The sequence below is a fragment of the Diadema antillarum genome, unplaced genomic scaffold (genome assembly GCF_040938485.1).
Source record: "Diadema antillarum isolate AM-2024a unplaced genomic scaffold, OU_Dant_1.0 seq00001279_RagTag, whole genome shotgun sequence".
NCBI classification, from domain to species: domain Eukaryota; kingdom Metazoa; phylum Echinodermata; class Echinoidea; order Diadematoida; family Diadematidae; genus Diadema; species Diadema antillarum.
The window spans coordinates 175974-293298 of NW_027272059.1; the positions used below are offsets into that span (position 1 = coordinate 175974).

General features: G+C 38.0%; 5 protein-coding genes across 5 annotated transcripts; 2 read left to right on the top strand and 3 right to left on the bottom strand.

The window, feature by feature from the left end:
- Nucleotides 1-9126: 9126 nt before the first annotated feature.
- Nucleotides 9127-15690, bottom strand: LOC139745586 (ankyrin repeat and EF-hand domain-containing protein 1-like). The gene is made up of 7 exons (XM_071655979.1): nucleotides 15345-15690; nucleotides 14513-14712; nucleotides 13719-13992; nucleotides 12051-12870; nucleotides 11460-11686; nucleotides 10094-10290; nucleotides 9127-9456 (listed from the first exon to the last, which is right to left on the bottom strand). The coding sequence occupies exons 1-7, from the start codon at nucleotides 15688-15690 to the stop codon at nucleotides 9178-9180; spliced, it is 2343 nt and encodes a 780-aa protein (XP_071512080.1). The 3' UTR covers nucleotides 9127-9177.
- Nucleotides 15691-20697: 5007 nt separating this feature from the next.
- LOC139745619 (polyribonucleotide nucleotidyltransferase 1, mitochondrial-like) lies at nucleotides 20698-40355 on the top strand. The gene is made up of 25 exons (XM_071656021.1): nucleotides 20698-20880; nucleotides 23446-23506; nucleotides 24398-24472; nucleotides 24660-24765; nucleotides 25571-25620; nucleotides 25929-25992; nucleotides 26858-27019; nucleotides 27947-28133; nucleotides 28742-28793; nucleotides 29400-29457; nucleotides 29838-29934; nucleotides 30687-30789; nucleotides 31348-31412; nucleotides 31744-31780; nucleotides 32096-32162; nucleotides 32944-33033; nucleotides 33598-33651; nucleotides 34678-34787; nucleotides 35574-35645; nucleotides 36168-36312; nucleotides 36768-36851; nucleotides 38395-38501; nucleotides 39311-39366; nucleotides 39754-39832; nucleotides 40080-40355. Exons 1-25 carry the CDS (start codon nucleotides 20711-20713, stop codon nucleotides 40353-40355), a joined length of 2427 nt encoding a protein of 808 aa, XP_071512122.1. The 5' UTR covers nucleotides 20698-20710.
- A 5313-nt stretch (nucleotides 40356-45668) lies between these two features.
- On the bottom strand, nucleotides 45669-59684 carry LOC139745588 (zinc finger protein ubi-d4 A-like). The gene is made up of 9 exons (XM_071655980.1): nucleotides 59530-59684; nucleotides 56297-56589; nucleotides 55774-55994; nucleotides 55288-55375; nucleotides 54669-54794; nucleotides 52141-52272; nucleotides 49977-50089; nucleotides 49148-49229; nucleotides 45669-46726 (listed from the first exon to the last, which is right to left on the bottom strand). Exons 1-9 carry the CDS (start codon nucleotides 59574-59576, stop codon nucleotides 46695-46697), a joined length of 1134 nt encoding a protein of 377 aa, XP_071512081.1. The 5' UTR covers nucleotides 59577-59684; the 3' UTR covers nucleotides 45669-46694.
- A 718-nt stretch (nucleotides 59685-60402) lies between these two features.
- On the top strand, nucleotides 60403-107108 carry LOC139745590 (uncharacterized). Its single transcript, XM_071655982.1, has 8 exons — nucleotides 60403-60524; nucleotides 71279-71351; nucleotides 98710-98814; nucleotides 100103-100267; nucleotides 101277-101652; nucleotides 102749-103257; nucleotides 104188-105553; nucleotides 106867-107108. The coding sequence occupies exons 4-8, from the start codon at nucleotides 100127-100129 to the stop codon at nucleotides 107106-107108; spliced, it is 2634 nt and encodes an 877-aa protein (XP_071512083.1). The 5' UTR covers nucleotides 60403-60524; nucleotides 71279-71351; nucleotides 98710-98814; nucleotides 100103-100126.
- On the bottom strand, nucleotides 89803-95138 carry LOC139745589 (putative nuclease HARBI1). The gene is made up of 4 exons (XM_071655981.1): nucleotides 94393-95138; nucleotides 92834-92965; nucleotides 91868-91960; nucleotides 89803-90000 (listed from the first exon to the last, which is right to left on the bottom strand). The coding sequence occupies exons 1-4, from the start codon at nucleotides 94983-94985 to the stop codon at nucleotides 89808-89810; spliced, it is 1011 nt and encodes a 336-aa protein (XP_071512082.1). The 5' UTR covers nucleotides 94986-95138; the 3' UTR covers nucleotides 89803-89807.
- Nucleotides 107109-117325: the final 10217 nt, after the last annotated feature.

Genomic DNA, 117325 nt, shown 5'->3' on the forward strand with positions numbered 1-117325 from the left:
GTGTGTGTGTGTGTGTGCTTAAAATACATTCAGTCAGGCAAATAAGGTAAGCTTGAGTAGGACCATGAAGTCTAGAATTGTTAATGAAAGAGTGTATGGACAAAAAACTGCTTCAACCTGCCATATTCAACCAAATAAATCTTAGATGTAGGAAGTACAGTATATCAGATCTTGTACCTGTATGATATGTGATCATTATCATTGTGAAACACTTTTGACATGTCTTTATAAAACTGAGAAAAATATGAAAAAAAAATTAATCATTGTTGATATGATGTGGTACAATATAAGCTTACTTCCTTCACACAGAATGACCGCAACAACCCTAAAGATTCTTTGACTCCTTGAGTCTTGTTTCGAAATAATGAACGAAAGTCTTCACAGCCTGCACTCTTCTCACAGAAAAAAAAAGAAGCTTTTGTTGTAAAAGATGCACTGGATTTCTAGTGGTCAGACACATTAATGAATTAACCAATAATATAGTAGTAATAAGTCTAGCTTGTATTAATCATAAAAGAGCAAGCATTGAAGTTATTGCTTTTTTATGGAATACAATAACAAAAGGGGCTTTTGTCATGTCATGTAATACACTAAATTATTAGTTTTTTTGTTTATTTTGTTTTTTTCAATTTTTGGAATTCTCCGACTTGTAGTTGAAAGCAGCTGAACATATTAGCAAACCTTCAACAACAAGTTTAATGATATATTGTAATGAATATCTCTTGCAGCTGTGTTATTTTAGATGGACTTGGTATATTTCCATATATTGTATTTTCATAAATGCCAGTGCAGTCTATCCATATCACACATTTGTGGCTTTTGTTGTTCGTATTTATATTTATGGTCATGGGGAAGGGAAAAATGTAACATTGTGTACATTGTTACCATTAACTCCCTTCCTTTATCCCCCATTCTGTGAAAGATGGCATACATTTGGTATGTCTATTTTAAAATTCTGTGATTATGTGATATTGCCATAAACGTCTATGAGGTGTCTTCGATTCATGGAACTGCTTGTGATTTGTTTTTACCACATTTATCACCGAGCTTTTTGGGGCTGTACACAAAGAGTTTTCAAGTATGTTGAAGTATTTTGAAATGGCTGAGATTGCTGATGTTTGGATGAACCATGTAATGTGATTATTTTGGATAGTAGAGCTACATTTTCCCTGAAACATATCAATGTTTATATCCCAATGCAATGTTTAGAAAAAAAAACAACAAGAGTGTACAGTGTATTTCAATAGAGTCAGTGCAGATTTCCCCGATTGATTTGCCAAATAATAATCTTTATTTCATTTTTGATATTCAGTTTGTCATTGCTTGCATTTGTTTGTTCAGAACAAAAGATTTAAGTACTGTAAAAGTGGAAATTTTTGCGGTGTTGAAATTTTCGCGCATTTCGCGCAACCAGAAACTAGCGCGAAAATAAAGGCATAGGAATATTTGTGCCTGCCATATGTTCGTGTGCGTGATGTCTTGATTCCGTGGAATTAAAAACATGTGAAACTCTTCTTACCCGGCCAAGCGTGAAAAATTAGTTGTGCAAAAATGTCCACTTCTACAGGAAATGCCAACTGATATCAGAGAATGTGCCACAACTGAATATTGAAATTTTTCAAGCAGCTAGTCAATGTTTTTTCGTCAAGGTCTCAACTGAGGTATAGATGATGTGCCGTCCAGTACGTCAGGATATCTGTGTATTCAAAGGCCATCCATTTGCGTCAGTGCTATTTATAATATTAGTGTGTTGTTAAAGTTGCAATCATTATTCAGAGGTAGGTTTCCAACAACAACAAAATTATTCTCTATTGTGCTTTTTCTTGACTTTGTTTTGATGAAGTGCATATAGTTAATGCTTCCCCAGTTATCAGCAGAATCAAGATGTGCAGCATTTTCCTCGTAAATGTATAATGCCAAGCAGAAAATAACAACAAAATGAAATGAACTGTGTTTATGCCAGTATCTGTAGTCAGCTAAGAATGATGATGGTGACGTAACAAACTGTGTCCCTTTATGACAGAATGAGCATCTGTTTAGCATCACACCAGTCATGTCTGTGGTTGTAAAAAGACTCATGTGTTGTATTAGTACATGCATTGCATATGATTACATGCAATGACTGCATTTGCCAATTTGCAAGCTCTTTACTTGACGCCGGACCTACTACCAATATGAGTATCATTTCAACCTGTACCATTATCTATACAGTATACTAGTATCAGAGTATGTTGTCAGTATTCCTCAAACTTACATTTAAAAAGTGTCATATTGCCTTTTAGCTTAGTCTTATTTAATACAGATTGTTCCTTTTTTTTTCTTGTTTTGGTGCAAACACCACATATTTAGGGGTTTTTTTTTATTGTGTTTTTTTTTAGCAGCAACATTGACAGTGCAAACGGGTTTATTGAGAATGGCTGAAACAGAATACCTTCTGTAAGACCAGAAATTTTTGTCTGCATGAAACTTTCATGAATTTCCCGCGAAGTCAAGATGCATGTAAGTAAAATGCATGCAAAGGTTTTTTCTTTTCTTCTTCTTCACAATGCATTGAACACCAGTGGCAATGTGTTATAGTTTCATGCCGCGAAAAAGGTCGTCAACTCCAAGTTGTGAAAGTTGCCTGCCACATATGTTTCTGGTTTTACAGTATTTGGCATTTAAAAGACTTAATGGATAACTGTTTTAGTATATGGTGCCATCTGTTGCTATCTGTTGCTTATAATACAGAGAAGGCATTGCTTGGCAAAGAGGAGCTTTTTTTTTGTTGTTCCATTTGAAGTACATTTCCTTCACGATGTTTATATACTTTTTAGCTCACCTGAGCCAAAGGCTCAAGTGAGCTATTGCGATCGCTCTTCGTCCGGCGTCCGGCGTCCGTCGTGCGTCGTGCGTAAACTTTTTACATTTTCATCGTCTTCTTGAAAACCCCATGACCGATTTTCATCAAACTTGGCAGGTAGCATCCCTAGGGGGTTAAGAACTCAATTTGTTAAAATGGGCACCACGCCCCACCCAGGGGGCCCCCAGGGGGCCCAAACCCCCAAAAATTAAGGAATCTGTAAAAATCTTCTCTAGAACCAGAAGTGATAGAGCTAAGTTAATACTATGAGTTAGTACATTGATGACACTGGGCAACAATTGTTAACTTTTTGAATGTTGTCTTGATTTCTACAACTGGGGGGGGGGGGGGGGGGGGCAGGAGGGCCCAAACCCCCCAAAATGAAGGAATCTTTAAAAAATCTTATCTAGAATCAGAAGTTATAGAGGTAAGATAATACTATGAGTGAGTACATTAATGACTGTAGTTTCAAGGTTGTTCATAGCAGATCCAGGGGTGCCCCTCTTGAGGGTGGGGGGGGGGGGGGGGGTGGGAAGGTCCAAATGGGGTCTGAATTGTACATTTTCATCTTCTTCCTGAAAACCTCATGATTGATTTTCATCAAACTTGGCAGGTAGCATCCCTAGGGGGTCAGGATCTCAATTTATCAAAATGGGTACCATGCCCCACCAGAGGGCCCCAGGGGGCCCCAATCCCCCCAAATTAAGGAATCTTTAAAATTTTGGGCCCTTATTGTACATTTTCATCTTCTACTGGAGAATGCCTGGTCAAATTTTGGTAGAGCTGTGAATAATTTAGATTAGTGACTGCGTGAAAGGTGAACTTGCGATACTCAGATGAGCGCTAGACCCGCGGGTCTCTTGTTTCTTTTAATAGTGTGTCACCTGAAATAGATAAAATACATGTACATGTAGATCAGACTTTTGAAAGTATTTGTCAAGTGGTAGCATTTTGAGCTTTTTCTGTTTCACTCCACTCTCAGATGTTTGCCATTGCTATATGATATGTCAAAGACACCTTGAGTTCTGAAATTGTAGCAGCTTTTAGACAAGGAAAAAGAATATTGGCAATTCATAAGCTTTTATGTCCTGTTGATATTGGTGGTTCACAAGAAAATATAGAGATCCAAGATTGTTCCTATCCCAACAGCATTCAGTCAAAAACGAAAAAAAAAAGTGTTACACAGTAATACATATTACTAATTTATATGTGATATTTGTGTAGTGACACATTCCTACATGTTGATTTTATCTGTTTTAGTATAATTTATTGATCATGCAAGTGTGTTCATGAAATCTTACCATTTAAAATTGTTTTAATTTTCTCAAGGAGAAAAGAGGAATAAAAATAAAAAAATTGAGATTTGGAAATACAATGTACAATTGAAATGGGACTGTATTTGTTTGTCTCTCACTTTGGTTCTGGCATCAGAAGTACTATGCAATGTGAGAAACCGAGTGCTTATTTGTCATAATCATAAACTCTTAGCCTTGATGAATGCTCTGTACAAGCACAGTCACTTATGTTGTTCTACTATTTTTTTTTCTTTGTGTGTATTTGTCTTACACAAAGTAGAAATCCCAAATTTATGAATTGTTTTTATGTTCAGTTTGTGTTTGTGTGCTCCATTGCAAAAAATACAAAATAATAAAAAAAGCTTCGGCAATGAAAGATAATAAATATCTTGCTTTAAGATTACATTTGATTGTGTTTGTTTGTTCTAAACTTGAAGAGTGCCTGATCTGTAGTTGAACTGGGATGAAAGAGTCTGACAATATCATAACAAAGATATGAGAAGAAAAAAAACATCAAAAGATGACATCAAAACTAAGACATAGTTTTCAAAAGGGCTCAAAATTCATCTTCCACCATTTGGAATTTGCTTCCTATATGTTCTACAGTGCACTCCCGTTATAGCGAACATGGTTATAACGAAATTTCGTTATAACGAAGTAAAACTTCTGGTCCCAAAATTATCGCCATTGCAGTCTATCGTACAAAATTTGCTTATAACGAACACGGTTATAGCGAAATTTTCGTTATAACGAAATCTTTTCTGAGCCCACTGACAAAGAATTCAATAGAAATGTGCTCCGTTATAACGAAATGCGAATCGCTTCCGAAAATATGTAGCGGAACAAGAATTTATAGCGTCTCTGCATGAACGAACGCTTCACATCACCGTGTACGTGTTCGCTCCTTGTGTCTTGCACAGTTTCCAAGGGGAATTTGCATTATTGTAATACAATAATCTGAAATTAAACGAGGTTTTTTTTATTGTTCCGAAGGTACTTTATTACAAAACACACAGATTCTTATACACCTAAATGTCCATTGGTTCGGAAATGAAATAGGGTTTGTCATTACGAACATTTTAGCGTTATTCTAAACAGTTCGTTATTACTAAAGTTCGTTAAACCGACAATGAGATATGGTTCTTGTTACGACGGTTCGTTAGTCAGAAAATGATAGGAATTCTAAACTTTCGTTAATCGGAACATGGACCTACTACACATGGACATTCATCGCTTGTTAATTAATTCGTGCACCTGTTTCTGTCAAAAGCGTCACAAAAACATTTTGAACATGCTTTCCTGCTTTGATCCAGTGTTGTCCACCGACAGCCAGCCTGGATAAAAACAAGACGGTGCTTTGAGAAATCTAAAAACTACGTGCGCAGAAGATAATAACTCTCTTAAATCAAGAAAAATGCATGTGCAGTTGTAATGCATATTGCAAAATCATCGCTAAAGCAATTTCATTTGCGAAATGCACGTACTTTACAAGAAAAAGCAAGTAATTAAGCAGGTTGACTGTGATTTGTAATCTATTTTTCCCCATTTGTCGCACATTGTTTCAGAGTAAACATGGGCAGTGACAGTAGATGACATGCTTCTCTTGCCATTCAGGGATGTGACATGCATGGCCGCAAGTGGCCGCTTCAGTAATTACAAATTTTGTGACGCGAATTTTGTCCTTGTGTCAGGTTTGCTGCTCCCCATCATTGGTGTTTATTCAAAGGCAGTTGAGTCTGAAAAGGCACCTCAGCCAAATAGGACCGAAATGAGGGAAACCGGGTTCTTTTGTCAGTGATGATGCACGATTACACAATCGTCATTGTCCAAACATCTGAATGTACTCATTAAGATGAACATAATCAGGTGGCGGTGGCAAACATTGGATCAAAGAAAGACCTCCGTTCATGGTCCATATGTGTAGTAGGTCCACGATCGAAACATTAAAAAAAGTTTCGTTAATCCAAAGGTGAAAAAGGTGTGTCCACTAACAAAACTTGGGAATTGCAAACTTCATAATCTTCTTAAGATAACCGAACTTACGAAGTAACTAACCTTTCTCATTTTTTTTTAAATTTACAAACCTTCTTCGGAATAACAAACCTTATTTCATTGTCGGATTGAAAAACCTTCGGAACAGTGAACCATTCTCATTTTTTCATTTACAAACCTTCGGAATGACGAAACTCATTTCATTTTCCGATCAACGAGCCTTCGGAAAACGAACAATATATTTATATCTATAAAATTATGAACTTCGGAACAACGAATCGTCGGAAGAGCGAAGCTTCAAAATAATGAACAAACCTTCGGATTCCCGGGAATGGTGAAGCTTCGGAACAAAGAGTTTTTCGGAGTAACAAACTTTAGTAAGAAACGAATCTTTGGAATAGCGAACTGTAACAGAATCCTAAACTATCATTTTCTATACGACTTATTCTGTGACATAAACAACTTTATGCTCTCTTTTAAATGTAATATCCAAACGAAATTATAAAGGTACCATCCCATTTCACATAGCTTTCCAATGTATGGCTAGTATTCAAAAAACATAATATGATATATGGGTAGTTACCTTGTTTTTGTTATATATTGTATTTGTTCGGTTATAACGAAATTTCGTTATAACGAAAGAAAATGGCCGGTCCCGAGCATTTCGTTATAATGGGAGTGCACTGTACCAAGAAATTTGTCTGGCTGAGGCAATTTGTCACAGTAATGAATGGTTCTGGAGTGTTTGAGAAAAAAGTTGGGTACCCAACTTTTGTTCCTGAAGTGCCCTCCTGTTCAGGTGTGGATATGTAGAATACTACCAGTACATGATGATCTGATCATGTGTGCGTATTGAATCGCATGCGGCATGCCAAGTTGCATGCAAGCAAGGCAATACCTCCTTAATGCAATTTACTCTTGAGTGATAAATCTTGCTATCGATCTTAAGGTCACACACACACACACACAAACACATACTATCAAAAGAACTTTCCGGTAAATGAGGGAAAACAGTCATGAAGGGCTCTTGTTCAGTCATTTATTCATTCTGCTGACATGGAAATCTAAATTGGAATAAGATTGCTCTTTGCACAAATGATGGTACAATGAATGACAGTGCTAAGTCACTGTACACATTACATGAAAATAAAAGGCACATCTGCAGTGCAACAATTCACTAGTGCATATATAGTTTGTTGCAAATCGCATACGTACACATACTGAGTATTTGTAAGAAGTAGACAAGGACATTTGTGACTTGGAAAACTTGATCATTTACTTTTGCATACCTGTATATGTTCATTTATACAACAAGTCACGAAGGTGATACGCTTGCATAAATATGATAAATCAGAATTCATAAATATCATTTGGTCAATTCCAGGATGAAAATACATGTACCTTCTTTTATTGAGCAATTGACATCTCACAATGTAGAAAGACATACATAAGCTATCAAATGACACTTTTTTTTTTCATAGCATTGATCACCAGTTCCATTTTACTTTCACTGTGCCTCAACACTCTTTACTCATACTCTTGAATTCATGGACTTGGCCATCAACTGGCCAAATATTCCAAGTTTAGCAGTACGCTTCCATACAATGACATTCTTGGAGTGCTTCAAAAACTAACTGATTACACTGCATGATGTTGGTCACCTTCATGTATAGACAGCAATTTTCACTGTATTGATGCCTTTCAGATGCCTTTCAACCAAAGTGGTGACTCACAGCTGTGTTGGTATGGAATGAGTCGGTCACGATTTCTTTTCAGATATTTGTACAATTAGATAAATAATTTTTCATACATAATCTATTAAATCCATGATGCTGCCTTAAAAATGTGATTTTTTTTAAAGCTTTTTTTTAAAGGGAGATTCTCCTAAGAAATCCTTTCTCTCTCTCTCCCTCTCTCATTCACACATAATAACAATATCTCCATTGCATTTTGTACAATCATAGGCAAAAGAGCAAAAAAGGCAAGGAAATATTAAATTTATCACATAATATGCTATTAAAATATTGTCTCATCATGAAACAAGAAAGAAGTAGAGTTTGTTAATGAGGATAACTTCCAGTGAATTGTCAAATTCCTGAAAGAATCTATAAGATCTGAACAGATTTTATGCAGAGGGTAATAAACACAAAGTTGATGAACTTTTGAGAAACAAAGAGCAAATGGGACATTTTATGCAAAATGAATGAGGTGAGCTCTCTATTTAACTTCACATATTCTGTGATGTACTTCAGGCAGTCGCTTCTGAACTACCAGTTAATCCACAGCTGCAAAAGAAATTAAAAAAATAAAATACTAAGCAGTCGAGTTCGGTACAGTGAACATATATACCTTAGCCACACATTCTTTCATAGCATCACATCTTATTCATATGTAGGATACTATACAATATAGATAAAATCAACAAAATATGTGACATAGAAATTGCCATACACAATCTTTGTAAAGCAAAGAGATAATTATGACGCTTATTTTCAACACAGGTATGCTATTCATATCCTCATCAATATGCTATCAACACGATCAACCAGTTCCCGCTGAGTTTGTGAACAGTCTACTTGCATAAATACAAACAACATGATATCATTGGATAACAGAGGTTATTTTTGCCACACATGATTACACTTTATTTACACATCTGTTCACTTCATTTTATACTTGAGTTTCTGTTTTTCAGTCATATATAATTTTGAATGTGCTTACTCTGGTGCATTAGTGTCCTGTTTTGATGTATTTACATGAGGTACAAAAGAAGCAGACCTTGTATGACTGTGAGAAACAGAGAAGTAGTATCTCAACCATTGATCCTAGGCCAGGTTTTCGAGCAATGTCTTACATCAATCGATTCCTAACATCAAGTCTTTCCACTGGATGAGCTGAACGCTACGACCAGTTAGACTTGCCTCAAGGAATCAGCATCAGCATGATGGGATGGTAAGTGCTTTGCAACCTGGCTGAGGCAAGCATTATCTGTGTAAATCTCGCAGCTTCACTCTGCTGAGAAATATAGGAAACCAAAACTTGCATCCTTTAGTCATCATCGGTATCCACACCACCCATTTCCTCCGACTTCTTCATGAAGTGGTCCTTGAAGGGTATCCGGTAGTCTGGGAAATCGATGCCATCGCCATAGCGCTGCCTCCGCAGCTCCTTCTTCACGATGAGCTCCCTGGTGTTGGGTACATTGCTCCAGGCCTTAAGGGGCACATAGGTGATGTCCTCCTGATGTTCTATCCCTCCAGCCATTGCAGATGCTGCCCTCAGCACTGACCCCTTCCTCTCCCGTGGGGTCGTGATGGGGGAGTCCGTCTGGTTGATTGAAATATGATGAATAAATAGTCATTCCTAGATATATTCTGATCAATGGGCACTGCCATTTGTACAAATAACAAAAAAAAAGGTATTCTAAGTAATCCTGCATGGTTTCATAGTAGAGACCATTTATGGTGTCTTCCCTGACTTTCTACAGCTGGCCTGTCACCCAAACTAGATGTTTCAGACATGTGCTTAACCGTCAGACTTATGTCCTTCAGATGGTTCAAATATACATTAACATCATCTAACTTTGATCTAAATTCAGTACAGTCACAAGAAATGAAAATGTCTTTAGAAAAAGAAAGAAAGAAAAGATTTACTACTTTTCCTTACCCACAGAAAACACATTAACATTTGGTCATAATGTGTATGGTATGTCTGAAAATATACCAAGTCGTAAGCTATTTAGAAATGTGACTTCATTACAAAACATTACTAGAAATATCCAAAAGCAGCATTGAACTGGATACTACAACCTGTAGATGCTTTTGAAACAACATATCATCACAGACTATTTAGCTCAATTCAAGAGAACCTAATGAAGAATATTTCATCTAAGACTTGATCGTTGACCATGACATGCCAGAGGCGGCTATGAAACTACACTGTGGAAGCTAAGGAACTGTCTTACCCCTGAAGGTTGAGATGTGAGGCCACCTTGAGGGATTGGGGGTACTGACTGAGCCCGCTTGCCCCCTTCCTTCTTGGCGCTCTTCTTGCCTTTCTTCTTGCCCTCCTTGGGAGCTGGGAGAGACTCGAACTTGTCGCTGACAATCTTCAGGACTCGTGGGTCTGCCCACCACCTTGCAACATCCATGGCTGTGTCTCCTACACACAAGGAAAAGGGGATATAAATCATTATAGATTTTACATTCATAAAGTTCATTCCAGGACTGTTTTAAAGAAAATATGATTAACTTACTTTCACCTTTAATTGCAGCTAACATGCCAAAAAAAAACCCAGATATACATACATTTTAGAATTTTTTTGTGTTGGTGTTATAACACAAAGACCTTTATGAAAATGACTGAGGTTTTGGATATTTCCTCTTTTTTTATTTACAATGAGACATTATACCATTCTTCTTGAAATAGTGTAAAAATCTCAAACTATGCTGTAACTAGGAGATTCATTGCTCTACTGATACTCTCAGTCTCAAGATGTTAATTATAAGACTGGGACTACACAAACAATATCATAAGTGGTAACATAGGCCCCAACAAAACCTTTTATTCATCTATTAATCTAATTAATCAGGATCACAAATGTGTGTAAATTATCATGTCATATGATATATAATCTTAGACATATTAGGAAATATTTCGATGAGAATAGTACGAAATTGATCATCTATGCATATATTGTTAGTAAACTGGATTATTGCAATGGGATATTATATGAACTTCCTGATTCTCAAGTTGGGCACCTGCAGCGAGTCCAAAACTCTTGCGCAAGGCTTATCTGTAACAAACCCAGGTTCTCAAGGATTACTCCTCTTCTGAAAGACTTACACTGGCTTCTGATTTGTAAAAGAATATTGTTTAAGATTCTGTTGATTGTATATAAGTCACTCATCGGTCAAGCCCCCAGTTAATTTCTGAATTACAAGTGCTTAAATCTCACAAACACACTCATAATTTGCACAGTTTTAAGGACACTCTTCTCTTACAAATTCCAACACGCAAAACAAAAATAACATTGGGAGACCGATCATTTGCCTGTGCAGCTCCAAAACTCTGGAATGATCACCTACCATTAGAAGTCAGGAAATCCCCAACTGTAGCAGTCATGAAATCACGACTCAAAACACATCTTCTCATTTAACTGTCTATTATCATCAAGTACATCAGAAGCTCTTGCAGCGCAGAAGAATATATGTCTATAGGCTTTGCACTTTATAAATTGATATATCATCAGTATCATTTATCTTTTTTTTCTCTCTTCTTTTCATTTGCTTACTTGATACATATCATTTAAGCTGCCAAATGTGACTCACCCTTCCTGTTCTCTAGCTGGACATTACAGCCCTTGTTGATGAGGTACTGAACAATGTCTGGTGAGCCGGTCTGAATGGCTCTCATCAGGGGAGTCCCACCATTCAGTGCCTGGGCATTCATGTCTGCCCCAGCATCCACCAATAGCAGCACAATGTCCAGCTGGCCAGAGAGGCATGCATGGTGTAGTGGTGTCCACTTGAAGTTGTCATATGTGTTCACCTGGGCCCTACGGAAGAAAAGGGTGTTCTTATTTCAATATAGGCTTGAATTTCTTTTCTTTTTTTTCAATGTACCTGTAGATAGTTTCATGATTGTACAACAGGAATCATAGGCTCACATGTGTTACCTACCAATTGTTTTAATTCACAATCAATATTTGTTTTATAACAATAGCTACTCTTTTTGACTACTCACAGGCAATTTGTGTGCATAAATTAAAATGTGTAAATAGCTTCAATAAACTTGTGCCACCTGTCAATTAGTGAGTTCAGTCTTTGCTGTTTCACATTATGGTTACTAATGCCTTCCATGCACAAAGACAACAAGTATGTGCCATAGCGATTACTTAGCTGTAGCGTTACATCACTTACCCATTTTCCAGCAAAAACTTTGTAATCTGCAAGTTGCCCTGGGCACACGAGATCATGAGAGCTGTCTTGAAGTATTTGTCCCTGACGTCTGCTGTCCTGCCATGAATGAAGGCCTGCTTCAAGGAGTCCAGATCACCCATCTTGGCAGCATCATTCACATTGATGTACGTCTTCTCCGGATGATGGAGATACCACGCCGAGTCATCCTGGATGGGATGAAGCGGTGGGCGGTCTCTGTCAAATCGACCAGTGTCAGTGAAGGGCACATGCCTCTCAATAAACGTTGGAGGGGGTCCGCCCCGTTCCGTCCTATCACCCTCTGGTCCTAGACATATCGGCATAGGCACTTTTGTTTTACCCTTCTTCTTTTTGCCCTTTTTGCCCTTCTTCTTTTTATCTTTCTTTGAGTATGCTGACATGAGGTAGGTTTTGTGCACATATTTCTTGGCAGCTAAGAAGTCATTGTAGTTGATTACATTTTCCTTTGTTTTGTCGTAGAGCAAGAATAGTTTCTTGAAGTCCTCCTCATCAATGGGGGCATCCATTGTCACGAGCACATCATAGAACTGGTCCTTTGAGATGACTTCATTGTCCTCTGTGTCCAGTTCAGAGAATTTCATTAAAAGGTCATCTTGTCTGCTGACTGCCCAGTCGTAGAGCCGGACTGCCCAGGACTCAGTTGGTGCCTTGCCCCCTGACTGTATCTTCTTTGCAAGCTTCTCTGCCTTCCGACATTCTTTGAGTGCATCTTTGAAACCATAGTTCTTGGCAATTGCTTTGGGTAACAGGCCATCCTCATTTTTCAAGTGTGCCTTTGCTCCTGTGAGAACAAGAAGATAGAATATTGCACAGATTTATTCAACAGTGACAAACTTAAGGTTTTCAAAGGAAATACAATATCAGAGATCTCCCACAATAAACACTATGTGGCATAATTATTTTGACAATACACACTGTTAGTAGGTATTACTGTAAAACATGATATATTCGCGGCATGAAATTTTCGTGACTTGCCACTGCCAGCCAATGCATATTGTGTAGGCAAGAACTTTCACATGCATTTTGATTTCGCAAATGTTGCCACTCGCGAAATTCGCGAAATTAAAATGCACGCGAACATTCGTTTTACAGTACCTCACTTTCATATTATTCCCCTGTCAGCTGACTCCACTCTGTACAAGATCACTGGTTTGAGTTTCAACCTCACAATCCCTATTATTTATTTATTTTTTTGCAGGAGGGGGGCATATTTGTGGGTTGTTTTTTGTTATCTTTAAAATTACCTATATTCCAGATAACACCCTTCTGCCACCTCTCGATGATTTGCTGACTATGTGTTTACAGCTAATGATTGTGTAATGCCTGTTATGATGAACCTTACAATGCATTTACTTGACCTCCCAAACTATACTTCAAATGAAATCAATGGATTATCCAAATTTTGACTGTGAAAATGCAAACGGTACACACTGCATGCATAAAGAGCCATAAATGCACACAGACACATGCATATGCAAGGTACACCTATTTTGTGCCTGTTCGTGGGAGTATGTAACTAAATCTATATAATTTCAAATTCGAATCTAAACCATGGATATGATTCAAACTACCTTTGTGTATTTGAGTCATATATTTAAATTAACAGGTCATGCCAAGAATGTAACCTACCCCTCTGTGCTAGGTATCTGCAGCACAGCGCATGACCACCCTCTGCTGCATAGTGGACAGGGGAGTTCAGGATGACGTCTAAACAGCCAAAGTCAGCCCCATAGCTGGCCAGGACCTGTAGCACCTCAAAGTGACCTCTCATGGCTGCCCGGTGTGTTGGGGTCAGTGAGTTCTTGTCTGGGGTGTTGACATCACCCCCCTTGGAGAGGATACGTTTGACTACAGCCTCGCTGCCACTCCCAGCTGCAGCATTCAGTGCTGTTCTTCCACTGGACTGTGAAGACGAAAATATCAATAATCTCAATTGATTTCAATATTACTGTAAAACATGATATATTCGCGGCATGAATTTTTCGCGAATTGGAGCCGACGGCCTTTTTGCGGCATGAAATTTTCGCGAACTGCCACTGGCAATCAATGCATATAGTGTAGACAAGAACTTTCGCGTGCATTTTAATTTCGCGAATCTTGGCGCTCGCGAAATTCGCGAAATTAAAATGCACACGAAAATTCCTCGTTTTACAGTATTGACTTTTGTTTGCTTTTTGGGAGGGGGTTAAGTATACATAGCAGAATGTCAAAAATGGAGTATTTATCATGAGTAGCAACACTTTAGCTGAAAGTCATGAGACAAACTGTGCATTTCTGTCTGTAATTTGCAATCAGTATTTCCACACCTTGATATTTCTTGTTTGCAAACTTCAGAAAAAAAAAATTATCATAGAAAACTGTATGTAATATTAGCAAATCTTCATTTTCCATTCATTAGTACTAGATAAGGAAGGGTTACTTACAGCATGCACACTATTTGGGTCTGCTCCATGCTCCAGAAGTTTGAGACAGATGCCCTCGTTCTCCTTGGCCTCGAGGCATGCGACCACCAAAAGGGGCATCCCATCATTGGCAACATTATTGCATTCTGCTCCATTCTCAATGGCGATGGTGGTACACTTGTCATGTCGACTTGTAGGCAAGATGCAGTAGAACAAGATGCCTGTGTAGGATTAAAAAAGAATTAGAGATAAAATGTTTCACATGCATAATATGTCGTGAACCATTGAAGAATATACATACATGTATATAGATTCTATATTACCCAATAAATTTGCAGGATGGTTAATCCTACATGAATGATACAATTTGTAACTTTGGCTCAAAAAATAAGTAAAGCTTGGAATTTTGTTGGATTGTGTTGGAGTCAATATTTTGTCACACCACTTGTAGCTGATAGTAATGCACATTCAAAGATCCTACGTAAATCAAACAATACAATTAGTCTGTACCAGCTATGTCAAAAATTGAATGATGGGCCCCTGTATACTGAAATGATGCTACAAAATCACACGCCACAGGGGTAAGCAAGACATGACATACGATGCAAAATTTATACCAACAGACCATGGAGGTACAAGTACCTCCATGAACAGACATTTAATTACAAAAATGTGCACTCAAAATATAAAAGATTGAAGTCTTAGTCAGTGCTATATGTTGACTGACCCAGTGTGCTTGCACTGGACTAGCTTCAAACACATTTTCACACCCTATTATAAGGCAGGCAAGCTTTTCACATTGATCTGTTATAATGTCTAAAACTACTTCACTATGATACAGATTTGAACTCACCTTTGCCATCTGTATCTTTGACTTTCATGTCCGAACCAGCCGTCGCTAAGATTTCGAGAGTCTGCACATGACCGAACTCTGCAGCCCTCATGGCAGCCGTCCTCCCTTTCAAGTCAATGACATTTGGATGTGCTCCAAAGTCCAGCAAGAACCGCACCATCTCTTCATCATTGACTCGGGCAGCCAAATGCAGTCCCGTCTCCCCTTCATCTGGCTCGCTGTAGTTGACAAGATGTGGGACTCCATGGGAACACAACTTTTCAATCTGAGCCTTGTCTTTCGTGCGAACACACTGGAGAAATTTGTGCACCTGCAAGATCTCCAGACGGGTTTGTGCTACAGGCATCGTTGATGGTTTAGATCTCTACCGCTGATTTCTCTTATTATATGAAGGTTGATTGTCTTTGCGGCACTTTTGCCGTTTGCACGGTCAGTTTAAAATAATTTCCAGTTCATTTTAGAAGTGGTCTTACCTCATAGATTCACGTTGGCAATGATTGCACGATTGTATTTGCCACTTTGGATTCCTAGCTTGGCAAAGTCCAGTCAACTTTGCGATGCCGACTGGAATTTTTTTTCTTCTTTCAATTACAAACAACAGAGTGATCCACCTGCCGCAGCTGCCCGACTTCCGCAACTTCAGTGCTGTCCCACGCGATATGAAAATTGATTTTGTCAAATATCGTGAGTTATTTTAATTGCCGTTTGTACTTCGTTCCTCTTGCGACAGGTGTCGGATACCCAGCTGATACGTCAATAGCTAATAGGTAACGGTGGTTGGTGAAAAACAACAATTTGTCAATATTTTCTCGGTGCTTACATTGCCCACCTCATCGTTGTGTTCGTGTGTTGTGCTGTTTTCAATGGCTGCTAGCAAGACGGCCGCGGCGGGGACGGTCATAGCATCTGGCATGTACACAGCATGCACATCGCGATCCGATGCCCAAGAATAGCTTCACGTCGCGACTCAATAGCGTGTGTAGCAATGGTGTTGCTATGGGAATCACAATCAAGGGGGCGGTCTGCATTGTTAGGTCCCATCCACCGTGCTCTGTCGTACAACACGGGAATAAATCGCTCCAGATCGGAACGGTAATGAGGAGGTGTGTATTCGGGACTGGACATCTTTACAGTACCTGTTCGCCTATAATAAAAGTATCTTCTAAGCTCCTTGTTCTTGTTTTTTTTATTCCCATCTCCTTTGAGTCTTCTTTCTTCTTCAACCTTCCCCTCCTCCTCGTCTTTCCCTCCACCTCTGACCACCTCCTCCTTGATTCCTCTTCTTGATTCTTCTTGATTCTTCTTCTTGATTCCTCTTCTTCTTTCTTTCTTTCTTTCTTCTTCTTCTTCTTCTTCTTTCTTCTTCTTCTTCTTTCTTCTTCTTCTTCTTCTTCTTCTTCTTCTTTCTTCTTCTTCTTCTTCTTTCTCCTTCTTCTTCTTCTTCTCCTCCTCCTCCTCCTTCTTTTTCTACTGTATTGTTTAGGTATCTTTTAAACTTTTATTTCATAGTTTTATAGAAAACAAATTATACTCCTGACTTAAATATAGGATTTGCACTGTGACTGAACACTGACATGATGATCAAGAGGAATATAGGCCTATTGGTATATTTTTGCTTCCATATTAGTTGGGAGAACTTTTTTTTTTACAACACAGATGAACTGACGAGACAAAACAAAAGAAAACAGACAGACAAGCAAGCATTTTGTTCTTGCACCAAAAAAAAAAGAAGAAAGAAACGAAGCAGGAATTAGACAGTTAATCTAAATCATTGTAAACCTGAAACGAATAAATTAGGCATAACTATACATACTGATATAAGTTTCACAGAGGCAAGTTTCATAACTGCTTGCCATGGAATTCGATGTATACAACAGAATGCAGAGCAGGGGAATCATTATTGAGATGTAAAAAAAGATGACTGAAAGGCTATTAAGATATTGGAATAAAATGAATGAAATGAAGTTCTAAAAGAATGTCCTAGTTGGGAAATTAAAATAATGCATATTAGGATTTTAAAAAGATTGAAAGAATGTTCAAAAGTTCAACACTTATTTCCCTTGAAATAGAGCTGAACGTTGAGATTGTGCATGCTTAGGCCTAAAGACCATGGAATTGGTTTCCCAGAATAATGAGATATGTTGTAGTACACAGTGATTGTCTTTTGAGTATAGCTTGTAAGTGATGTCTCGACCTATTACTCTGCAGAATACACGAACTTTTTAGACATATTAAGATTATTCTGCCCACAACGTATTAAATACCACGTGAACCATCACGTTCAGAGTTTGGTGTTAACGGGTTGCATGAGAGGGTTAAAAAATGCTATTGCGCTACAGTCTGAAAGTTTCAATTTGGAATTATCCTGTTATAATGATTCTACCGAAGTTACTCAATCAAAATGTGCAAACACACAGGGTATAGATGAATGAAAATCAAATAAGTCGACATTTTGAATTTAGTAGTTTCTTACGAGTATCTTTCATAATTTTATCAAAGTCTCAAAAGAAGAAACATCAGATTCCAAACTTTGCCGATATGTTGATTGTTATAAACTCGACGACAAGATTCTAATTTAGTCATTACGAAATAGATCAAGAAATAATAAATTGCATATGGTATTCAAATAAAAGTATTTTTGCGATGTGTAACTTTGTAATACTTTTATATCCAAATCTATATTATTGCTTTTCAGTCAACGCTCTTTGCTCCGATAAGGATGACTAAGAAAAATGTACCTTAAAGTTTTATTGACCATTGCATGATGGGGGTCTCTTCTCGATGCTTTATTGTGTGGAAACTCAAAGACAGCAGAGGAAGGTCGTGTATATAAAATGTGGCCGTACTTTTGGGAGAATGGACAATCGTCAGGTGGATGAGTAGTATGGTGAAATATCAAATGTACTATGAATATAAGATATATCTCAAATATGAAACATAGTATATGGCGAAAAAAGAAAAGATAGTATAAAAAACAGGCAAGATAGACTGAATCAAGGAGTGACAGATCTCGACGTCAGATCTGATACACGAGAGGAGGAGCCACGCGGGGGAGATGATGAGAACGTGCAAGATAGGTGTTGCGAAGCTGGGCAATGCTGAACACCATTTTTTTTTTTTTTATATAGATTTACACCACACAGGGTGAGTAGAGGATAACATGACGGGATAGAGTTAAGAAGACTAGAAGCTTCATACTTTGTCGAGATGATGATTAGTGTCGAGGGGGAAGACAATACCAAGCAGATCCCTGCTTGGGGGAGAATGTACGTGAGCAACATAAGAACGAAAAATATGTCTAAATTGTGAATCTAGGAAGAGGTAATGTAAAGGAGATAGTACAGTACCGAATACCTCATGTCTCTTGTCAAATCAAGTTTTTGTGAAAGCAAAGAAGAGAAAGTTAATATTGCATGAAGTGTAATATAGATAGATAATGTCAATGTGATTTAAAAAGACGTAAGCCATCTGAGGCGCGAATTCCACATTGTGTTTCTCACTAAAGGTCTGAATTGTTCACGTAGAGTCTGAGTTGCTGTTGTTTGCTGTTTCACACTGTCTTATTTTGTAACTGGAAACAAAAGTATTCGCTGAAAGGACTGTCACTATGTCTAAGATTATAATGAGAATATGGATTTTACATGTGACGAAAGAAACATGTTATGCGAGACTGCAAAACGCCACTACACACAAGCACCATGAGGAGACTGGATAAACAATCTTAAACAGCGCCATCTACAATCCAAATTAGACACGCCGCCGGTGATTGCAAATATTTTTCCATATACATACCGCTAATAGGTCGATATCTGTTAGCAAAAATCTGTCTTAACGGTTTAATTTTGCTACTACGATGTACATTTTCCGAATTAAGCCGAGTGCAGGAGAGCCACCATGTACGTGCCCAAGCAAAATTAGCTAAAACAAATCACGGGGGGGGGGGGGGGTTCTAGTTATCCAGTGGCAGATCCGGGAAAGGAGGGGGGGGGGGGGGCAATAGGCGGTTTACAGTGTAAGCCCCCCCCCCCCCTTACCTCAATTTGGCTATTTTTGTTTTTTTTTATTAGTTTGCATAGGGGTTTTTAAACTCTTTTAGTGGACTAGCTTTTTTTGTATTTGCTTGTCAGCTGATTTTGGGAGAGAAGTGGCACCAAATAAACTGAAGACCTAGCTTTCTTTTCTTTTTTTTTTGTTTTTTGTTTTTTGTTTTTTGCTTGCTTGTCATGACCGATTGTCATTGGGTCAACTCCCTCCCCGGCCCTTTAGTATAAAGCTATCCGCTCCTCATTCGAGAACTTGAATATTAGATGAGAGATGAGACGAGAAGAGAAGAGAAAGAAAGGAGAGGAAAGCGGATGATCGAGAGGGGAGGGAGCTCTAGGGAAGGGAGAGAGGAAAGAAAACATCAGAGAAAAGTTTGTGTTTACTTACTTTTCCCACATATGTAGATATATTTCCTCCAACTCTACAGCATTCAGTTTTATGGTGAGCGATCTTTTGCTCATGTACCATCTTAGGCCCTGAATAAACTCCAGTTGTATGATCCTAATTGTATGTACCAATGGAGTCTTTCTTTCTTTACTAACAAGTGCAAATATCTCACAATCCCTAAATTTATAGCAGTTAGTAATACTGTAAGAGCTGAAATTTTTGCGTACAGATATTTTCGCGAATTGCTACTTGGAGGGCACTTTCGCGTGTTGTTGCAAGAGTCTAACTGAACTTAGTTATTCGCGCGTTGTTATTTTCGCGTGTTGTTATTTTAGCGGTTCAAAGGCGATTGGCGAAATTCACGAAAATAAAAACCACCGCGAAAATTTCAGCCCGTACAGTATACAGTATAGCTGCTTATTGGCAATTTGCATGTTTTCACTATTGTAAAAGATTTTGAATTTCTTTTGTAGGCCTATATCAAAGAGATTTTCCCCAGTGGTGGGGAGAAGAAAAATCTTTTTGGCCTAGGCCTATATATTCAGATTCAGATTGTGTAATGCTTCTCGAGAGTGAATGGGACGGGAATTTTTACATATGAGGCAATTATCGGATTTTATTTTGTTTCTTTTGTTTCTATTTCTGTTGTTTCAGTTCTTCTTCTTTTTCTGTGTGACTACCCTTCTGTTATACCGTCACTTCTTCTTTATTGCTGTTAGTGTGTCTTCAATTTCTAGTTTCAGAATCCGCCGCTTTAGCGGTATGGAAAACAAAATTACAGCTGCAGCTTTTGCACAGCCATGGCCCATGTGCTCAAGCGAGCGAGCGAGCGTCAGCGGCCGCGCCGGTGGTTAACTAGCTACACACAACCCAGTCGGTACTAACAGCGTCTGGTCGGGCTAGCCGGTGGTACAATGTACATGCTTGTTGAATGAATGGTGATCGGAACGGAATCTTGGAAAATGTGGCGCATGGTTTGGAAAGCGATGCACAGTGAAAGTGCCCATTGTTTGCTCGGAAAAGGAAGCCGAGTGCGTTTAAAGCATTTTGCTGCAGGAAATGCGGATGATATGTTCGGTAGTGTCGAGGCAGTTATTGGCAAAAGGTGAGAATTTCGTAATGTTCAAGTGCTGAACCCACACAATTTTGCACATGCGGGACTGAGGAGAACATGTGATGTATCATCTGTCTTCTCTCGAGCTCTCTTACATGATCATGGATACATTTTGTTAAGCTGTTTGCATGTGCATGTAATCAGTACGTGAAATTGTTCAGATGTGTTAGCTCGTCACCGGTTTTTTCATTACGGTTTTTTTTTTCCATTACGGTTTTTTTTTTTTCCATTATGTGGTGAATCAATCTCAGGTGAACACATCATCTCACAATCACATGTGAATTGATTGTGACATAGATCTAGAGCTAGTTCTACCAAGATCTACAGTAGTCATACTCATAGTGTTCTATCAAACGTTAAACATTCTTCTTCTTCTTCTTCTTCTTTAATAAAGCCTAGGCTGTATAATAATGCAGCCTATCACGAAGATGAACATTCGATTCATTTAGAGCTCTAGGAATACTAGATCAAGGTAGCATTTTGATTAGTCAGATTTTACAGTGATATTTCAGAGAACAAAGACGCCAAAATTTAATAGCCTCACACCCACAGGTAGCTTGTGATAAATATCAGCTACAACTGAAATAGGAGCCGCCAGCATGCACTGACTATCACTCTCAGTACCGGTACTGGTATCACTGTTTGCACTAGCTAGCACCACTGACACTGTCTCAGCAAACTATAAATAATGTACCACTGGTAGCTGTATGATAAAATTTTGTTGTGTGCCTGGCAGCTAGATTGTTGTTAACATGCTTCCCTGTGCATGGCAGATTGTATTATGGGAGACGGGGTCAATTCCCACAACTTTCTGCCATGTGAAGGGAAGTGACTTAACTACATTCTGCCATACACACAATGATTTATGGTATTGCCGATTAATTGGTAACAGTTAAAGGAAGCCGCTACAAAACTCATCCCAAACATTCAACATTTGCCATATGAAAAGAGACTTGCAAAACTGAAACTAACCTCTGGAGAAAAGAAGAGAGAAAGGAGACTCACTTTGAACTTACATGATAATGAAAAAAATGGACAAATCCAAACCAGAGAATTAATTTGAGATTGCCAAAACCGGATAAAACTAAGAAGTCATTCTAAGCCAAAAACAAGAAGCCACCATGACATTAGGAAGAACTTCTACAGCCAGAGAGTTGTCAGTGGCAGAAACAAACTACCACAAATTGTCATTGACGCCCCCCACCTCGAACAATGTTCCAAAGGGATAGAGCAGCCAGCTCTGAGCCAAGCCTCTGTGCAGCCAAGCTGTGATTGGCTCCCCATGCATTGCACAGCTGACTGCACTGGCCCCCATGCCCCACACTCCTACTAAGCTTCAAAAGACAATAATCCAAACTGGGTTTTTAAATGGGTCCCATTGGACTCCTTTAACCCTGCCACACCACACTATCTAATGTACCTGTATTGTACTTTCACCACCATAATAGCAAGGTGTGGCTTTCAAGGTACAAGGTGATTCGATTATAAACGTCATCCAAAATATGACCGGCAGCTATGTGTAAAAACCTATGCTTTAGCATGCAGTGGAGGTGGACCTTGGACCATGGTGCTGTTTTTTTTATAATCGTAGGGGGTGAAACAGTGTTATTATTGGTGGATCTAGATTGTAGATTTATAGGCCTAGTAGATATTATATTTTGGCTTTAAAAAATCATCCCTTAGTGATTCCAACGTTGAAAAGCTTTTTGTGATTATATGTGTTTTCAACTATTCAAGAATGTGTATTGTTAGCCTGTTTGATATTTGATTGCATATACAATTTGTGAAATGATCTCATGAAGCAATTGTGACATCACAAAGCAATTTGACATCACAGTTTAGTGTTTCATATGTCACTCTGTGAAACATATTATTGTCTAACAAAACGATGTGACATCACGCCCTATGGTCACTGTAAGAATCCTTCCAGAACATCACATTCACCACATGACATCTTGCCTCACATTATCCCTTTCTTTTGTATAAATTTTTGATCCCAAATTTAAAAAAAAAAACACACAAAACAAATGCTGGTATACTCTGTCTAATTTTGAGTTTCTGGTTAAGATTATGGGCCATGGTATCTTCAGAAATACTATTCATTTTGGGGTTGTGTCTGTCGGTGAATAGTGCTATTTTGGAGTCACCTCTGCCCATAGCTTTACCAGAAACTCTCAAGGCAAAGCACATTGTATTTGTATACTAGATAGAAGTAATACCTTGCTTTTGTATTTTAGTGCCTAGGTCTGTTTTTAAAAACTCTTTTTTTTTCAGTGAAATATTTGTGTAGAAAACATTGAACGAGTCATTAGTCAGCTGATCATTTATACATCTTTCAGTTCTTGTACTGTAGGGAAATAGTAAAGATAAGATTAGTTTTTTTTTTTTAAGATAATGATAATGATAATTAGTTGTGCACACAGGGAGAGACTAGCTTCCTGTATCCATCATTGTATTCATCTTTTATGACAGGCTTATTTTTTTTTCTGTATATTAGACTTTGTTCATATACACTTCTTGAGCAGTGAAGTCAAATGTTTCTTTTCTCGAATCCAGTCCATTAGTTCTGTCAACAGGGGAGCTCGCCAGGTTAGCAGATGGATGTGCAACTGCAAAGGTAACTTTGCCCCACGAACCCTTGAATATTTTCTATGAATTAAATGTAGTCATTTTTTCCCCAGCTGGAACAGCATTCAGTAAAGAAACATAATGTTACATGATGATATCAACAAACCTATGATCACTACTCTCAGGGAAAACTGTGTTTGTGTGTGGTATGATAGCAGTCATTTAATTTCAGATTTTTTAAATATAATGTCTGGCTGAGCATGATTTTAATTGACACAGTTAGAGATATTATTATCATGATAAACATGAAATAAGTGGTATACATTGATAATCTAAAGGAAATTTGACACAGGGAACTTATTTTATGCCTCACATACTTTGTCAGTAGCAAAATCCTGTGACTAATTCTGTGGTACCAGGTGCTTCAGCATCTCTCTTTATTATTTCCAACTTTTCTTGTTAACAAAGACCAAAGTTGAAGTCCACATCTAAACTGGGGAAGTAGAAAACAATAATAAAGATCTATAATGTGAAGTATGATGTACAGCATCGGCAAACAACCATGTAGTAGATGCATAGAAAAACCACCATGTTCCCTTCAATATGCCATTTAGTCAACCCACCATCCCTTGACAACTTGAAATCAAAGATTTTAAAAAGGCATCAGTAATTTTGATAAGTCCAGGGCATGAATCACTGTTTTAACTTTGACATACACACTTTTTAGATTTATAGATGGCCTAATTTTATACGTGTCTATGCCCTAAAATGTGTGGCTGCTGTAATACCCATAAGTGCCCCCATAAACGTGTGAGTAAACTCTCTGGAGATTTCTGCACATTGCATGAGGAGGAAGAAGAAAAATGTATAGTTATAATGCGCATGAAGTCACATTTTCTTATTAAAGAGAGTGTGTGTGATCTTCCATCAATTGCTACAGATTGGGGATACTACTGTGATGGTTACTGCCGTCAGCAAGAAGAGTGGTACTTCACCAGGCTTTCTACCATTGACAGTAAGTAGTGCAATCAACTGGGAGTAGATGGAGTCTTTCAACTGGATCTTGCATAATAATGTGATTAGAGTGAATTGTTTGTATGCTCAAGAGATGTGCTTCATTTATCTATTTGACTGTCCTCTGCTGTGACTTTCTTCTGTATTAGCACCATTTATTTATGACCTTTTGTCTTGTGACCATGTAGGTTGATTACAGGCAGAAGGCTGCAGCAGCTGGAAGGATTCCTACCAATCATTTGAGGAGGGAGAGAGGAGTGACAGACCAAGAAATACTCACAAGCAGAATGATAGGTACATATGACCTTGTTCTCTAGATTTCCGTAACAATGGCAATGATGGCTTGATAAGTTGAATTTCACCAGCATGAACCCCAGTGAACATACATTGCATTCTATAGCTTTTTAGAGATTTCTCCAAGTCTTGACCAGAATGTATTGTAACAGAGTAGTGGTATTCAAGCTGCATTCTGTGTGTAAATGTTAGGTTACTGTTGACAGATTCATCATAGTTTCTTTAACCAAATTTGTATCATACTCTGAAACTTGCTCCTATGACTTGAAATTTATCAGTTGGATAATGTTACTCTGTGGCAGTTGTTGATTAGTCCATTTGTACTGGTGCTCACAGCTTCAATGTATGAAATTTGAAATGAATTTGTAGACTGTGTGCAATTTTGGTAAATGCTGCTGTGCTAGAGCTTGCCTTGACCATTTATCTATTTGTCTTATGAAGATTAAGTCAGTTCTATCTTAAAATTAATCATAGTACCTTAGATTGAGTTTAGAATCACTTGTTGAATGCTCTTCTTTAATGTCTTTTCATATCAATTTAGAGCACTTCAAAGCCTCATTCAAGGCTCCCATTTTTCACCAGACATTCAATTACTAACCCTCTTGGTGGAGCTGAGTATCTTTTAAGCAGATCTATGCCACCATACAAATGATGGGAATTATCATAATCATCATGAATAAGCTATGATTTTGAAATGTTCCAGTATGCCTCTTCAATTGTCTATTGTATCTAAATGATGTTACATTGGGAATATGATATAATGGTGTCCTGTGTTTTAATCCACTTTTATTTTCTGATTAATTAGACAGATCAATACGACCACTCTTTCCCAAAGGCTACTTCTATGATACTCAGGTATGTAATAGTGGATATATGGTCTTTTGCATTGTATGTTTTACACTTATTAACATGATTATTGATAACTACAACCTCTGTTATTAGGCGATGTAATCTTATGTTTAAAAGTTAGTTTGTCGCCAGTTTACATTTGTGTTCTTCATCATTCATTGCAAATTAGTAACACAAGTCTTATCTTTTGAGGGCAGTGTCTGATTTTATGTGAAAGGACAATTGTTTGCGCATTTATTTTGTCTTGAAAATCCTGCAATGTGTTTGTATGAATGTATTGTGTTACCACTGAGCAACCTATTGGTATTTTACAGATTATGTGCAATTTGCTGGCAGTAGATGGACTTCATGATCCAGGTGTACTGAGCATCAATGGAGGTAAGTTTTACATTAGCACAGAGGGGTTTTGTCGAAAGAAATGATAGCAGACACATTGTGTTCCTGTGTTGCATGAAATGCTGAGATAGCCTGTAGAGGCGTATCAGTATAGAGGAAAAGGTGATGACGACAGAAACTGTTGGTGGTTTGACTGTAAAAGGGTAGAGTTTGGGTAAACTTGATAGGCTGCATCGATGGTGAAATCTTTATCCATCATGAGGTTGTATTTTACTCTTTACATTGTTTATAGGCCAAAATATTTGACCAAAGTAGGAGAAGATTTCCTTACTTTTTGACATTGCAACTAACAACAATGACATTTATTATGGTTGTAATTATTGTTTTTTAAAAAGAAATCCACCCAATTTGTTTTTAAAAAAATTGACTTATAGTTGAAAGAATATTTCTAGCACCTTTCATTGCTTTGACAGCATGGATTCCAAACCATCCAGTGAGTAGTGTTTCGAATTTACCAAGGGTACTTACTGGGTATTTGATATTACCCTTTCCTTTCTTTGTATTTTACTGAGTGCTTACTCCAGGAATTATACATTGCAGTATATAAGGAACCTTTTTATTTTGTGTGTGTGTGTGCTGTATTTTATTGCTTTACAAATGAGATTATCTAACACTAAATATATTTGCTGTCAACTCACTAATCATTTTGATAATTCTTTCTTTATCTCACAGTCAAGATGTTACATCATGCTAATCATCAAACTCATAATCCTGTGCAAGTTGGAGCACTTCAGTGATATTGTGGTTTTTAGCTTTTGTTAGTTCACAAATCACTTGATGCATCCAATTTTCCTTCATGTGATAAAGGGCTTTTCATAATCATTATATTTTTTGTGCCATTCCTCAGCTTCTGCAGCCCTGGCCCTCTCTGACGTTCCATGGAATGGTCCCGTGGGTGCGGTCAGAGTGGGGCTCATTGATGATGAAATTGTCATTAACCCGACCAGACTTGAGCTGAAGAGAAGCAGCCTTAACATTGTGGTGGCAGGAACCAGGAAGAGCAATCTAGGTACATGTCAAACCAGAAATTTTCACATGCATTTTAATTTTACAAATTCGCGAGAGCCAACATTTGTACGTGAAAGTTCTTTTCTGCACTGTATGCATTAAATGCCAGTGGCAATTTGCCAAAAATTTCATGCTGCGAAAAAGTTCATCGGCTCCAATTCATGAAAAATTTCATACAGTATTCATCCACGGAAAGTATGAGAATCATTTTCATAGGCACATAGATGTGAGGATCTGGATGACCGGGGAAGAGCTTGGAGCTTTGTCTTACACTTTGCCACTCACTGTTCTGCTTGATGCGTGGTGAAATGATTCTTTGTCGTGTACCGTTGTAGGCAAGATATTGATTCTTCATTAGGAGGCAATTGGTTTCTAGTCTGTAGTCTTTATACTTCAACTAGGATGTTGGTGTTGATCATCATAATATTTAGAAAGTATGCCGCTTGCCTGTTGCTTTTATTGGTCTACAATAAAACAAAATTATCTTTCTTAGAATTCTAGGCCTAGAATTATATTTCTTTAAACTAGAATATCAAATCTTTCGCAGTGTACAGTTGAATTGAATGAAAGGATTCCTATGAGGCTTCTGTGTCTGAAGGCTGTGTAATATAAAAGCTGAAAACTCCAAAGTATATCTTTATCCTATGTTCAGAGTTTATATCCTAAAAGTCATGACGTTCTTGTACAAATTAGATATGTCTGGAAATGCTATGTGATACATTGTGCTAGAACAGAATGTAACCATTTGAACAAACATGCATCCAGTGAATGGACTCATGAAAATTGTGTGAAAGTGAGTGTCATGGGATATAGCAAGCTGCCAATAATCAGTGTGCTTTGTCCCAACCAGACATGCAGTGTAAAGCCGTATAGTTGAGTCCTTTAATTGTATATGTTATTTCTGACTCTCTGTGTTCAAATCCTCAAGTGATGATTGAGGCCTCGGCAGATAATGTGCTTCAGACAGACTTCCTCAAGGCACTGAAGGCAGGCCTCAAGGAGACACAGATCATTGTTAGAAGCATTGAACAACTCGCCAAGCAACATGGGAAGGAAAAGAAGGAGTTTGAGCCTTTAGCTACGCCAACATCTGAGTTGTTAGAAGAAGTCAGGAGGTAAGGTGTTTGAAGGTTCAGCCAGTTGGTCTGCTTCCTTTTTTGTTGTTGTTTTTTTTTCCCCTCCCAACCCGGATTTCATGAAATTTGGTTCAGATTGTAAAGGTGACTCAGTATTATCTCAGTCTCTGGTTGTCGTGCAAGGAGGTGCTGTAAGAACCACACAAATTAACTTGGTTTATTAGAAGCATTGCTTTCTGTGTGTGCTAGTGTTTAAGTGTTATATGTGGGAAATTTGATGTTTTAACACATCATAACAAGAATACAAGCTTAATGGTAATCTATTCTGGTTTTAATTTGCTATGTAGTGCCTCAATTTTAGAGATGATCCAGACAAGGCTGCCAAGGCGATTTTTTACTCTAGCTTGTTTTCAGAATTTGTAGATACCATTTCATCTATAAGTGATAATGTAATGTTGTTATAGTTAATGTCCTCGTGCTAGGTGTGCCAAAAACATGAGTATAATGGAACCATGTTATAATCTAGGCAACGAGTAAGTGAAGGAATGACGCTAGGTGTTTTTGTTAATCTCATTGCAAAGCTTTTGAGCTTGGTGAGTCATACATAGATCTCTAGAGTGATCAGTACCTTGTTTGAATCTTGGCAGGGTGTCTTCAGAGGAATATTACAGGGTTTACACCGACCCGACACATGACAAGGTTGGTTTGTTTCTTTTCTTCGCTCATGTTACTGACTTTTTACATGTCTCCAGGTGACAATGTAGTCGATTTAGATCTATCAGTAGCTAACTTCTAGTGGTATCCCATCAATTGAACCTGTTGCAGTAAAAAATCTTCGATTCAAATTGTCAGTGTCCTTGGCATAAATGGCAATGGTGTATTGTCACTTTGGGCAGAGCAGAGAACACAATGAATGTGTGCTATAGCTTATTTGTATGTATGTCAATAAAAAATGTAACCTGCAGTTACTTCTGCAGTAGATTGTTCAGAATAAAGAAGTTGAGGTTCATATTTCTGTAAATGTATTTGATACCATGATTGCCTTATCTCATGTACTTAATGGAAAAGCTGTTATTTTCGCATACAGATATTTTCGTGATTGAGGAGGTCACAGACATTTTCACAAGATATTTTTGCGATTTGACACCGAGGCCATTGTTGGTGCGCTAATACCCAAGCATGTTGCAATATTTTTGCCTGTTGTTTAAATTTGCAACCCAGCAGATGATTTGCAAAATTCCCAAAAAGTATTCCCTTGTGAAAATGATAGCTTTTACAGTACAATTTTTTGTCATTTTCTCCCAGTTTTCCAGAGACAATGCAGCAAATGTAGTAAGAGAGACTCATCTACATGGAATCCTAGGTCAGTATATAATATTTTTGATGAAATGAAATACTTACATGGATTGCCCTCCCTTTCATATTATTTTCTTTTACTGAGTAGTCTTTCATCCATCAAATTAACATGCATTTGTTTACCTTCACATAAATCTTTAGCAGAACCCACCGTGTTCAGTGATGTAATTGGTGAAGAGAATGATGAAGAAAATCTCTCTTGATGCAGACTACATTATGTTCAAATGTTGCTTGACAACGTGTACCGTGATCTTTACTGTTTTTCTTAAATTGCTATCTACAGTACCTAGCAAAATTAGACCTTTGAAAATGTTTGTTCCAGACCTAACCATCTATTATGGTTTTCTTCATAGTTGAATGTTTTCTTATCATGCTGTATCTTTTCAGACACGTTTCCAAATGAAGATACATCTCTAGTCTATGATGCTTTCAGCATCGTTGCCAAGGAGGTCTTTAGGAGCATTGTTATGGAGCAGGAGAGAAGGTAAGATTACTCCAATTGAAGTGGTTATAATGTTGAGGGATTATCATTCTGCCAGCCAGTGATTTCTTCTCTGTAAGAGCTGCTGCCATGTTCATTTGAGACTAGGACTGTTCTTTATATGAGATGCAGAGTTCAGTAATGAGTTCAAGTACCACAATAATGAATCAGCTTTGAGCACTGAATTTATATGTTGTTAATAAATTACAGATGACAGATTTAGTTTAATCAAAAAAATTAGTCCAAATATCTATTGCTCACATAGTGAAAGTGTGTCTCATAAGCTTCAGGGACACTGAGAGTAAAGATGGAAGGAAATCATGCTATATTTGTCATAAGGTTGACTGAGATGAAGTTGCTGAGAAAATGTCACAATGGACTATTTGTAAATGAAATATTGCAAAGCTTATTGCCACCTTCAACAAGTACCATTTTCTGATGAATTCCTTCTCTGGTTAAACCTGACAACTCGGTAATCCTAACAGGTCATCCAGATGCTAAAACATAAAGTAACTGCGGTGATAAGTGTATCTCCAAAATTATTGTAAATCATAAATTTAGAATTTATGATAATTTACTTGTGATTTATGATAATTTTGGAGTTACACTTTGACTGGATGAGTGATAATGTACATCAGTGATAAGTGTATGCTTGTGAGCTTGTGTGATGACTTTCTTATAGCTTCTGTCTTGTTACCCTGTATTATCATTCACATGGGTGATGCAGCCTATAATTTTCTCATGACTATCCCTAGGTGTGATGGTAGAGAGTTTGATGAGCTCCGTGACATCAGATGTCAGGTGGATCTCTATAAACCTCTTCACGGCTCGGCACTCTTCCAGAGGGGACAAACTCAGGTTCGATGTACTAATGCTATATACCACACGTACTGTAAACATAGATATTTTCACCATACATAAATTTTTGCATATTTCGCGGTACTTTTGCCGAGCGAGAATTCTAGAACCTGCGAAAATATCTTCACAATCTTCTCTGCACATTTTGAACGGGTTGAGTCGTAGGCCTCATCAATGGTGCCTTCCTGGCATGATTGTGTGTGTGTGCGCATGTGCGATAGTAATATTAATTTGAGCGTATGTGTCTGCAGTGCTCGTAGTTTCTGTTCAGGCCGCACTGTCAATGGATCGGGCAGCACGACTTTTCCCTGAATGGATAAAAACATTACAAGTATAAAGCAATTACTCAGTGTGAATTAAAGAACCTGCGAATATGTTTTTGGTGACTAGGTGAAGGGGAGAGAGATGAGATCTGTGTAATTATGCCTCAAAGTGTTGAAATTGGAGGGTATAAAGACACAGTAATTATAAAATGTTTGTACTCATAAATCAATGAAAGCGTACTTTGTAATTATCAGCCAACCATCTCATTTCTTGCTCAATTGATCTGCCTTTCAGGTTTTATGCACAGTAACATTTGATTCCATTGAATCAGCGCTGAGAGTTGACCCTGTCTGGGAGAGGTGAGTGACTGAATTTCAATGCATTGAATGTACCTAAGAATGTTTACATGTATAAGAGTATATTTTGGAATTATAAGATGCGAGATTGTATCAATTTGATGGCATTCAAAGTACAAACCATAAAAGCCAACGCCCATTGGTGCATGTTTCAGAATGTTACATCACCCATAACACAGCGTTTATTGAGGAGTTTATGAGCGATGGCATCATGCATGTAGCTGGTCAACCAGAGCCAAAATTAAAGCATGAATGATATCGTGACTATCTGTCATTGAATGTGTGAATTTAATATGAATAATGGATATCTTTGTTTTCTCATTTATGCATTCAGTGATGTCAAAGAGAAGAACTTTATGCTACACTACGAGGTGAGAAATATTTTCAACCACTGCTGTGTTTTGAGGTATATTTGGTGGCACAAGTTGCTCAGTGTACACTGCCCAACATATTTAGTGACTACCAACATCATACTGCCCACCATGTTTAGTAACTACCTACATAACACTGCCCAACATCCCTGTTGCAAGTAGACAATTTACACTTTCATCTCCCACTCACTCTGTATGTTTTGTTCCTAATTCTGAAATATGTAGATTTATCCATAATTTATTGATTATGCCATATTGATTTGTTGTTTTTGATGTATTATGAAATATGATTTTACTATGTTTGTTTTTCTCCAGTTTCCACCGTATGCCACAAATGAAGTTGGCAGGACAGGAGGAGTGAACAGAAGAGAACTTGGCCATGGTGAGAGATAACAACAATGAAATTAACATTCAAGCTGCAAGTATTATTTCCTTATAACATAAGTATTCTAAAAAAAGTAATGTCCCTCATATGTATAACATACAACAGCCACAAAATATCAGTATTTGTGAAAGTTTACTTTCAATGTTGATTGTCAAAGAGTTCCCACTGCTCAAATGTTGAAATAAAAATGTCAGTAAAATTTTCATAAAACATTCAACTGCATCGCTAGGCGTCTATGAAGTTTGCCTTGGTATGTTCTATTGTTGCAATGAACAAGTGTCTCAAGTTTCCTTGATGAATTGGCAGCTTACACTGCAGTGAGTTAATGGTATCAGGAAACTACAGCATATGCACAGGGTAATTTCTCCTGATAGTGAAATGCAGTGTTTGAAAGGGATGTAAGCAAAAATTGTAGTGAGTGAAATGTGAAATAACACATGAACATTTGTAGAAGAATTGGTGATGATTGTATATGTAGATTATGAGGTCATCCTTTCAAATTACATTAAGAATCTACACTAGTTTGAATTGTGTAACAGTAGAATAGTAATGCCAAATATATCTGGACTCCTCTTTTACCTTTTCGGTTTCCCCCCTTTTCTGGAAAGACTATACTCTCGTATACTTTTGAAAAAACAATTATTATGCATGAGATGTAATTATAACAAGATGAGATAACTTGTTCATACTGAAAGCTCATTAAAGCTATTGTTTATATATGAATATGAACAGTAGTGCATCAAAATATATGTTTCATTTTTTCTTGTGCCTGATACAGGAGCTTTGGCTGAGAAAGGGTTGAGACCTGTGGTACCAGAAGACTTTCCCTTCACGATACGTCTCACTAGTGAAGTCCTAGAATCTAATGGTAAGTGTAATGATGCATGCCTGCACATTTCTATGACTAATTCATGATCCTGTTAGTGCGGACATTGAGATATTATAGATATTCATTTTTCAATCATTTTTTTGGGAAATGAATATTTGGTGCAAAATTGTCTGTCTTGAGAAAATGTTAAATATTTTGTAGGGTTTGTATCAATTGAAAATGATTTCATTCACTGGAAAAAATGACGTCTGGTGATTAGTAGTATGGTAATACATTTATCAAATTGGCATCATTTCATGGCAGCAATTGTTGCTGATATTGATGTGACACAGTTTGCTTGAAATTTATAACATGCTGATAAAGGACAGCAGTGTCAGAATTGGCTTTTGAAGGCATTTTTGTAATCAATTCAGTCATAGGCACCCATCAAAAATGCATTTGCCATTGTTGGTATATTTTGACCAAAGTTGATGATAAATACATGGAAAAGCTATTCTCTTCCTGCACTGAATTGTTGCTTTAACAATATCATAATAGAGTAGCTTGCATAAAATGCTAGAGAGTGGATTGGTTAGTAAAAATGCTATTGTACCTATTCCACAGGATCTTCTTCCATGGCATCAGTGTGTGGGGGATGCCTGGCTCTCATGGATGCAGGTAGGATCACACAATCATGTTGGTCTCGTGGATTGTGCACAGTGCTTTAAAGTAAAAGGTTGATGGTTCAAACTACATTGTTGTTGCACCTGTGGCACTCGAGGTAGACTCTTCATCCACAATGTTTCACTCCTCCCGTGCTTGTTAGAGGGACTGTACATTACTGGTTGAGGTGAGGATTCAGGTTTGTCACATATTTTGGCAGGATAATGAGAAACCTCTTGTGTAATATGAAAGCATGTAATTTCAAGAAGCATTTAACATTTATTTGATGAAAATTGGTCTTGAATGGCTGAGATATCAAAAAAAGCGATCCTAATAAAATTGACAGGCCACAACTTTTATTAGGATCTCTTTGATTTTCCTTATTTTAGATATCTCAGTCATTTCAAAACCGATTTTCATCAAATAAACTTTTGATTACCCTTAGAATTGTATGCTCCTTAACATTTTATAGAGTGGTTTCTAAATATCTCGCAAAATGTTACAAGCTGAATTCTCACCTCAACCAGTACTGTACAGTCCCTTTAATATGTATCTAATAGGTTTTGTTATTGTGCTAGGATCAGCTGAAGTATAATGATGGTTGTCTGGTTAGAGTAACCTCAGAGAGTTGGGGTGTGTGTGCTGTAGGTGTAAAGATTAGAGAGAAAAACTTTGTGAATGAATCACTGCTTGCCACCATTCTTTGCAGATAAGAAGCAAACTCATTTATGATCTATGATTCTTCCTCTGTAGCAAAATATGTGAAGTGATTTAAATGCTTAGGAGAGTTCAAGATGACGATACATGTCTCAAACATTTGATATGACATCCTATTACGTATTTCATGTTCATGCTTGATAAGTAGAGTAAAAATAGAAAAGAGAAGTTGTAGAGGTCTCATCAAATAAATTTTGATCTAGTCAGTTTGAACAGTGGATGGCATTGTACTAACTTTTCATTGGACAATACGTACTCCCAACAGAAAGTGCATTGAAATCAGCTCTGAGCTGTGTTGTGTCGATGCTTTCATTTTTCATCCAGGTGTTCCCATCTCCACCCCGGTAGCAGGCGTAGCAGTGGGGCTGGTAGCTGAGACGGAATCTGACGACATCCACAGCATCACAGATTACAAGATTCTGACAGACATTCTGGTAGGTAGGGCAGACGTCACTTGGTTGTCCTGCATAGGGTGACATGACATTTGCTTCTGCAACAATTGCTACAGTCTTATTTTTTCCAGGGACTTAGGGTTAGGGTTGTGAGAGGGTTTTAGCTTTAGTTTGATGTGAGGATTAGGATTAGGGTTAGGGTTATGTCTGTGGATAGACTTCATGTTTGGCTTAGTCTGCAGATATTTCATGGGAGTAACTGTCACAGGAGCAAATGTCATGGAATCTCTGCATTGTGCCCATATTTACAAGATGTCTATAATTATTTACTCTAATAATCATTGCAGTTGTGACATAACTCTTAGCCTTTCTTTTTTCTCCCATGCTGAAGTCAGGACAGTAGAAATTTGTGGAAGTTCTATTGCTGTTGCTGGGATAATGACAGAGGCCCAGGGTCAGGGAATTCTAGGCCAGTAAAAGAACCAATTCAGTGACTTGAACATATATTTGTTTTAGAATTGGACTTATGTAGTATTCATCACCATATCTTCAGCCATGATATGTGACTTTCAAGTTTGTTACAACCTTCACTTTTTAGAGAATGTCACATATTCTCAAAATGCCTTGTTAAAAGAGAATATATCCTAGTCTATGGCTCTGAGTTCCCATTTCTGATTGTCACACCGACATGGGCCTTGCAAATTCGTTGCAAGCCTTACCAATTGAAGATTTTACCTCATGCATGGTAGGTACAGAGTCCAGCACGATAGAAATGCATATGTTGAATGACAAAGCTAATGTATCGCTCTTGTCTGTTTGTGTTTGCAGGGCATAGAAGACTACATGGGAGACATGGATATGAAGCTGGCTGGAAGCAAGAAGGGTATCACAGCACTGCAGGTATGATGCCTGTCACATGGTATGCATACTGTCACATGATATCCAGCCTGTCACATGGTATAGATGCTGTCACATGATATCTAGCTTGTCACATGATATCCAGCCTGTCACATGGTATGCAGGCAAGAGACACTGGTGTGTTTGAAAAGCTCCCTCTATGGTCTAGTATCCATGGTGTGGTCTTAATAGTAAATTGAGGGCAGGCAGGGGAAGATGTGAACTTGACATGCTAGAACTGTGGGATACACCAAAGGTGCTGCAGTCTGTGTGTGTGGATGGGGCCACAATACTTCCAATTAGAAGACAACATCTTTAATCTGTGAGGTCTTTTGTAGCGAAAATGTTGTGCCACAAAACAGGCTGTCGGCTTCAATTTGCAAAAGTGTCATGCCATGGATATTTCTGGTTTTACAGTAGATTCCTTGAAGTGAGCTCATTGGTGCACAAGCAGCATTCTATGCTACTGCCACACATTTACCTCTACCCATCGTCAGACTACAAATTCTTGATTCTTCCTCACAGACTGACGTCAAGCTTCCTGTTCCAATGAAGTTAGTGGTAGAAGCCATCCAGGCAGGTACATCAGCCAAGAGTAAGATTATCAACATCATGTCTGGCGCCCTCAGGAAGCCGCGGGATGGTCGCAAGGAGAATAGTCCAGTCATAGGTTTGTGGTTAGAATGCTCAAAAATCAAAATCAAAATATTACCTGAACAGCCAGTATATTTTGAAACTACCATTGTATGCTACCGACAGTTTATCTATCAAACTTTGTAGACACTATCTGACCACAGTGATATGATTTCATTGCTTTATGTTTACATATTCATGTCACACTGCATATTGATATCACTTTTGGAGTTAAATTCATAAAGGGGAATATTTGAAGTTTCATACAAATGATGTGAATTCAAACATGTAAACCAATGGCAGTCATACTCTTGCAAGTTTCAGTGTGATCCAAGCCAGTACCCTTAAATGCACAGCAAGACAACCTGTTTTGAAGTATCCTTGAAATAAGAAAACTGATGTCTGTTTTTCTGTCTTTCCAATTCAATATCATGCTTTCTGCAGGCGCAAAGTCACAACTCAGTTTTGTTTCTGATTTTGTCATTTTACCAGAGAATCTTGAAGTGCCTATCCAGAGGAGATCCAAATTTGTTGGCCCGGGTGGCTACAACCTGAAGAAGTTGCGTGCAGAAACTGGTAAGTAGTTTGTTGTTGTTGTTGTTGTTGTTGTTGTTGTTGCTGTTGTTGTTGTTGATGTTAACACCAATATACCTGGTTTTGACAGTTACTCTCCCTGTATCTTTTGATATCAAGCATAGGGAATCATGAGAGAAGTGACATTGAATATGACTGTGTTGTGAATGCAAGGAGTTCCAGTTTGTTCAGTTGTATTATATGTTGATGGAGAGATGAGGTCAAGATTGCGATGTGATTGAACATGATCAAGATTTATAGCTGTATACTTTATCATGATGAGAAGGGAATGACGTGATTGCCTAGTATAAGATTAAGGAATACGAACTAACATGTGTGTGTTTATTTATTTATTTTTTTAAAATCTCATGCCATGATTAAGCTATTACGTCCATATTGAACTGATATATATCCCGTAGATTTAGTACATAAGATTAATTGTATATTTCATTTTGAATCTTTTTGAATCCAAATCAATAGTTTAAAGAGGTCTTCACATTTTTTCTGTGCGCTATTTGTATGTGACATCCTTGTTGCACTTATGCTGAAAATATTGCATGTCATATGCATTAACTGTATGTACATATTTATGCTGAACCAGACCAGAAATTTGCAGGTGCCATGTGGAATATCTAGACTACAGCTGTGAAGTTCATTGCCTTAACCCTAAAAAGGCCGGGGGAGGGGGTTGGGGGTTGAATCAACTCCCCCTCGACATTTTTCGCGACTACTCTGCCATGCGAAGTTTTTTGACCGCGCCGTTCGCTGACTTTTTACTTTCAAGTCTCGCGCATCTTTTGACACCATTTTCGATAAAATTGCGCATACCGTTACGACGCTGCATGACATTTTATACATGCCTGTCGGACCGAAAATGGCTCAAAAACGTAATTTTGTGTATAAAGTCTTTGCAAATGGAGTTTTCTCTTCTTATTCATAAAGATATGATTATTTTCACTTTCATAGGATGAAACTAATTAATTTTAGCATAATTATGCGTGAAATAGGTTCTGTCATAAATTTTGCGGGGAAAAAATAACACATAAGGTCGAAAAAACAACGAAATACATAAGAAATTCATAAAACAATAAAATACATAGGTAATTGATTTTGATACCAATTTTTTTTTGAAGTATATTGTTAGGAATGCTACAAAGAATGTTTTCACCAAAAATTATGATTCTAGGAGCTGTAATTTCTGATTTAGAGCAAAATGTATGATTTTATGCATATATTAGCATAATTAATTATTATGACGAAAATTTCCATTTCTTTTTGTATAGTTTGGTAGATTACGCCACAGGTAATGCATGTGCCAAGTTTCATGGCGATTGCGAGATCGACGGCCGAGATCTCGGGGGGGGGGGGGGGGGGGGGGGCCACAGAATACCCAAAAAAGCCCGGCCTGGTTGGGGTTAAGACAGAGGGAGAGAGAGAGAGAGATAGAGAGAGAGTGAGAGAGAGTTGATAAAGACAATAAGGACTACAGCTGTATAATGCTGTGTCAGAAATATTGCATGTACATAATGATTGCTCTACATTCCAGGAGTAACCATCACTCAAGTCGATGAGTCCCACTTCTCCGTCTTCGCCCCGACACCCAGCGCTATGAGTGAAGCCAAGGAGAGAATTGAGCAGCTCCTTCTAGAGGATGTAAGCTGTGTATCCTAATCAATGATAGTTTGTGTCTTTGAGGATGGTGTGATGTATTGTTTTATCATGGTGTATTCTCATGAAAGGTCATTAGCACCACAAGAAGTCACATTCACATTTTTTTGTATATCTTCAGTTTCTTTTTCCAAACGTCCCATACAAAAGAAATGGAAGAAAAAAATTCAGCAGTTTAAGAAAAAAAAAAAAAAGAATCAAGTAATCTCACCTAATTGTTTTTTTTTTTATTAAGGATTGACAGGCTTCAAGTGTAATAGAAATGAATTGTCAAGACACAGAGTCAATGTCCTTGGAGAAAATTAGACAGGAGCAATTATCGTAGGAACAATATTGTGTCATCATTATTGTGTGTGTTAAAAAGTGTGTGTTTCTCTAATCATCGTACATATGCATAATGATTTTATATACTTCTGCAGTGATATTTCATAGTGAGCTTAGCCACCTGAAAAAGGAAGGAAAATTAGAACAATATGTGTTACCCCAAGTCTGAAAAATAGTAATGTAATCTCTGAAATTAACAGTATAAACTTGGTTGATATTGTGTACAGTGGACTCTCGTTATAATGAAGTCCTCGGGACTGGCAGTTTTCTTTTGTTTTATCAAAATTTTGTTATAATCAAACAAATACTGGTAAACAATAAAAAACGTTGCGGGGATAAAGATGCAGCCTGACTTTTGCTTCGTTGTAACCGGAATTTTGTTGTAACCGTGTTTGTTATAACAGGAGTGCAGTGTATTGTGTTAAAAAAAACATATATTTGAATGTTTGTTTTTTCTTCTCCCAATACAGAAGGAACCAGACCTTGAGTTTGGAGGTATCTACACAGCAACCATCATAGAGCTAAGGTGAGAGGTTCATTTTTGGCTATTGTTTCCTTTCTCCATGCTCAGCATTTGAGTCCAAGCAAAAGCTTACTACTTTTTATGCTTCAGCTGGGTCCCATTTCATTAAAAATGTGAGGGCAGCAACTTCCCATAGCAACAGCCAATCAGAGAGCAGGATTCTTATCATTATGATGACACTTGACACATTGCAGCAAGAGTTACTGCCGTAGCCACTTTTTTTTTTTTTAAATGAAATGGGGCCATGTTATTCCATTAACAGCTCTATGATATGATTCTAAATTGTGGTTAAATATGAAGAACTTTCAAGTTGTATTGTCCTTGTGGTTACATAATGCGATAGAAAAACCTGCATTTAAGATATTTTTGTGTGTGTGTTTTTAATGACAGAGAGAATGGTGTGATGGTCAAGCTCTACCCGTCTATGCAGCCCACCTTGCTCCACAACTCTCAGCTTGACCAGAGAAGGGTGAGATTTCTCTTCATTCTCTTGCAATTTTAAGACTTGTTTTACATTCATTTGAAATATTAAGAGTTTTTGTTTACTTCTGATAAATGCTTAGATTATTAAATTAGGTTCCTCTTGGAATGAATAAAAATGATTATAAAAATAAACAATTTCTGTTCATTTTTATAAAGTTATCAATACCAACTGTGTAGTATTGCTCATTACTGCTCTCCCCTCCTCTCTCTGTCCTTTGCCCCATCCCAACCAGGTCAACCATCCCAGTGCACTCAAACTCGAGATTGGGCAGGAAATCCCAGTCAAGTTCTTTGGCCGTGACCCTGTCAGTGGCAAAATGCGTCTCTCGCGAAAGGCACTCATGGCTCCTGCCTCTGCCGTCATCCGGAACCTCAACGCCACAAGAGAAACATCAGTATCATCATCATCATCTCCATCATCATCATCATCATCATCATCATCATCATCATCATCTTCATCTTCATCATCCCCTTCCACAGAATCTTCTTCAACATCCATAGAGAGATGATATTCATTTCTCTGGAATAAAATGAACTGCTGGAATCTGTGCATCCAGAAAATAAGGGACGGTTACTTGGTATATCATGTTCAGAGAAAGAGACTGCTAATCAAGACACCTGTAAAGAAAGCAGTGTTCAGGTAACCTGTATCTTGGTAACACAAGTGGTTGACAAGAAAGGAAACCCAGCGCAGTCCTACAGTGACAGTTTTCCATCACTGAGGAACCTCGCATCTCATACTGGCTGACCGAGGAAGGACGGCCATGTCGTCTCATCTTCCCTACTTCAAGAAGATGACTGCTTTGCCTGAACAATTTCAATATTTAATTTGTCATCATATCCATGTGCATAATTGTGTGGTGGGAAATTACGCATGAAATTGCATGTCATTGGCTGGTCTCAAGAGCATTATTGCTGGTGTCTGTTTAATGAGGGCCAACCAATTCTGTGATTCCTGTTCATTCTCTCATTTTGTCTCCAAGCAGATTGAGAATGAAGCAGTAGGCAAATGTATAGCCATTTTTTTTTCAGTGTAATGGACTGTATTCAAGTCTTCACAGTACAATGGGTATTGCTTTGAACTGGTAGGCATGGACATGAAGAAACAGGATTATATGATGTTGAAGCACCAAGACAGTTGTCAGTAGGACTGTGAGTGAAGGTAAAGACAAGTGAGCTCTAGACTCTTCTGTCATGCTGTGCTCTTTGCTGGTCATCCCTGTAAGTTTTCATAGCACTGTCTGTTTTAAGGAAATTCTCCACATTTTTTGCATGATACATTACACACCCTTGTACTTAGGCCTGAGAAATGAGATGAGGTATAGTATACTAATATGTGTCACGAAAGACATCACAATTTTTTCTTTTATTTTATATGCCAGTACACTATTTTGTTCCAGAATACTTCAGGGCTCTGAGTGTTAGATCAAAAACAGTCTTCCCTATTATTGTGAGATGAACCAAATTTGTTTCACAGTGATGAGTAGAGACACAACACAGAAGAGGAATCCTGCTTTGTGTGAATTATGCTGATATGGCTTTCTGCCACTGAACTTATTTTGCTAAATCAAAATCATGAAAGGACATCATTTTGTAGCCTTCAGGACTGATAACACAGTATTTCTCTTGGAGCAATAATAAGCATAAGGAGCATGTCCTGTTTATACCCTCTCTGACGAAATATAAAGCACATACATGCACACAGGTATTACATGTTACACTGTACCTGCAATTTCCTTGCAGATTCACTGGGTTACACAAAATAAATTTGTGTCTCTGCATACCCAAAGACTCTTCAGGAGGTGATTCAAACTGCAGCTTACCAAGCGTCTTCTCTGCCACAAACGATGTACCGGTATCTGTCTGTTGTGCTTCTCTGAAGGAGTTATCACATCTGATCCATTGTTTGTTCTTAAATTGTATGTTGTCCTTCCAAAATACACCATACATGTAAAGTACAACTTTGCTGCCGAGTCTACCAAAGAAGTGAATAGGCATAATCATGTTAACAAAATTGGATGGAAATGAAACTAGAAATATCACTGAAGGTGATTGTATAATGCTGCCGCCTAACATGCTAACAGCTACTTGTGAAAAATATGTCTTACACAACTTTAACCAATTGAGGACAAGTCCTGAGTATACTCGGGCAGGTATATGGGAAATGTGTGTTGTAGCAAAATTAGCCTGTCCTTAACGGGTTAAATCACAATCACCGCATGTGCCAAATTGCATCTGAAACACTTAAAAACTGCAGAATTTTAGTCTGCAAGGCCTTTTCCTGATTTTGGGGCCATAATTCACTGTTACCATGGCAACACACCACTTTTCTTAAAGGACGTGTGGATTGAGTGACTGCAACAATGTTAGAACATGTCAGTGAAAGTTTGAGGAAAATCAGACAATCCCTTCAAAAGTTATGAATTTCAGTGACACTATCTCTGGGTGAGAAGACTATAACAGTTTGTGATGTCACATGTGTGGAATGATATAGAGAAAATATAAAGAAAATTCAACATATTTTTACTTTTCTCACATAGTAACAGAGCACTTGATTTTCCTTTTCCAGAAAGCTGGGGGAATAATATTACAATGTTTCCATAACATAATTATGTCAGTGACACGTCGAAAAAATTTGTATTTTTTTTCAAAAAATGAAAATTTGTAGAATTCTAGTTCAATCCACATGATTTTGCTACAGACCAACCAACCGCCTGGCCACCTGACCTTGGTACAATTCCTATATACAATACAGTCCAACTTTGATTATCAGGCCCTCTATTATCCAGACGCCTCCAAACAGAGAAGACAAAAAGAAAAAACGAAAAAAAGAAAAGAAAAGAGGAAGTGATTTCAAACACAATTAAAACTCCTACAAAACTCCTACAATTTAACTCTGATATTCCTTACGGAAACATTGTGTGAATAATAGAGTAAAATGCTTCAATTTCATGACTTATTTTGAGTAACAGTTGGCTAGCATAAATTGCACTTCTGTTGCAGTGTACAATACCTTCATAGCTACCACTGGGTTGGCAGCCTACTTGTACAAGCTGTACTCATCGACAAACATTGTCTCTTCCATATCTGGCCAAATTGCTTATTTTGCTGGTCCCCACATGGGCAGATAACAGAGGTCGGACTGTATTCCTGTATGTACATGTACTATGTTTGGCGGGGGTATAAATGTTATGGACCATGGAATCCGCCATCCAGAATGGAGGTGTGAAACTTGTACATGGCCATTTTATTCTCGGTCAGGTTATCATTGATATTACAGTACTGTATTTGGCTTGATAGAGGCGAGGTGGCTGTCTGGGTAGTGAAAAAGGTTGGGTCAGTGTCCACAACCTTTAAGTCTTCAGGCATGCTGCCTCTCCCTGTTCCAAAATCCACACACAGTCAAAACACTGGTTAAAAAAAAAGAAAGATACAAGAGCGAAAATGTGACGTGTAACAGTTACTGTATACGGCAAATATTTAGTGAGGTTTTTTTTATTTTCGCATTTTCGAGTCGGGTGCTATTCACAAAATTAAAGACACGCGAAAATAATGACTCTTATACCGAAATGAATGTGACACACACATATACATTTCTCCGTTCATTACAGTACTCAACAAACGCAAATTTAACCACTTGCAAAATCGTCGGCAAGGCCCGATTCGCAAAAATTTAGACTAGCTAAAATATATGGTGTATACAGTAACATGTGCGATTTACTAAAAAATTGTACCCGGTCTGCAGCCTAAACATCCTGTGTACTTGTATCCATCATGAAAAGATCTGCCATTACTTTACAGTGGAGTCTAAATGTTACATTAACAATAAAGAATAAATAAAAAAAACCCTTCAGATTGTCATTCATTATTGCTTGTGTGTGTCCTTTTTGTTGTTGTTGTTGTTGGTTTGCTGCTTAATTGTTCCATGAAGCAATAGATACCTGTAATGATAGATGTACACTGTAATACTTTGATACATGTACACTTGTACTTTGTAGATGGTAACTTATGTTACTTCAAATGTTTATGTTGTATGCATTGAATACACGATGTATTTCCAGGATGTGTAATTAATATTGAAGCATGGTGCCAAAGGAAAAGGGTTTCCACCACCACAATGGAGCTCTTGAGATCTATTAACTCTTCTTCAGACAACAAAGTTGCATATTGACACAAGGATGATTAAACATACTTGTACTGAAAGGAGATTTTGTTTGTGGTCTTTCAAATCATGTCACTATTACACACACACACACACACTCACACACACATGAAAAGGAGTATGTAAATGAAGCAAGACATGAACGTCTCTTGTTCAGATGGGAGGCAACACAAAGTTCAAACCAGGTCTCGACAAAGAAAGTGGGTAGAAGCACATGGCTTTATTTTGCTTTCAGATATATCACAGTACACTGAGCTGACATGGACGTTTTGAAAAATGAGTTTGAATGCAGATTCAAACATAAATACTATGACATTCAGACAGTTAATTGACTAATAACTACAACTAAATTCTAAGCTGCATAAGAAGCACCATGATGCCAGATGACACCATTGCAAGCATATATTTAGCCTTGCAAGTCATATAATGGACAAGTGAACAAAAACATGAAAAATTTCCCGCATCAAAATGGAGAACTAATGCAGTGCAGATTGCCTGGTGAGCAATACAACTCTAACTTTTTCTTTAGCAAGTATTTGTGACTCTGCAGGCAAATATTCCCTTTACATTCACACTAATATACTGAGCAGACACAATGTGAATATTCTGTCTACAAATACTGTTGGCAATATTAATTATGCAGTGGCATATCTTTGTGAATGCATCACAGGGCCGGAATAATTCTCGCTATCGCCAATGACGTAAAAAGTACCCGGATGTTGACTTAAGCGTCATTTACCCTGCATTATGGGATAGTCCGGTAGCAAAGTCACTTCCGTTCGTACGCGCGTGAAACGTGACTAATGCTATTTATACACACAACCGACTGTATTCTACGTGTACTTCCTGTTTTCTCGACTTGAATTACAGCTTTAATATGATTTGAAATTTCTCCATTCTTAAGAAATTGCTGTTAATACGACTATTGGTTGTTGCTGCAAAGCTGCCATGTGTTGTTCTCACGACAATAAATGAAAAAAATCTGCAGAAATAGGACCCTTACTGGCATGCGAGACGTGACGTGGCCGCGTGGGTAAAGTTTGCGGGTGACTCCACAGCGCAGTACGTGCACGCGCGACTTACTAGTAGTGGTAGTAGGCCTAGTGGCCTACGTACTTACTTGGAAGAAGTTGCTTCGGAGACAGGATAAGTTCGAGATCACGGTTCGTTCCCGATTGTGTTCGCGACATTTCGACAGAGAACAAATAAAAAAAAGATGGGCATTCCACGACGATATCCAGGTGGGTGAATATTTTCCAGCATATTTTCAGCGTATGCAGAGATGACTGATCTGTGATGTGCACATCGATCGCATGATCAAGCAGTACGCTGTACCGGTATGTGTTAGCATATGCGTGCAGTGGTGCATGCTAATGCAAGGCCGGCCGCCGGCCTAGAGCAATGCATGCGGGGACTACAGTGTACGAGTATGACAGGCCTGGCCACTCGCTGGCTCGGGTAGTACAGCCGCGTATATACTGTACTAGTATCCGTGGTCGGTGCGGCACTATAGGTAAGGTACACGTACGCGCACGCTAACATTGTGCAAATTATGCCCCGTGCCGGAAGCGCCCTTGCTACGAAGTGCACTAAATCTTGATGAAAAAGCCACATCCGGGTACTTTTTACGTCATTGGCGATTGCGAGAATTAACCTTGAAAATATTTAATGTGAAGAGCTGCTGGAATAGACTGTTTGAACAATGTGCTAATTTACTACTTGTGCTTCTATTCTCTACTCCCACTCATCTACAGATTAACTCACCTACACAAGGAGTAACTATCTATCACTGCTGCATTTTCTACTTTATGTAGCATATATACACTATTTGGCATTTCACAAATCCCTATCCCATCCCTTCACAAAGAGGTCCTGTATACAGGAGGCCTTTGTATGCAAGTAAATTACCAATATAATCACAATAACATACAAGAATACTACACCTTACATTTCAGCATTGTGCATATTTTCCCCCTATCAATTATGCATAAATCAAGTCAGTACAAAGTCTAAATGAATTTCTACTCAATTTGTTTAGATTACCTCAGTTAAATTCTAATTCATTATTGAATAAAACATTTAAATTTAATTTTGCCATTGTAATGCTTTTTGACACCAGGAATGTTTTAGTACAGTGTTGTTTTATTTAATTTCACTGATTTTTTGACCAGCAATTTGAACAAGTATTTGGGGAAGATCCTTTCTTTTTACATAGTGTCATGCAAAATGGATATGACTTACTAGAAACAATGATGGTTTTACTCCTGTCTGCAGTCAAAACCCACTTATCATTATTGATAATACAGTATCATCAGGAAATAAAACAGGAAAATAAGAACACATACTCTGCGAAGACATTAGAATAACCTAATGTTGAGGTCATTTGCAAGAAAAATATTTGTTAAGATACATATACAAAAATATGTCAATACCTGTAGTTAGTTCAGCACAAATGACAGCAAGCATTCAAGGACAACATTACACCAAAGATGGTAATACGAAGCAGAGACTCCATGCAGAGCTTGAGTTGTTATGGCAAGTTGACAGCGAGATGGTTACACACAGATGCTCCAATCACTGTTCCCATCTCCAGGTTGTTTGCTGTGCATTAGTCAAATCCCTCTGAGTGTCACAGCTTTCCAGTGACTGTTTGACTGCTGCAGGTCTTTCCTCTTTAGACTGGAGATCACACTTTACACAAGTCACAAATCCAGCTCCCTGTAAATTGAATTGAAAGATGACAAACGTGTCAAGAAATTGCCTCCACTTACATGGATGGAACAAGCACTGAATTGTAGCTGCCAACCCTGAAACTCAAGAGTGTAATACATCCCAGTTTTTAAAAGTGACCATCAACCTATTTGATCACCTCGTGACATAAGGGAGGGAGTATGCATTATGTGTATTAAAATATGCTAAGATGATATTACAGATATGTAATTCATGAAAAAAGAAGCAATTACAGACAAGACATACAGATACAATTTCACATGATTTGACATTTTTTGAAAAACACCACAGGAAGTTGAGGACTTTTAATCTCCCAGTAACCAATATCTCAGTAAGATTAAGGTATATATCATAATATTATATCCCATATAGAAAGTTTTTACTTATACATATGACTTTTTATTTGAATGCCAGTGCTATCCCATTAAAAAAGTTCTTACCGGTACTCATATATATAACTTTTACTTGAATGCCAGTGCTATTTAGGTGACCATGAGATGCTTATACAGGTGAACCCTGTTAAAAACAGATACTGTAAAAGTGGTTTCTTTCGCGTAAAGATACTTTCGCGGTATCCATCGGTGCCGACTTTTTCGCCTGTGTTTAAATTCGCGGTCGGCAAAATCTGTGAATTCACAGTGGGCAAAAACTGTTTTATTTTGCACATGAAAACCCAATCTATAATCAAATTATTCTTTTATTTATTAAATAAAAATTAGAATTAAATGCAGGCTTACCTAAAATCTTGTCTCTTGAGTACTTTATAACATGCTTGTACCTACATTGCGCGGCATCGCTGTGTGTGTGTTGACCATCAATACACTCTATGTGCGGAATCTTCGTGTGTGCATGTGCGCAATAGCACTGTAACAAGCGGCGAGCTCAAAACATTTCGCGTGATGTTAAATTCGCGGTTCAACCTCAAAGCGCGAAACGCGAAAATAAAACCACTTTTACAGTAGTCGGGACACAAAGAGTTTTCTTGCTACATAGAAATCTTGTTAAACTAGAAATGTCGCTATGGCGACTGATGCCTCCGCCATAATGCATGATTCCTCCCAATAGTTGTATAGTACAATGTCTTCACAATGTATGATGACAGTTTCACATAACTGGCAAAATATTGATATGACAGGTTTGTCAGAAATGTCTTGAATGTTCACTTTCCTCAAACTGGGTTTGCTATAATTGTCTGAGAGTGCAGGTACAAATATTTGGGAATTGAGGATTTTTACTTGACTTCTGACTGACCCTGTTATAAGTTTATGCATTAAGTAATTTTCAAGGTATGAAGAAAGAGTGTAATTACAGTACAAAATAGATTTTTTGAATTCAAACCTGACCTTTGACCCTTAACCTTTGACCTTTGACCTTCTGGCTGGAAATTTCCCAGAGAATCTCCATTAGGTAATACATGTATATATATGAAGTTTTAAAACTAATAATGCAAGCATTGCAACTACTAGTATATGAGGGAAACGGTAAAATTTTGAGGAGTTGACCTTGACCTTTGAACCCTGACTATTGACCCATGACCCCTAAATTCCCTAGATAATCCCTGCCAGTCAGCACATGCATATGTACCAAGTTCCATGAAGATACATCGAACCATTTGCAAGAAAAGTGAAATTGCAACATTTTCACCTAACCTTTGACCTTATGACATGAAACTCTTCCTGGAGAATCTTTACGCAGTAGTACATGTCTACACTGATTACCTTTGGGCATTGCATAGATATGGGGGAAATAGCAACATCTTTAGCACTTGACCTTGACCTTTTGACCTTTGACCTCTTGCCAATGTCACTAAAATCTCCTTAACTAATTGCCCATCATACATCCTTGGACAAAGTTTGGTGAAAGCTGCTTCATCCAGTTTTGAGTTATCACGTAAACAGATAAATTTTTGGATTTGACCTTGATCTTTGACCTTTGACCTCTGTCTGATTTCACTAAAAAAACTAATCATGTAATTGTCCCATCATACATCATCCTCGGACAAAGTTTGGTGAAATTTGCTCGATCCAGTCTTGAGTTATCGCGTAAACGGATACAATTTCATGATTTGACCTTGACCTTTGACCTTTGGCCGATTTCACCCAAAATCTAATTAAGTAATTGCCCTATCATACTTTATACTTGGACCAAGTTTGGTAAAATTCCAGTCAATATTTCTCAAGTTATCACGTAAACGAATGCGGACAGACGGACGTACGGACGGACGGACGGACGGACAACCCGAAAACATAATGCCTCCGGCACCACTTCGTGGCGGAGGCATAAAAAAGACAAAGTAAAAAAGAAGGGAACTGACAGAGTTACTGGTAAAGTCTGCTCTCATTAATGAAATCTTGTATCCTCATTCATTATAACGAGGTTCGCCTCTACTGACACTAAAACTGAGCTTACCTTCTGGTGGGGCAGACATGGGTGGCTTGAGGCAGTACATGTGATAGCCCCTGTCACAGTCATCACAGAACAGCAGCTGGTCCTAAATAGTAGATAAATGAAAACCAGAAATTAGTAGAGTATGACAGAGTGCTAGCAGTACCTAGGGAATAACACTTTTGTAATACATGAAGATTTTATGCAGATTTCTGGAAAAAAATTACCCACTTCCTTTGCATTTGAATTCTGAGAAAATAGCTGTTTGCAAAATTATTCTGAAACATGCTTACACATTACTATTTTAATACCAATATAAAAATTGTGTATTCTAACCCCTAACAAACCTACAGCTGTTGCTGCTACAATCATCAACACATCAGCTGGCATAGTGTTGATCACATACAAGGTTACAGTGAAGCACATGCATCTGATTTTCATTTGGCAGTAAGTACAAGAATATCCAAACCTACTGTGCTTTAAACGATGTTGTCTTTAGTTTTTCTCTAAGGTGCAAATAACAATATATTTGAATCCCTGACCATTGGAAGCAAACAAGCACATTTTCCATTCTAGTGCTCCAAACCATGCCATTTTCAGTCTCCTGTGAGCTGTCTTCTAATGCCTAAATAAGTGTTTGCTTGTAGCACTTCATCTCGACTGGATTTCCAGTTTTGAATACTTTGGTGACGAGTGGGTGAGAGAAGTGAGCATGAGCAGTGAGGTGTGAGCACGATGCACGGAAGTCTTTATTCCCATGATATGGACACCCAGCCTGATGATGGACATGACAGGTACAACGGGAGGCGGAGTGAGAGCCGACAGTGACACCATGTGGCCCTGAGATACTCACATCATTGTCAGAAGTGCCACACAGTCCACATGACTTGCACTCAATGCACTGCCAGTGATAACCTTTGACCTTCTGAATCATGGTCTCCGTGAACTGAAGACAGGAGGGATGCCCTGTATGAGGTTAGCAAACAACAGTGGAAGACTTGAAAAGCTGCGCCATCTTTTATTCCTACAGGAAAATTACTAACACCAAAAAGAGTCTAGAGTAAGATGCAGCTTTCTTCTTTGACCATCAAGTGCACTTTAATGAATCAAATAACAGCAAAGCAATAGCGCGTACTGCATCTCAACAGGACTTAATTTGGTATTTTAACGGAAATCTGTGGATACAGGTTGTGGTTGTTTCAGGGCCATTTAAGGACATGACAAGGGTACTGTTATCCAACAGCATTCAACGATTTTGTGCAAAAAAGGGTGATTTTAAACTGGCACTAAACATGCATGCTCTAAACTTGGTGCTATTGCTGTTGCCATATTTATATTAAAAATGATAAAAACATATTTCTACGTGCCCATCATTCCTCTGCAATAACACAGCACTGACAAAATATGGCCAGGAATCCCTTACTCTCTAAACAGACATTGCTTCAAATTTGTGACACAATCAGCTCTTCGTCTACTGTGCAACACTAATGCATTGATTGCATCACAAAGTGGCACCTGAATGGGCTCTAGAGGGCAGCAGAGTGAAGCAAGAGCAGACATGACTGGAAATGTGGACTGGAGCATTGTTGACAAGAGACTCAATCATAGAGGGTATACAGAGAACGATGAATATAAAATGGCTAAATAACATGGACATACTTCATTGCATGACTTGTTAATTTCTCATACAACATCCATATCCATACTAGGAGATTATCACAGTGGCTCATGTCTAAAATGTACATATTTATCTGCAAATAATGACCATAATGGTAATCCCCTCACACATACATTGACTCATCAAACTCACACGAGCTACACCAACATGTTTGTTTTATCATGTCAAGGATGTCTTTCATGCAGAACAGTGTGAATGATGCAATGTTTCATGTGACTTTTTTCATGGAAGCATGGAATTATTTCTGTGTAGCATGTTTAAATTGCCTTAATATACCCATATCCTATACCACTTAATACGTACATAAGCCTCGGTCACAACCCATCGTGTGTGTTTTTAGTCTGTATGTTATTTGGGGAGGCTACAGCCACCACGTTTTTCTGAAAACATGGGGAAGGAGTGGCAAAAGCAGGAAGGGAGTACGTCACACGCACGGTTGCGCACGGTGTAAGTAAGTGCCATAAGCAGACGCGTCCATCATACATTGCGCACGTGGTAGGAAAGTTGTACATGCTTACAACTTGCTTACAACATACGATTTCCATGCGACTGCCACGTTGTCGTACCGATAATGTACTTACTGGTGCTGTTCAAGTATGTTGTAAGTGCGTGCAAGTTGGCTGTACAGAGCACGCGCGTCACCCGTACTGGGGGTGAATCTGTAGCCCGACCGCAGCTCGAACACAGCGAAAGTTCTGCATGCACTAAAAGTGCTATGTCGTGTCTGCATGCTCCAAAGTCCGCACTGAGGCGGTACTTACCATGTACGGATGCCCAAATTTTGCTCACGATTTTTTGTACGTAGACAGCATGCACTTGCAAGTACAGCGGGTTGTGATCGAGGCTGTATTAAAGTGAATACATGTGGTATTAAACTACAAGCAATATAAAAGTTCTACAACGATGGACTGTATCTAGCTGCTTTTCAATTGTCATATTCTGCACTTTTATTTACATATTTAATACACAACTAAAACTACAGAAATTTTTTGTTCATATCTACAGATCAAATATGTGTATATTACTTGTTTTTTTTGTAATGCAGACATTAGTGAAAAGGCAAGTAAAAAGCAAGTTTATTAGTCTGCATTTGACAACGTATATTCTATAGTGCTGCCAACTTTTGCAATATAGGTGATATTTCATTCATGCCATAAATCATTCATTGTAGAAATCATGCAAATACATCCAGTTGCCATAGAACACCAAAAGATGAGATGGAAAGATTACTGAGTGTGACAACATGACTGCATGTCTCATGAGCAACATTCGATGTATAAATACCGATATTGATAAAAATGAAGCACATTGCCAGGAATGGCTCATATTCTGTGGTCACCTGATCGGCCACAGTCTGAGCAGGAGATGAGGGGCTCTGGCATCATGGTCTTCTTGTTCTCTGAGGAATCACCCAGGCAGAAATCGCAGTAGTTGTTCGGCTCTGTCACCCCACTCTTGGCTCTGGGTTCGGCTATTGCAAGAAGGACGAGTGAAGTCATGAATCATCAAAGATTTTAAACTGGCTAAAGAATTTTGCTGTCCAGGGGAGAGTCATCAAAACGAACTCTTTTTGTTAGGCCTCCATTCCAACAGGTAATATGCAAAAACTAGAAATGTCGCTACGGCGACTGGTGTATGCCTCCGCAATAATGCATGGTTCTCCTAATAGGTCTATAGTGCAATGTCTTGACAATGTGTGATGACAGTTTCACACAATTGGCAAAATATTAAAATGACAGGTTTGCCACAAATGTGCTGAATGTTCACTTTCCTAGAATTAGGTTCAATTGGATGAATGATTAAAACGTCAGAGTGCAGGTATTTGGGGGAACTGATGATTTTTACTTGACTTTTGACCCTTTAATAAGTTTATGCACTGAGTAATTTTCAAGGTATTGAGAAAAGTATAATTTCAGTATCAAATGGTAAAATAGTATTATCTAAACCTGGCCTTCGACCTTTGACCTCACAGTTCCAAAGAGAATCACTGTTAGGTAGAACATGTATGTATGTAAGTTTCATGATAATACCTTGAGTTACTTTTGAGATATGGAGGAAGTGCAATTTAGCACTTTCACTTGAACTTTGACCTTTTGACCTTTTGGCAAGAAACTTCCCACAGAATATATATTGGGTTATACATGCATACATCAAGTTAAAAAAAAAAATTCTTCAGGCATTGCATAAATATAAGGAAAGTAGTGATATTTTGAGGAGTTGACCTTGACCTTTGACCCCCTGACCTTTGACCCATGACCCCCAACTTCCCTAGATAATTACTGCCCATCGGTACATGCATATATACTAAGTTCCATGAAGATACCTTGAACCATTTGCGAGATCTGGAGAAAAACATGAAATTTCAACCTTTTTTTCACAAAATAACCTGTGACCTTTGACCTTTGACCCCGTGACCCTAAAATCCAAACAAAGTATTATCTCCCCAGGATATACCCTCATACCAAGTTTGATGCAAAACCACCTCACGGTTCTTGAGATATTGACAAAAACAAAACGGGACAGACGTACGTACGGACGGACGGACGACCCGAAAACATAATGCCTCCGGCCACTTCGTTGGCGGAGGCATAAATAAAACTGGTGTCATAAAAAAAGATCGGCTGATATTCCAAACAATACTGTTGGTATGTTACATTGTGTTCGTAAGAACAAGATTATAAGTAAACGCTTGTCTAATGTCAATAGAACGGACCTACATTTAACAGACGAGGCTGACAATAATTAACCAATATGAATTCAACAAATCATAAGAATGACTACAGTTTGGTTTTGTATATGTAGCACTGAATGGAGGTGTATGAAAACCTGGCAAGTTGGTTATTTCAATAATATTTTAATCTTCAAGCTGTTGAAATCATGCAACTGTCAGTAGTGGTATGCCAACAAACTTGTCCATGGAGATTTACAACAACCACAGATGATGCTATGTGCAATATTCTTCTTATAAAGGTAATAAAATCATAGGTGCTCCTTTAGAGATATCCAGACTATGACCAAATGGCAAATGCAATACATCAATGTGCACTGTATGTTTCTTTTCCATTAATCATGAAACCACTTTGAGAGGCTCCTTTTCCTTCGATAAAACATGAAATGAGGTAGGTGATGAGCAGATTTCTGATCCTCTTTCTATTTGTGTAGCATCACTGAAAGTGAGTTAAAATAAAAAGAAAAAAATATGCATGCAAAAAAAGGAATGCAGATGATATGGTAAGTTTGCTACTTGATTTCCATAGATGATAACATTATTTCTCGGGTGTTTTGTGAAACAAAGATATGGAGATGCCTTTCACAACCCACCCAATACATTGTCATGGATTCATGCATCACTGTATCCAGCTAAAGTTTTATCAATGTCTTCTGACTTATCCCTTTTTTTGTCTTTGCCCCAAAACTGAAATCTTACAACCCATGCAAAGTCAATAAATCAAGTTCAATCTGTCAAAGCAATGAAACAAGACTCAGGGAAACTGTACTTCATTTGTAACCACCACTCCCAGAACACTCTCAAATTCCTCACAGAAATAATATAAGGAGAAATACAAAAAAATAGTAAAATATCATTAAAAAAACCCTCTTTTTTTTCCGCAAGAAAGACTCCATCCTTTGGACTTCAAACACATTCACATGCATCTAAAACTGTTTGTTGGGTAAATGAAGGGCACTGGAAAGGTGAAATGTTAAGACGACAAGGTGCAACCACTTCAAGGACTTTTATTCCTTGTCATCGTGCCCTGCCCGGCTGTGACTTACGACTCTTTTCGTTCACGCTTGTCACAGCAATGGCAGCAAGGTCTGCTGCCTGTGGGTCCAAACTCTTCTTGAAGGGTGGTTGTGGTTGCTTACGTGGTTCAACGGGCTCCAGGGGGGAGGGCTGGGAGTGATCCTCCTCTATCGTCTGCTCTGGGGTCTTGTGAGAATGCTGCATGTGGTAGCTCAGCCCCTGCCGATTCTTGTACCGTTTCTTGCACACTGAAACCATAATGAAGAAAGAGAGAGGGCGAAAAAAAAAAATCAATATGCAGAGTTCTATTACAAATCACATTATCATATTTGCTGTCTGCATTCTTATTACTATTTGCCAATACTTTGCAAGTGCATGCGCACTTACACATTGGTTGAAGCATGCAACAGCCTCAAATTTGATGTTTTCCACATCTTCTTAAAACACACTGCAGATTAATTGATTTTATGACTACACACATTTTCAGTGGTATTCAGCTAAGACCAACTCTAGTAAGGTCTTGAATAAGATTGTTTCACCTGTTGAGTTCTTGTGGAAGCTATACACCTCACTTCATGTGATCAAATGCCATACACATCTTTATCATTCAGTTGAAAAGTCTGAAAAACAAAGGCCTTGAAAAAGGAAAAAGGAGAGACAACTACTCCAGAATGCATGTGACATGACCAAGTGGGGTAACCAATTTGTTAGCTTTCCTCTTTCCATGGTTTCTGGACTGACCTTCACATCCAAATGGCTTGTCCTCTGCTGTGAGTTGAGGCATATCTGCATCCTGTCCCCGAGACCGCCGCCCAGTGGTACCACGGCCCTGTGGAGTCATGCAAATTTTCATGACAGGACTGGTAGTAACTTCATAAGTACTTGTGGCATTTCTGCTAATCTCAGTTTGACTTCAGTCTCAATCATACAGCACACGTAAAATGACCTCTCATTACGAACATGGTATTAATCATACATTGTTTTCACACTCCATCATGCTTGTTATTTGTACAAATTGTGTGCATTCATTATGTTGACATCTATACAGCTATACCTGGGACAAAATTCCTTACAAATTGTATCATACATTAAAGTCTACAAAATCATATCTCCTCAACAACAAGAAAAGCCACATATCAGGAAACATGCTCAGGCAATCCAAAGAACGTTACAAGCCATGGGCTGTCCACCACTTATTTCAATTTCCTTCCTAAAAAGGAAACAAACCTTTTTCTGCTTCCTCTTTCTCGCAGACACTTCGTAGTCTTCGTCACTTTCTGAGTCAGCACGGTCGATCTCCCCAGCGTCTGGGATAGCATCCTCTGCCTCCAACTGCCTCAAGATGTCATCTGGCTCCTGGAAGGCTGGGTGGATGGTGATCCCATAGTGGCTGGGATCGTGTTCTGGATTCAGGGCTGTCTCAACAGCAACCTCTCCAGATAATTCACCTGCACAAACATAGACACACTTAGTTCATTCTTACCAACTGTCATGTTTTGAAAGTTTCAAATAGTGTTTCAAACTTTTACATATCTGCAAGATTCAAATTTTTTCTATCAAAATGCATTCATCAATTGCAATTAACCTCCTTTAAACACAAAATGTTGCTGTACTTCAGACATTCATTTTAAGTTACATTTGCATAAGGAACATTGATAATAATTTTCGTTAACATGATTATTGCTTTCAAAATTGAGATTATGATCCACAGACCATTGTATTACAGTAAACAAAGTTCAGCTTTACATACTAAGGTCAGCTCCAAGGGCTTCAGCAAGAATCCTGTTCTCAGCCACCTCAAGAGACACGGGTTGGTGCATCTTGCGCTTCTTCCTCCACCTGCGGGAGGGGTAGGTGTAGAGCTGGCCGGCATCTTGGCCTTGTCCACGATGCCGCTTCTGGAACCAGAGGTAGCTGTTATTTTGGGCCACTCCAGTCTGTGAGTCTAGGAAGGGTAGCCTCAGCTTGCGCTCTGCCATCATTCGTGAGTTGAAATTGGATGCATTCTCCAGAGCCTCTTTGTAGAACTGCTCAAAGTCAGTGCTAAGTCCAAATAAAAACATTTAAAAACAAAAACTGTATTATAAGACACTACATTGATGGTAAGGTGTTCACCTATTTTTTAAAAAAAAGTCCCTCTTTCTGTTTCCTATCCTAATTTTACTTATAACATCTTCACTGTTTTCTTAAAGACAAAAAATCATATTAAAATTGAAGTCTCCGACAATACCATCTCTCAATACATCCATGTCATGTACCTCCCAGTCTACACACTTGCTATTGTGACAAAGTATACTGCGCAAAATAATTGAATATCCAGGCAGAAATCAACACTTCCTGTACCGGTCATCAAATGTGGTTCAAATTTACATGCGTGGTTCAATATGATGTATTTAGTTTTCGACAATGTCTGGACTATCATATGACCATCTTCTACGATTTTGAGTTGACACACTTTTGTTTTCTAAAACTTCTACTCAAACATGAGATGTCTCCCTAGCTCAAATGCCTTCTCTCTAGTTCCCATCTATTTTTATAAATTTTAGAAATCTAGTGGCAGAATATTTATGTTTCTTTTGTGTGAAGCTAAAGACAAAATGCAAGATAAAAAACCTCCGCTGAGGTTCGATCTCCCGTGCCAAAATTTGAAAACACTCAAAAGCATAGCCACTAGGTTTTACAGGATGTTGCAGGCAGTCAAATTTGGGAGGATTATGGGCAGCTTGCTTTAAACAGAACTTGTTAGTTTTATGAACTTGCTAAGATGTAAATGATAAATGCAAGCTATGCTATACAATTGTATGGGCAATAATTTTACATTAGTTTTTACACCGCTAACCAACACTTAAACAACCACACAGTGATACTTTAATTTGCATGTTGTTCTGTATACTTTGATTACCGTTCTGTTTGTAACACCTACATTGTATGGGTGCTAGGGTACTTTCGCACCTCGTCAATTGATCTCCAAACATTCCCAAACTTAAATATTTGCATCGGAGTGAGACCCAAGTCCAGGAGATATGGAATTTTCGCTGTTTTGACACTTTTACACTTGTCAGAATATGATCGCAGCTGGTTCACTCTTCGACAACTGCTTTGCACAGGAGCAGACGGCGGAACACGGTTTACAAAACATGTTCATTGCACAACAGCAAGTGCAGCGATTGATCTGAATGGACATAGCGATCTCATCTAATAGTGATTACAACAAGTACTTCTATGGTATCTTTAAAAAGATAAACCTGATTTTCCACCATTCCCTCAGCTTGTACCGAGCCTTGTGGCAGCGATTGCTGAGGTTTGGGGTTGTTGTTCTTGTCGTGTGTGAATGAAAGAAGATTGTGAAAAATGTGGTTATAAGACAAGGGTGAAGTATAAGAGAAAAGTTATGAAAAGGGGGAAGGAAATGAATGAAAAAATGCAAAAAAGGTAAACCTGGAAAAAATGGAACAAAAGGTTTACAAAATAAAAAGTACATTTCAAAAATATAAACAACAGATAATGGAAGGAAAGAACAAAGAAAAACTTGCATTATAAAGGAAAACAAGGGAGAGAATGATATCTTTGAAAAGCATAGTGGAAAGCAAAGAAGAATTAAAGATAGAAAACAAAAAACATGATGTAGAATAATAGAATGAGAGATGAATCAAAACTGGACGAAAGCAAAGAGGAACTGGAAGGAAAGAAAGAATCATACAGGCTGAAAAGGAAATATAGAAAAGGATACATCACAAAGAAATATAAGAAAAATAAAGTGCCTATTGGAGAGTCCCTGAGAGAAAGAAAAGGTATATAGAGGGAAAGATAACTCATGAAGGTAACCAAGAACAGTTGGGCAGAAAGTAAGATTGAATAGGAAATCTATAGAGAAAGCTAGACAAGAGGAAACCCACACAGAAATTATTAATGGGAAGGGAAGGGAAAGTTAGGAATAGGCCTACCTGAAATTGAAAGAAGAAAAGATAGAAAAGAAAAAACATATGAAAAAGTTTAACCTTGCCTAGGCCTAAGCCTGCACACACATGCACTCCACGGATCCACTGCTTTGTGTGAGAAGCTACAACTGCTACCGCAAGACTTGGCTGAGGAAAAGGGAAAAACAATATTTTTTAGCTTTTCAAAGATACCATAGAAAAAGCTGCTATGATCTCTATATTCAGATCAAACTGACCCTTATACAGCTGTACTGCGCTACATCAGTACATGCGATGCGATGAACGTATTCGTACTGTGCCGATTGCTTGTGTACAAATGTACAAAGCAGCATTTAAGCGATCATGATTTTCTGACAATTGTAAAAGTGTTAAATTAAAACTGTCTGCACTTTGATTCAACTTTGGTCTTGTGGAGACTCAGTCTCAGATGCAATTATCGGTACCAACACCAAGGTTCGACCTCCCACCCCATGCCCAAGCCAAGTTCAACCGTGCACAAAAGCACATACGTTTCTACATGCAGCAGGTGGTCAAATTTTGGATGGGGTTGTGGTCGAACCATGGGCACACTACGGTATTATCTATTTACTCAATGTAACTACAGGTTAACTCTGTACATGTAATTTAGGGTGAGTTTGTGCTTGACCGAAAGATCAGTCTGTATCTGGTCATTGGGGATATGTTCCGCGGACACTGCGTCTGGCTTCACGGATCCCCTCCTATGTCTCCGAAGTAGAGTGATAACATCAAAAAAATAAAAGACTCCTCCGGACAGACGGGCAGACAGATCTTTCTGTCCAAGTTTGTGCATGCTTCGAAATCATTTGTCAATTGAATAGGAGGTGCGAAGGTACACTGTCACTAGCGCACATTGTATGCACTCTACAAAAATGTCTGAAAACAAATCTTATGGATACAAATATTTTTACATGACAAAGAAAATATCTTAAGTCTGAATCTTGAAAATTGTTTATATTGGTAATAATACGTAGACATCTAAGTAACGCTAAAAAATAGAGAACTCTTTGAAAAATTAGCGGCTCACCTTGATTTTTTGGTCCCTATGTACACCTGCGTGGCTTGATGCGACATAATGGAGAGAAGTAGGGTCAAGACCTCTTCTAGACAAGTACAAGTCTAGACTAGATTAGTCTAGAAGCAAATTTAGTCGATAGTACACTGTCTGCTGTGCTGTTGTAGAGCTATCAGAGTTCCAACCCTTCCTTTCAGTCGCAGACTCCCAGAGATGGATTGGATATTTTCACAGGCACACTTCTCAACACTGCAGTTTGTCCGATCTGTGAGAGGCACTAGAATAGGGTGGAACAACCGCTACACTTCCTGCTGGAGTTACAAGTGATCTGAAACTAGTGCAAACAGGAGACAAAACAACAAACAACATGGCATAGAACAGATTCTACAGCTGGTCTGTCTCAGTTAGATAGCTGAGCCCAACAACACTGTCTTAACACTGATGCTCCGCACCTACCCCCAGGTAGCTCAGGCCATCAGCAGCTTGATCAGCAGCTAGCAGTAGCAGCAATGCTGTGCTATGCCGCCGGTAACGCGTGTTGTCCCACCTGTACAGTACACTCGCATTGTCTCGATCTCGATGACAAACGCGTAACTAGCTCGGATACCTGATTATGTGCTTTTCGACAAGATAGTTCGGATACGAATTTGTGCGACGGGCAGTGTTTTTGCTGTGATGTTGGCAGCAAGCACTGCTTCTGTACAGTATGCACCCACAGATCGCAAGCTGGCTGCATACGGTACATGTACGTTTTTACATTGCATGTCCTACACAGCTAGCTAGCTAGCGCTATATAGCTGCATGCAACACATCAACTGTGAGATCTCGTGACAAGTTTACACGGAGTGTTCACCATCCCTGTTTCGAAGGGGTGCTCGGGTGCTCCATCAGAGAAATGGAGCAATGGAGGATTTCTCACATTCGTAACCAAGTATCCTGCAGGACGTAGAAGATCAAGAGTCACTTTCAGCACACTGTCTAACTTCGGCCTCGGTCTTAGTACATTCGTAAGTTTATCCATCTTGTGTGGAATGTGTGAGTCTGAGAAGTGTGACATCAAACTATTAACTAAATTATTAACGTTAAATTTAGCAGGAACACAAACAAGACACCACCATGGACGTGGACACTGATGGACCATTTGTAACACTACCAGATACTGTGAAATTGACTGTAACACTAACGTCAATAACTGTTGAGTCGCCACCCTACGACCTTGAAATCAATGTGCTGCTTAAATCAAATTTCCTCTTACTGGTAGCGGTATGGTAGGTGTTCAACACACCGACCGGGTCCATATGAACCGACCGCGCTCTATAATGGCATTGCGCGTACAGAAAGAAAATGTACGCATAAGACTATGCGCAACGGTGTTCGATTCTTCACTGGGCTATATGCTACCGAGTAAAATGAGGCGAAAACAAATTAAGTATTCCCTCTAAATTACCGAAATTTAGCAAAATCGAATAAGATTTATCATGTAACTACATATAACTAAACTAGGCCTACCTTTGCTGACTCGTTGTTGGATGTAGAGTATCCTTCCGTAATAAATTTGACGATTTTGACCGCAAAATTGTCATTATGCCGCTCTCTCAAACTCCGCCGCTTGTGTACGATCGTACACACACACACGTTACACATACACATGACATAATTATTTTGTCGTCCGCTACGACCGTACGAGTTGAAGCAGAAACGAGAAATGAATGTGAAACACAAACCGACTCATCTAATTTATTTCAATTACGATGAAAAGTTTCCTAATGAAAATCAATTCAAATTCATCAAACAGTCCTTCAAAAGTAATATCGAAGGATTCAAAATATATTTAAATATCATTGGGGGAAAAATGACGGCTGAAAAAACAGCAGCTTGTCGAAAAAACGCATTTAAGTGTGCTTTATACGTATTGTCAGGGTGGTCGGTTTAAATGTACAGGGCAACTGAGTGCGGAAAAAATGACAACCCATGCGTTCGAAGCCGCCATCTAGAGCGCGTACCTCAGATCGCATTTTCAGTGCGCGCTTGTGAATCCGGAGTATTTTCTCCACACGTGAGTAAAATTTCAGGCAAATTGTGAGATTTTTCACGTTTCTATTGACAGAAAAACGTTATTTGGTCGGTGTGATGAACACCCAACCATACCACAAACACCAATTGACATTGAATAAAAGCCACAACTCGGGTCACACGATAGTGTACAAGTTTGTGTACAAGTAGGTCGGTAGTTACGTACCTCCGGGTCGGCGACCCAACAGAGCGCAATTGTTGAGTCGCCATCTGTAGTTAAATATAACGTGTATTTGACTCCGTATGATACTATTTCTAAAACAAATGTGGAATGTTTGCTTATACTTGTAATTTTGGAAATTTTTATGAAAAACGGTAAGATTCAGCTCCATACGGTGCTAACAGTTAAAATTAATGTCAGATATTTGATTTGGTGTTCGGAAATGAATAAAGATAACATTCGGCTCCGGAAGTTGCTGAAATAAATATCAAATGTTTGCTTTGACATTCGGAAATGAATAATAATAATATTCAACTCCGTACGATGATTAAATAAATGTCGGATGTTTTCTTATACTTTTGGGAATGAATAACTTTAAGATTCAGCTCTGTACGGTGCTAGAATTAATTTCAGATATTTGATTTTGCATTCGGAAATGAATAAGGATAACATTCTACCCCGGAAGATGCTAAAATAAATGTTGAATGTTTGCTTTGATGTTCGGAAATGAATAATGATAATATTCAACTCCGTACGATGATTATGTAAATGCCGGATGTTTGCTTTTACGTTCGAAAATAAAGAGCAATTCAGCTCCGGAAGATGCTGAAATAAATGTCGAATGTTTGCGCTGACGTTCGATAATGAATAATGATAATATTCAACTCCTTACGATGATTAAATTAATGCCGGATGTTTGCTTTTACGTTCGAAAGTAAATAGCGATAACATTCAACTCTGGAAGATGCTAAAATAAATGTCGGAATGATCCCTTTGACGTTCAGAAATGAATAACAATAATATTCAACTCCGTATGATGATTAAATAAATGTCGCATGTTTGCTTTTACTTTCGAAAGTAAATAGCGATAACAATTGGCTCCAGAAGATGCCAAAATAAATGTCAGATGATTGCTTTTACATTTGAAAGTGAATAGCAGTAACATTCTGCTCCATACGATGCTAAAATAAATGTCGGATATTTGCTATTACATTTCGAAATGAATAACAGTAACATTCAGCTGCATTTGATGGTAAAATAAATGTCTGATGTCTGCCTTGACGTTAAAAAATGAAAAACAGTAAATTCGGCTCCGTACATGTACGATGCTAAAATAATTGTCAGATGATTCATTTCACTTTCGGAAGTGGACAGCAGTAACATTCGGCCCCGTATGGTAATAAAACAAATATCGGATGTTTGCTTTTAAATTTGATTCACAACATTTATATAGCGCATTATTACATAAAATGTCTCTAAGCGCTATGGGAAAAAGAAACCAATAGAAAGGGAAGAAGAGGAAAGAAAAGAGAGAAAGAAGAAGGTACAGTTTCAGAAATGGCATAAGACATGAGACACAGTCATAATACTACTCAGTAAACATACATTTTTAACATGGATTTGAATTTGTCTACTGAGTCTGTTTGTTTCAAGCATTCAGGTAAACTGTTCCAGAGTTGAGGTGATGCTGACTGAAAAGCTCTAAAACCATAAGATTGTGTATTGACAGGAGGAGGTATTAAAAGTGATTTGTTGTTAGACCGCAAGTTCCGGGAGGGTAGGTATTCAGTTATCAACTGTTGAAGATAAACCGGTGCAATATTTTGCAAACATTTAAAAGTTAACAAAAGAATCTTGAAGTTTATTCGTTCGCGGATTCTGAACATATGCAGTTCTCTCAGTAGTGAAGTAACCGACTCACGTGAACGACGTTTAGCAATAAGCCTGGCAGCTGAATTTGAACTCTCTGCAGTTTGTTGATTTGCGCATCAGGCAGACCACACAAGAGACTGTTGCAAAAGTCAATGCGAGACATAACCAGTGCCTGAGCGAGTCTCTGGGTTGTCTTTTTCATCAGAAATTGGCGGATGCTGCCAATTTTGTGTAGGGCAAATATGAGGCTGATCTGCACACATTGTTCACATGACGTCTTCAAAGACAGATTGTGATCAAATATGACACCCAAGTTCCTTGCATCTGTGCAGCATTGTATAGTAGTATCATCTAAAGAAATCGTACTCATTGGGCTTGAAATCCTGTGCCTGCTTGTGAAATGTATACATTCTGTTGTGGGAAATGAATAACAGTAATCTGCTCCATACGATGCTAAAATATATAACAGATTGTTGCTTTTACATTTGGAAATGATTGACGGTATCAATCGGCTCAGTTAGATGCTAAGATAAATAGCGGAAGTTTGCTTTCACATTCAGAAATCATAGGGCATAAGGATAACATTCAGCTCCGTAAGATGCTAAAATGAATGTCAATTGTTTGCTTTTACATTTGAAAATGATTAACGGTAAAATTCGGCTTTGTAAGGTGCTAAAATACTAGTAAATGTTGGATGATTGCTTTTACAATCAGAATTAACGGTAAGTTTCAGCTCTTTACAATGCTAAAACAAATGTCGGATGTTTACAAAATAATGTCTGCAAATGCTCCCACTTTCTCATTTCAAACGTAGATTTTGACCACCTACTGTAAATAGGCATCAACTTTTCTAATAATCTAAAGCGTATTTGCTAAATCTTAGAACTCAGAATAACGGTAAGATGACTGAATTTTCTATTCATTTATTTTAGACGTGGGTACCTGTAGCACTTCAGTAATTCTTAATAGTTGTTTTTCTATGTTTAGTAGGACCGATTTAGTTTTTCTTATGTTTTTCTTCATTTTTTTTGGGCCACCAAAAAATAAAACTCAATGATTTTGGTGCCCCGATCGGGCCACCAAAAATAAAAGTTAGTGTGGAGCCCTGCTTATAGAAATAATCACCCCTTTTGACATGTCCACGCATCCACATAGACACTTTTTTCCCTTGATATTTATTGATTTCATTCAAATCAGTCATGAATCAACCAATTCTGGGTGTAACATGAACAAAAACAATTTACAAATACAATTCAAAACACAAACAAATCCAATTTTCCATTTATACTGCAAATAAACTGTCTTCAACATGAATAACTCGATTATGAATCATTCCCACTTCATGAGAAAATATTGACAAAAAAAAGCCATTATACAAATCTAGAATGAAATCAAATTTCATAAAAAAAACCCAAAAAAAAACACCAAAAAAAAAAAAGAAAACCACTGTGCACACACACACACACACACACAGGTAACTGACAGTAACTCCATTATGTTACAAAAGCACAAATACACTCTATCAAATTGGCAAATTACCTTTATTAGAATAATTGCAAATCAACTACAAAAACAAACATCATGCAGGCTTTACAGTAATGATAAAGTAAGTTTATATTGATTGCTAGACAATAGTAAGTCTTCAGTTTCGTCATAATTTTGGTTCAGTATTCTTTCATCATCTGAACACTATATATTCACAAAAAATGCACTCAAAACAAAGTCTAACAATAGATGCAACACTTGGCAAAATCCAGCACCGCACGCATCATGTAACGCTGAATAAATCACGTATAAACCTATATGCGTACATTTCGCCAGTTCTAGGGTGAGTCGCTGTATTCATGTAGTGGGTTGTAGGTTTAGTCGCCACCCCTCTTTATTCTGTAAGTTAATCCCATCCCTGAAATAAGAATGGTACAAGCCTCGTCTACAAATCCTAAGATATAATGCAGTATATCGAAAGAGTCTACCAAGAAACTTACCTGGCTGACGCGATTTGCCGGGATGAGGAGTTGTTTTGGAGTATTTCAAGATCAAAAATAAGAGTCGGTATACCGACTTTTATTCCAGAAGGATCCAGACTAACTCGGTCTCAGGGAAAACTTGGCCGTATTTCAGACAATTTACACGCAGTTCGTGATCGCCATACTGAAAAGACAATCAAAGATGCTTGATAAACAACAAAACAACTTCAAAGACAGCGCGTCTCAGATGATGTGCGTAATACGCTTGAGGACCGCGCGTGCGCTGTCCATTTGTTTTGTACAGGATTAGCGTGCACTTTCCTGTCTTTTCAGTTAAGCGTCTTTGGTATCAACTCGGACCATAACTGTGACCAGCCAGAACGCGAAGTGCTACAGGCCGCTCCCATAGTACAACACTGTACAATCCAGAGGGACAACTCGTCCCGCCGTCAAAGCGAGGCCGAGTTGTCCCTGAGTCCGAGTTTAGCCTGACCCCGATCGGGTAAGTTCTGAGACTGCGACTCCGGTGAACCTTCTTGGTTATTATTTCACATTTTCGTCGTTAACCATCGAATATCTTGTTATCACAGCGTTATTCCACACATTTCTTAGGCATATATGTACATTTGGGAGTTAAATTTGACAACTTTCGCAGGTGTACCAGAACTATGTTTTGGCTTTAAATTTTCAAAAAAAAAAAAATCCTCCTTTAGATTCTTCCTGTCAACCCCCCATAGATGGGCTTGAAATATGCACATCAGGAACTAAGATTTTTTAAATTTTTTTCATTTGTTTGTTTGTTTTTAAAACAAAATCCTTGCATACTTGTATTTCTGTGCCGATGCCTGGTCTTGCCTTCCAAATGTACCAAAATGAAAGTTACCAAAACCCCCAAAATGATATCCTGCTACAGGGGCCGCAGAATATTTTTCAGTGTTGGGGGTGGGGGGGGGGGGGGGGGCTGCTGGCACACACACACACTGAAAAATGCTCCGTGGACCCTGTAGCAGGAAGTCATATGGTTATTGGTAACTTTCATCATGGTGCAATTGTGCAATTGGTAGGCAAGATCAGGTATCAGCACAGAAATGCAAGTATAATGCATTTTTTCATATAACATACAAACAAACAAACAAACAAATAAAAAAGAATCCTAGGACCTGATGTGCATATTTTAAGGCACAGAGTCTGTGTTTAAAAGTGTACCAGGTTACTATATGTTCAGCATCATAAGTAGATGATGTCATTGAGACCTTGCCGGGAAGGTCATTCAAGTGTTCCATTTTCAGCCAAGTCTTATCGCTGGTGTTTGTTGAGAGATAGCCCCATGGCCCACAATTTGCATGATTATTTTTATGATCAATTAAGATAATCATACATACAAGTCCATACAATTTATGTACATACATTTTTGTACAAGTGTATGACTACAAGTATGTGTGTATCTATGCAGTACAGTTGTATGTCTGTAGGAAAATGGTTGCAGTGAGTAACAGTATACAAATTGTGCAAGAATGATGATGTAACTACTGCACCTAGGAAGTTTGTGATGTATGTGTTATCAAGCAGATTTATGGCTTGTTCACAAATACCATTAAGAACTGCTACGAACATCGTACGAACGATTTTTAGACAATTTCGTAAGATCTTCTTAATTAAGAAGGCTGTACGAAACCAGCGTTCGTAGACCATTCGTAGACCGTTCATAAGTTCGTAGCCTGGTCGATGGCCTTGTCCAAGATTTTTTTAACTTCGTACGAACCCTCTCTTCGTAAGGCGGCCGTATGAACTCCAGAATTTGTACGAACAGTGACATTCGTACGAATCTTTGTGACCGTAGCTTAAAGCAGCAGTGAACGATGAGCCGCCAGTCAAATGAAAGAGCAGGAGCAGGTGTACAGGAAATTTGAATATTTGTACCCGGTGAGGGTAGATGTCATTGTGAGGCATTGGCGTGATATTTAGTGGTAACCCCCCCCCCCCCCCCCCCCCAAAAAAAAAAAAAAAAAAGACCAACAGCCAATCAAAATCAAGAATTCCATGGAAGTTACCATTGGATGGCAAAGTTACCATAATAGTAACTTTTATGCAACGGGCCCCTGGAAAAAACAACAACATGTTATTTGTGCATTTTTGCATTGAAAAGGTGAATGGTTACAGTAGACAGTGTCTCCTTTCTTGTTCTTATTGCTGTGATGAGGGAGGCAGACATGGAAGTGACCATTTCAGGGTTCAAGTAATTACTAGTACAAGATTCCTGGTGATTATCAGGAGCTGGGATGCCCTAAGGTTTCCCAGCTAGGCAAAGTGGGCTAGAGCAGTAGTGACATGCAGGTAACTTTGTCTCTGTGACTAGAGGCAGGTTAGAAGATGGGCAGTGACATGTACATGTAATTTGGATTTTTCATTAACCAGCTGTGTCTATACATTGCTCTATTCTTATATTAGATCCCTATTACTCCAGTTGAATGGATAACTGCATTATCAGTGGACTTCAGACTTTGTAGTGTCAATGTGTACTCCTAAATTAGGCAATGGCTGTGGCCTGATGTGTGTGACAAAGTTCAACAGCAAAAACATGCTTTCTTATCAGCCTGCTTCATTCTGACGACAACTTTCTGAAATCTTACTGTTACTGGAAACAGATTTTGATATCCATGTTTAATGTGGTTCATGAGATGCTGTGATTTATTGGTGAGTAATGTGTCAGTCTTTACATCTTTCAGTTTGCCTGGTGTATGTTGGAAGTGGATGTGTGTACATGCACCATACAGTGTAGCAGGTGCCTTGTGGATTTAGGGTGAACAAAATGAGGTCACAATGGTTGTCTCATGTGAATCCACACAGCTTGATACTAACAGTTTGCCAGGTTAGAAGATGAAAGGACTTTTATCAAAACTTTCACATGAAGACTGCATTAATGATTACCCCCTTCCATTTTCCTTTGTAGTATTTCCCGGATGTGTGAATTCACCGGGATTTGCAGCAGTAAAGTTATAGATACAATGTATCGCTTCAAGCACTAATATTTCATGCAGCATCTTAGATATATTTATCTCACACTTTTCTTTGTTGATAGTATGGAAATTACAACTCACTATTAATTGTCATTTTGAGATTCAAAGTCAGTCTTTTGTTATTTAAAGGCTGAAGCAAAAAGCGGTATCATTTATTGTAGGCAAGTGTGTCTTTGAACACCTAAGCTTTTAAGTTAAGCAGTAAGGTAGTATCTATTGCCATGGATAAATGTGGAAAACTCTTATTTCTGTGACTTGGCAACTATTGATAAGGTCATACAACATGTGGGTAGTGAATAAAAATTGTGTCCACTAATAGTGAGGTTAAATACTTTTTATGATCAATCATAAGAGCCTGCCTGCACTATAGAGAATAAAGGAGCATTGGCTGTTGATATACGTGTAGCTCAATGCAGAATCAAAAGTTTGCAGCTTTCTGTAGTCGTATAGTTGATTTGCGCTGGCCTTTGAAAGGTTGTGATAAATTGCAAAGTTTGTCCAAACAATGTGTCATCAGTCAGGTAAACTTCACAAGTGGTTTTTGTCACGTTATTCATCATCTTAGGGAAAGAAAAAAAGAAAGCAACAATCAAGAACAAAAATGTAATATATGCCATGGAAGCTTTGAACAAACCGTTCAATTTTTCTCAGAAATCTTTCATATGATACATTTTGCATTATTTTAGTATATTCCGCAAAATTTAGTACCTTAAATTGGTGATACGGAATGCAGTGTATACTCTGTGACTCTAAGAACACTACAAATATATGCCATCTTCTTTCTTTCAATATGGTGGGACATTACAGTGTCTACTCCTCTTTTAGACTTTATTGATGTTTAATTTTTCATCACTCAGTCTGATATGTAAAAGATGAAAGTCAGATTTGGGATGAATAGAGTCATTCATGTTTGCATCAAAAGAATACTTCCTAACAGCGTCATTTGCTGCCCCTCATCAGGAAAGGTTTATTTGACCGATACTAGTACTACTCATGTACTTTCTCTCTGTTCTTTAACTCAGAGAACTTTCAGTATTGGAGTATTATGTTCTGGTATTGTAGACCTTAGATTATAACCCTTTCAGGATCAATGTGTCAAAGTGTTGGTGCCGGAAGTGTATTACATTTGCCTTCATCAGTAATATGAGAAAAGTGCTTCTAGAGAGGAAAACATCTAGAGGCTTAGTACATTTGCGATGAGATTGCTGTGCATTACATTGTACACAATGTCTCATCTATTCTTATTTCATTACATTTCCATTGCTCACGTACAAGTAATTTAGCGGAGTTAACATGCAGTGTAATTACAATTTTAGACTTATAATGCACAATGTACACTTCATGTACACAAAATAGGCATTAGTGATTGTGATTTTTTTATAATCCATTACCATTTAGAATCTGATAATCCATTTTTGTGTGTGTGTGTGTGTTTGAGATTAAAGCCTGAATGTGATCATGATGTAGTTTTGGGGATAAAGCATTACTCATGCTCAGACTCTCTTCCTCGCCATAAGATATGTTCTTAAAGTAGTACTAGTAATTACACTTACAACTGATTGCTGTGAAATCTTTTTACTGTACAAATAAAAGAATAGACCTACCACATTCTGTAACTTAAACAAATTCTGAAGAGATTCTGGTTTAAAGACATTCTAAGATTGAGTGATATCCCGACAGTGGCAGATTTATGAAGGAATTGTATACATGTGGGTCAAATACCAGACCTCCGAAGTTGTAAAACTGTCCTTAAACTAGCAAATATTTGTATTTCCATTTCTCGTAGAGCAGTCAAACCATCAGAATTGTTGCTGCTCAATAGGAACTGTGGATGAATACACTCTCATTGTTTTGATAGGAGCATGGCAGATAAATATCTGCAGGAGTTACGGAATATTCATTTGCATGTGCACATGGATCTAATCCAGTGTGGGAACTCTTGAAACTTGGATGTGATTGAGGGTACCACCAGCTTGGAATGTGTGATTTGTGTCCTCAAGCACTTTGAATCTGTACTTATTGTGCATAGAGAGTGTGGTGATCAGGGTATGATAGCACTGCATAGTGTTTATATGTACATTACCGGTATATTTCACAAAAGTTTTTATGTTTATACATTTCTTGAGTTGACTGATCATTATTCACAAAATTCACAGCTCATGAAAATATTGCTTTCTGTCACACAACTGCATTGTCTGATGTTGTACATGTTTTCCAAGTTGGGAAATCACTAACTTTTCTCTTTCAAAAGGATATTTTCATTCCTTGCCCATGGTTCTCAATCTGAATTAAACCACTCGCAAAATTATCATGCTGGTCCCAATTTATGAAATATCATACTCATGATGAAATCTATGGTGTATGGTTACATTATAGGTATTTTATTCTACTGTGCCACATAGTTAAGGCTTTTTGTTGTTTCTTTTGTATTTGGTCACCTAACATGTGGAGATGATTCTAAAAATAATGCTATTTGTTTCCTGCTCCTTACAAGATAGTGCATTCATGATCAATAAACAAAGCAAACATAGTTTCTACTTTCTTCCAATAAGAAAAAGAAATAATAAGTGAGAGGTTAACTGATTAAGATTAAATAAAAGGCTACCTTCTTTTTATTTTTCTGATTTAGGCTGCTCATAATTTTTGCCATCTACCGGTAATTTTTGCTTTACTCTTGCTTTTCCACCACTACCAATGTAGGTTAAGGTACATTTTGTTAGTTAGTATAGATAACACTCAGTATTTGATATGGTTCCATACTGTATATTGCACCATACTGATTCATGTAGATGCATGAAAGAAAAAAAAAATGTTTTTTACAAGGTTAAGAAAATGATGAAGTAATTGTGCCAGTGTTAACAAAGAGTTTCCTCTGTTTCAATTCTTTGCAGTGTGCTAGGATCTGAGTCAAGGAAGCACCAGCTTGAGGACTTCTGGCCATTCAGTGCTCATATTTTCTTTGAGGTATGTCAACCAATGTGTGTTTTCTCTAGGGAGGGCAGGAGAAAACTGTCTTTGGAGGACCCTTTTAATTCTCAAAACATTTTCATCTCAAATCTAACCCCATCTAATGTCTGATTTAATGACATTTTCCAGTTTATGTCGTATAATGTCTAATTTGTCTGATGTCTGATTTAATGACATTTTCCAGCTTATGTCGTATCTCTGCTTAGTGGAGGGAGATAGCAAAAAAACAAACAAACAAACAACAAATGTACATTGAAAAATTTCACTAGACATAATTTGTGGCTGTGATATTTTGATGTTACATGATGAGAGGTTCTTTCAAGTCTTTTTTCCCTAGTTATTTTGGAGACCTTAAAGCTGGTATGTGCTTTGATGAGAGAGAAACTTTTCTGACTTCTGATGTCAAGGCATCCCCTCACAAATGAGAAGTTGACCCAACCATAGATGGGGATAAAGTTGATCATATTGTATTAGACAAATATTGCAAAGTTATTCTGTGTGACCATCAGGTGGTTTCTGACATTATGGAATAGGCGTGTAATGGTAGATCTCAGATTGTAGTCTTATGTCAGAGATGATCATTTCAGAGAGCTCTACATTTATATTATCTCGGCATAATGGCTGAAATATCTTAATATCTCACTTTCCTTGCAACCTTATATTTACAGCGCTTCGCCATACTTACCCACCCCAAATTTACAGTTGCTATTTGTTATATCTCTTTATCATGGCATGCATTACACATAGAATTCTATCACACTACTTGTCATATCTCAGAAGAAATACAATATGTATCTGTGATTGCTGCGTGTCCATGGATGCGCAAAGCATTAGAACGAGAAATTGAACCTACGTGTAGTCTCTGTCAAGCTGTTCTTTTGATACATAGTTTGAGGACTCTTCTTCATCTTTACGGCCAGGAACCAGCATCCCGTCAGTCTGTGATGTAGGACAGGAACTTATGTCGATCCACTCAAGGTTGAATGTGTGTGTGTGTGTGTTTGTGTGTGTCATCCAAGCTGACGTACTGTACCTGTACACCTCAAAATGATCTACTGCATTCAGAGTCCTTTTGGATCACCGCAAGAGATGATGGGGGGGGGGGGGGGGGGTATAGAATACTTCTTGCAGAGCTCTGCCATTGGTCAAGTGCATAGTGGATAGTTTATGTTCATACTGTAACCTATCCATTCCTGTAGGTTTGTTGTTCCATCACTCTTCAAGCAGCTAACCATGATAGTCAAAATCAAACAAACATCACCAAAAAAAAAGAAAAAAAAAGAAGACAACATACACGTCTGGATTTTGCGGAATCCAGAAATGATACATAAAAAAAAAACCAAGAAACAAAATCTAATGTATAAATGTTATATATCATTGAGGTGTGAAGTTATTAAATTTGATTATGTGAAATGCTTCCAGTGCTTTATAAGAAGAGTGCAATTGGATACAGGGTGCGCTCTTCATACCAAGGTACCAGTTGCATTCACGTTCTCACTTGAATCTTCTTGGGTTGATCAGGCTGTTGTTAGTGGTACAGGCAAGCATGCCTTTCCTCCACAGATGAAACTAATATTCAGTCTCACTTCCTTCCTGCCCCCGAGTGCTGCTCACTTCTGGGTAACTTCCCATGTTGTCAAGGACATCTTCATACTCTCCATCCTTCATCCGTTGACATGTTTTTCTTCCACTTCTCTTTGCAGTGTTCTCCACAAAATTGAGTGTCACTAAAATGGTTATAAGGCTTGGGAAACAGCTCGGTGCAAATGATTTCAGTTCGATAATCCCTATTGCCTCTCAGTTTACATGATGAGAACTTTTGATGACTCATAAAAGGTAGATTTGACCGTGCAAAGTATCCCAAATGAGTATCATCATTCAGTCAGAAAAGTTTTGATTTGAGGTATGTAGTTGGTCAAATGATTTAGCTTTGGCTTTCATTCTGTGCATTGTCAATTAATTGCCATATCACAATTAGGAACATTCCCTTCCATTGTCTAGAACTAAATATACATGGCATATCATTACTCTTGCAGCTTTTATCCAGCAGTGGTTTCTATTGTGTGGGGTGCATGCACTGCAAGGAATGTAGACATGGTGATAGGAATTTGTTTCTGAAGTACATTAATGTTGTCCTAAAGCTCCAGTTTACCTATAGATATAGAAGAATCAGCTCATCCTCAACAGGTTAATTGAAAAGTCTCCTCCAATGACAGTTGTCACAATTTATCATCATTTATGCTTAAATTTAGGCAATATACGCAAGTCAGCTACATACCATCATTTAGGAAATGATCCAGAGAATGATAGAATATAAACAGAACCTGCCAAAGGTTAAATCTGCTAAAGGTTAAGTACTGACTATGCTCATACAGCTCTTCTTTGCTGTGCTTTGGTGGGAACAAATGTAGAATAATTAAAGGGTATTCAAAAGGTCAAAGATCAACGCACTTTATGAGTAAACTGATTCCATAGAATATGTAGGTTTTGCTCTCTTCTACATTTTTATAACTACGTCAGCTTGACTGCATGCAAAAATGAATGTGAAAGATATATGAATATATCATCTCTGCATTACAACAGTTCAGAGAATAAAAATTAGCCCCTAGTGTATAGCAGTATGATTTCTTAGTACAGCTAGCTGTTTGGAAAGTGAGTGACTGCAGTTCCATATTCAGTATCCCATATTTATGTCTTCTTAGACTGCTCTATAAACTTGTTTGACATTTTATGTCCGCCATTTCACCGTTCCATTTTCAGTCCAGCTTGCGAAAAAAGAAAAATAAACTCCACAAATGGTTGTAAAGTTGTGTGGATTCCCTTGTGTAGAGCAGTTTCCTGGTTGGTAGGAGAGCTGACAATACCAGAGATTGACCTCGGAGGTCAAACCTGACAGGAGGCAACAGAGGCCGACTCATCTGCACGTGACTGTGCTCATTCCTATCAGTGTGTGTGTAATATTAGTTTCTCTTTACACATACTGGTGTTGAGGAAGAGTATTGTTTGCTTTTTATACAGTGTGTTTGAGTGAAGTAGTGCCATGTGTATATGACTTGATTCTCACAAAGAATAGTGTTATTTCAAATTCATTAAATTCTTCCGTGGAGATCAATTGCAATGGAAAGTGTTATTTGTGCTGTTAAAGGTGTTGGATAGTATGTTGTAGTTTGTCAGGGAGATTCTGGTAATTGCTCAGTGGCTCTAAATGTGTGTTATCAATATCAGTGAGTTATCTCGAGATTTATAGGAAATTTTGAAACTTGCTACCAGCACAGTTGATAGAAATCATAATCTTCAGCATGTTGCAATTTACATACTTTGCAGGCAAACTGAAGAATACTGTATCCCAATTTAAAAACTCTGCAGGAAATTGATGCATAAGGTCACAAGTTCATAGCATGTCTGCACTTCAGAAACAAATATATTGATTTTATATGTAGATCTGCAAACATACACAAATTCAAGGGCATTGAAATTTTAATGGTTGAAACACTGACAATTAGTCTTCTACTACAGCACAATGGATGTACTGTCACACTTGTTCAATGATTTTATCAAATAAATGTTTCTTGCTAAATTTCTAATTTCATTTTGACTTTTTTCTTCACATGTAAAAAAGACGCTCTTTCAAGCAGGGTTAACTGTTGGATTGAAGAAGTAGTGCTTTCCATATACTGTATGTAAGCCTGTCAATGCTCATGGTTGATCGCATTTCAAATCTAATCAGTATCTTTAATTTCTCAAATTAAGACTCAAATAAGATGTCAGGTTGATTTGAGAATTGATATGAAGATCCAAATTTCTGTGATACTTTATTGGAGAGCACATAAAGATAACAAAGCAGAACAAAGTAAAACATGTATAATGAAAAGTATAAAATTCATAAAAAACTGATTAGTAGAGGGCAAAGCTGAGTATAAAATGTGACCATTTGAATGTTCCTTCATTACCTACAACATCTGATCCAGAAAAGTCACCATATACTAGTTACTCATCTAGCCGTAATTGTCTTGCAAGGTATTCTCATTTACTATTTTGTACACACAATCACTGATGATGAGATTTTTGTAGAATGTTTGTTGAAGATGATGAGATTTTTGTAGAATGTTTGTTGAAGATGATGTTCACATCCTTTGTCTGTGGAGAAACCTGGGGAAAGAGCTCTATGTATGCCTCGAGCTGAGACACAGGAAAAATGTTATGTAGAGTCATGGTAGTGCTCATTGGCATTCTGGACAAAAGTAAGCAAGGTCAAAATCACATGTTATTTTCAGATATCCACATGACATCATGTTATTGACTGTCTGACATTCAAATGGCCTCGGCATTCAAAAGTTCGCCAGGTTTTACTCAAATTTTCACTAAGCCAAATGTTTTTGTTTTTCTTCAGATATAGATAATTCCAGATGAATAAGTGTATGATACATTTTCCTCTAAAGGTAAAGGTAATCAGGGCCGGTATTCAAATCCATACTTAAGTTAAGTCTGTTATTGAGCTTAGGATTTTACTTGGCTAAGTAGTTTACTTAAGTCGTATTCAAATGCTGAGCAAAGATTTGGCTTAAACTTAGCGAAGATCGATGACATCGCCCGAAAATAAGTTTTTTACTTATGACGTCACAATTTTTGCGCGATGTCTTGGCCAAAATGGGCAGACGATCACCGCTGCGCTGTGCGACGATTTCCTATGGGAAATTACGTGTTAATTGTTTTTCGCACAAACCTTGTCTAACGTATGTATTCCTACTCGGAGATCATAGCTATCGAAGATGATGGAAGGCGACGAGAGAAGAAAAAAGAATTTCAGTGAAGTGGAGAAATATGAGCTGGTGGAGGGGTATAGGGAGTTCGAGGCCGTCCTAAAACCTAAACTTGGCCAGACCGTGACACATAAAGATAAAGAACGGGCCTGGGCGGCAATCACCAGCAGGGTGAATGCTGTATCAAGGGTGAGGAGGTCGGTGCCCGAGATTAAAAAAAAATGGAACAACCTTTCCAGCACTATGAAAGAGCACCGTTACCAGGAAAGACAGGAGATGTCAAAGACAGGTATGTTGATTTATTTGATTTATTGGAATAATGAGGTGATATATAAGTAATATGTTACGTGAATGTAGAGAGGAACATATGGAACAAATCGTAGATGGCGCAGTAAGAATAACAAGAAAAGGTCAAAATTGGGTCAAATCTTGCGCTTGCGCACAGCAATTTTAGCCCTTTTCACGATCGACCTGAAGCTCTGCGCTGTCTGTGAAACTGCTCACAAATCACGGTTTTTGTCGGCTGCATACAGTATCAATTTTACTTTTAAAGACAAGTTAGGTCTAGACTACTCCGTCAAAACTTCCAGCAAGCGAGGACGATTTGTATCAGCTTATCTTTCGATTGTTGGATTTGTCAGTACAGCTCGGGCTCAAGGCGCAATTCAACCATCACTCTGTCAGTCATCCTGCACGCGGGCCACTGGCAGCGCTGCCCCAGTTGGGTTCATAGGGTGTTCGGTGAAAGCCTCTGCATCATGCATCATCAGTTGCTCCTGTGCAGCTGCATGCTGTGATTAAACTACAGTACATGTAACCCACATACTAGTAGACTCTAGTCTCCTGTTCTGAGTGATACTAGTTTGAGGGTTCTTCGGATCTCGTTCAGCAAAGAAATAAAGCTAAGTTTTCATTCTACATTTGATTTTTTTTTTCAACATTGAATATGTAACGGGCTATAGATCTAGTATTGTTAGCCTATGCATGCACAAAATGGCCAAATACAAGTCAAGGGTAATCGGTAATGAAGTAATGTGTGGTGCTTCCATTCATTTTTGAATATCTGTTTCAGGAATACTTTCTAAATGATCAATGCAGCTTGTTCGATTCCATTTTCAAACAAATGTGATTTTTGTATTTTCTACAGTGTAATTGAGGAATCACAGTTTAACAAGTTAGAATTAGGTCTAGAACTAGTGACCGTTAGATCTCAATCTTAAGATTCACAGAGTATTTTGGATGTGTGATTGATGAACTTCTAAATATTTTTGTATGTGCACATTGACCGCATACTGCACATATTATGCAAATTAAATTATGCACGTTTTCTTCGGTATGTATCACTTTACAACTACAAACTGCTGAACGGAAACTGGGACATGTAGATGTACGGTATTTGTAAGAGTTTAATAATATACTGTCTAAGTTAGATTTAGGGTTAGCCGGTATAGCCTGAAGTTAGTGGCGTGGCAGTGTTGACCGATAAATATGTCGAATTGGTCGAGGAATTTCACTTTTTTTTTCCGGTATTGACAATAGTTCTTCATTTCCTACCACAGCAGGGCCCTGAAGCATTTCTTTAGGTCCCAATTCCACGTTGTGAGGCAATGTACAATTGTAGTTTGTAAATTGTACTGATACAGATTGTAAATATCCACAGCCCTCGTTCACAATTCCCCTCCTGACCAACAAATGTCAATGAAAAAAGTGAAGTTCCCTGACTAATCGAATCTGACATATTTATTGGTCAAGCCCATAGACATATCAATTAAAATTACTAGACGGAAAGCTTTGTGATACGTCAGCATGTTAAGCATTGTTCTCGGACCGGCCCACTGGAATCAATTGAACGCACATATAGAGGGTCACTGAATAGCTGAATAATTCATTGTTAGTGGACGGTGGTGACGTCACGGGCATACATGTAGCTGCGTTGTGTGTGGCGCACAACAATAAGACCAGCACGTATCAAGAACGAGGCTCAGGCATTCAGTAATGACATTGGTTAGTTTTGTGTGTGTGTAATTTGTAATCATGAATGATAATTTGTTTACAAATTCGATATAAACCTGTGACCTATTTTCTTTACCTGTGATCACGTGAGCATTCGCAGTTCGCTGACCCAACAGTTTTTCAAATTGCGTCGCAGTAATTAAAACAGTTATTGCGCGTATCATCTAACAAAATGAATTATTCAGTGACCCTCTATTTGTGCGTTCAATTTATTTTTACAAAATGGCAGGGCTTGACCCCCCTGGTCAAGACTCAAGTGGCAGTGATGACAGGATCACATATACATTGTGTTGTGATGTGCATCATATAGACATGGAATGGTGTATGTATTTATCACCATTAATTCATTGACAATCACACGAACCAACAAATTGGTCCCTGTTGGGCGCAAACACAATTTCGAGGAAAAGGAGGATAAAGTTTGGGCGGGTTTCGTATTTGTTTTGTACATATAAAATGAACTGTATGCTATAAAGAATATCCCTTGTAAGAAAGCCTGAATTCTGCTGCTTACTATGATGGTAGTATAAACCTTATACAGTCAAAAATTTGATTACTTCAGCAATGTAAAGTGAACCTCGTTACATGCACTGTGGTAAATGTAATGATTCAATGGTTTACAGACCGGGAAGTTAATGTGCATGATCTTCGAACCGTCGAATCACTAAGATTGCATTGGATAGCAAATGATGAGCGAGACTAGAGACTACATGTAAAAGTGGCAAATGCTAGCCCTAACCCTATCCCTAACCCCACCTCTGCAGGCATAGGTATAATTGCATTACACCTATGGCTGCTTGGCATTAAGTTCTGTAGTGAACTAATACTGAATGAAAAAAGAAAAAGAAATTCTGCTTTTTCCTTAAAAAAGCAGTCATTGACATATTCAATGTTTCAATTTCAATAAAACTTAAGATAAATGTGAAGCAGTATAAGTCAAGAATGATTTGGTTTGTAAAAGGTTTTGGACTGTATTGTCAGATATTTTTTGTAACTGGTATGTTTTTAGTCAAATAAAAGTAGAAAAGCAGGAACAGAAATAACAGTGTTTGGGTGTACCTCGGACATCAACTTCATTTGGTAAAATCAAATATCAATGGCATTTTCACTTGGAGAGAATTCACAGATTTGTTTTTTTCCATTTTTCTCAGTCCCACCTGTGCTGTGTACCACACAGTTGTACCATGGACCTACTACAAATGGACATTCATCACTCGTTAAGTAATTCATGCACCTGTTTCTGTCAAAAGCGTCACAAAAACATTTTAAGCGTGCTTTCCTGCTTTGATCTTACCATCACCGCCGACAACCAGCCTGGATAAAAACAAGACGACGCTTTGATAAATCTAAAAACTGATGCGCAGAAGATAGTAATTCTCTTAAATCAAGAAAAATGCATGTGCAGTTGTAGTGTACATTGGGGAATTATCGCTCAAGTAATTTCATTTGTGAAATGCGCGTACTTTACAAGAGAAAGCAATTATTTTGACAGGTTGATTGTGATTTGTAATCTAATTTCCCTCATTTTTCGCACATTGTTCCAGAGTAAACATGGACAGTAACCGTAGATGACATGTATGTCTTGTCATTAAGCCATGTTTCATGCTTGTCCACAAGTGTCCACTTCAGTAATTTTCAATTTTGTGGCAGGAAAACTGTCATGTTTTCGGGTTTGCTGCTCCCTTTCATCGGTATTTATTCAAAGGCAGTTGAGTCAGAAAAGGTACCTCAGCAAAATAAGACTGCAATGAGGGAAATGGTTCTTTTGTCAATGACCATGCACGATTGCACAAGCGTCATTATCCCAGCACCTGAATGTACGCATTAAGATGCACATAATCAGGTGGCAGCGGTGATGATGGGATCAAAAAAAGACCTTCGTTTCTAGTCCATGTATAGTAGGTCCATGGTTGTACATAATAGCCAACAGTGTACACGTGCCCTAACCCTACCCTATACCCTAACCGTAACCGTAACATTAACCCTAACCTACTTTCCAGTCTTTAGTCTTGCTCATCGTCAGACGCCCGATCGCAGTTTAGTGCGTGCCGTCACAAAGGTGAAATCGCTCGTCTAACATACTTATGAGCGTTTCTGTGTTTGTGTGAATGTTTACGTGTGAGTGTATACATTTGTGTGTTTATATGCATATGTGTGTATGTGTATGTGTTTCAGTGTATGTGTGTGTGTGTTTGTGTGTGTGTGTGTCAGTATGTGTATGTGTGTATGTGTCTGTTAGTGTGCTTACAAGTGTATATGATACGTGTGTGTTTGTGTCCATGTGTGTATGTGTGTGCATTTGTGTCTGATGCGTGTGCATTTATGCATGTGTACGTGTGCGTATACAGTGTGTGTACATGTGTGTCTGTGTGTATGGTGAGTTCTACATGTGTGTGTGTTAGTGTTTAGTTTGTGTGTGTGTTCGAGTGTTTGTATGTGTGTGTGCATATACATGTATGTGTATATATGTGTATGAGTGTGTCTGAGTGTGTGTATATGTGTGGTTGTGTGAATGTGTATGTGTATGTGTATGTTTTTGTGCGTGTATTAGTGTGTGTTTGTGTTTGTATATAGTAATATACGTACAATGTATATGCATGTGTGTGCGTGTGTGTGTGTGTGGGCGAGCATGTGTGTGTATATTATGTTTATGATGCAGGTTTGGAGGCACGCACACATAGTACATACACATGTTTCGATTCACGGTCAGGGCCAAATTGTACTTGCAATTTTATCTTAATTGACATTATATTATGACTTTAAAAATTGAAACAGAATAGTCTTTTGTTTGAACTATGTAAAAATGGGAAAAAGTGAAAATCCAATATGTTGACCATTTTTGATGGATTCGTCGGTTCATGTGATCGTCAATGAATTGTTTCGCAAGCTAGAATGTCAGTTTAAAGTATTTGGATATAGGCTTGGGCCAAAAATTTGAATATTTGCAAATAACAAGTGTATGGTGTTAAGGAAAAAGATCTTCATGCATAATATATAATGGCCAGACTCCAGCCAGTCAAATTTATAGCTGATCAACATATATTTGAGGACATTAAATTAATAAGCCAGTTCGGAGAAAGCTCATGTGCACATGGGTACAAATGACCTTTCATTTTTCGCAGTTGGTTAGGCACTTAACTAAATTCAAAGTGACATAATGCAGCAGCTTGCCCAACGTAGCAATTTATGGAACTCGTATTCTAACAAAGAATGAACCTGTGTAGATGAAGTGACCAGGATGGTTTGTCAATCAACACTTTGGGAAGCATCTATTTCATTGTGCTGTTTTGAATACATTAACAATCTTTTTCTGTTAACATTGCCAAATACCAGGCTTGCTGTCAGGTGGATGTACTGTCAGGCACTATTTATAAGGATTCCACGAATAATCATAACATTACATTTGCTTATCTCAGTGAAATAAAAAACCAGCTTGTCTCTCGGTACAAATGACCTTTTTCTGCTCATGCTCAAACTGGAGCTCTGAACTGGCTTATTTTACTAGACATTTTAAAATTTCCTTATAACCTGGGGGCCAATGCAATAATGAGAGGAGGTATCTGCCTTGTCTAAAAAGTAATGTCACACGCACAAACACACACACACACACACACGCACATGCAAACTTAGCTCAAGAGCTTGTTATGAAGTGATTCTCATCTGAAATCGGCAGGACGTAGACTATATGTTTACAAAGTTATCGTCACCTGTGTCTTCTGTTTTTCTCATGTTGATTTGAGGTGGTGGAGGACCGGTCTGTGTAATGACTGACATTGACGAGAGAGTTGAGAATGCCATTGGAGCCAACTCAGCAGCCTTGATTGGCATCCTCAATGGAGCAAATTCCTTGTAAGTTATTTTTCAACCAAATCTCTTGGAGTGAACCTGAGTTTCTTGTTTTGTTATGTAAAAAATAAAATCCAATCATCAATGAGTATGATATTGTGTAAAGTCTTTATAACAAGGACCTCTTAACAAGGAAATTTGGGTTATTGTATTAATATTCTGTTACAGTGTACTGTAAAACGAGGAATTTTCGCGTGCTCTTTAATTTCACGAGCGCCAAGATTCGCGAAATTAAAATGCACGCGAAAGTCCTTGTTTACACTATATGCATTGAATGCCTGTGGCACTTGGAGAATATTTAATGCCATGAAAAAGGCTGTCGGCTCCAATTTGCGAAAAATTCATGCCGCGAATATATCATGTTTTACATTATATCAGTATTCAAGAAATAATTAAAAAAAAATAATAATTTCATTTTTATCTCAGAAATATAGGTGTATATATATTTCTTTATCCGATATTTTGTTATGTCAAATCTCTTTCTATTGAATTTGCACTGTATCAGTACAAAGTGATTCAAAATTTAATGTACAAGATGTATAAGATCTACAGAATTTTTTTTTTAGGGGAATACATGTATGAAAATTTAATAAACATTTATAAATGAAATTTTAATATGTCACATTCTGGGGGGAGCATTTCCTGCTAACACATTGTAATGATGGTATTACAAATTGTGTTGCTATGATATAACCAACTCATTCGAATATTCATAAGGAAGGGTTAAAGCACAGAAATGGTTTTGGTAAGTTAACTTCAAAAAAATAAAACTTGTTCAGTATTTGATAAAGCTCTTTCAAATAAATATTTGTAACAACTTTCACGCTTGGAACTCAAATAAGAATTACAATGTAACAAATTGATAATAATTAGAACTTGCAAAGTGCAGATAACGCTCATTTTTTGGGGAAGGCCCACTGAACAATAAAAAAATAAAAATTAAATCATTTTAGATACAAAATAGCAGTATCAAAGCAAATCATGACTCCTTGATGAATTGCCTTTATAATCATCAAATATCTAATTTTCTTTTTAAAAATTATATCCAATTTAATAAAACTATCATTGTATTTTAATAAAATTTAATGAAATGTGAAATTAAAAAATATCCGTACTAGTTTATTGATTTGATTTTTGTCATAGTTGGCCTATTGTATAAAGGGAAATTTCTTTTTAAAAAATGACTTGTTAATGGTACCTTTTTAATGATAATATTGACTGGCCTGTAAGAGATAGGACACTATATTGCCCGATTTGAAATCAAATATTGCCCAAGCAATATTTGTGGGCAAAATTTGATTTCAGAGAGGGTAAAGATATAGTCTGGCTGTTTGAAGGCCAGTCAATACTACTATTATTAAGTGGAAATCCTGAAAATTGTGTCAAATGATTAATAAAATGAATGTAGAACCGAAACAATAACCACCGCTCCCTTGATCATACAACTTGAATGGGACGTATGACATAAACAATGGGATATGTGTAGTTATGAATCAGGTACACGCTATTAAAGCATGGCTGTATGCAGCAGGGGAAGGGGGGGGGGGCATTCCCCCCCCCCCCACGTAAATTTTCAAAATTATGTATTTTTATTAATAATCATTTTAAATTTCCCTCAATTCGCCCAAAATAGGCATTATATTATTCAAATCTTGTAAAAGCTCTCAGAGCTACAACTTGTACAGTTTACTGTTTGTGGAAATATGGCAATATTATTAAAACAATTTTGTGATTTCTCACTTTTCTTGCAGGCGTGGACTGATACCAGTCCGACAAGCTGCATCATCAGCTGAAGTCCCACCACCACATAGGAGAGCCCCATCACCAGCAGCTGGAGCCCCACCACCATCACCACCACCACTACCACAAGCTGGAGCCCCCCTGCCACCGGTAGCAGCTGGGGCCCCCCCGCAACCGGCAGCTGCAGCTAGAGCCCCCTTGCCACCACCAGCAGCTGGAGTCCCTACGCAACCTCTCACAGCTAGAGCCCCCCTGCCACCGACAGTACCTGGAGCCTCCTTACAACGAGCAGCAGCAAGAGCCCCCCTGCCACCAGCAGCAGCTGGAGCCCCACCACAACCGGCAGCAGCAAGAGCCCCCTTGCCACTGGCGGCAGCAGCTGGAGCCCCACCACAACCATCAGCAGCTAGAGCCCCCCTGCCACCTACAGTACCTGGTGCCTCCTTGCAACGGGCAGCAGGTAGAGCCCCCCTTCCACCAGCAGCAGCTGGAGCCCCACCACAACTGGCAGCAGCTAGAGCCCCCCTGCCACTGGCAGCAGCTGGAGCCCCACCACAACCATCAGCAGCTAGAGACCCCTTGCAACCGGCAGCAGCTGTTGCCTCACTGCCTGGGAAGTCAAACAAGAGGCGTAAGTCAGAGGGCCAACTCTACAACACATACCTGGAATGGGAGATAAAGTGCTCTCAGGAGAAATTCAAGAAACTTCAAGCGGAGCAGGCGAAGTTGGAGCTAGAGAAGGAGCTGCTCACCTTGAAAATAAAAAAGGTGAAGATGGACATTGATGGAGAACACTTTCTCCGGTCTCTTACTGAACAGTAAGGATGCCAAGGGTGTGGCAGTCTATGGTTAGGCCCCCCCCCCCCCCCCCCCCCCCCAAAAAAAAAAAAAAAAAAAAAAATTGTATGCCCTTTGCGACCAACAGAAAATCCTGGAAATTTTGGCTCGGGTTTTTTATTTATTTATTTTATACTATTTCAATTTTTTTTCCCACAGTTTTCATCTTCTACAAATTTGTGATCTATTTTTAACGCAAAATGAAAAATGTGTTTAAAAACATAAATACCTAAAGAAAAACAGATGAAAGAAAACAACAAAATACCGACCCTCTTGGATTTTGGTAATTTGTACTTTTTAATAAGGTCAAGCAAACATATTTTTTTGGGGGGTGGCCTTTTGCGTAGACGCTTGAAATGTGTATCACCTACTGCCAATTGATATATCTTGTTCATTTGGTCATCATTAAATAAATGACCTCTGTACCTTGGCCTGGCAGGGGTGTCACTATTGAAATCTAGAATGTATGAGCCCAGTCTCATTTATGGTTTTGCATATGTACTCTCATGTTGAAAGATGTGTATGTAAGTATGCTCCCTCTTCCACCACACCTGGGCATGTTTCAAAATTGTTGATTTATATCCTTTGGGATCATGGGTGGGCTCAATTACATTCAAGTTACATTTCTGATTACATTCCAGAGATGATTCAAGGACTTAAAAGACTAATAGTCATTACAATATCCTGCCAAAGCAAAGCTACATTGTAACCTATTGTCCTGTTAATGATAGAGGATCCCATTTGCAGGTTTAAAGCCTGATAATTTGCAAACTTAGTGCCATTTTAAAGTAAATATCGATAGAGAACCATCATACATTTAATGTATTAAGTTATTGTAATAATAATGTAATTTATGATAATTGATTGATATTTAATTTCATGTGGGGTTAACTCCGAATTCAAAACAAGGAAAAGTAGAAATTACGCGATGCGTAACATATGTCCCCGCCGGAAGTAGCATTTAGTGGCAAAATGTACAATATAGGTAAAAAATCAAGGTCAAAGAAGTCAAAGGTCAAAATTCTGTGTAGAAGTTTTGAAGCCCTCACCTAGTGCCATCACCAAGCAAACGGAATCGAAATCGGGTTAGAAATGGCGAAGGAGTAGCATTTTGTATTCAATGTACAATATAGGTAAAAAACCAAGGTCAAACGTCAAAGAAGTCAAAGGTCAAAATTCTATGTAGAAGTTTTGAAGCCCTCACCTAGTGCCATCACATAAAGCAAACGGAATCAAAATCGGGTTAGAAATGGCGAAGGAGTAGCATTTTGAAGCAAAATGTACAATATAGGTCAATGGTCAAGGTCAAAGGTCACAACTGAAATTTTGTGTAGAAGTTTCAAAGCTCCCATGTAGTGCTATCACATAAAGCAAACAGAATCAAAATTGGCTCATAAATGACAGAGAAGTAGCAAATTGAACAGTTTGATCACACACGGACGCACAGACGGACGGACGGACGGACAGACGGACGGACGGACACACACACGTACGGAGCCCTGCTCGAACTCGTTCGGCGGGGACAATTAAGGAAAATCTAGGATATATTTTTGCTTCCTATTCCTGTTCTATGAAATATTGTTAGTTTAAACTTCACAGATGTTGTTCTGGGGTCAGAAGCCATCTGTAGAAGAAATTTGGGAAAGATTTTCAGTGGCTTGCAAGTTGCAAATGGGATCCCCTGCATGTACCTTTAAGAATTGCTCTGGCTAATCCTGGAATGTCATTGAAAATGTAATTGAATGTAACTAGAATGTATTTAAGAATGTGATTGAAACCAACTCCTTTTTGGATTGAATTTTATGGCAAATGTGCCTCTCATTTTTGATCCTGGAGTAGGTAGCTACAGGGGAAACTCGGTATAACGAACACTGCTATAACGAGATATCGGTTATAATGAAGAAATTTTCCCGATCCCAAATTTCCTCCACACAAGTCTATGTAAAATGCTACTCTTATAGCGAGATCGGCTATAACGAAATAACTGCTATAATGAGATAAATTTCTGACTTCCAAACAAAGAAAAACAAAGCCAATCAAACCTGCTATAGCGAGTTAAAGCAAAATGTCTTCAGTAAAGCTTTACTTCGCCTGTGCTATCATCTTCCGAGATTGTAAAGCTTGATGTGCCGAAAACTGTCTTGTACACACATCATTATTTTCCTTCAGTGCACTCCAGCTAGCACTGCATGTTGTACGTGTAAGTGTGTGTGTGCGCGCACACTGATGCATGCAAAAAATGTGGTGGGACAGCCATATGTATACATCACATCATCATGACGTTTAGCAGGTGTGAGGAAATCTGATGCTGTGATTGGCTTTCTACGTGGGGAATTCCCCATCTTCACACACACGCAGTCATAATGTACGTATACAGAATGTGTCACACAAACACACAGCATTGTTTAGACCATATTCAAGCTTTCCATACAACACACACCCATACTATAACCACATACCAATCCACAGACGATCTTGCATGATACAATCGCAAGCTATACAAATTTACAAATTCAAACATCTATAATTAAGAAACACATTATTGATATTGGATTTCCTTGGCAAAAAACATCTTCTTACCCATAAAGGTGAGTAATTCCCTCACAAACAATATCAAGTTATTAGTATTGATTGAAATATGATGGGTAGTCCCACATGTGCAAATTAATGTCTTTATGTTATGCTTTCTTTTATGCCTACTGATATAACGAGATATCGGCTGTAACGAGGAAAATGACTCGGTCCCGACCATCTCGTTATATTGAGTTTCCACTGTATTAGCTTACATTCTTCTGTATGCATAGTGAGAGCATGCATGTGTTTTGTAAAATGTAAGAGCATCTCCCCAAAAGTAATTTTTTCTAAATTTGTCGCAGGCTACAAGAAATGATCATGTCAGATGGAGTCAACAAAAATAACCTTATTTCACCTTTTATGTTCATATTCTATTCAATCAATTACGTATAATACAGATCATGAAATAACATCGATTCAGCATACCATTTTCCAAATGCACATTCCCTAATATTTGAGTATATTCAGGAATATTCTGAAAGGTTCCATTATTCTAATGAAATTATTTGTTGCCAGGACTGCATGTTAAATCAAGTAGCAGCTGTGATACTTCCCTAAAGTGAGAACTTACATCGTTTGCAAGAAAATTTTTGAAATATGTTGGTTATGACTTGTTAGGGAAGATAATTTATTGAAACACGCCCTGTATAACAACAACAACAACTCTATTTCCAGTGTTAAGGGGAAAGTTTCTGTCTTCTATCATTGTCCATGGGAGCACAACTTTCAGCATATTGTAGGGCATTTTCCCCTTAAACAGATTTCTAGGTTGATGGATTAAAGTCCATTGTTCGGTTTAATTAAGTTTCCCCTTAAAGTGAAATCTAACCTTCAGTGATGGGGATGATAATAATGATAATAATGAAGGTAATAATAATGATGACAATAATAATGATAATGATTACAGTGACAATAGTATATGTAATAATGATAATAACAATAGTAATGAAAATACATTGGAAACTCGATATAAGGAGATCTAATATGAATGAATACCCATATACAGGGGACTCGCGTTATAACAAACACAGGTACGTGTATAACCAGATTTCAGTTCAAACGTAGCCATTCCCATCCCAACAGATAAGAGAAAAGCAAATATTCCCAGTTATAACAAAAATTATTTTTAACAATAAAAGTGCCGGTCCCGAAGGACTTCGTGATAATATGAGTCTTCTGTAACAACGTAATTGTTCAGGTCCCACTGACAATATTTGCTTTGCATTGTCTTGTTTATTAATAATTGTTATTTTTTACGAGATACAATGGAAAATAGCGCGTAAAAATTTTAGGTTCCAATGACCTCCCTATAACGAGTTTCCAATGAAATGGAATTTAGCAATAATTACATGTACAGGAAAACCCCGTAATAATGAGGTGCGATATAACGAGATACCGTCTTTAACGAGGATATTTTACCAGTCCAATTTTCAATTGGACATATTGAAATGTTAAAAAGATGCATATAATGTTTATAACGAGGTACAGGTTGTAACAAGGAAAAATTGGCAGTCCCAATGACCTTGATGTAATGGGGTTTACCTGTGGTAAATGACGCATAATGGCAACCCATGTCAATTTATCACAGACACACAAAGTAATTTTTTCAGATTCTTTGATAAATTTCAGGGATTGTTCATGAGCAGAAGAAATAGTCGCATTTTTATCCTTCTCTTTGGAAAGAATTTAAAACTGGTATACGATTTCATAAGTATTAATATTGTTGAATATATCTATTGACTACATGATATAAAGAGGGTAGCCAAAGGGGGGCCAAAAGGAAAATTAACCCTTACCTCCCCCCCCCCCATAATGTTTTTTCTGTGTTTTATTGTTACATGCGAACCGACATATAGAGCCAATGTAAGGACGAAATAGTATTAAAAGTAACCAAGAAAATTATCGAAAAATTTTCCTCTTTGGTAGTTTAAAACTTTAAAATTTTATAAATTTGCTTGTGCCGCTCGCAATCTTTCACAATTCTGTATATTTGCGTCTTGTCAGCAGGTATTTATGCATGCTTGTAATGATAAACTGTATTACAATTTGGTATACAATATTATATACAATGCCTGCTGATAATTACAACAGCATATTCTATAATTGTACTTGCAAATTATCTTAGTAAGAACACAGAATACTCCTTGTTTTTGAGATGCAAGTACCAATATAGAAAATGGGTGAAATAATCATGGCTTTGGGTTTTGATGGGGAGCTTTCCTTCATGATGTCAAATGATGAATATTTCCTTAGCTCGTTCTGATAACAGTGTAACAACTGTACCAGTAAAATCATTCAAATATATAACATGCTATCAACTTGCAATGTGACTAAACAAAAGAAAATTCAAAACTCTGCCCCTCAAAATTTTAGACATAACAGTACAGCATACCATTGGCGATACAGTGATCTTTTCGGTACAAATGAGCTAACTGTTGTGTCTATTTCACTTGTATTCTTATACTTTTCAGCTGCAAGTAATAGTTTAACAGTTGCCTAGGTAACAAGGATTGTACAATACGTTCATCATGGTATTAGATTGTGAGTGATAATTACATACTTCACGAGGAGGCGTGATCAACATTAATTTAGAGCCTGCAAAAGGATATATCTTTTTACGAAATTATCCAGCCACATAGATGTATCCATCCACATAATTATTCCATAATTGTGTGCATTCTAACTAAAAGTGGGATTCTACTATGTGACGTCTGTAGGCCCGTGGAACGTTGTGATTCATTCCTTGATGTAGTTCCTGATCGGGTTGATCATATCCCTGGATGTCCTCGGCAATGAGTGGAATCCTCATGTCTTTGGCAAGGTTGTGTAGAATGGCACATGCTGCTACTATGCAGCTGGCTTTCTCAGGTTTGTACCTATAATGTAGATGGATGTGCAAAGCTCTCATAAAGCTCTATAACAAAAAAAAAAAAAAAAAAAAAGGAATTATGGAAAAATTTATTATTGAAATTTTCGCCATCTACTTGGTAAAGAAGAGCATCTACACACAATTTACAAGTCGATATGATTGAGAGGGTATGAATCCACAAATCTGACAGTGAAAGATTGACTTAAATCAGTGGCGTATCTAGCGGGGGGCAAGGGGGGGGCATATGCCTCGGGCGCCACTTCAGGAGGGCGCAGAAAAAGGAAAAAGAAAAAAGGGGAAACCTTTGTATTTAAATGCTTATTTTTGAAGGGGTATATATCATGATTCCCCCTCCCCCCCCCCCCCCAAGAAAAAAAGAGGTGGGGGACGGTGTTCATAGCGTTATCACCCCCCCCCCCCCCTCCATCATCCCCCTCATAACTGAAAAAAAGTCTAATCATTTCCTACCTGCGCAAATATGAAGAAAAATATGGGCAAATGCCTCGCTGAACTTGCTTACACAAACTCGTATGCTTTGTCAATTTTTCAGTTATTCAATATAAGTGATTCATAAAGCCAGTCATCATCACAATATTAATAATTACTTAAATTATCAACCAAATATTGAAGAGAATCATGTGTTTCCTATATACGTCATATATTTCCCCTATATCCTGATTAGAATTATACAACATGATAATCAAATATTCCGTGCCCTTAAGCTGAAATACCTAAATTTTAGGCTCGCTCGCAAAAATTTGAAACTTTATTTTTCAGCTCCCCCCCCCCCCAAAAAAAAAACCCATTAATATCTATTTCTCTCATATTTTCCACTGGCGAATAACCCTTTTTAAGAGCTTGAAAATGTATATTGTGCACTGTTTTTCAGTCGCCAATAATACGAAAGTTGTGGAAGTTTGAAGTTGGTGTAAATTCATATAGCAGTGATATGGCTCACAATGTTATTGAACTTGCACAATATCAATATTAGTGTTGTGATCCCCTCAGCAACGATTTGTCAAGTAGACGATCTAATTAAAAATATATACATGTATATCCAGCCTTTCTAATAATATTTTAACTTCACTCATCCTGGAATGTATGATACATCATGTATAGAATAACAATCAGACTTAACCTTAAAAAAAAAAAAGAAAATTAGGGATTTCTTAATTGATTAGGGAGTTGTCGGAGAGGGAGAAGGTGAAAGTGCCACTGGGCGTGTTTCTAATTGGTCACCCCTCAAAACCAAACTAATTTTCACAGTTTTCTCGGACACGATATTCACTTTTTAGGGAGGTATCACATGTCCTCATTGATAAAATATAAATTCCCTTCACATGTTTCATCATCTGTAAAAGCCAAACTTTTTATAGAATATCATTTTAAAAGGTACGACATGGTCGGTTTTTGCAGCACTGCACAAATTGAAAAAGGATAATTTTGAAGATATTCTTATATATTGAAGTACAATGATATTGATTTAATAAATGTATCTCCGATTAAAAAATGACAGCCAAATCAAAACGAAATTCTGTCCCGCGCGTACGTCCAACATGCTTTACGACAATTTTAAAACAGGCCCCACTGTGAAAATTACACCCCTTGAAATATGTATGTATTTTCAATTTTCTTGAAACTGTACTGCACTTACAACTTTCTTAACTTTCTTATTTGATGGATTTTACCCCAAAAATTATCACTGTGCAGTTGCCATTTCATGACTAAAGCAAAATTTCTTTTTATATAATGTCAATACAATATGCCAGTTATTTATTAATATGATATTTTTAAAGCTTAGATATATTGATAGTGTGCTGTCATCCACTATTTGTGCAGAATATTTGAATAGATCTTTTAGTTCTATTTTTTACCTTAATTCACCATGAAGGCAATGAAACCTTCTCTTCAGTTGACCAATTCCTCTCTCCACGAGACAGCGTGTTCGCTTATGTGCCAAGTTGTATCTGTGGTAACAATGGAGGAAAGCATTCACATAATACCTCATATGTGGTTATGCCTCATATTCTTGGTTCAACAAACAGGACCAAGACTAGTGTTCATTTTGTTGAAATATATATCCAAGGTAAATTTTACTGCTTCACAATGGTATTTTTTTTTTCTAATTGAAGATTTCGAAGATGAGAAAATTTCTTCGTGCATCTTTACAACTTACTACACCAGTAACAAAGCTATCAGCATCACCAACACACCCACACACGCACACACGCACACACACACTCACACACACACACACACACACACACACTCGTGCAATCACGTGTATTTCGAATCAAGTACAGTAATGTGTAAGGCAATAATGACACAAACACACAATCCATTCTCATATTATGTATTTGCACACTTGTAAGAATGCCCGACTTATGCTCTGGCATATGCAATAATAGCTCCCACGGGAATCACAATGCTAACCCTGAACCTAACCCTAGCCCAGTCCCTATCTTCAACCAAAAACCCTTTCATAATCATAACCCTAATTCTCTCGGATGAGAGATTTCGCCGGAGCAACTGTCGCCGGAGCATATTATGTCGGATTACCACTTGGACAGGCATAAAAATGCATTTAAACATAATGGGGATAGTCATTCTTAAATTGCACTTGTGGGTAGTTGCTCACGTCCCTGTCCACTCTAATTTTGCGTGCCATTTGTTAAACGTCCGTCCGTCCGTAACGCTTTAAAAACTGGCATAACTTTGCTCCAATGAGTCCAATTTTGACTAAACTTCGATTTTACAAGCTTCTCAAGATACCTAACTTTTTATGAAACCTCAAATTAATGCAATTATTCTTCATGAGTGTGGTTTTATGGAATTTATACCTTTCTTCTGCATCATCCGATGGACGAGCGATTGGAGTAAGAAGCCAGCACTTGAGAGGATAGCCACTGTCTCCTAGGAGGTGTCCTTCACTGTCCTGCAGTACCTCCTGTAGTCCACTCTCGCGAAGCACCCTAAAATGAATAATTTTCGACTTATCAATTAATTTTACACTCCTCTCAAGAAGAAAAAAAAGTTGATTACGTCTGCTAAATCAATAAATCAGAAAATGTGTGTGTGTGTGTTTTTTTTTTGTATGGATATAAACTATGGCCATAATCAGCTTAAGCTTTCAAAAACTGAAAATATGTTTCCCCAACCAGTGGCTGATTTGGGGAATGGGGGTATGCACCCCCCCCCCCCCCTACTTATGATGGAGGGGGAGGGGGATGGCCAGAACAAATATACCCCCACTTTTTAGGGGAAATTAGTTTCAAAACATGAAAATTAAGCGAATAACGGCATTGTTACTTCTATTTTCTGGAAAAACAAAGAAAAACAAAGCCAATCAAACCTGCTATAGCGAGTTAAAGCAAAATGTCTTCAGTAAAGCTTTACTTCGCCTGTGCTATCATCTTCCGAGATACTAATTTTGTTCTTAATTGCTTGAATATTGTGGAATAAATGCAAGTGGTTACCATGGCAACGCATTTACAGACGAACACAAAAATCCTATCTTACACATATATTCCTCAATATCATAACTTCCTCTAAACTTTCATTTACATTGATTCAAAACTGTAGGACTTCGCGACGCAAGATTTTGCAACGGACCAACCACCGCCTGCCATCACACCGCTTCATATATTATGTATATATATATATATATATATATATATATATATACATATACATATATATATAATAATATACATAATACATACATTATATATATATATATATATATATATATATATATATATATATATATATATATGTATACCCGCTTCAAACTTCGTTTGGCGTGGATATAATAAAATGTTTGGAAATTATAACTACTATAGGCTTTCTATAGCTCAGTCGGTAGAGCACCGGTCTAGCAATCCGGAGGTCTCGGGTTCGACTCCCGATGGAATCCCATTTTCTTTGCTTACTTTTCCACTAAGAAATTATAACTATTTAGACTTAACTCATCAATCAATACAGCGAAAAGTGCAAGTATGGAATGCCTTACTCTTGTGTAACATCTGGTTCAAACTACAAATATTATGGAGTTAATCAGTTATAAATTTCGGTTACGTATCTGTTTTATGGTTTCATAGAGCACTGTGTTCACAATTACGTGCCAATGTTACATTGTTCATGCCCTTAATGCGTTGAGAATCTACTGTCCTTTTTTTTTTTTTTTTCTGTTGAATACCCGGCATCTATTATTGTTTGTGCACGTATATGAAGACAAGTTTTGACTCATTATTTTGTTGCTGATTTCGGGGTTTCACTCTGACTGAAATTGAACTAACACTTTATGTGAGAATGTCCCATATACCACAGTGACACATGTTTTAAACAAAATCGAATCACAATGATTAATTAAATTTGAAAGATAGATGATTTTTATTACCTCGAATCATGAACACTTCCTGGCCATTGTGCATTCAGATTGATGATCTTTGCATCTGCGTCTAGCACTACCTGAACGTTGATGCTGTGAAAACGTTTGCGATTAACAAATTGGTGCTCATCCTCAGTTGGTGCTTGTATCTTGACATGAGTTCCGTCGATCAACCCGATCACGCCAGGAAACCTTGCTATCTGATAAAACTTCATCATGTTCTCCACTTGCTCATGTCCTTGAGGAAGGCGAACAAAGTGTGGTAACCTGTCGGTAAGTGCCGTGCAGACTGTCTGGACAATCCGTGATACAGACGCCTGAGAGATTCCAAGCGTGTCTCCGTCTGTTCTCTGGAAACATCCAGTGGCTAAAACATGAAGGGCTATGCAAACTTTGTCTATTGGGTCAATAGGATGGTTGTTATTTCCTTTCGGTGTGATGTCGTGTCGGATAAGATTAGTAATGTAGTGGATACCCTCCCCGTTGAATCTGTAGCGCTTGATTAATTCAACGTCATTGTAGATTTGCAACGGATGAAGTCGTCTGTGTATTCTCTCCCTTCCCAATTGGTAGTTCTCATGGAGATGGAGAAGAGCTGCCATGGCCACGTCTTCCCCAGCTCAAATCCAATTGCCAAGTGGCAAACAACCTACCAGCATTTCTTATCTTAAGTAACCTACGAGCATTTCTTATCTTAAGTATAATACTTAACATGAATGACGTCACTCTGCAATTTTATTACTTTAAGTAAAATACTTAAGTAATAAAATTGCGACAAAATCTGTCTTAGCCAAGTATAATACTTAGCGGGAACTGAATCGCATTTTTAAACAAATTACTTTTCTTAAGTAAAATACTTGATTTAAGTATAAGTATTTGACTTAAGTATGGATTTGAATACCGGCCCAGATCCTGAAGTTTGAATGAGTCAGAAAATCAAACTTAAGTGTAGGATCAGCCAATCAGAATTGATTTTTCACAGACTTATTTGGTTTTCTAAAGTATGTTTGATCTCAGCTTTTATGAGGTGACCAGAATGTCAGTCATTTAGCAGTTGGGGATGCATCCTTTTTATCATTTTGCATTGAATATATTGACATACAGTATTTTTCTATTAATATTGCCAAATACAAGGCTTACTCTCAAGTTGGATGTGTTGGCAAGCACCATCATATTTTATGGATTACATGAATTATCATATCACAGTACTTAAATCTCAGTGAATTTAAAACCAATATGCCCTGTTGGTACAAATGACCTTTCGTCAGCACATGCGCAAAGTGGACCAAACTGGCTTATTCCATGTCTGGTAGATTGTTACAGATTGGCAATTAGATATTTGCATAAGATAATTGTGTGTACATTGAGTCACTGTTCATTGTAGGAAGGTATATCATCCTGAAATAATTTGTATTTGATCACTTGAATTAATGAATAATCTTTTTCAATATCTTAAGGTACCACGGTATAAGCTCACCAAATGGCAATGAAATTGTCAATTGTTCTGAGTATGGACTTCGATGTCATTTCTTACGTATGAAGAAAATGAGCTTACCCATCATTTGGGGAAAATGAGAAGCTGCTAGTTTTGTATGGTCTGTCACAAATCATACAGTCTTTGATAGGCAAATGTACATTTTACATCCAAAACTTGTGCATTAGATGTGTAAGACATTAATAAGTAAGCACTGACCCAAACATAGATGTTTCAGAGGGGGGGGGGGGGGGGGGGGGGAGAATGTAATTTCAACAGGTGCCTTTATTTTAGCCATTTGAAGGAAAGAGACAGGCTGGTAAACCAACATGTGCTTCCCAGCTTGATGATGAATCAAGGATTATTCCCTGCTAATCCTCCATAGGACCTCAGCACCTCAGGCTATGTACAGGTATTTGTACTGTACTCTTTACAAGATCAGAACAGTGAACAAAAATTTGTTTTGTTTCTGTCTTTTTGTTTAACCGTGATGATTATGTATTGTAGCAGTCTTTATGGCATTGCTTCATTTCACCAGAAAGGTATAGGGAGGGAGAACATTGTAGAGCTTCATATGTGAAATAAAGAGGAGGGCTACTAAGTTTATACCTGTCACTAGTGTTGTGTTTGATGCGTATGTATCCTACTCTGTTGTGCCATTAGGGCATTAGTCCTGACTGTAACATTTGCATTGAGGAAACCAATGGATGAATGACAAAAAGTATATTGCTGTCTTACTGTGTGGATAGAAATACAAGAGGAAAGTGTTGTACATGACTGATGCCAAGAGGAAAGTTTAAAATCACAATTTTTTCCACTTACATGGATGTTGAATTTTTCATATTAATCTGAAGTTCAAACTTCAGGGACAATTCTAAATTTTGATTGGATGCTGTCATTGCATTTGAGGTACATGCTTGTAAGTATGTAACCATCTATTCAGTCATTCATGTGACTTTATGTGTGGTAATGATACTGCTAGGTGACTATTGCACTAGTTTCCTGGGGCAAGCCATAATGTGTGAGTATCATTTGCCCATTTTCCAGTCTGTGTGGGATGAAGCAGTCCTCTTAAAGTAGGTACCCCTACTCTTTGGGAGCAGAAGTAAAGTGGACTCTTTGTCTTAAGTTTTAAGCAGGGTTCGAAATTGGCGATGGTCCGCTGGCCATTGGCCACCCGAAATCACGTCGGACTAGCTAAAAATCATAAAATTCTGAAGTTACTAGTCCGTCTGGCTAGCCAAAATATTGCTTCAGTGTCAAAATTGATTCTAAGTAGTCCGCCTGGCTAGTTGAAAAAAAGGTTGAGTGCGACCCCTGTTAAGTCTGTAGATACACAGGGAACCTTCATTTCATGAGGGATGCAGCATTGGGCCTCTTAAATGCTACATTAGGCCTACATCTACACTATGTTCATGGCAGCCCCATTTTCCCAAAACATACTGCCCCGTGGGTCTGTGGAATATTCTACTGATTTTCCCCTCCACGTTCTAGTCTTGTTCGTTCCAGTCTTTGCTCCTATGCACACATATCTGTCAGACACCATACCATACTCACGGCGTCTGATCAGGCTACATAATGTAGACTACACATATTTTCTGTCACATCCTTCTGTGGATTGCCGTCAAGCTTTGTTGCGGCCTATTGCGTGCTGTCACATTTTGTTGCATTCACCCTGTTTTGCTAAGACCTACTAGGTTTTTCATCAGTGCTGTGACAGGGTAGCAAATATTTTGACAGTTTATCAGGCAATCATTGCCTGTCACGTTTACCCTTCCCGTCTGTAATGTTGTATCATGTCCATCCCGTTTTATCTGCAGTGGCCTGAAACGTGATTGCTTTGACATGGGGAACATGGTGTAGACATACAGTAGCATAGGAGTGACCATGAAAACACATAACATTGCTGAGCTTTCGTTACTGTGACAAACATGTACCCAACCTGTTAATTACATAAAAGACGCATTACTACTTGGCCAAAGGCCCCAACCCCTATACATAACCATGATAGATTACAAGGCATTCAGTCATTGTAATGTAATACTTACAATGAAAGCTGTGATACTGTCACTCATTATAGATCATGTGCATGGAAGGATGTACTCGCAATGAAGCAGCTATTGGCTTTGAAAACGCTTCATGTCAAAAATTAGTGGCAAGTTGTGGTCTAAGTCACTGTTTGTTAATGAGATTGTTCATTTATAAGCTCTCGGCCATTCTGACTCTTCTCAGGAAACCATTTAAATGTCATTCTTGGAAATTATGCGAGTCTCTGAATCACATGTTGAAACACATATATTGCAAGCTGCTGTACTTCTAGTCTTTTACAAACATACTCTCAATGCAGACCATACATTCATTCTTTTGTGAATCAAAAGTCAGTGGTATCTTGCAATTTACTTTGATATACTGTAAATAGCATTCATGCTTCAGTAATGAGTTGAACATTAAAAATCATGTGACTGATTTACAAGATGTAGTCTTATTACCCTACTGTCAATAGCATGTTTGTAGACATGTTCTTTTTTTTCTTCATTTCTATGCAACCATTTTGTGAATACATCCAAAAAGCACAGACTTTCCTGTTGTTCTGAGTACCACTTTCACTTTCACTGATCCTGATTTATATGAATAAATATAATATATATATATATATATATATATATATATATATATATATATATTTTTTTTTTTTTTTTTTTTTTTTTTTTTTTTTTGAGGGGGGTGGAGCACAATGTTTCTGATGTTGCATAAATATGGTATACAAAACTGCTGGAATAAAAGTACTGTAGGCCCTAAGCTATTCGTTCACATTGTTTGGTCTGTATGTTTTCCGTTTCTGCTTCCCCCAGCTCTGCAGGGCTGCAATGTAATCCCAGGATCCACTGAGGTGGGCTAAAGGATCAGCCATTTCATTTGCTGCATTGTGAGACAGCACACAGTGTTATTGATGTTTGGTAAGTGCATTACCACTCGCTCTGCACAGATATGAGCTGCTGTATATGTCTGTCGTAACTTTGCATTGCTGTTCAGAAATCAGAACAGTTGCTTCTAAACAGGAATCACTTTTGAAAGTTTATCATATTGTATAAATTTGCATACTTCCATAGAGACAGTGTGAAGGCTGTGATGCCACAATGGTACTTTTCACATATGGTAACACAAAAGAATGTTTTAAGACAACCAAGAATCTTTATGACACAATGGTTGCTTTTAACCAGTGAACATCTCTTCTCAATGCATGTTTTTAGTAAGTTGACTAAGTAAGATTTGGTTTGTTTGTCATACTTGTATAACTGTTGTGCTCACCAGCTTTGAAAGATGTGATTAGAGCAATAATTGGAGAGGAATATTTTCAGTTTTGTAACAAGTACATGTCAGATGGAGCCTATTACTACCACTTGAGATTCACAGTGTTGGGTTTCAGATTTCCAGGTGGACTATGGCACGAACGTATCCCTTATGATTTTTGCATGGCATATTCCTGGTAACCCTGGTATCGTATGACAGTAGATGGTCTTGAGGGTCTTTAGGACAACCTACTTTTGACAAGTAAAGGAGAAATAATCCAAATAATTGTGAAATATGAGAGTTTTCAACTTATCTGATCTGGAGCAGTCATGGAAGACTTGTGCTTCAGTGCTTAACCTCAATATATGGGAATGCAGAGACTCTGTAATGTCTGTTAATGCAGTATAGTAATTGAACAAGGTGTGCATCATTGCAAACTTGTATGTTTTTGACCAATTATGATCATTATGAGTGTTGGAATTGTTATTAGAGTGCTAAGTGCCCATCGAACAGAGTGGTCATTTACACTTTTTTAAACTTCTTTCAGAGAGATATCCCAAATCATTCCATTCAGGAAATATTTTTGCCATTAATGTGATCTTGTCATGAAGAAAGGAGTATGCTGTGATTACTTACAAAATCAAAAAGTTTGAATGTCTACACCTTAATTCATTATATTCCTTTTTAAGCTCTCTGTTGCCAGCGAAGATATATGTGTCATGTAACTGATATCATCAAATTCTAATGTAAAAAAGAATTTCTTCCAAAATAATTCAGTACCTTATATGAGTAAAACATCATACAAAAATGATTCTTTGGATGGATATGTAGGGTTTTTAATGGTCAAAAGTGCAACTGAACAGGCAGAATAAAAGGATATGAGTACAGTGTCATACCAAGAATCTAAAAATAAGAGAGAAATATGGCTAATATTTGTATTATTCTCTCTCACAGTTTTTATGACTTCTAGCCACTACAATGGAGGTTCCTTCAGAGCAAAAGATGGACAGGACAGTGACCTATGTCCAGGTGCTCAACGTGACCGATGTTGCAGAGGCAGCGGCCGTAGCAGCGGCCCAGCTTGGTCAGACTCCAGGCCATGTCATGCAGATTGTAACGGTGAGTAGGTCTGGACACTGACCATGGTCAGGTCTGAACCTTAGCTAGACGATGCCAGAGGTTTTTTGAGCAGTGGAAGAATGGTGGCTTTTCCCTCATTCATCTTTACTCTCAGAAACACCTCATTGTCGCAATTTCTTGCCAATTTTAAGTCATCCTTGCTTCATTTGATTGAGCTAGGTGTTTGAGTTTAGACCTTCACACAATGTTGAAATTATTTGCTGTGAAAATGTTTTATTTCTTTAAAATCATAGTTGTATTCTTCTCTTTACTTCTTTATGAATTTTATTGTGATTTACAAAGAGCTCTTTGATGTTTTACCCTTTAGCAAGTGAAGATTTCATACATAATGGCATGTTGTTCCTTGGGAAGTAGAGCAATATTACTCTCATTTCGACAACTGTCTAAAACATGTGTACGCAAAATAGATCACTGCATGTTTATTTTCGTATATTGTAAGTTATGTGTTTTGAAAGCCTAGTAAGACTTCACCAAGAGACTTGTGTGTCACAGAAATTATTCTGACATGCTTTTGTTGACCTTCGATCGCTTTCAAATTACATTATTATATATTCTACTGTAAAAGCGGAAATTTTCGCGTGTTGAAATTTTCGCACATTTCGCGCAACCAGAAACTAGCGCGAAAATAAAAGCACGCGAATATTTTTGCTTACCATATGTTCATGTCCTTAGTGTCTTGATTTCGCGGAATTAAAAACATGCGAAACTCTTCTTACCCAGCCAAGCGCGAAAAATTACTTTTTACATTGTATGAAAACAATAAAAAGCATAAAACTATGTAAAAGCAGATGTGAGGTTTCGGGTGGTTTAGGGAGTAATCTTGACGGGCTGTTTCGGGCGGTTCAGTTACTAATGGGTTAATGTGTAAATGTATCCAAAATCATCTCATATGGATTTATTTCTCTTCTATTGCTAATTATGTCATGATACCTTCTTTGATAGAAGATACTCTTCAATGTGATTTGATTTCTCCCATATTTTCCCAAAGATTCCTGCACCAAATACAAGCACAGAGCCAGTCATGACTACCATTCATCAGACAGTACCAAGTGAAGCACCACCCAGTGTGTCTACTTCCCCCAGTGTTGTGGAAAGCAAACCCAATGTGAACAATGATAACTCTGGCAATGGGACAGTGAGTAGTGGGGAAAAACTCTGCCTTATCTGTGGGGACCGTGCCAACGGCGTGCACTACAATGTCCTCTCCTGCGAGGGCTGTAAAAGCTTCTTTTTGCGAAGCAACCGTTCTGGAGCAACGTTCACCTGTGCCCAGGGAGGAAACTGTAACATGGACCTGTACACACGGCGGCACTGTCCTGCTTGCCGGATGAAGCGCTGTTTGGAGATGGGAATGAAAGTTGAAAGTAAGTTGTCCTCTGGAACCCAGTGGTCCCAGTTCGTGCCTCTGGATACAATCTATGGTATAGTAACAGAGCAACACTCATTATCATAGTCAGATTTGAAGTACTGGATTTAAGGCTTGCAGCCATCAATTAAGTCGATTTTATCCGTAAAACAGAGCTCCGAAGTTCTGGGAAGGTTTCAAAAGATGCACAAATAAGATAAACTGGAAAAAGATACATCAGACAGTATTGCTAAGTGTCACATATGTTGTAAAAATTCAGATTTCAATATCAAGTTATTTCCTCTGAAATGTCCCCATTGATTAGGACAGCATTAAATTCTGTACCTGACATTTACTACAAATGTAATATCAATATGTGACCGTGCACCTCAAAAGGAACATAAAGTCGCACACACTTATTTTGGTTAAGGACTGAAAATAAGTGAAATGGGTCAACCTAGCCGAACTCAACTTTTTTATATTTTCTGAAAGAGCGGGTCTTCTTTTACATTATGCTAAAATTTGGTATCTTAAAACGGGCATTAAAGTGTGTTTTTTTAGCAGTTTATCTCGAACATTTTTGGTAGAATATTGTGATTAGGTGTGTCTTTAGAATCCCTTTTTCATTTCTGAAAAACCTTGTCCACACTCTTCACTTTCAACTCTAATAACTTTTGAAAGGATAGTGCTACTGCTTTGAAAGTTGGCATTGATTATGGACAGAATGTGTTAATGAGGCATGCTTAATTTCAGTTTAATCTGATAATCCCTTCATTGTTGTTACTCTGGTGGTTTACTTCCTGTTTTTTGTCCCATTCATCGCACAGCCAGCACGGTTTGGTAAAGATTAAGCGCTTGAATAGACACTGTACTTCAGAGCCTCTTTTCTCAGTTCACACTTTTCCTGAGTTTGTGCTTTCTTTCCGATATTTAGATAGGTTAGGAGAGTCCATTTGATTTGAGTTATACATCATTTTAAAGCTTAAAGTCTGCTCTTTCAGAATATGGTCTTAACTGAAAATTCATGTCTGGCGACTTTTTGTTTGTTTTGAGGTGCAGGGTCACATATATTGTAATCTTAATGTGTGGATGTATTGTCATCTTCTCAATAATAGGAGTGTGGGACAAGGATCGACTGCAGACACGCAAGCCACTCATCAGAAGAAAGCGGAAGAAGAAGCAGCCTGGTGTTGTGCAGGAACCTCCAGCCCCAGCAAGCATTCCTCCAGCCAGTCCCTTACCAGTCTCCATCATCCCTGCATCAGTAGCCCCCACGCCCCAGCCTCAGCCCCTGCCATCTGGAGCACAGGCGTCTCTCAGCACCTCACCGTCCAGTACGCGATCCAACAGCCCTTCCATCCCGACCTCCACACCAACAGTCACTCCTGTCTCCCAGCCACCAAACGCTGCCCCTAGTATCCCCCCAAGCCTGGAGGCTACTGCTACAGCCAACCCAGCTGTACTCAAGGACTTGCCTCCTGCCACCCACACAGCTCCTGGTACATCCACTCAAATGGTCTTCACTCAACCCCAAGGTCTGGTTCTAACTCCAGCACAGGAGCAGCTGATGCAGACATTAGAGAGGGGCTACAATGCCTCTACAGAGGTCCTCAAGCATCTCTCGGTAAGATTGCTTCTGCTGGACTTGTGGAAATATCTGTGTGCTACTATGTAGTGAGGACTTAAAGGGATGGAATAGTTGTGGTTGAGATGGCGGATTCAGATTTGAACTTTTTACGAGATAATTAGAAACCACTTATGAAATATTAAAGAACATACAATTCTCAGATGAATTTAAAGTTCATTTGATGAAAATCAGTTTTGAAGTGGCTGAGGTATCTAAAAACAGTAAAACAAAGTGATCCTAATAAAAAGTGGTTCCACCTTTTATTAGGACCTCTTTGTTTGTTTTTTTTAATATCTTGCCATTTCAAAACCAATTTTCATCAGATAAACTTTGAATTCCTCTGAGAATTATATGTTCTTTAATATTTCATAAGTGGTTTCTAATTATCTCACAAAGAAGTTGGAAACCTGAAGCCCCCTTCTCAGCCAATACTTTACCATCTAAATGTCACTTGCAATTTGAAGAAAAAAAGCAAAGTTTGCTCTAGTATAAATCTTATGTTGGGACATGGCTAGGAGGTAGGGGTGAGAAATACCTGTCATGAAGAAATCACTTAATATTCATTTTAATCAAAGGATAGTAGTAAGAAACGGGATGGGGAGTTCATTGTACATTGTAAAGTGATTTCAAAAGTCTCACTACTCACTACTTTCACCCTGCTTTCACAGGAATAAAACAACCCCAGAAAGTAGAATGCACAATATTGTGTTTGTTCCAATTTAGTGTTTTAGTTTGTGATGCTTCACATAACTTAGAACATATATGTTTTTCTGATCTATTTTGCAAGCTTTGTAAGTGACTGTTTAGAGACAATGCCTGTACCAGAGCTTAAATTTGTATGAACCAGAAAAATGTATATTTTTTTAGCTGTAACTTGAAATGTATTCATTCACTTGATGCCATTGTATTCTGATACAATCCTTGCAGAAAGATGTGCCTCTATTCAGAAAGACGTATTGGAGCAAACTGAAAGGCTCAGAGGAAAGTGCAAATGACATACAGGATGGGGATGAAGATGATGAACTTGTTATTGCCATATCTGATCCAAAGAAAATGAAACTGATGAGTGACCCTGACACAATATCAAATACAAACTCAAATCAGCAGGCAAATATGAATGGAGCTGATGCAGCAGCTAATGCCAGCTCTAAGGCCATGGTGGGGACAGACCCCTTGGCCATCTTGTCTGCAGCTACTGGTCAAAGCATCGATGTGATCTACAAACTGACTTCATTTGCCACTAATGGACAAATCAAAGATCCCACAAGTGCTCTAAACGTGCTGGCATCGTCGGAACAAGGCATGCGAGTCATCCAGACCATAGGTGCACTGGTCCAGGGACAAAACCTGGACACCCTTATCAGTTTGTCCAAGCTAGTCGGCCAAATCATAGGAACAGGTGGAGGCCTGCTCAATGACACTCTCGCAGACACAATCCTGGGTAGTATCACAGGGAACTTGAATGGATCATTTGGAGTCCCAGACAATGTCATCAATGCCCAGCTGCTTCAGAGTGTCCCGGGAGTCCTTGCTGGGGGTCAGGATGCAAATGGAAACGAGTCTGTGCCAACCGCTGTACAGGATGAATCCATCAATAACCTTGCTGTTGCAAGGCTAGCTTCCAGTGGACTTGCAGAGGCGTTGGCCATGCTGGCAGCAATGGCTTCGTCTAGTCAGAACAAGGAGACAATTGTAGAGATGGTGAAACGTGCTGCTGTCTCGCTCCTCAAGGGTGAGGACGAGCCACAGATGATGTCCTTCTCATCCTCGCAAGCATCGTCGCCGTCGTGCAGTAACTTTTACATGCCAACCGATGTCGGGGAGGATGAGGTCAAGACAAGCCCTTTTCTTCAGTCTCTCCAGAGAGTCACCTCCTTTCTGACCAGCGGCAAGATGGGCTCAGGCTCAAAGTCTTCGGGCAAGGCCAAGCGTACTGTCAACAAGGAGATGCTTCATATAGCCATGGACATGTTTGCTGTACTGGTCAAGCAGACCATTCATTTTGCCAAGAGCATACCTGGCTTCACCAAACTCTCGTGTGATGACCAGGCTGTCCTCATCAAATCCAGCATTGTGGATGCGCTGCTGCTGAGGTGTGCAGATTCGTATGCCTTGGACAAAGACTGCCTTGTGAATGATACCAATGGGGATAAGTTTGATGTGCATATGATGTACCAGTTAGGATTCTCCACTCTGCCAGAAGTTGTGTTTGAGTTCATGAGGGACACAAAAGCTTGTGGACTTACCACAGCTGAATACGCACTCTTCACTGCAGCTGCTCTGCTTTCACCAGGTAAAGCATGGAGATATCAACCTACCCACTTTATCATGTCTTGAACTTGAATTCATTTACCATGGGAACATCATGGTATTAAAATCTTACAAAAATATATTAATCCATCTGACATTTCTTGTCCATTCTCTTTTCTCTCTCCATCAATTCATTAGATCAAACTCCCAGTTGTTTCCTTCAGAAATAAAGGGTTTTGATAGGAATCATATGTCTAGAAATGATAGTTTGATATGATGGAGTTCAAAGTTACATTCATTTCACATTTTCATTGCAGCCGAAGAAAATGGCCAGAAACAAAAACAGGGAGCTGCCATGCAAGATGGATTGTTACTAAGGATATAAACCAATCAATCGCAACTTTTGATGAAGTTTTTGAATAATGATTGCTCTTTTGTAACGGCATTTTCTAAGGACTTTCAGTGTTAGCAGTAGTTTTTGATTGATGATACTTCCGCATTTTAAAAGAACAGAAAACCATATTTCAGATATTCTCTAAAGTTAGTGTTTACCATTGGGAGCAGTGATTTAAGAAATGTTCGAGATATCGCAGTTGATGCATAGGTGTAGGTCAGTTGTATCACAAAACATCCTACCATATACAAATTTTGCAATAACACCTGAAATATAAGGAGATATCACTATTTTTCCCACAAAACCATAACTGTAGACTGTTTAGTCAAGAAAAATTTTTATCATAACTATTGTTCACATTTTGTATATTTAACAATATCTTACATTGATTATACTGAGTCAAATTTTTACATTGGTTGTTTCTGTCCCTAACTCACAAATTATAACTATTTTGAAGCTCTAGAGCTAGGTTTTTGTTTCATCTGCAAATGGTAAATAATGCCTTTAAAGGATCACAGTCGAAGTCCATGTCATATGTTAGGAGCCTTTCTGAACAGTCACCATCACCCATGGGCATATATATGTTTAACCCGTATATCTCTGAGATTAAAGTGTTTAAATTACTCTGATTCACATGTAGCTCCATGAAATAATGCCTCTGAATATTTGGTGATTTAAAGGGCAATGCTGCTGTCAAACCAGACAATTCCTGATGTATTGAATATTCCTTTAGTGTGAAAGCTCTTTGAATAGGTTTCAATTGTCTCAGCTTATCACCATAATTGTCTTTTGCACCAAGATGTACAATGTATGCCTTTGAATAGTCTATGCATAGAGCGATGCAATGTATTTCCAATGTGTGCTTTGCCTCATGCACATCGCACCAAGCTGCTGTATCTATCATAAAAACATCTGACAGCTCTTCTGTGTTTAACCCTGTCCTTTTTCCCGCCCTCCCACAGACCGGTCAGACCTAAAGGACCGCCAAATGGTGGAGCAGATGCAGCTTGAGATGGTGCTGGCCCTCCAGGCCGCCACCAAGGTCTTCCATGCTGATAAGCCCTTCCTCTTCACCAAACTCATCACCAAACTGACCACCCTGAGGGACATGTCCATCCTACACCTCAGTGAGATCATGGCCGTCAAGGTCCAGGAGCAGGACCTCAGTCCCCTTATCGTGGAGCTCTTCGGCCTCGACTCATGACACTGCTCACTTCTTCTCCAGCCCTTCTGCAACCTCTTCTTCCCTCAGCTCTCCTTTCTCCTGCCACTCTTTCTCCATCCCTTCTTCTTTCAGTCTTCCTTCCTCCTGCCCTTCTTTCAGTCCTCCTCCTTCCAATCCTCCTTCCTTCAGCCCTTCATCTGTCAGTCCTTCCTTCCTTCAGCTCTCCATCCCTCAGTCCTTCTTCCTCCTGCCCTTCTTCTTTCAGTCTTCCTTCCTTCAGCCCTTCTTCTTCCAGTCCTATTTCACCCTCTTCTTTCCTCAATCCTTCTTCCTCCCACCTTTCTTCTGTCAGTTCTCCTTCCTTCAGCTCTCCATCCCTCAGTCCTCTATCCTTCAGCTCTCCATCCCTTAGTCCTCTATCCTCCAACTCTTCTTCCTTCTGCTCTTCTTTCAGCTCTCCTTCCCCAAGCCCCCCTTTCTCCACCCCTCCTTCCTCTACACTTTCTTTCTCCAGCCCAAGTTGACATGCCAATGCAAAGTTAGGTATCAGTAGTCCACTTTCATGTGTAAAGCTTTAACTACAATGACCACAAATATTGTGATATCTGTTTGAAGATGTCTCCCTCTCCCCTGTGTAAGCTAATGCGTAGTTAAATCCCATTCTTGCCCTTTTGCGCCTTCTGTCCTCATACCTTTTACAATGCATAGTGCCAGTACACATCAGTGGCCTGGTGATGTGTATTAAACTATGTACAACAATTGTATTTATTTCCCCCTCATTGATATTTTCCAGTGGCATTAAAAAGTTAAATACTTCAGACCACCTGTTACACAGGTTATTGTTGCTTTGTTGTGGTGCAAAGAATCCAAACAAGCAAAATACATAGTTCACAGATGTAATTATTCAGACATGTATGTTGTATTTTGTTCAGACCAATAATCATCAGTCTGCTATTTCAACTTATGGATATTCCGTATCATTCACATAGTGTGCTGGAAGGAGATTACATGACTCTGAGAGAAAAATGATGTGACCAAATGAACAACAAAAAAAGTAGCTCCATGTGTATCAGTATTGTCATGCTTTTTCACCTCCCTTAACATGTATTTGTAAATACTCCAGCATAAATCATATCAGTACATGTATATCTCAAAACATTAGAGAAATGTGTTGAATTTCCAGTTGGCCAATATATTTTCCAACTTGGAGTCACTACACATGTCCTTTGTCAGGTTACTTCTTCCAAAGTCATCTATTGGAAGTGAATTTTGGTTGGTGCAGAAAGGAAGGACCAATATTCCATTCTAAAATTACTGATAGCTTATTTTGACCGAAGTTGGGATCAACTCTGCTGTATGCTTAACACAACCATATGGTGGTATCTGCGTTGAATGTGTGATGTCAGAATTCATTACTTTGTGTCTTTATCGCAAGCTAGTCTACCATCATATTAAGATTGTCTTCAGTGTTAAACCGCATCTGCCTATGTGAGGTATGAAGGAATCTAAATGTAATTATGCAGCTATGTGTGTGACTTTAAATCAATCTATATGTGCTCAGAAGTGCAAAGATAAAATAGTTTATAATACTAAGAAGAGAATAAGAAAGATGAGGATTGCAGAATTGCAGAATCCAAGGTAGTTGTGTTCATGCTGTTAACTAGGTTTGATGAACTATAGCTTACAAAGCTTTTCAGTATCATTGATTTCTTAGCCTGATGCAAAGTTTCTTTATATTTATGTTTTTGATCTGAATAACTTGAAATTTGCAGCTGAGGTCATAAAAAGAAGAAGAAGAAGAAGAAGAAGAAAGTAGCGACCATCATCAGTCAATCGAGTTTCCTATATTACCTATTGAGGCAACATTTCTATGTTACTGATTTTATGTACCTTTTTAATTGTTAACACAATTTATTTTAATCTTAGCTATTATTTGTTACAAAGTGGAGAAAATGCTGATAGATGATCCAGCATTCATATCATCTCATGACTGCCAGGAAGTTCCATGTACAATGTACAGTATTATAAACTATTTTTAGGTTTATTTTCATTGCATGCCATGAGATAATGTCAACATTATTTCAAATGGCTTCAGTCAGATTTGATGGCGTGAACTAGTGACTTGCAGCAAGGCTAGACATACACACACACACACACACACACACACACACACACACACACACACACACACACACACACACACACACACAAAGCTGCGTCAATGACACTGTTTTCCTTTCATGTGTGATCATATTGAGATAGGTGAGGGAAGTAGCTATGACTTCATGTCTTCATCCTGGGATATTGGTAGTTCTGTTTTTGAGAGTGAGCAATGAGATATCTAAAGTACACACTCTTTCTCACTCTGTGGTGTGCATTATATGTTGTACTAAAATTTGCAGTGCACTATGGGAAGAAAAATTATTTTTATAAATCACACTGTAGTCACACTTGTAGCCCAAGGCATATATCACGATTCCTCTAAAAGTAAAAGGCAGTAGTGATGAGATGAAAATTAGCATTTAGTTTCTTGTTATGCATTGTTCTCTGTGTCTACAGATAAGGGAGATTTATATAATTGTTTAATCATTATCTTGCTGTCTCTGTCAACAGCCTTTGTATGAAATGAATGAGGTACATTTCTATTCCAACTGTCCAGAAATTCATATTGTCCCAACTTGGTGACTCAATTTGGACCAGAAGAATTTTCTGCATGCTCAGCATGTTTTACTCTTACTCATGTTTGCATAGATATTTTGTTTTCATTTATTCATTTTTTCCCCCCAATTTTACTGAATTATACTTCATTTTATCAATCTATGGCTGCACAAGTTAATATTTTGTCATGGTGATGGAAATGTCCCCCAAAATTTCTCTCTTGTTACGTATTTCTAAAGAGTATGGTTTTTGTACTCTAAGTGGGCTTGATGAGGGAGGTAACAATACATTGACTGCTCACATATATGTTAGTATGGTGCAACTTTGGTAACAACAGGTATCTGAATCAGGAATTTGATAAACCTTTTTCTGATATGCCATTTGCATTAATTGACCTGTTATATGTCAGATTACGCGTATCTGTTCTCTGAAGTTGTGAAGCGGACAGCACCACAGAAATTGGATACTCTGCTAAGCAAATTTGGATAACTAGCCGAGCTCAGGAACTGATACAACTATGCGATCCCATCTCCTGTCGTAATACTAGTGTTTCAGTGTCTTCGCAGAAATGGCAGACACATTCTCAGTGAATGCATGTGCAGATTTGAAACACAATAAGAAAAATATCAGCATCAATCTTCTTATGATCAGGTCCAGCCAGATGTTAGGGTCATTTCTCCCACCCACCTCACTACAGTCATTTCATATGGTTTGCTGGTAGTAACATAGGTCTTTTTTTGTTTATAGTTTTTGAATACAAAACAACACAAAACATGTCTATACTGAAATATTCATATTATGATTTTTACTGATGATGTACAGCAGAATGATTTATCGACAGCAAATATATGTATCTTCCGAGAAGTATTTGTAAATAATCTTAAAGATATCTGTGTATATATGAACATTATCTGATAGCAGTTTGATTTTTGGTAAAGCTTTTATGCTGTATTTGTTGCTTTTGATTCTTGTGCCTGTATGGATGTTGTCATGCAGTATATTGATTTACCATAACAGGCAAATGGTACACATGAATATTGGACTCAGCTGTGATATATCTATATTTTGTATTTCTCTAGTACCTATTTGATCTGATGTCTGTTTTGGAATTATACATGCTTTCAGTTTGTGGACTATAATGAATTACATCCTGTTCAGAAATGTTTGTAATGAGTGATAAATTTCATTTTGTAGACAAGGTTATAATACTGCCTACACAAAATCCCTGTCATTCATTGATCAAGTAGTGTACTGGAATGGTTTTCCTTTAAGAAATAGACTTACCTTCCTTTGGTTTTGCTAAACATGAAGTGTGTGTCCCAATCCTCCCTTATAATATAAGAAACTTCCATAAGATTGATATTATCCCTCAAATTTGATATTTTTATTCTTGTCCATGGTTGGAGTGAAAACAGAATCTTACAAACTTGGCCTTTGAGCTCTGTTGCAGTTTTCATCCAATCAAATTTTTTTTATTAGGTTTGTATTTAAATACAGTGTATACCAGTTTTGAAGATCGGACTTCTCAACTCTGATGAGAGATACTGGTCTTGCTCTACTTATTTCCTGCATGATATGCTTGTGGACCCCCCCTCCTAAAGATGTGTGCAGTTCTTGCAACTTGTCTATCGTCATATAGGCATAAAGAAACAGCTTGCCTTGTTTTGTTCTATTATTTACTCTTTTCTCACTGAGAGTCTACATTTGAGTAATTTGTGCAATTTTCTGTGTGTCAGATTTTGAATGATTAAGTTGGGAGAAAAGGGGGACAAATGTACATGAAGAAAATATAAGCAAACTCTTTTGACTCTTGTGTGGACAAGGTTATCATGAATACACCTGGCAGTTTTGTAGACATTTCTTTCTGTGAGTCCACTATATTGATAGGGTTATGCGAGCGAAGTCTTGGTAAACTGGTATTGTTTTATCTTTGTGTACTTTCTCCCACACTTCACTCCAGCTACTTGTGAGTACTCAGCATCATAATAGCAAATATGATGAGAGAAAATGTCAAAGATATAATAAAATTGCAAATTTTGTAAACTTCAAGGCTTGTGGGCATGAACTGTGTTTCTGTGTGCAGTATGATGGTGAATTTCTATGCTTGAAGAATGTGTGACCGTACATGTTTCAGGTGTCTGAATTCTTAATGAATAATCAAGGAAACTACTGCATGTAGTCAGCTATTCCTGGCATGTGTAGACAAACTAACATAACGATTAAAATATGAATATTTGCTGTCAAAACTGAAGAAAAAATGCAAAAATAGTCAACTCTTTCATAAAATAACTCTTCTCATAGGTGAACTTATCAAGGGCTGTCCAGCTGGCATTTACGTCTTGTACTGTATGGTATGTCCCCCCCCCCCCCCCCCCCCCAAATTACAACAGGACCCTCCACAACCATAACTTTACAATTAATAGCGAATCAATCCAAATACAATTTCAGAATATGAAACTATAACTTTTTACCCACATATTACAGAAAACACCATCCGATTTGCGTCAGTGGTCAAATAGAAATGAAGATCTCGTAGAGCATGTCAGGATTCCCTTCCTTCCAAGTTCTGTCCATTGTGTTCACACATTTATATGCAGTTCCAAAGGTATCCAAGTGTTAAACTTGGAAGAAACAGACCCATGACATGCTTTACAATGATCCATATTTTTCTGTGACCACTTAACCAAATTGAATGGGGTTTCCTGCAACATATAGGTAAGATGTGACATTTTTAGACCCTGAAATAGCATTCAGACAGTTTAATCATATTGAAAGTTATCAGTGCAGAAATCTCACTGTAATCTTTTTGGGGGACATACTGTATAATGTCTCCCTAGAGCATTGTTTGCTGATTGCTACCTTAGTTATGCCACTTGAGAGATCCACTTCACACGAGACATATTCGACTTTCTGAAAATGGAAAGGTTTCCTTTTTATTTCACATTGTGCCACAATATACAAATCACTAATGCATACACATATATCTGTTCAGTTTCTGTATAGGCAGTCAGGCGGATACTAGCTGAGTATGCAGAGTTCCGTTTCTCCACAACACACAAATGCACCTTTCAATTTGCAAGCATATCTCTATTGTGGGCAAAGCTTGCTTTGCCAAAATCCGTTGAATGACTGATAGTCAAGATGATAAACCTCACTGGGGAGAACAAGTACCGGTAATTGTCACAAAAAAAAAGTCATTTCTGACACTTTACTGATAACACACATTTAACTCTGTCATTAATGACAAAAATTAATTTTTAACAAACTTCACTCTTTTCTAAAATTTTTGTAGAAATACATTCTTTCATCTCTGCAAAAGCTTTTTAAATTACTATCACTTTCTTTGAGGCAGCTAGCTAAACAGTGATTTCTTTGTCTTACGGCAATGAATGTAGGAGCAAACAACTGGGACTTCAAAAATCTTCCAATAAGGGATGGTGTTCAATCAAATGATCTTTGTAACTACTACGTGTACATGTATTAGCAACCTGTTTGTATGCAGTAGCATGGCAACAAGGTTACCATTCTTGAAATGGTTGAGCTGACTTCATTGACATTGATGTTAAACTGACTTAACAACTTCTTCGAGCATGATTACAATTCAAAAAAGTCTAAAACTTGTGTATTTGAGCTCAATTCTGCACACAAGCAGTAATAGACCACAGCTCACACAGCACACACTCTACAAGTATTAAGCTGTGACAGGAGAGAGCACCTGCTGCTTACAATTAGTTCACTTTCAGATCACACTCACCCCTTTGTTTGGTTCATAGAATCATCTACATTTGTGCAAATACTCACTGTATTTCTTGCATCTTTCTATCCATGGCATAATTCTTATCTGTTCAGCAGGTCTTAAAAATCCGCAAGACAGAGAGGAGAATGTCCAATTGAATGCTCGATCAAGTGACTAAGCATGAAGATATTTGCCCAATTGTCACAATAGTTTTCCACAAATCACTCTGTGTAGACAGACAACAAACCAGTGCCTTGACAACATGAGCAGCTAGACACTCCTAGAATGTGGAATGTACTTGGGTGGGCAAAGTTATACTGAGATACACGATTTAAATTTCCCGGAGCACATGTACACACATTCATACACTCTACGTGGTGATTTCGAATTCTTGTTACACCATGGTAAATTAAGAACATATGAATACGTCAATATGACTGCAACTGCGCAAAACCTGCTCGGGTGGTGGACAGATACATCATCACAATGCACATTTTAATGGCAAACAGCACATATAGAATAATCAACCCATGGCAGGCCTTTTAAAATAGATTATTGCATTGGCAGAACTACCACTTTAAACGCCTGGTCTGCAATGAACACTAAGTAACCACAGTCACATACAATGACACGTGGTCTTCTTACCATTGTGCTCTCCTGGAAGATTGACATCATCACAAAGTTATTTTTGTATGTGACACAGACACTTCTCAATGAAGACATTCAATGAGAAATCAAATCACTTTTGACAGATGATGCACAACCCACAAATTGGGATGAAAGTAAATAATACTGACACAAATGACCACTGCCTATAGGAAAGTGACGTCTGTGCTCCTTACCACTCTGTGAAAAAATATAGACTCCAATATGCACACGTTGGCAGGCTCTTGCTCTGTAGAAATCAATTTACAAATACAACATATGACAGTTAGAACGTAATGTTTGATGATAAAATCTCTGTATTTGTAGCTCCAATGACAATAAGTTAGCAGTGATTTGTAATAAATAAGACAAAGTGCTCCAGCAAGACAATAATATAATAGTCTTCATACATACATACATACATGTGTAGAAGCATTCCATTTGATGCACAATTCCATCAACAAATACTAAATTCTCTACTGAAAAAAGACATATGTACAATTGGAAAAAGTCCAATACATTATATTTACAAATTGGAGTTGTTTTTTTCTGTTGTAACTCTGAAAATAAATCCTGTGAAAGATAAACACAAACACAGTACACAACTATTATCCAGCTACGTGCAGTTTAGCCTGTACGGACCCTGGTAAAACTCACTTCCTTGTTACTGTGTGATGTAACACGAAGCAGACAACTAATGTGTATGCCTTCATAATGATGACAGAAAGTATATTGATACAATTATCAAACAAAAATGATTTCATGTTTGGATGAAGATAGAGATGATGTATGTATTCCATATCATATGACATTAATTACAACTACAATGTGATGGTCAAGCAACTAGATGATCAGTATTGGTTATAATCACAGATAATGGAGCTGGTGGGAATTTCTGGACTGACCATAGGGTAATATTTGACACTATTCACACTGTTTGTAATGACGACATACTGTTCTGCAATGATGGTTTCTTCGTTCACTGGATGGATGGGAAGCCTTTTCATACAGGAGGAAAGTCTGTACAAAGTATCTCCGTTATATGTCTGTGCAGTCAAGTTTATCTTTGACTGTTTGCTTTTTCCATGCAGCAAATTTTGCATCAATTTTTAGACAAAAGATCTTGTTTTTCAATCATTTTCAAATTCTCTTATTCAGAAAACCATTAATGAAAACTGGCAATACTCAAGCAATTGGAGAAATAATTCAAAATCAATATTTTTTTTGGGAAAATATCACTGACATTAAGTATTTGTGAATGCAAAATGAATAAATCACAGCTGAGACAATGAGAGAGTACACAATGACCTCTATAACATTCATGGCATGTCTTTCTCATGCTAATTTACCATCAAGAGTTTATTGGCCCAATATCTGAGGCAAACCCCCTTTCCCCCCATCTCTTTAGTGAGAGGCAGGGTATTAATACCTACATGTATTCATCCAACACACATTCAACCCTACAATATCATAGAGAAGGCAGCAAGAAGCAACAAATATTCTCTCACTGAGGTGTATGGCAAGTCAGAGATAAAAACATCCTCTGTTGGACTCAACAAAAATTGATGCATATATGTTTCTTTATCTGTGGAGGTATGGATGCTATCAAATAACTGTGTGTCTGTTTCATATGTAATGTCCAATATTAACCTATATTCAGTTTTAGAACATTTACACCAATTAAGCAATTTTACTTGAAATCACATATCAAGATATGCTACCCTTGGTAAATAAATCAATAAGTTATAATTGATGCACTACGTTGGAATTGCAATAAACAGTTAGGGATAGTTTTGCATTGACATCAGAAGTTTGTAGAGCAAAGGCACACAAAGTTGGTTACGACATGAAGACAAAGCAATAGGCTGACTCTTTGGGACCGATCACACAGGAACCCTAAATGGGACACAACCTTCTTACTATCCTGTTTTATGGTACCACAGAGTGACCTGCTGGCATACAATGGAGCAACTGAGAAGTTCTTCTGGTGGTATTTAATGCTGCTTAGGGGGTCAAATCCTTGACCCCAAGCCTGGACAAGTTTCTAGATGACAAAATCTTAAAGGAGACTATCAGCACAATATTGTACAGAGAAGTTCCCTTTACTGAATGAGAAAATGAGAGCTGTATAAGCGGTAGCTTTCAGGAGGGTTATTTAAGATTATGAGAAAAGTGAACGTATAGATAATCATGCATGGCAAATTGAAATATGACAGCTGCCACCATCTGGATATTGTTGTAAGTTGCCATCACAAGGGTCTCCCATTTTACACTTTCTTGCCATTTGCAAGAATTACTCATGATTTAACACCATGTAGCCAAGTTGAAATAGAGAGAAGAACGAAAATGCTACAAAAAAGGACCTTGCTACATGAAAATGTGTTTGATTGATTGTGACAACAGAATTCAAGCTCTTTAGTGTACAGATGTATGGTTCTGATTGGCTGATATCCCTTGAGTTTACATGTTGATAGTCATTTTGTCTTTTTCTGTGATCAATCACATTATTTGATGTAAGAGGACCAAACTTTATTGCAAATCTCATCCAGTAACCTTCTACAGTATTCTGTTGCATATATCATCAAGAACTTCATTTCACTTAATTTGGACTATCTTGCGGAGACCAGATATAACTTCATTTCACTTCATTTGGACTACGCAGAGACCAAAAATACAGACAAATAATGCAATGTGTGTGTAGCACATCTACACATACTCGTAACAACTTGTAGCTTTCACAAGGACCAGCCCTGGACTCACTTCAAGCCATTTTTCAATAGTCCCATACACTGAAAAATTGTGCAAGTTTAAAAAAACCAACCCTTTCTCTGCAATATCGTCAATTACAAATCACAACAGCATCATCCGTCTCAACCAGTGTCACTCTTTCCCTAAGCACCCAAATTGGCTTCACACTCCATTTCAGTGTAGTTTGTACGCAAGCTAATGTCAACTCCAAAGTTACACAGAAGTATATTATGCATCATGTTCTTTGTGTCCAACATATATCACACATTATATCCTCACGTAAAACACATATACCAACATTGCAAGGGGGTCCCTTCTTATTTCAGCCAGAAATATATTGACAAATTCAACTCTTTACTGCAGCAATCTCACTCAGTGCCAAGGAAATCTTCTGATAACTTTTCTTCTTCTTCTTTTTTTTCAGCACCACTATTCTTCAACAAACACATCAATTTGTCCATCTTGTATT

Excerpts from the sequence above, each read along its gene's own strand:
- LOC139745586 (XM_071655979.1), bottom strand. The coding sequence starts at position 15,690 with ATGCCTGTAGCACAAACCCGTCTGGAGATCTTGCAGGTGCACAAATTT. Across the intron at positions 14,713-15,344 it reads CAAAGATACAGATGGCAAAG|GCATCTTGTTCTACTGCATC; the intron begins GTGAGTTCAAAT and ends AATCCTACACAG. Across the intron at positions 12,871-13,718 it reads CAGATACCTAGCACAGAGGG|GAGCAAAGGCACACTTGAAA; the intron begins GTAGGTTACATT and ends TTGTTCTCACAG.
- LOC139745619 (XM_071656021.1), top strand. The coding sequence starts at position 20,711 with ATGGTGATCGGAACGGAATCTTGGAAAATGTGGCGCATGGTTTGGAAA. Across the intron at positions 23,507-24,397 it reads ATGGATGTGCAACTGCAAAG|ATTGGGGATACTACTGTGAT; the intron begins GTAACTTTGCCC and ends CAATTGCTACAG. Across the intron at positions 35,646-36,167 it reads AGGGTATCACAGCACTGCAG|ACTGACGTCAAGCTTCCTGT; the intron begins GTATGATGCCTG and ends TCTTCCTCACAG.
- LOC139745588 (XM_071655980.1), bottom strand. The coding sequence starts at position 59,576 with ATGTCGCATCAAGCCACGCAGGTGTACATAGGGACCAAAAAATCAAG. Across the intron at positions 56,590-59,529 it reads ATAGGGACCAAAAAATCAAG|CACTGACTTTGAGCAGTTCT; the intron begins GTGAGCCGCTAA and ends ATTTGGACTTAG. Across the intron at positions 52,273-54,668 it reads CCTGGAGCCCGTTGAACCAC|CCGAACCCAGAGCCAAGAGT; the intron begins GTAAGCAACCAC and ends TTCTTGCAATAG.
- LOC139745589 (XM_071655981.1), bottom strand. The coding sequence starts at position 94,985 with ATGGCAGCTCTTCTCCATCTCCATGAGAACTACCAATTGGGAAGGGAG. Across the intron at positions 91,961-92,833 it reads TCGGATGATGCAGAAGAAAG|ATACAACTTGGCACATAAGC; the intron begins GTATAAATTCCA and ends TTGTTACCACAG. Across the intron at positions 90,001-91,867 it reads TGCCTTCATGGTGAATTAAG|GTACAAACCTGAGAAAGCCA; the intron begins GTAAAAAATAGA and ends TCTACATTATAG.
- LOC139745590 (XM_071655982.1), top strand. The coding sequence starts at position 100,127 with ATGGAGGTTCCTTCAGAGCAAAAGATGGACAGGACAGTGACCTATGTC. Across the intron at positions 101,653-102,748 it reads GATGGGAATGAAAGTTGAAA|GAGTGTGGGACAAGGATCGA; the intron begins GTAAGTTGTCCT and ends TCTCAATAATAG. Across the intron at positions 105,554-106,866 it reads AGCTGCTCTGCTTTCACCAG|ACCGGTCAGACCTAAAGGAC; the intron begins GTAAAGCATGGA and ends GCCCTCCCACAG.